We start from the raw sequence: 144,179 nt of genomic DNA, 5'->3' as shown, positions 1-144,179 counted from the left end.
GGTCCAGTATAACCCCTTGGCTCTTAACCAAGTGAGCAAGGGTCACCTGGACCCCCATCAAATATAGGAAACACAATGTCCATCTAGACCTCAGCCTTCCCAACCAGATTACCTCCATCTTGTCAGGATTCAGTTCCAACTTGTTGACTGTTCGCTATCTAATCACAGCAGGCAGTGACTCAAGAGCTCTACCACATCGCCATTACACAAGAAACCACTTAAACTAATCCAAAACACATCCCCTTATATCTATTTCTACCTCTAACTGTCTCAACGAGATGACATGATCCACCGTATCAAAGGCTGCTGATAAATCCAGTAGGAGGAGCAAAGAGACATGGCCTTTGTCTATGCTCAGGCTATATTAAAGCCACCAGTGCCATGCCATCTCCATCCCATATCCTGCCTTAAAACCAGATTGAACAGGGTCTAGAGCCAATGAGTAAACCTGGAAGACTCATCGGGGAAGGGCCATAGCTCAATGGTAGAGCATCTGCTTGGCATGTAGAAGGTCCCAGGTTCAATCACCAGCATCTCCAGTTAAAGGGACTAGGCAAGGAGGTGATGTGAAAGACCTCCACCTGAGACCCTTGCCTAGAGCTGCTGCCAGTCTGAGTAGCCAAGAAATAACAAATAACCAACAAATAATTGCTTGATTTCAGCTAATGGCAGCACAACAAAAGGTGTGTATGGGGGGGGGGGTTAGAGATAGAGTTGCCAGGTCCCTCTTTGCCACTGGTGGAAGATTTTTGGGGTGGAGCCTGAGGAGGGTGGGGTTTGGGGAGGGAAGGGACTTCAATGCCATAGAATCCAATTGCCAAAGCAACCATTTTCTCCAGGTGAACTGATCTCTATCCACTGGAGATCAGTTGTAACAGCAGGAGATCTCCAGCTAGTACCTGGAGGTTGGCAACCCTAGGTAGAGGCAAAGGTTTACCCCTGTGTGAAACCCACTGCTTGCCTGATGTCTCTGGGGAAAGAGTTAAAGGCTTTGCTTGTATTCACTGCAAGGCAGGAAAGACTGCTGTGCTGATTGGGGATGAACAGCCAAAGCAGAGATCAGCTCTGATCCTGTTTGCAAATATGGCATGAGTAGGAATGAATGCATTTCTTTTGCAAAATGTAACGTGTCAGGAAAGAGAGGTAAGCCCACGCCCTCCATACCTTGTCACATGAAAGAAGCATTCATATTTTTTTTCAAGCAGGGAAGTTCGATTAGACAAGAGGTGGGGCTTGTGTGAGTGCAAAGATTAGTATCCCTCACGAGTTGCTGCCTACCCTGCCATCAGGATCCTGGTAGCAGGAAAGGACAGAGCAAAAACCCTTCTCTCTACATCTCCATTTGGAAAGGGTGAAAAATTATCAGGTTATAAAATGAAGACATTTCTTCACTGAGTGCAGTTTTGCAGGATGTATCCTTTGGGCAAGGGTTACACTCCTAACTTGATGTAGTGGGAGAGAACCTTGCTGGAGCCAGAAATTCCTTGTGTCTTTCATTACTTTCCTATCTGGCTGGATTTGGGAGGGAACCTTCCACTGCAAAGGATTCCAGCCCTTGACAATTCCAACCCAATTTGGAGGATGCAGAGTCGGAGGTGGAAAAGAATTTCCTATTGAAATGAATGGAAATGACGGCTGAATGTATTAACAACCCAAAAGATGTGATATAGCTTTTTGAGATTTCAGGCTCCTTTGGAATTCTGGCACAAGGTATGGAGCACAACCAAAAATGGCTGCAGCGGTGGGAGTGGGGAGAGCCAGCCATAAAATGTCAGGGAGTGAGATTCTGCACAACTCTGATGGTCATCATATAGGGGACCCCTGAGCTACATAATCCAATAATAATAATAATAAGAGTTGGTTTTTATATGCCGACTTTCTCTACCACTTAAGGAAGAATCAAACCGGCTTACAATCCCTTCTCTTCCCCTCCCCACAACAGACACCTTGTGAGGTAGCGTATGCTGTGACTAGCCCAAGGACACCCAGCTGGCTTCATGTGGAAGAGTGGGGAAACAAATCCAGTTCACCAGATTAGCATCCGCCACTCATGTGGAGGAGTGGGGAATAAAACCCAGTTCTCCAGAGCAGAGTCCACTGCTCCAAACCACCGCTCTTAACCACTACACAACGCTGGTGTATCAAATAAAATAAGCAAAACCTGAACAAAATCTCTATACACACACCAAATCTAGGATGCTAAATCATTGTCTCAATGTTTTTGGGATGTCATTGGAATGTACCTAGTGATAAAGGTAATCTCCCTGCTGCCACATTTCAATGCTTCTATGTTCCCTGTTGCTGAAGCATTGCAAGATGACATTTGTAATGCAGGAGTATTTATTAACCTATTTCCAACAACATGCAAAAATGGTAGGTTTTTATTTCGATACATCAGATTAATGAAGCAGCACATTTGAATTTCTAACCCCAAATTAGCATAACCTATTGAGAAGGCAGGGAGCTGAACAGAAGAGAAAATATGCTTGAACATCATGCCAGGAATGGGAACCATGATGAATTCAGCACTGGATAGATTTCTGGTCTGCTAAATCTGAGGCGGTTTTTGAAGCAACACAATTAACTGCAGCCTGTTTCTGGACAGAAAAAAAACAAGATGGAGTGGAGCAGAAGGAACAGCGCAAGCATGTTCTCAACACACTAACATGCTGAGAATGCTCAGTGAGCTCAATCTACTTTTTGATTGAGCTCAGCAAAATACAAAGGATGGTGCTTGTACCTTCTCTAGCTCTTTTCTCAGCCGGTCCTGCCCTGTGGCCCTCAGTCCTGCTTGTGCAAGTTGGTTAGTATGTGATCTTTGATCAGCAGCAATTCACAAAACCCTTTGATCGTTTGCCCCTCCCCCAGAACTGAGACAAAAGCAACATCCGTGCATCCTGTGGCAACCACAGAGCTCCTCCAATCACACAACGGGTCTTTTATGCATGGCTGTTTCACTCGCCGTCACTCCTCTGATGACTTCGGGTCTTTGTGTTGATTATGCTATTTCTGACCATCAGAGGTTCCCTTACTCTCTCCCTGCCTTTCCCCGCATTTTGCCCCAGTTTCAAAGACCTGTTTTATCCCAAATTTGAAAATGTGGAAAAAACGCGGGAAAAGGCAGGGGGAGAGCGAGGCAACCTCTGAGGGTTGGAAACGGCATGCATAATCATCCCAAAGACTCAAAGTCATCGGAGGGGTGACGGCGAGTGAAACAGCCATGCATAAAAGACCTGCGTCTGGATGACTGTCCCACCAACTGCAGAAAAAGCACCAATGAAGTCACCACAATGTAAATCATAGGGCCCTGGCACCATTTAGTCTGTCTCCCCTGCCACTGTTACACCTGTTCCTGTTCAAGAGTATTCAAGAAGCATCAAAGTCTTCCTTTCCAATTTGAATCCAAAAGGTCAATTACCTGGGATGCAAGGCAGCTCCTCTATCAATCATGCATGAATCCACTCTAAAAGAGATTAAATCGAGGGCCATTTCTTCCAAGGATCTTGAGCCTCCTCCCAGATAATTTGACCTCAACTAACGATCCAGATTTCAAAAAAAAAAAATTAATGGGCCAATTCTAGCAATTTCCTTTCTACCTAAATGACTCAACAGGGAAAATCTAGCCCTTCTCTAATCATTTATTATTTATTAATTTTATTTAAAACATTTATTAGCCACCTTTCTCCCTTGTGGAACTCAAGGCGCCTTACAATATAAATAAAGTATTATAAAAACACAATAAAAACAGTTATCAAGCCCACAGAAGCCACAATTTACAAACTCCAATTAAGACTGCCAATAATAAAAGCTAAATCAATCTAAATGCAGCCCTAAATAAAACTGTCTCCTGAAGATCAACAATGAGGGGGGCAGGAGCATCTCCCTGGGGAGGTTGGTGGGGGCTGCCAACAAAAAGGCCCTATCACGGGTACCCACCAAATGTGCATCTTTAATTGCTGTTACAGTCAGGAGGGCATCTCCCCACAATCTTAATTCCAAGGAAGTAATGTATTGGAGAAGATATTCCTTCAGATACCATGGTCCCAAGCCATATAGGACTTTAAAGAACAAAACCAACACCTTGAATTGGTCTCTGGAATAGGTCCGTAGTCAGTGTAATTGTTGTAGTATCAGGGACATACAGTATAATTGCTCCAGTATCAGGGATAGTCGGCCCCAACCAGGAGTCTAGCCCCAGCAATCATGACAACTACCCAGCCATATCTAATGTCCACATCTCCCCAAAGGGAGTACTTTAGGCACTCTCCATGCCAAAGAAGAAAACTCCCCTCCACAATATAGACAAGAGATTTCTTTTCAGGCATGCATATCCTCAAAGGGTTTTTTAAATTATCCCCACATTCCGATGGCGACACCTGTTCCCCTCCTCATCCCAGGCAAAAAAGTATAAAAAGTTCCCCATTCAGCCCCAATCTTTGTAGCTGGTTTGGACTCATCCTGTTACCCCAGCCTCACAGTTGGCCCCTCATCTCCTCGATCTGAACCATCTACTCCACCGATCTGCCGCTGCGCTTCCCTCTCCTGTCTGGTCAGTTTGTGCTCCTGACGCTGCTTCTTCACCACCTTTCCGTTCTAAAATTTTCATTGCTGCTTTTTCTATATTGCATATATTAATTTGGTCTCACTTTCTGTTTGTAAAACTTTTAAAAACCATTTGTTTAACAGTCTTTTCCACCTTGTTATTCTGACTGTTCTGATTCTGGCCTTGGTATACATAGGCTATTGATTCCAAGCATACAGCTACCCAACATACATGCATTGTTCTGTGAAACTAGGAGGAGACCTTGCATGTCATGACCCTGATTCATGTATACTGATTTGGGTAACAAAGATATAAAAATAAAATACTGATTTGGGTAACAAAATATATTAAAAATATAAAATTCATTGCAATAGCCAAGAGTTTCAGATTTTGTGACTGTGATTTTTCCAGTGTGTGGATGGGGAAAATGGCAGTCAAGAGGTGCCATAGTCTCAAATTGGAAAGGCAGTAAAATGAGATGGCAGGTTGAATGGTATATTCAGTTTCTCAATCAAATGGATTTAAGAAGGCCAATTTTCCCCTTAATTAACAGAAGCTTTAAAATAAGCAAATCGGGATGAGATAATCCTTAAAATGTATGTGAAACTAGATATACCTGATAATGTAAATGTTTGGCATTATCCTTTTCTTTCTTGTTTGATCAGCCTCATGCTGATCACTTGCTGGAAATTTCCTTTTTACTGCTAGTCTCTTGCCTATCGATTGGGCTAATGAAACACTGACATGTTTTCCTCTGAGATGTATTTCCTCTAAGATGGCTTCTCTCTTGACACCATCCTACACTCATTGATGTCATTGAAAGCCAGTGTGTACAGTGGTTAGAGTGTCAATTAGGATCTGTGAGACCCAGGTACAAGTGGAAGTTTGCTAGGTGAACTTGGGTAAGTCACACACACTCAGCCTAAACCACTTCACAGGATTATGGCGAGGATAAAATGGAGCATGATGTAAGCTACTTTGGGTCTTCATTCAGGAGAAAGGTGATATAAATGATGTAAATAAATTAACTGGGATCATGGTGAGTCTCGGAAGTCAATAGGATTGCTGGGCTCTCTCCCACAACTTCCATGGATGGGTAAGCCAGAAAGGCATGATCCAGGAGATGTATGGTAAACTCAGTGGACTCCAGTTCCCACATTACTCCTGACATCATTACTGGGTGCCTGAATGTCTCCACATCTGGTTGCAGGGTTAGGCCCATCAATAACTTTAGACCTTGGAGTGCTGCTACTAGTCAAAGAATACATTACCAAGCTAGATGGCCCAATGATATAACTCAGTATATAAGGCACTTTCTTCTTTAGGCGTGTAAAGTGCATCAAGTTGCTGCTGACTTAGGATAACCCCATAGAGTTTTCAAGGCAAGAGACTACCAGACGTGGTTTGCCATTGCCTGCCTCTGTATAGTGAACCTGGAATTTCTTGGTGGTCTTCCATCCAAATACTAACCAGGGCCGACCTAGCTTAGCTTCTCAGATCTGATGAGACTGGGCTAGCCTGGACCATCCAGGTCAGTTTCTTCTACCTACAGGAAAATGCAGAGGGAAGATCACCTTTTTGTCTTTGCATAAGAAAAAACATGACGGTCAGAACCTACAAGATCTACAACTTCAGGGAACAAGCTAACATGTCTCAGCTTCATCATTTTGCTTCAAAAACTCACTTTGATTCCATTTATATTTTAAATGCTGTGCATTTGACACATATCAGCCACTAAGCTGGTCTGAATGGATAGCATGCACTTCAAAGAAAAACATGAAAATGACTTTTCTAAAGGAATGATATCAAAGCCTGCACTGGAGATACAAAGATTTCACTTTGTCTGATGCACAGGGTGAAAACCTCTACTCTGTTTTTGAGAAAAAGTCTCTTCTATTGAAATCTTTTCCAGATTAGGAATATATTTGCAAGGATGGTTTTATTTAAATACTAAAGAGTTGGGTCCCATAACTGGATCCAAATCCAAAGAATCCTTTCTCTATGTGAAAGAAAGAATCCAGCACATAAGCCATGGGAACAGAGCTAGTGAACTTGGGGGAAAAGATATCTAATGCTGTAGCTTTAGTATACTGTTTACTCCTTGGACAATAGTGAACAGCAGTGCAGTAGCCTAGTCTGCATTGTGATCTACTTGACAATGGATCCAGTCAACACAACAATCTATATAATTAGGAATCTTCTCCTTCTGTCCGTGGTTTAGCACTTCAGGGAGATGAGGCTTGCTCTATTCCAGATTGTTGCCTCTGCTTTTCTCTGCTTGATGAAATGAGTTACAAATGGATACAGGGATCCTGGAGTATTTAGGATTCTGCACCCTCCTACGGGAGCTATATCAACAGGGAGAGTGTGGCCTTGCATGTGTACATTTCTCCGACTACAAAGAAGCCAGACACAGTTTGAACTTTTGTTAGACACACACCATGCCTTGCATGGTTATCTCTAAACAAAGGAAGAGAGACACATTTAACATGTTAACAACTCAGTAGCAAAAGGAGGTAATTACTGGACATTAAAGAGCCACAACATCTTTTCAGAACAAGTCGAGTAGCTCCCATCTGGGCAAATTTAGCATTCCACTAGCTCCTTGCTGTTGCTTTTAAGCTACAATGACTTTTGTTTAGATCTTGAAGGTCACAGCTTCAAAGCAGTGAGCTACAATCACAGTAAGACACGGGCTTAAGCAGCACAAATATTGAAAGGGCAAATATAAGGGGGGTAAGTTTGTGCTCTCCTGTGTCTTATTTTATCCTTTGTAGCACTGCATTCAAACTCTTTGAACAAAAGGCACTAGAGAGATGCAGTGTGCTTCTATAAGACTTAATGAGCCATGACACACTTGAGGTATTGATGCTTATCATCTACATGCAACACTTTGGCTGGACTCCGAAGGGCTTCTTGCACGACCGAAGGAAAACCTCCTCCATCTGCATCCCTATGCCACTATATACATCATTCCAGAGGGTTCCTTACTCCTCAGGAGCCACAGGGGAGGGGAGGGTGGTTGTGGGAAGGAAGCAACAGAAGAAACCCATTCTGTGAGCATAACTTTGTTCATGTTGGTCTGGATTCCAACTTTTGTGGTTAACATAAGAACACAAGAAGAGCCCTGCTGGATCAGACCAGTGGTCCATCTAGTCCAGCATCCTGCCTCATACAGTGGCTAACTAGTTCCTCTGGAGGGCCAGCAACAGGACGTAGAGGCCGAAGCCTTCCCCTGATGTTGTCTCCTGGCACTGGGATTGACTGCCTAGGTCTAGAACTTCATCTCTCATCACTTCAATTTGACTCGGTTCTTCAGACTCCCTTCCTGAAAATAGTGGCTGTGGCATACCCCACACTTTCCACAGTGAACATTGAAACAAAAAAATTCATTGAGTTTCTCTGCCATCTCCTCATCTTCCTTCTTCAGTTGCTTTATTGCTTGGTTATCCAAAAGCCCAAGCTGCAAGTGTGGGTTTCCTGCTCTGGATATATTTAAAGGAATATTGTTTGTCTTGATGCTTTCAGCAACCTGCTTTTCAAATTCTTTTTGCATGCCTAACTAATGACTTACATTTCTTTTGCCAGAGCTTGTGGTCTCTTCTGTTCAGTTCATTGGAGCAAACCTTCCTCTTTTTAAAAGAAGCCCATCTACTTTTTATAGCTTCGTTGATTTGCATTGTTAACCATGCAGGCATTCTTTTAGACTTGGCAGTGCCTTTCCTAAGCTGTGGGATGCATTCTATCTGAGCTTCAACTAGTGTGGTTTTACATAGCTTCCAAGCATCCTCTAGGGATTGGACTTTCTTGTGTTTCCCTTTCGACTTCCTTTTAACTATTTCCCTCAATTTTGTAAAGTTCCCTCTTTTCAAATCAAATGTTACAGTTTTGGATTTTTGGGATAACTTTCCATTGACATGAATGCTGAACTTAATAGCATTGTGGTCACTGTTCCCAGTTGGGGCAAAAACCTTTTCATCTCTCACCAGGTCTTGAACCCTTTTCAGTACCAAGTGCAAGATTGCTACCCCTCTTATTGGCTCTGTGACTAACTGTTCTAGTGCAATCATTTATGATATCTAGGAATTTCATTTCTACTGCCTGATTTGAGAACATGTTTGCCCAGTCAATGGGAGGATAGCTGAAGTCTCCCAGTATCATAACATTATCTGTTTTAGTCACCTCCCTTATTTCCTTCTCCATCTCAAGAGTAGCCTCAAGGGTTTGATCAGGTGGCCAATAGTACACCCTTACTTTTAAGTAACACTTAGAGCCCAGTATTTCCACCCACACTGCTTCTATTGGGGAGTTTATTCCCCCAATGTTTTCTAACTTATTTGATTCTATGCCCACTTTGATGTACAATGCAATACCTCTCCCAAACTGTCTCTCCTTGTCTTGCCTTTCAAGTTTATACCCAGGGATGACTGCATCCCACAGATTTCCCCCATTCTACCACATTTCATAGATCCCCACCATATCTAAATTGTCATTGAGCACCGAGCACTTCAGCTCTCCCATCTTGGCTCAGAGACTTCTAGAATCAGCATATAGACACCTATAATGTGTTCCCCTTGATTTATTCTAGAACCCTCATTCTATCACTGCCACCTTTTTGCTATTAATCCCCAGGATTCTGGTTCCCTTTTGGTTCAGGTAAAGCCTGTCTCTTTTGCACAGGTGATGTCATGAGTCAGTCTGCAGAGACCTCCTCTGATGAAGGGGAATTAGAAGCCAGAACAGAGGGACATCCTCAGGCAGAAGTCTCACAGGAACAACCACAGGGACTACAGCCTGCCAGAATAGAGGATCAGCCAAAGTCAGGAGATAACTCACCATGCCTGCAGCCTGCCAGCTCAAGGACTCCAGTTGGACCTGACACCTTGCAACATGCAGTGTCTCCAGAGGCCTCGCCAAGGCCACTGGAGCAGAGAAGAAAACAGGTCCATCTGGCAATGCAGCAGAGACGGCAAAGTGCTAGACTGAAGGCTTTACAGAGGAACCTCCTCAGTAGCAGTGATGAGGAAGAGCAGGGCTGAAGCACCACCTGTGAACTCAGCCTCATCAGCAGGCTCTGCTACAGCAGCAGGGGAAGGGATTTAAGCCCTCAGTTAGGCTTGGCTGTTGTGCAAGCAACTTGTTACCAACCTCCTTGTGTATCGGCCTTGTTTCCCTGCTAGCCTTTGGATTCCTGGTATCCTGACTTCTTGGACTGGCTTTGACTAATGCTTTGGACTTCCCTTGCTGGTATTGAGATCTTGGACTTTGCCTAAACTGTGAATGACCTTGGACTGTTCCCCAGACTACGCTTCCAGCCCTCGCTCCTTGCCTGCACCACAACTGGTTTGGCTTGTCCCAGAAAGTTCCCCAGAGACTAATGAATCTAAACACTTTCTCATTCGCTAGTTGAGACTCCTGATCTGTGGCTATCTAGCTGGCCTGGGGCATGAAACCAGTAGCAATACAGAGAATGCTACATTTTGAGAAATACAGAGAATGCTACAAGTTGTCCTGAGTACATTTGAGGTATTGGCCTTTAACTTTCTGCCTCGTAAATGAAAGTTTTCCTCCAGGACCACACAATTAGATTCCCCAATATCATTGGTGCAGACGTGCACCATGACTGCTGACTCCTCCCCAGCACTATCAACCTATCTAGTTACTGGTTACTATCTTGCTCACAGAAATAGACATGTGTAATGCTTTATTAAGTAATCCCAACAATAAGGTTAGCCAGAGATCAAGCTGCAGGTGCTAGAAAGTGTTGTCAGAAATTGATAGATGGCAGTTCTCTGTTGTCATTAAGTCATCTTATGTGATTATGGGAATGATCTCTCCTCCTCATAAGAAATATTTGGTTAAGACATGACATGACTAGTGGAAGCCCAAGTATAGATGGTAATTTGACTTTGTGGGATGATACTAGCTCTTGACTTTATTCCACCTTCACATAATCCCCCTCTCATAGATGTACACTTACACAAAATTCACACATGCCATGTACATACCCACATTCTTCAAAGTCATATCTATAGCTTAACAGTCTGCTAACACTTCCCATGCTAAACCCACCAACAACACATTAACCATTCTTTATCTAACAATTGCACTGTAACATTTTAAAACATTTTGAACAAATAGAACATTCATAATTGGCACGATTATGCAAATGTAAGGAGTGTCCTTATATCAAGCCTGTCTATAATTGTGTTCAGTCAATAGTCGTCTCAGCCACAATAAGTAACTCCATAGCAAAGCTTCAGATTTACTGATGTTCCTTGAAGATTCATCGAAAAGATATAAGAAATAAATCACCCTGTACTTTGCAAAGGTGCATGAACACCTTCAGTTACCTTGCAGGTCTTTTCATCTCCTGCCAGAATCTCATAGATACACTGCTGAAGGTTGTTCTCTCACTTCAGTGAATTCAATTGATACAGCTTGATCTCTGAAGACCACACCAGGTATGGGCTTTCTGATCTTTAAGTACTCTTCAATATGCAATATTTCTATGGCAACTGACAGGATTTGGCACAGAGGCTTACATGGGTTGAAATAAATCCTCTCACATTCTGCAGCTAGTATTCCATATTCTATGAGCATATAGAGCTCTCCAGACTCTGCAACATATTTACCTCCCAGCTTTAAAGAAGGTCATTTGGAGGGTGCAAAATCCATCAATGGGATAGTGTTTATGAAGTTACATATTCAAGGTCCACTTTGCAGTTATAATGTTGTGTGTGACCATTATGTGCATCTGAGCACACTTGGGTGTGATGTGCTATTCCATTTTAATTGTTTCTGCAACTACAGCCAATGATGTTGATCTGAGGCAGGTACCAAATGATGTGCTGGGACTGATTGCCAGTGAGTGGTTTTGATTCCATTCCATCCATATCAGAGATTCTTTAATCTGAAATGCCAGTGGTAACATCCAAAGCATACCAACTGGGATGTGTTTGATTATTTTTCTTATGTCATCGAGGGGAATTAGATTTATGAAAAGGGTGCTTGGAAGGATCCCATAAAATACTAAGGTTTTTTTACATTCCCGTAAAATTTCATATAAATTAGTATTGTCTGCCATAAACCTGGTGACATATGCAACAGGATGGGAACATATTGAAGGAGTTTGATTTGCATACCCCACTAAAATTGTGTCAGGTTTTCTATCTCAAGAAATGTTTCTACATGAAATAGCACTGGTTTTAATCATGTAGGAGCCCCGTGGCGCAGAGTGGTAAGCTGCAGTCCAAAGTAATGCAGTCCAAAGCTCTGCTCACGACCTGAGTTCGATCCTGACGGGAGTCAGTTTCAGGTAGCTGGCTCAAGGTTGACTCATCCTTCCATCCTTCCGAGGTCGGTCAAATGAGTACCCAGCTTGCTGGGGGTAAAGGGAAGATGACTGGGGAAGGCACTGGCAAACCACCCCGTAAACAAAGTCTGCCTAGAAAATGTCGGGATGTGACATCACCCCATGGGTCAAGAATGACCCGGTGCTTGCACAGGGGACCTTTACCTTTACCTTTTAATCATGTACCACATGATGTAAATCAGAGGTGCCTTTGCTAGTTGCTTGAAATGGCTCAAGTTTCTTGAATACATGCAAAAATGGTTTATCTGTTGCAATTACTGGACATTGTCACTTATAAAAAGGACATGCCTGTCACAGACGCATGGTTTAAAATGATCAGAAGTCAATATAAAAAACAAACAAAAATACAATTGTCCTATGCCAAATCACCAATAAGTCAAACAAACAGGCATTCAGCACTGTGTATGTTAAGTGCCTTCAAGTCGCTTCCAACTTGTGGCAATCCTATGAATCAGTGTCCTCCAAAAGTTCTATTATTAACAGCCTTGCTCAGGTCATGCAAACTGAGGGCTGTGGCTCCCTTTATAGTCAATCCATCTCATGTTGGGTCTTCCTCTTTTCCTGCTGCCTTCAACTTTTGCGAGCATGATTGTCTTTTCCAGTGACTCTTGTCTTCTCATAATGTGACCAAAGTACGATAACCTCAGTTCAGCACTGCATACATAAAAATATTTCTCTGTGTGTGTTTTTATAAATGAAAGTTCAATAATTGTTGCAATCATCTTGCTTGGGCATCAAAATAATTTAGTGCCAAATGCTTTTTATCTCTGTTTCCATTATCTCCTTCAAGGTTGTACTGAGATCACAACCTTGGATTTTGTGTCCTTATTTCTGGGCAACAAAATATTTTTTGCTTTACTCAGTATTAAAAACGTCTAGACTCTGAAAATGATTTTATGATACACTCTTTTCTAACCCAGATGGTGAGCAGAGGCACTAATAAGGTGATGTTCTAATCTACTATCAATTTCATTCTGATTGAAGAAATAAAGCCCCTTGATTATTACTGGCAAGTCATTTTGATTTCAGCCATCAGTATTAAAAGGCATTTTCTCCCTCTGTTTAATAATGAGGCTTTAAAGTACTTTGGAAAGACACACAAGCTGAAACTCAGTGCGTTCAAATTCACAAGTTACTTCATGGATATAGATATTACGTTAATTGCCTGACATCAGGATGTCAGAGCTGTAGAGACTGAAATAAAAACAATGTTTGGTGCGTGGGCTCAAAAAAGGCTTTTAAAAAGTGGCACTATCCAAGGTGCTGACAGATACTCTGCAGAAAATAATCTGCAAGAAAATCAATCAATACTAACATTTCTCTATAGGGTAGCAACTGTCAGATCCTGAATCAAACATAGCTCCCTGAAAGCATCACCTGTCAATCCTTGCTGCCAACCCAAGAGGGTGGTTCAAAGAAAAGGGGCAACTGTGACCATGAGATTTACCTGCAGTCTAATGTCAGAGGGGTTAGTCCTAGTAGATCCTTTCCCCTCCATTTCAAATTGTCCTGAGTAAAACAATAGCTGATTGTGGAATCAGAAGGTGACACAGGTTCAGCCTACAGACTGAGACCTCTAAGTTCCTCCTTGCTCAGTGACTATATGCACAACAGTTGAATTATAGCAATGCAATTCAATTAGCTTAAAACTAGAAAGATTTCTTCAGTAGCAACCAGTTCAACATGGCCTGCGTTCTCTGCTACCCCTGGTTCCCGGAAATAACCACACTAATAAACAAATGCTACTGATTACCCTCTAATTGGGTTTGATTACAAGATGAGGAAGTTCGTTGTATGGCAGAAGAATTTAGTCCTTTTGTAACACATTAAATTAATGCTCAATTAGCAGATACCTTATTTGCTATATATTTAGATTTTCACAATTTTTGGGTAAAATATGTTCTCCTGCACTCACACATAAATTCTGTAGTCATAAAGTGAGACCAGCAAATACCTCCTCCAGCCAGTGTGGTGTAGTGGTTAGGAGAGGTGGACTCTAATCTAGAGAACCGGGTTTGATTCCCCACTCCTCCATATGAGCAGTGTACTCTAATCTGGTGAACTGGGTTGGTTTCCCCATTCATACACAAGAAGCTTGCTGGGTGACCTTGGGCTAGTCACTGTTCTCTCGGAACTCTCCCAGCCCCACCTACCTCATAAGGTGTCTGTTGTGGGGAGAAGAAGGGAAGGTGATTGTAAGCCGGTTTGAGACTCCTTAAGGTAGAGAAAATTAGGGTATAAAAAACAACTCTTCTTCCTCCTCCTCCTCCCCCTAATGTGCACCTAGTCAGTCTCAGTCTGGCTTCTTCTTCCTCCTCCTCCCATTAATGTGCACCTAGTCAGTCTCAGTCTGGCTTCTCCATCAATACTTTAAATATAAATACCCCACCAATGCAACTAAAAACATGGCCATGTAGTATAAGAAAAAGTTTATAACATGAGTAAAATTTGAAAAGTCACATTTTAAAGAGACAAAATTCCAGGAGTAAAATCTGAATTCTCAGGTTCTGCTGGCACCTGTATTGATCAGGCCAGCTCCAGTCGAATACCTCTTGGTTTAATTTGAAATTACCTGCGCCTACAGTATACATGCTTAGTCATCTCCCTGTTGCAAATATACCCATCCTTCCAGTGGCCTTATCCTCACCCTCTTCTCTCCTTTCATAGCCAGCTTCACTCAGTCCTTCTTAGAAAGATATGATGACTGCTGACAGATGACCACTTTTGTATCACTTTTACAGGACTGTTGTCCTATTGGATTGTCCTCCCCCCCCCCCCAGCAGATCATCACCTAGGATTTCAAACCTGGCTGACATGAAATTACACTAGCATTTGCCTATTGGGCACACCAGGAAATCATGCCCAGCGTGGTGTGGTAGTTAAGAGTGGTGGACTCTAATTTGGAGAACCAGGTTGGTTTCCCCACTCATACACATGAAACCAGCTGGGTGACCTTGGGCTAGTCACAGTTCTCTTTGGCTAGTCTCACACTCTCAGCCCCACCTACCTCACAAGGTGTCTGTTGTGGGGAGAGGAAGGGAAGGTGGTTGTAAGTGGTTTGATTCTCCTTTAAAAAGGTAGAGAAAGTCGGCATATAAAAACCAACTCCAACTCCTCATCCCCTTCTTCTTCACACAGTCATCTCCATATGCACCATCACCATTTTGTCCAAAAAAAGGCAGCATAAGTATTTTGTAGAGGGACGTATTCATGTGTATTGAAGCTGCAGAGTATGTGCATTGCCCTCTTCAGACAAAATGGGGATCATGTGTACTGAGATGATCACATGTAGAATGCTCTCTTTCTTTGTGCCATAGGAGTGTCTGAAAGGTAACAGAAAGCAAGTCACTAATATATTAACGCCAGTGAACTGAAAAGAGTTGGCAACAAATCTCTCAGATCCATCATAATCCACTAATTAATATCGTTCTGAGATCTGAAGAAGAGGCCTTCGAGGCAATCATGCCTTTGTGAAATACCTCCAGACACACTGGGGGAGATCATTTGCCATTGTTTGCCTCTGTGTCATTACCCTGGTATTCCTTGGAGGTCTCCCATCAAAATACTAGCCAGGGTCAGGTCTGTGAGTGTGTGACTGGCCCAAGGTCACCCAGCAAGCTTCCATGGCATGAGTGGGGATTTGAACCTGGGTTTCCCAGGTCCTAGTCCGACATCTTAACCACTATACCATACTGGCTGTATGAGCAGCACTAGACAGACAGACACATTGTGGGTTCTATTTTGTCAGTGTGGCAACTGTAGAAGATCTTACAAAGAAAAATGTGTAAACATTAAAATTACTCAAATGTCAGCTATAACAACATATGTACAGCTCACCAAAGCTTGGCAAACTTGCCACACTGACAATTGGTACTATCAGACCTAGGAAGTAGTAGGAATCAACATGTGGTCACAGTGAAGAAGTCTATTCAGAATGTTTAAGAAGGCATGCATTTGGTCTTTGAGGTCTCCCAAAAAATACTATATATGATACTTTTATCTGAATTAAACAGAGAAGCTGTGCTGAAGGAAAAGGGGGAAGGAGACACAGCAGCTGACAGGTAATAACTACGCCATGGTGATAATACACAGAAAAGATGGTTGTACAATGTAATACTGAGACAATCTACAACACAAGCAGTTAATTGCTTGACACTTTATGCCCTGCAAAACAATTGCTAAATCAAGGCAGTTGGCAAAATGTAGTTTTAAAAAAGAAAAGAAGAAAAAGCTGTTGAGATCCAGCCCAATCACTTACTTGGCATGTCTTTTCTCCTCACAAAAGCAAAGGTGACAAGTCAAATCCAGGGCACCAAGTTAAGTGGATTCTATTGTAATCGTCTAAAATTAATTGCAAACAGAGCAGCAGATTTCAAGTGTCAGTTTATAAAACTACACATGAAAATGAATTCCACAAATTGGTTGACCACAGAAGAAAAAAGAGAGCAGATAACTTATTCAGCCTAATCCTGAGGCTAGATAATGGAGCAAGCATTTTGGTGAGAAGCGTTTCAGTTGACTCATCCCTGCCTCTTTGAAAGACTCATCCTGCTTCTTCTGAGAGGGATGGGATGAAAGCCAAGAGCAAACAGCAGAGGGTTATAGCTGAGCTGACATTTGAACCCAGAACTTTCTTGTGCAAAGCTGCAAACACAATTCTTGTTTTCAAAAAACCATATCTCACAGCTCTCAGACCACCCCCCTGCTCAGGGCCACTAGTAGGGTTGCCAGGTCCCTCTTCACCACCAGCGGGAGGTTTTTGGGGCGGAGCCTGAGGAGGGTGGGGTTTGGGGAGGGGAGGGACTTCAAGGCCATAGACTCCAATTGCCAAAGCAGCCATTTTCTCCAGGTGAAGTGATCTCTATTGACTGGAGATCAGTTGTAATAGCAGGAGATCTCCAGCTAGCACCTGGAGGTTGGCAACCCTAGCCACTAGAGATGCATGGAGGGCTACAAAGGCACTTCTTCATGCTGCCTTGGACCCTTTTCAGATCAGAAGAGGCACATCTTTTCTCATGTGCTGCTGCTGTCCACTCATAATCCATCCAAGTGTGCCCCTTCTCTTTTGCACTCTCCCCGGAATCCTCCATCCAAGTTGATCTGCAGAAGTATTTCCTCTGCATCTAGGGTTGCCAGGTCCCTCTTTGCCACCACCAGGAGGTTTTTGGGGTGGAGCCTGAGGAGGGAGAGGATTGACTTCAATACCATAGAGTTTAATTGCCAAAGCAGCCATTTTCTCCAGGGGAACTGCTCTCTATCAGCTGGAGATCAGTTGTAATAGCAGGAGATCTCCAGCTAGTACCTGGAGGTTGGCAACCCTATGTGCATCCCATCTCTTGAGGCCTGCCAGGGCAGCTTGGAGGAGGCGCTTGGGGTGACCCATTATCTTGAGCCAGCCCAGATTCCCCCAGATCTGGTGGGAATTTCAAACAATGGAAATGGGACTCTGGTCCAAGGTACTTCGTTTAGCCCCTACACCCACAAGGGTATTTACCAGTTTGGAAGAACCCTGATGCCTAGCTGTGATGCTGTTTCATGACAACTTCCTGGGGTATTCCAGGAGAGGTTTTTTGTTAGCTAAAACACAACACCTGAAAGCACATTACCTGTAACGCATTAATATGGCTAGAAGATCAGCAAACGAGGCTCAAGTCTTCCTATTGTCAGGGCTGCAATAGCAGCCTCCTACACACAGCCTACGCACTGTGTAATCTTTCACAATGTGTCATAAAATTATCTTTTATGTTAGACATTTCAGGCAGTCATAAAGGATGGTTTCAAGTAATTATGATGACATTCTCCTTCAACATCCGCCACCAATACTAAATTGTAGAAAATATTAAAAGGGTGAGGCACCCCAATCGATGGGTTTTGATTTTGTAAAGCAAGGTGACCCTGAACTAGATACCAACATGGCTAGATAATGGAAAAAAATTATGTCCTACTCAGGACTTTTAGAAGACTATACACTCACACCTGTGGGATAAGAGTAGGGAAGGTAGGGCAAATAGCTATAGACTGTACCTACCCTGTGGCTTTCTACCATGTCCCTGCTAAACATTTCCCAGAGACTTAGGACAAAATAGGAGCCCCATGGTGCAGAGTGTTAAGCTGCAGTACTGCAGTCAAAAGCTCTGCTCACGATCTGAGTTCGATCCTGACGGAAATCGGTTTCAGGTAGCTGGCTCAAGGTTGACTCAGCCTTCCATCCTTCTGACGTTGGTAAAATGAGTACCCAGCTTGCTGGGGGTAAAGGGGAGATGACTGGGGAAGGCACTGGCAAACCACCCCGTAAACAAAGTCTGCCTAGGAAACGTCACCCCATGGGTCAGGATTGGAATGACCCGGTGCTTGCACAGGGGACCTTTACCTTTACCTAGGGCTGTTGAAAAAAAAAATTCGGTATAGTTCGGCTTCGGCAAAATTTGGCCCGTTTTTATTCGGGCCGTGCCGAAGTCCGAACTCCCCTGCTTCGGATCCCCAAAATTCGGGGGGATCTGGAGTGCAGGGGAAAATTCGGCCCCCCACGTGCCTTCAGGGGGATTCCCTGAAGGCGTGCAGGGGGCCCTTTAAACAGATCTGCGCCTCCCAGCTGGGAGGCGCAGATCTGTTTAAAGTGCCCCCCACGTGCCTTCAGGGAAGCCCCCTGAAGGCGCGCGAGGGGCCCTTTAAACAAGCCCCTCTGCGCTGTCTGCGCAGAGGGGTTTAAAGACCCCCTCCCCCCCTCCCGGGAAGGCAGGCGGGGGCTGTCAAGTGCCTCTGCACTCTCTGCGCAGTGATCGCAGAGGGGTTTGAAGACCCCCCGCGCGCCTTCAGGGAGCTTCCCTGGAGGCGTGCAGGGGCCCCTTTAAATAGATCTGTGCCTCCCGGCCGGGAGTTGTCAAGCCCCTCTGCGCTCTCTGCGCGAGGGGCCCTTTAAACAGATCTGCGCCTCCCATCTGGGAGACCTGTTTAAAGGGCCCCCTCCCCACGCCTTCATGGAAGCCCCGTGAAGGCGCGGGGGCCCCCGAATCTGCCAAATTTATTTGACGAACTCAGCAAATTCGGCTCGCCCATTTCCCGCCTTTTTTGAGTTTGGTTCGTCCGAACCGAAAAACAGCCGAATCGGGGGAAATTCGGCTGTTTTTGGGTTCGGCCCGAACCGAATCAACAGCCCTACCTTTACCTTACTTTTTTAGGACAAAATATATTCCCTCCCCTCTCACCAGTTTAAAGCTCTATTCCATGTTGCGGCAAAACGGGGGTTCGTGGAGGAGAGACCCGAGACCGTTAGTTGAGAAAACAGTTTTATTGCAGCCGCCTTAACAAGCGTAAAGACTGAGCCCCGATTGTACTGGGGAATGAACTTTTATCCTAGTTCGATGCTAAGACATGACACATCAACATTTAGTGCTTATCTGGTAGTTTTACATAGTCAGGAGCACAGGAGTACCACGGTTCCATCCAGTCCCCTTTATCATTCACCATGACTTTTCCCCCAGTCTTGTACTGCAGCAGACTTTCCCTGCTGTCTCATCCAGAAGGCTAGGGCCATTTATTCATGGAAGGTTTTGCCTTGGATTTGCTACTCTATAGATGCACATTTTCCCCATCTGAATTCTCAAAACTCTGCATGGGGGCTTATTGTTGAGTTTTAAGAATATGGATGGGGGGAAAGTGCATCAAAAGAACAGCAAATCCAAGGCAAAAGCTCCCATGCATAAATGGCATAGAAGTTTTAATACTGGCTGCACAAATGATTGGGCTCTGAAGCAGTACCAGGAACCGAAGGGGGATATTAAGCAGAAGAACCGGAAAGTCACCCCTTCCTCCTCACACATACAGAGTGATGGATGCGGGTGATGATTCCTAATGTCCCAGAGAGATCAGCTTCTGGATCTGCCATAGGTGATAACTTAAAGAACGGTCTCCCAGCGGAGAGGAAAGGGAAGGGCTGTGAGGGCAGGTGAAAAGAAGTGTGAGCTTGCTCCCAAACTCGAGGCATTTCAACCAGCTCCCAACAGTCTGTCTGCTAGGCAACTGTGAGGAGGCTGAAGCTCCTAGGTAGTGCAAGATTTCTCTTTCCCTCTCTGTGGGGATATGTTGTAGGGTAGCAAAGCTGGACCACCGGTGCCCAATGTGGCTATTTTTCTTGGCATTGCCGCCACATCCACTGTTGTGCTGTGCTGTCACTTTTCATTTCCATAGAGCAATGAAGGGAAAGGGAGGGGAGGAGCAGGTCAGCAAGAGGAGAGCACCACTCAGCATATATGTGCCTAGCAGGCACGTCATTCAACCAGAACACTTCACCTATTTTCACACTCCACAGGGTCGTCTTCAGCTGGTTCTGTGCGGAGCATTTCCTTCTTTCACGAGGCTGGCTCACCGACTTGGGCAAGGTTCTCATTCTATACCAAATGGGGATACTCTTGGCCAGACCTAGCCTAGCTGTTGGGAGTTAGCCTGATTGCAGGAGAGTGCAAAATGCAGTCCTTACCCACTCTGGGAGAAGGCAGGAGAAGCATAGAGGTGTCCTCAAACTTGCCTGAGCCTGGCACCGTTGGACAGTGATAAATTTTGGAGAGATTCCTGTGTACTTGCACCTATTTTACTACATCCCTTGTGCATTTGCAATTTGTTTTACATCTTCTGAGTCTCCCACCCCCCACAATAATCTTATGAGGTATGTGACTTAGTCCACTTTTGCAAACAGTAATCTAAGGCTCCAAATCCAACTCTCAAATCCATTGAACCAGAGACGCTTTCCTCCACACACTGTATCTTCAATTTCCCAAGCAAGAGAGGTGCATCTCTAAAATGGAGTGGAGCAGATGGGACTGGCAAGACTCATAATCCTTCTTGGTGGAAATTAAACAACAGAGGCCAACAGCTGTCTAATAAGGATGCAAGGCAATAAGCAGGATTAACTTGTGTCTTTTATTGCCTTAACATCTTTCTTTACTTCCCAGAAGAGTAGCATACATTTAAATTAAACTTTGTGGGAAATAGTTATTAACTTCTCTGGCTATATGTACAGAATCAGTCTTCTGTGAGGTACACCAATAAAATGAATTTGCATGACATTTGGTAACAAACTCCTACTTGTTAATTCAGTCTGACCTCTTGTAAGCTCTTTGACAAACTTCAGTTCTTCTAGAGCTTTCTACCCCCGCTTCTGTCTTCTGAGGACATTACTCCTGGGAAGCAGGAACCTTTTAATCCTAACTCTTCAAAACAAATGCTAAGAGAGGTGTTTCCTTGGGGCTGCGATCTTTTGACTTTGCTTCCAGCCAGTAACATCCACAAAAGAATTAAGACCATCTCATGGTATTTAATGGATTCATTGTAGGATTGTACTCTTGGCCCCATAACAGTCACTTCATGGATTATATTTTCCCCCATAACAGTGAAACATATACACATGAGGGGCAGATTGGGTGATTATGTCATCAGCAGACAAAGATGCCCCCAGCAACTGCCATGTCGTTATGGCAAAAATAAAATTTATTATATTTTTGATAGAATTTTATCCTGCCTTTCCTCAAAATAAAGACTTGGGACATCTCACAAATAGATATGCCTACAAGCTAAGAATCAGAGAAGTACCATAATAAAACACATTGCAAACCCAGATGCAAAATATACATGGGGGTTTCTGCTAGCTACTACTTTGGGAAAACTTCCACAGTAGTCGGACAAGACCATGTCAAGACAAGACCGTGAGGGCTACCCTAGTAATGTCACATTTCTTCACCTCAATTCTCAAGTCCCTGAAACTGTGTGAGGAACTGTGCAATCCTGAAGGGGGGGCGGAGCCACATAAGAGCCGGCGTGACTCCACGCCGGCATCCATGCCACTTTGTGCTGCGATGAGTGATAATGTAAGCTCTAGCCCTGCGGCAAACCCATAAACAGATTTCAGCAGACGGCAAATCCACGAAAGCAGTTTTATTGGTTAAAATCAACAGGTTTCAGAAGCCATATTAAAAAGGACACTAGTAAGGGGCAAAGGAAAGGTGCATAGCATATATGGAAAAGCAAAAGGAGATAACTGGTAACCTAGGCAACCCCCCTCCCACAGGAAGGAGCACTTGGCGATTCCTACAGTATGGGAATCTAAGAAAGCTAAACACGGGGCACAGACTGGCCTTGGACAGAACAGCACAGCAGCACCTGGGAGCAGCACAATCGCACTACCGCATACCATCCTCATGGCTTGCTCCTGACAGATACCCACGTCAGCACAGGGGCACTTACACTGGCCCTGGGAAGCAACCCAGCAGCATGGGCCTCAGTTGCAGCTGCCTCCCTGCTGGCGCTATCCCAGTGAAACTCCCCGCAAAAGTGTCCAGGGGGCTTTCCTGGGGACGGAGCTGCTTTTTGGCAGCTTTCAAGCCCCTTTTGGCCAGGGAATGCCCCTCTATGCTGCAGCGTTGCTACGCCAGCAAAAGAGCTGGCATGGCCCCGTGAAACTCAGTGGGCGAGTTTCACAAGTTTTTATTTTAAATGCTTTTTAATTTTAAATTTTCCAGCCGGGAAGCCTCTCAGGAGGCGGTGTGGCCGTGCTGCCCACGGCTGTCGACTAACTACCCCCCCTTCAGGAACAAGCTGCCCGATTTCCATATCTTCATAAACATTTGAAAAAAATGTTGGTGGTTATCTCCGTAAGGGCAAAATAAAGTCTATAGCAGCCCTAGGTGGGGAAGGGGGACAGATTGAGCCCATTGCCTGCAAGTTGAGAAGTATCAACAGCTCCATCAGACACTGGTGAACCTTTGAGTTGGACTGTCGATGCTTATCATTAATTTGTACTGTGGATTATGAACTTACAGTCTGAGGGAGAGAAAAACTGATCTCTTCAAGGTAGCTAAATTGTCTTTATGGAACTGCAGTGTACTTGAAGCCTAAGAAAAATACATAGGCATTCTCCAAGGACTGAGATTCCCTTAAGCTTCCACAACCTGACATCAGAATCCATGGGAACACCTCTATCTTCTTCAGCTCTGTACCCCTGTTATATTTATGGATACAACAAAATCTCACTAGAGGAAGAAGATTCATGGCCCCTTTCACCTTGCTGAGTGTCACTTGGTTCTCCCATAAACCTCCTTGAACTTCCATGAGCAATGCAAAGATGGAGAACAACCATATAACTTCTGAACTGAGTAGGTGGCATGCAGCCACCTATGTAGTAAACTATGCACCCGTGTAATCTCTGGCAAACGTTGCTGACATGGTTACTCTTTGCACTGAGCTTTTTTACCAATCATTGACATGCATCATGTAGGACTACCATAACTCAGCTGTTTTCTGTCCATTTCCTGATTACATAATGTCCACTCCCATGCTGCTTTTTCTGCCACCTAATCAGCTTGTGTTTAACTCATCCCATGAATCATCAACATGCTTGTGCCAAAATCAGATTAGAGTGACTAATCAGCACCTATTATTTTAGGGGTGCATAGCCCCTAAAATGGACAAATTCTAGGCCAGGCTGCTGTCTCCTCCTCCCCACTTTGAGTTTGAATTTCTTTGATTTTATGGAGCCCTAGACAAATTTCGAACATCCTCGATCAGCTTGCAAACGGTCTCAAACCGCAACTTGTGCCTTGGCATGCATATTGGACTTTTATTGACGGGGAGCTGTTGAAAATGAGTCACTCCTTTTTAATGTGTGCCTGGAGTTTGAAAGCATTTGTCAGAGTGTCCATAAAATGATTTACACAAAGTCTACTCCTCCCTCCCCCCAGTTTTAAAGACAACCCTCTTTCCTGTGTAGCTTTCCAGAAGGTGATCTGGATGTGCAATTCATATATGAGTAACTACTCTGCACAGCTTTGCACAGAGTTGCTGACAAACGTAAAAGCCAGGTTCTGCTTCCGTTCTACCGTTCTGGCTCTGCTTGAAGCCCATACAATAAAGGTGTGATCAGCAGTTCCCAAACTTTGTATTCAAGCACACTATGAGAAGACAGTTAGAAATCCACACCAGACAAACACACATACAAATAAAAGCTCTTATTAGCCCCAAGGACTCACTCCCAGATACAGCTGCCTGTTACATGTCAGCATGAGTCACTTGGTCAGGCCTTGATGCACAGGAATCAGCCAAAGGGTGCTAATTTGACTGTATCTATACATCAGTAAAGCTGAATGATCCAATCATTTCCAGTCAAGAGAGATGGCAAAATTACTTGCTTTCAGGAGGAAGCTACCCATTGCATCTCCACATGAACCACTGCTCTAAAAGTGGCTCTTTGTAATTAGGAGACACATTTTCGTTCTTCTGAGATAATTTCATTGTATAGCCCTTGTGTCTCAGCTGAGTCTAAGGCGTTACATCTCGCCAATAAGAAAGCTCATCTAAACTTATGGATTTCTAACCAGAGGAAACAGTCTGGCATGGAGAAAGTTTTGTTGAAGGGTATCTGGAAGAAGACAGGTGAACATTTGCGGTTTGCATCCTTAAACACTAAGGACCAATCCTCAGTTAAGATCCGTAATGGTTTACAGCTTGCTTTCTGGGTGCTATTCCTTGCAGCTTTCAGTCGCTCTATTGGAAGAGAAAATCTTTTGTCTAACCTATTAGTCCAGATGGACAAAAAGATATCTGAGATTAACAAATGAAACATGTCAGGAGCTGTTGATGGCTTGAAGAGGGAGTACCAAAATTTAATGATAGATTGATTTATAAAAGATGATAAGTTTGGGAGCCCCAGTTCTAACCATTTAGTGGAGGAGGAGATACATTATGGAATACCCAGCAAGTTCTAAAAATTTTAACTTGAAGACTATCAAGATTTTCTATATGGCCAGCGTACCAAACTGGAGCAGCATTTCTAACAATTGAATGTATGATTGCTCTATATAGGATTATAAGGGCCAGTACCAATTGCCCTCCTTTGCAAAAGTGGTATTTTTTAATGCCCATTTTGTCCAGAGCAAGTAGACTCCCTAGCATGCCCACAAAATAATACTGCACAAAATAAATATATCACTCCCTGAATAAAACAGCTCAAGACACTTTCTGAGAAACAGATACAGCATTATCAGCTGTAAAGTATATGGATCAATTTCATGAGAGATGTGGCAACTTTCTCTTTATAATACCAAGGAAAAAATAAATTTCATTTTCCCTTTTTTAAAGTGTGAAATGTTAGATGAATAGCCAATGGCTGTTAAATCTAGGGAAAGGAAAGGAATTCGGAGACACGACCAGCTTAGTGAGTAGAAACATAGACCTCCTCTTGTGGCAGGTTATTTCTTCTCCTATGCACACCAAAGCAACCCTCTTTGACTTTCCATTGTTTTCTGAAGGCAAACAGCTTGCCACAAGTTTGGGGGACACAGTGCCACAGCTGACTCTTCAGATTCTGTTTATACCATGTTTCCAGAATTGGCACTAAGTGAGCAGGAGGTGGGAAGGCCTATACCTTTCCTTCATTAGGAGCAGAAAGGATGGAAGGAAAGCCAGGAGGCTTGAGATCATAAGGGGGAACTATATAGGATTACAGAGCAGGCAGCACATGGTGTTAATAGACATGTGCAACAGCTGGATGGGCAGGTAAGCAGCAGGTTTAGATGAGAAGCGGCAACAAGCACTAGAAAAGCATGCACAGAAAAAGGGGGCAGGAGGCTTCAACAAATGGCAGCTGGGAAGTGGCAGTAACATTTCCAGCGGCAGACCTACATTTTTGGGACCCTGAAGCTTGAACTGTTAGGGGAGCTCCTTCCCAACCAACAACAACAGGGCAACATCCAACAAGGTCCAAAGGGCCTTGTTGCCCTTGCAAGTACCTCGAGGCCCAAATGGAGGAGAACAGGGTGGTGGGGTGGAGCCCTTAAAAATACACCATACAGTGGGCCCCTTACCACCAGCAACAAGGGTAACAGCTATTATCTTCTTCAGTGGGGTTGTTCTGTGGCAGATGGATTGGTTCATTCTCTAATAGAGAGGTAGAAGGTCATCAGAGGAAGCTCGTTAGGATAAAGAGGTGAAAATCTGTTTTTTGGTGTTAAAATGCACAAGCGAGACGAGCACAGCCTGAATTGAGAATTCAGGTGTCTTTTTATGTTTCCGATTGGCTCTAGCCTAAGGGCTGAGCTATATAACTATTAAGCCATGCACCAACGAAGGATTTGAGGGTCCACCCGCCAAAATGTAGGCTTAGAATAGATTCTTGCGAGCTCAGTGAGCCCATACAGCTGAAGGTTTGGGCACTGCAAGCCCCTGAGAAAATTTTGAAATTTGACCAATTACAGGAACATTTTGATGCCATAAAATGGGTATTAGAGCAAATTCTAAGGTTAGTATTAAGTGCTTCAACCCATTGGCTTATGATTCGATCACTAAAATAGCCTTATTTTAATAACACTTAAAAAAACCTCCATCGATTTTGTTGAAAAATTCACTCATTAAAAAAAAAACGTTGCTTCAGGGCCCCTCCTCAGGGTCTGCCCCAAAAACCTTCCACCAATGGCAAAGAGGGACCTGGCAACTTTAAACATCACTCTTGGCTGTGGGCCTCTGGTGTTAGCATTGCACATGTAATAACTGAGGATCTAGTTTAAATGAGACACTGAGCACAAGCAACATTGCACAGGTATTCTGCTGAACTGCCAGTAGGCTTGTCCACTCTGGCTTGGGAAATTCTTAAACATTTGGAGAAGTGCTTCCATGGAATCCACCTTCCAAAGCTCCCATTTTCTTCAGGGGAACTGATCTATAAAGTCTGGAGATCAACTGTAACTCTCAGAGAACTCCAGGTCATACCTGGAGGCTGGTAACCCTACGTTTAAACCAGAGTAGCGACAAGGCTAAAGAGGTGTCTGCATGTATGAGGATGAATCAGAGACCTCAGAAGAAAAACTTTGTTAATAGAATCCTCATAGTAGTTCTGTACATAGGATATCACAGACAACCCAAAACTAAGTAAGAAGATAATGGCAAAGAGAAATGTATTTCTCAACTTCTGTAACATAACATTCCACAACAAGATAGCTAGAAATTTAAATTACTTCATACCAGAAAAATCTACAATAAACTAATGGGCTTCTACCCAACTAAAGCCTCAATTTGAGGGATGAGATTTAAGTGGAAATTTAGTTTCCATCGGTAAAGAAACATGTGGAATCTCTGGCAACCCTTGTTAAAAGAAGACATAGTAGCACACCACTTGAGATCTTGCAGAAGTACTGCAAGAGTAGACCAGCAGGGGCCAAACATCTGAAGGAGAGAAAGAGATTTGTGTCTCTCCTGATCCAAGAATTCGGTCAAATAATGAAAACTGGTTGGCAATAGGTTCAGAACTACAAATGAAATATCTATTTGGACCAACTGAGGCAACATAGTTCTGAATGCTGGGCCCAAACAAGTGGAAAGCCTTCACCCTGAACCTGTTTCTGTGAGTTCCTTGGGATATCTGGCAGGTTCGAGTGATCACTGGATTAGACAGACCTTGGTCTGTTCAAGCAAGGCAATTATTTGTGACACGACAGGCAGAAATTCACCAGTGTATACAGGGAACACAGGAGTCCTGACAGGAAAAAGGGTAGCCGCTGTTTCCGATTTGCCTCTTGCCTGGCTGATCATTGACAATGAATTTGGTCTGGATGCAGGAATAAGAAATATACTCGCCAAGCCATTTCCAGGGTCTTTTCCTTGCAATAAGACAGAGAAATTACACACACATCAGCTCCAAAGTCAGAGGTTTTATAAACTAAACAATAAAGACTGTTTCCTTGATGAATAGGGGATAACATGGCATTTCAAATGAGGAAATAAAGATGGAGGTAAATAAATAATTCAGCAGTGAAGACTGAAAAGAAGTGCAGGCTGGTCAAGATTTATATCACTATGAATAAGCAGCAAAGAAGCCATAGAAGACCCAAGCAAAACTGTGAGAATAGTTCTCCCACCCTGGGATGCACTGTAAAGCAAGGGCAGTTAGTATTTAACAGACGCTGCGTTCAACAGTGTTAATGGACACCAAAAGAACATGCCAGCAATTTAACATGCTGAGCAGCTTGTTAGCATTTACAAGGAATTATACAATCATTATGAACAAGACCCACAGGGTTCCTTGCCATGACAGTAAGTACATACCAAGTTATCAAGAATTCTTGAGAAAAGAAAATTATTTGTTTTGGGTAGAGATTATGTCAGTGGCAAGCTCCAGACTTTGGAAAACAGTTTCATCCATCACCTAGTGGTGGCAGGGAGGAAACTAAGTGAGGTGCCTTTTCTGTTTTCACACAGTGAGTGTAATATCTGAAAAAGCCCAAGTGAGATATATGTACAAGTAAATCCTGCATTTGGAGTATATGCATCTGCACTAGAAATCACAGGCTTCTAGAAACATGCATAATGCTTTTCACCCCAAATTCCTCCACTTCCAGCCTAGTTCTCCTTAACCCAACCAAGACCATAAACTGAACCCCCTTCAGCTTTTCAACGTGGATGTTGAATACATTTAACTTTATCACTTTGGATGTTAAAAAATGCCTGCTCGATCTTTTATGAAGAGGGAATATTAACATGGAACAAATATTTATAGCATGACCAGAGCAGTCGGCAAACAGACAGGCAGAGGATTATCATTTTAAAAAATCCAGGCGCACATTTAATTGTTTTATTTTAAATTATTATACAAGGAAGTAGGAATGTACATGATATTTACAGGTATAACTGCTTCTAAAAATTGAGAAAGTATACAAACATTCCTTTTATTGTCTTAAGACCTAGCAGTGTGCTAAAACTTCTCTATCTCTTTCTTTGTTCTGAACAGAGAGGCAGCAGGAGGTTCAGCCATATTAGCTGAACATGGCCAAAATCTCCAGAGGATTTGATGACTACCACTGTCTATGGATGACAGAGAACAATAAACTTTGATATGTAAAGTATCTTTCAGGAACAATTGCAGTAAATAATCTGGTTGGAATTTGACCCTCAACACGCTGAGTCACAATCAGTGTTACCACAAAATTTCACTGACACCAAAATGTGCAGCAAGGAGAATCTGAGGATTCAGCAAGGAGTTTCAAGGGACTTAAGGAGAGGTTGATAAGCAGGATTTCTCAGCAGCATTATAGGTAGGTAGCAGCTAGATTTTGCCTAGAAGTAAAGTTGAAGCCAATCTGGGGATTCATCCCCATGTGAGACATCTGAAGAATTTCAGGGGGAGCAGAAGAGTTTGAGACAGCCAGCAACAATTTCCCTGGTGCAACTTTTTCAAGCAGGAAAGATGGAGGAGGATGTGAGCACACAGATAGTGCATAATATGGTAAAAGAGATTTAGTGTGTGTGTACTGTTACGCACATTGGGGCAACACAAAATCCTTATTTTAAATGTACTGAGGTAGTGTCTGAACCAGTGGCAAGTGACCAAGAAAGAAATCTTGGTGTTATAGTGGATAGCTCAGTGAAAGTTTTGACACTACATGCAGAGGGGAAGAAAATAGCAAATTCTATGCTAGAGACTGAACATACAACAGCCAGTGTCATAATGTGCTTGTATAGATGGTGCATGGTTAGGGTTGTGGCAATCATCTCCCAAAGCCCCGTCTCTCCTCCATGGTTCTGAACCAACCCTTGTAATTTTGGTCTCACCCAAGTGACGGTTGGCCACTGTGTGAACAGACTGCTGGATTTAATGGGCCTTGGTCTGATCCAGCATGGCGTTTTATTATGTTCAGGCAGACAGAGCCCATGGAATGCCATTGGATGGGAGAGGGTGAACCAGCTTCTCTTTAAGGAGGAGGAGAAAAGTTTTTCCTCAGACAGGACATTTTGGTTGCTTTGGATAAGATCGCCAGTTTAGCCGGGTTTTTATTGGGCTTTTAGTTAGGGTTTGGGGTTGGCTTAGGGAAGCTTGCTTTAGTGAGACAGATAAGCATCCTGTTAAGGGCCCGACATTCCTAGCTTACACGTGTACAGGTCCCATGGACAGAGCCTCTCTGTGTTGAAAGAGCAGCCTTGAACCTGGAGAAAGATCCTGTCTGTTATGGGAATAGGTTCTGGTGAAAGGGGGTACCCTGGGGTAACCTGGCTGAAGAAAGAGGATCAAATCTTCCTTCAGGGTTTATTTACATTAACTAAGGCTCAGCTACAAAGTGGTTACTCTCATTGGGAAAGCTTGCAACCTACGAGGTGAAGTTGAGAAGCAGTTCACTTTATATACGGAAGCATTTCCACACAAGATCCTTACCCTGTTAAATACTTTATGTTAAATAAACATTTGTTGCTCATCTCCATCTGTGTCTTGTCTAACTAGTCAAAAAAGCTATGAACAAGCAATTTTTTACATACCTCATAAATAATGACAGCTTTGGTCTAGCAGGTTCCTAAATAAGATACCTTTAGAGAGCACATACCTTACACACTACCAGCCCTTTAATCGAAGCTTGTGACACCCCCTTTTACTTGATTGTAGGTGGTTGGAATTTAAAGAATCCATAGGAGAGGCCATAATGAAGGACTGGACATTCTTCAGTCCACAGTGTAGTTGCCCCACAATCCCCCTTCTCTCTTCCATAGCCGCCACAATTGCTAACCTCCATGTGAGGCCTGGAGATCTTCTGAAATTACAGCTAATTTCCAGTATTAAGCATGCAGTTTCAGAGAGTTTGTGTTGTCCTGCCTATATGAGACAATATTAATGGGTATGGGGGAGCATGGGGAAGGACCCTATAGTTATACAGAATTCAAAACAGCCTCTCGGATACCTGGTCTACACATGCTGCAGAATGAAGTGGTAGGATTGGGAGGCAGAATAGATCGTACTACTTCATACTGCAAGTGGGAGAGTAGGGTTACCAACCTCCAGGTACTAGCTGGAGATCCGCTGCTATTACAACTGATCTCCAGCCAATAGAGATCAGTTCCCCTGGAGAAAATGGCTGCTTTGGCAATTGGACTCCATGGAATTAACTCTACGTTAAATGTTTTTAACTATTATTGTAAGTTGCTTTGAAATACAAGGAAAGGTAGGCTATAAATGAATGTATGAATGAATAAATGAATAAACAAACTGTGGGTACACCAGCATGTGTATTTTGCTAGCATTTGGTCAGCATCAAATAAAAGTCAGAACAGTTGTAGGTTCCTTTCTCCCTGTATGGATTACACTGTTCCAGTAATATTAAATCCAATGTAATTACTGCCAAGAAGCCTCCAAGATCTCATGGATATAACAGAAAAGGCTGTGAAAAAAGTCACAGGATTTGAAATAATTTGCATGCTTTCCCCGGATGTTGGCCAGCATGAATGGGATAACGAGGTGAGAAAGTGACTTGCCTAAAGCCATCCAACCTAGGGTTGCCAGGTCCCTCTTTGCCACCAGCAGGAGGCTTTTGGGGCAGACCCTGAGGAAGGTGGGGTTTGGGGAGGGGAGGGACTTCAGTGCCATAGAGTCCAATTGCCAAAGCGGCCATTTTCTCCAGGTGAACTGATCTCTATTGGCTGGACATCAGCTGTAATAGCAGGAGATCTCCAGCCACCAGCTGGAGGTTGGCAACCCTAATCCAACCCCATATCTGTGCAACCCCAACAGTATGTACCCATATTTATAGCCTATGTACAAGAGTGCAGCATGCACATTGGGGAACACAGTTAATGTTTGGGACAGTCACTCCCCAGTACGAGGGACAGTGCAGAAGCAATCAATGCAACTGGCAAGTATTTAATTACAAAAGGATTAATTACAGCCCATGAATAAGACAGAAGCAAAGTAATTAAAGTTACCACGAAACTAAAATCAGATGCAGTTACTCCAGGGGGTAAAACAGTAAGTATGAAAAGGCCCTGTATTTATGTTTACAAGACAATCGGCTCAGTTACTGACTACCAAGCAAGCAAGGTCTGAAAGACACACGCAGTGCGAGTCATCAAGGCAGCAAGAAAAACAGAGTTCTTCCCGGCAGGGTACCTCTGGCCATTCGGGTGGAATTAATTTAATCTTAATGCCTGAGTGTTTTAATTACATAATCTCCTTGTGCAAACAGCTATTGCATGTAATTAGAGCCAGGTTAATTATAGTACCAGTCAGTGGGAAGACATACAGAATCACCACATGTTGTGAAGGGAACATTTCACTCGTGCATCGAATGGAGGGGACACACACACATGAATACTCAGCTAAAAACTGATTGCGTGTTAAACATTTTAGATACTTAAACCCCATGCTATCCACTCAATTGGCTTTCAAGGTACCTTACAAAGAATTCAACAGAGAATAACAGTATCAAAGAAACAATCGTGGAATCTGAAGACAGCAATTGAGCAATAACTCAGAACAAGAGCATAAAATTGCTGGGTTTTTTAACCCTGTGATTGTTGCTGTTTTTATATCATTTATTGTGATTTGCCACCTTGCAGATATGTACGTGGTACAAATATTTTAAATAAATAAAGATCAAAACTAAAATTAAAATAAACTAAAAATCGGCATCAGGCTGAATGTGTCTAGTGGCATCAGGGAGAGAACACAGCAGGGAGATATGCATCATATCAAACTACCCATGGCAGAACATTAGTAAATAGAACACAGCAAAATAGGAACACACACACCACACACATGCCAAATGCCTGGATGAAAAGTGTTAAAACTTGGTACCAAACAGATAAATATGGGGAGGGTATTCTAAAACCAAGCTGTCCCAAAGGAGGGCCCTGATTCTTGTTGCCACCCATCTACTCATACTGCTTGAAGACAGACAGAACGAGGCCTCCAAAGATATCCTTAGCTGAGAGGCAGTTCACCTAAAAAGAGACTGTCCTTTAGGCACCTTGGTCCCAGGCCATTGCAAGTGTTGATGTCAATGGATTTTGTGAGAAGCATCTCTTCCTCTTCATACAGTAAACATGGCTATTTGCTATGTACTGAAATTAACATCAAGAAATACAGTTTCAGAAAAGCCAGCCAGATATAGTCTGGACTAATGCTGGGGGCGATCAAGCAGCCATTCCTTCAAATGACTTTGAGTTTTCACTTGTTTTTGTTATAAAAATTCAGTACCAATATTAACAATGTCTTCAAATTTGGTACTTTAAAAAAAGCATACAATATATCTCCCAAAGACTTCCAACAAAAGTTTCATGGGAAAGACGTTGGGCTGAATGGAAGGCCATGCAACCAGATCCAGATTTTGCGTACCTTCAAAAGATGATTAGCAATAGTATTATGCATCTGTGAAGTAAACCTATCCAACTTTAGCACCAGTCCCAAATCAATCTAGATCCACCCAGTTTAGCCAGGATGGTTTGTAGTATGGTTAGAGCCAAACTGAGCATTTTTCACAAAAATTTCTCCCCTTGCATGAATGCTTGCATGCATTAAAAAAAAAAAAAAACTTTCAGCAATTTTTCAGGGGAAATGGTGTGAACAAAGTTAAGTGTTCACCTGTCCAAAAAGTGACAGCATTCCTGTTATTCTGAATTTGCTGTGTGATGTAATATCACACACACAAGTTTGATAGTTTATGTGGGATAGGGATCAGATGTGTTATATGACCCTTGATTCACTGGGATCCAGTAGTAACCAATAAGTAATAGAAGTTTTTTTTTTGTTTTAAAGAATGACATTCAAGCTGCTACACAGGGAGATAGTAACACGGGATTTTTTTTTTAAAAAATGCTTGTTTTGGGGAGAGAGTAGTTGGGAACACAGAAAGCCCCATTTTTGAGATGAAAGATGCAGTGAAGCTCTAAGTACAATCCAGTCCATATCATAGTTATTGTATGAACTCACCTCTCAATGTAGAGAAAGAGGTTGGGAGTGGGGTAAAGGGATTGATCATGGGGAACTAGATGTTCCCTTTGGTTATGAGAATTGCCTGGATCTGACAAAATCTCAGTGTCCTGCCTTCAACAGTAGCCATCCAAACCCCCAGAAGCTGTGACAGGGAGGCCCTAATGTCAGAAATTGCACATCAAGTCCCTGTTATCTATCCCATTTCACTCTAGGAACCCCCAGTGAAGTGAAACTTTTAAATATCTAGTGGTGCAAATTCTAGCATGCATACATTCAGTACCTATTTGGATAGCTACCAGTACATTTAGAATTAAATTAAGGTGAAAAATCATAACAGGATTTCATATACATCATAAAATTGGGTCTTCAGGGAACTGAAAATGAAAGCATTCCTAACAAATGACTGTCCAGCTTGAAAACCTCTGAAGAAGATAGTACCCATTTGTTTCCACTGTCAAATTTCCCTTACTATTAGGAAGTTTCTCCTGGTTTTCTGGAGAAACTTCTTCTTCACAAAAGCCCCTCATGTATTTGAAGAGTGCCTCAGACTAAACACACAATTCCTTTAACCTTTCCTCATAGAACTTGTCATCCATTCCAGACCCCTGATCGTCATTCTTCCTGTCCTCTGAACTGATCTGTTTGTTTACATAGAGGTCCATTTGACAAAAATATCTAAAGAAACAATTCCAGAGATCTGACCCATTTTTGACCATTTCAATATTTATGACTACACCAGAGTGGTGTTGTGGTTAAGAGTGGTGGTTTGGAGCTGTGCACTCTAATCTGAAGAACCGGGTTTGATTCCCCACTCCTCCATATGAGCGACAGACGCTAATGTGGTGAACCATGTTGGTTTTCCCACTCCTACACATGAAGCAAAGCCATCTGGGTGACCTTGGGCTAGTCACAGCTCTCTTAGAGCTCTCTCCGCCCCACCTACCTCACAAGGTGTCTTGTGGGGAGGGGAAGGGAAGGTGATTGCAAGCCGGGTTGATTCTTTCTTAAGTGGTAGAAAAAGTCGGCATCTTCTTCCTCTTCTTCCACAATACGGGTGTATCCTTGGCGCATAAAATGTTTATACAATAAGGTGATACTAAACCATGATCCAATATTCAGTCTGAACATGGAAACACCAGAGAAGATGCAGAAAGGAGGTCCTTATCTAATAATTCAAAATATAATATGATTGGTAAATGCTGCACAGGACTTCAGTGGCATTAACAACTGCTGAATGCTTCTTTCAGATTCTACATCTGTCATAAGATTGGCTGTTAAATATCAAGGTGAATATAAGCAGAAAAATAAAGTGTAAAAAGATACATAAAAATGAAAAATACCAGGTTAGTGTTGCTATAATGGCAATTGAAGTCTTGGCTGAAGTAACTCCAGGACATGAAAAAGACATCTGTTTACAAGCTAACTGGGAATGAGATCATTCTCTCCCTAAGAGGTGTTTTGCTTCAGTGAAGGTGCTTCTGCCACCACTTATTTAAAACACACACACACACACAACAGCAATTGTGTGCAACTTATGTTTTTGATTTACTGAAAATAAAAGCCCTGATCACCCTATTGAAAGGGTAGAAGCTATACAATAATGTTGCTCTTCCACAGCTAAAATGCAAGGTAAGGGGATACTTCATCTGTAGGACACTAGAAAGAGAGCAGATATTGATTCTGAGTGAGAACTTCAAAACAACAAGACACACCAAATTCACTATGATTACAAATAGTCCCATTTTGTGGTGGATTATCAAAATGAGATATAAGGATGTAGACCAAGAGTTTTGTCCGGATGCTGCTGCAGAGTTTGCTCCAGAAGCAAAAGACTCTACAAAACAAGTCAATGTTGAAAGAGGACACTACCTGTTAGTTTAATAGAGTTGGAAGGGGCCACACAGGGCCATCTAGTTCAACCCCCTGTGTAATGCAGGATCAGCCTAGAGTGTCCCTGACAAGTGCTTGTCCTCTGCTTAAAAACCGCCAGAGAGGGGAAGCTCACCACCTCCTTAGATAGCTGATTCCACTGTCGAACAACTCTTACTGTAAAAAGCTTTTTCCTAATATCCAGCAGAATTATCAGAGTATTATCCTGTCGTATTTTGGTCACGTCATGAGACAACAAGAGTCACTGGAAAAGACAGTCATGGTAGGAAAAGCTGAGGGAGCAGGAAAAGAGGAAGACCCAACAAGAGATGAATTGACTCAATAAAGGAAGCCACAGCCTTCAATTTGCAAGATCTGAGCAAGGCTGTCAAAGACAGGACATTTTGGAGGGCTTTCATTCATAGGGTCGCCATGAGTCGGAAGCGACTTGACGGCACTTAACACACACACACATTATCCTGTAATCCTGATAAATGTAACTGACACCCACTCCTTTAGCCTTCTTCATTGTAAACATGCTTCAACGCTTTAATCATTTAGGTTGTCCGTTTAATTCACATATGGCCATCTTATAGTGGGCACCCATGAAGAACATCAGTAAATGAGGTATTGAATGCAAACAGGTTAGAAACTAAGTCAAGCATATGTATATGTCTGCCTGACTTGCTCTTCATTGCTGCGTACTCCAGTTCAAATTAGAGAGAACCATGTACATAAGTATATTGGCATAGTTGCATGCTTTAGGATTTATTTATGGCACACTTGCCAGAAAGGTTGAATTTATCCAATTTCAAATGGGCCAGGGGTAGCTGTGGTCATTCAGCGATGAAGAGAGATGCAGAGGCACATACTCACATGCACCAACTTTAACAAGTAGACCTTAAATACAGAAGTTTTGTAGCAACCCAACTGTTTACCTGCTTGTATTAGGCTTTTTTGTCATGGGTGTTCATTAAATTTATTGGCAGAAATAAATGTTAAAAACTGAGGAACTATATTCTCTATAGTGTGTTTTGTAGTCACATAAACAAGAAGAGATATCCCAACAGGAACTTGTGTCTCTATTTCAGCATCAACAAAATATTGGGAGCATCAGTAGTTTTACCTGGTTGTAACTGTAATTTCTGTTGCGATTGCCTGTTTCATAAGCCTGCCTTTGAAACAGACACCTCTCTTCTTAACACAGAATTTCAGAATATGGCTGAATATAGAAGGGGGTGGGGCGGGGTAAACATTTATGCTTTCTTGACTCTTATGTTATCAATTTTACTCTGGATCAGCTTCATAATCACCCCATGTGAGCCACATGCTTCTGCAGTTTGGAGCCAGTGCCGCAGCAGGGAAGCCAGATGGTCACCCAACGTGATCCCTGATTGGATTTGCTGCTGCTGTCTGTTCAGGAAGCAGAAGTGGGCCAACATCGGGTAGTCACATGGCATTAAAGCTTTTCTTTGGTGAGTAGAATTTTGTTTATTCTTAGTATAGGCTTCTACAAGGAAAACCGACTACAAACTTTCTAAAAAGGAAGGCAAGGTTCTCTTATTTCTACAGTTGTTCTTCATACTCAACTTCTCCATAGGAGTCAAAATATTCTTAGTATTTCTCTAACCCAAACAGCCAGAAGCCAAGAAGCAAGCTTCCAGCCTTCCTGGGATTAAAGTCAGAAAGTCAGCTCTGCAACTTGCAACATGAGTTTCACAAATAGTTAACCTGGTAGGTATGGCACTTTGGTCAAGGTACTGGAATTAGATTGAAGCCAACCTGAAGTCAAAAACCACACAAAGTATAGTTAAAGTGATTTATTAAAATTGTGCAAGAATATCTTCAAAAAGGCATAAGCAAGTGAGGAATTTAAAATAACAAAGCAAAGAAGCTAGCTATACAGTGAAACAGTAGTTCAGGAAAACAAAGCATTAGTTCAAAGCAGCAAGATGTTACCCATCCAGAAATCCACTCTGTCCAGAGTCAGGGGCCGACAGCATGTCCTGTCCCCATAGCAGGCAAGAATCACAAGGCCCAAAGTTGGATCATGGAACCATGGGAAAGGATCCAGTAACAAAGCTAAGTTGGAAATGTTAAACTTTTATGCGAAAAAGATGCTGTGTTGGCCTGAGCTCTTGACCAATCAGATCCGTGGCCGATGATCTCAATTAATTGCATCAGCTTGTTGCTGACCAGGTGACTGAAAGGGTCAATGTGAGATAGAAGTGGGACGTCTTATCTGCAGTTTAAACCTCCCATCTCTCTCATTTGACAGACCATAATTTCTCTACTAATTAAATTAAATGTGCCGCCTTGGTTCTGCGACCTTGATGACCTAAGAGGGAGTTAACATAGAAACAACTAGCCTCCCAGTACCTGGAATTCCTGTCTGTTGCTAAAGGTTATAGCTTGCTAAATTCCAAGCAAGGACAATACAGTTATTTTCCCTTCATGAACCTTTTACCTTGTAGGCCCAAAAAGAAGCACAAACCAGAGAACCAATGTCTGAAAGAACAGGAAACTTAAGGGATTCAGTTTCTTGACAATCACTTTTGTAGTCCAAAGAATCTGTTCAGGGGTCCATACAATCGATGAGATGATCAACTTGTTGGCCTGCATGGTTCAACATTTGTCAGGTATTATTTCCTAATTATGGCTAAATTAGCAGCACAAATATTCCAGTTTGGCCCTCACTCATCAGGGCTTGGGAGCTAAGCAGGGTCAGCCATGATGGATGGAAGAAACCCAAGGAAGACTAAGAGGAAGACAATGGCAAGCAACCTCTGCTCCTCTCTTGCCTTGAACACTCCATGGTTGGGTCATCATAAGTCAGTTGTGACTTGACTGCACATTCTTCATCTTTTATGAATTAACAGAACTCTAATTGGAAAAACTGTTTCCATCATAAATAAGATGAAGCAATAGAAGAAGAGGGGCATTTTACTTCTCTCTCTGCCTCCCCGCAGGTGGGATAAATAGCAGTTAGGGGCAATTTAGACTGAGAGAATGACCTGGGAAAAAACACATTCCCCTGACTTCCCAGTGCTACTGAATGACGCACACACACAAACTGATAACAGATCTATTATCTTGTTTTCTAGCTTGCCTTATAATTAGGGGTTCTAAAGGTGCTCTGGCATTTTGAGAAGGCACATTTGGATAGTACAAGAATTGCAAATGTGTTCACTCATAAGCTAAATAAAGAGGTGGGGGAGTAAATGTAGAATTTTATCACACACAATCTGGAAACATTTCCTGCCATAGAAAAGTAAAAAAAGAAGAAGACATCTGACATTTCAGATGTAGGTTAGTTGCCAGAGTTTTGCATTTTCCTGAAGCAATTTCATGTAGCCCAAACATAAACCAGGAAGATAGAACCTCTCTAAAACTAAGGACACCTCAAACATCAGAAACATTAATGATGTGTCTGTCCTAAACCTAGAAATGATCAATTATCAAAAACATTGTTTACATCTGACACAAATACACGGGACTTAGCTTGAGAACCTGTCTACCAGTTTGTACTAAGGATTCTGCATTTAATATGTTGCAGCTAGATTGATACCTCATTTAGCCAATGGAAACCTAATACTTCGACAGTATTTTAATCAGAATGTTGTTCAAACATTTTAAACGACATGACCAGGCAGAATCTCTTTCAATTTTCCAGTTAATACTTAACAGTAGTACTATGTCAATATTTTAAATAGTGAGGCTCATAAACGAAATTGAATTGTTGTTTTGAGATAGGCTGATTAGGAATGGAAAAATATGGTTGAAACCTGCGGGCTACCCTGTCCATTTATTTGTGACATTTATATCTCACCTTGGAATTCAGAACAGCATACCCTAAAGGTTCACAAGAGGTCTCACAGTCAGGCACTGACAAAGCACAAGCCTGCTTGGTTTCTGCAAGGCTGGTGAATCATGCACTTTCCACCCACAACCTGGAACCAATCTGGACCGGAACCTGGAGTTTGCTTTATACTTCTAAATCTGTCATGTCCTTTGTGTAATTCCATTTCTTCTGTGCTGCACACCTAGAATTCTGCTCACTAGGAAATAGAAAAGAAGGCGGGCAGACAAAAGTATGTGTAAGGTACTAGAGAAATAGGCAAGAAAAACCACTGCAGCTTAGTTTCTGGAGACAACTTAGTTTCTGGAGACAACTTGGTCTGATCCAAGATGGGAAGAGGTGCCTTTCCTTCCCGTTTGTGGGGACCCCCATAAGGGGTCTTGGGATGGAGTACAACACCGTTGCCCAGTGGTGGGGCTTGTGTTTGGTGCTCCAATCCCAGGTGGTGCTGGCCCCACACAGAGATTCCCTTCCTGGTGGGGTCATCTAAGCGCTACTCTGGTTGCCGGTTAACGATGCTTTCGATAAATCGGATGACAGGGTGGTGATCCGATACTTGGATCAGCCCCCATGGTATTCCGCCAATGCTCCATTCTGTTGTGATCAATAAAAGCTGTGGCCATTTTATTACCCAAAAAGTACTGTGTGTGTGCGTATTTTGCTGTTTTATGTAACTCTGGGTGTTGTGGGCTATTTTGCTGTTCCCCCCTTTCTCTGGGGAGCAGTTCGTCCATGGGGCCACAAGTCTACCCCCATCCACTCCAGGCTCCACTGTCCCTTGAATCTACTGTGATACAGAATATTCTTGCCCTCATTCAGAATTTATACAAATGGATTCACAATTACTATTCCATTTTAACGCTGGAAGACAATAGTAACATGCCGCAAGATTTAAGCAAGCGAGAGTGGGAGAACCATTCATAGCATTCAATGCATGTGGCGTAATGATTAGAGTATATGCAGAGAATCCGAGAGACTGGGGTTAGAATCCCCGCTCTGCTATGGATCAGTCACACACTCTCAGTCTAATTTATCTCACAGGGTTGTTGTGAGGATAAAATGGAGAAAAGGAAAATAATGTAAGGAACTGTGGGTCGCCTTGGGGAGAAAGGCAAGTATAAATGAAGTAAATAAATAAATATTGGAATTTGAGTATTGCATCCCCCCATATCCAATATATTAAAAAAACCAAAAACAAAATTCATATTATGCTTTTATGGACTATCACTTGTTGCTGGTTTTATACATTTCTCTCTTTGTAGCTCATTTCCCCCCTGTACCACTTAGTGAATTTTACTTGGAATTATACTAAAACTTTTAGCATTCATTTTCCATGGGAAGCATCACAATCTATTTTGAAGCTCCTGGACCAGAATACTGTAATAAAGAATTGCCATAAATGGAATTGCAGGAAGAAGAGGTGCCACTGGCAGAAATTGGGAACGTTATTTCTGGTTGAATCACCCCAAGATTGTGTTGAAGTTTTACTTTATAGGATTCTTGGCTACTGATCTTAGAAAGTGAATTACTGCTTGTAGCCTCTTAAATCCTTTCTGTGCAACAGACTGCAGCTGATTTACCCGTTGGACTCATGCATTGCATGAATCTCAGTAAACAGATGGTGAGAGTTGGGTGCTATTTCATAGCAACATGTGGTTGAATTGAATGACTATAAACCTTTCATGTTCCCTTTAAAAATGTGGCTTCTAGATGCTACCCTCTGCATGGCTGAATTTCACAGGCTAACATTTATATGACTATTTTTGGGATTTATTTCATTGTTAACCCAGGAACTGCTTCAGCCTCTATGTGTACAAGGAACATGGATAGCTAGAAATTTTAATGTGCTGGCATCCTAACCCAGAGGGGGTGGGGGAGACCAAAGTGACTTCAATTCCATATATTTTTTCATTTAGAATGTGAAATGTCAAGTTATCGGTAACATTAAAACTGCAAAGAACTCATTTTGGCGCCTGCCTCTGCTCAGATTTTGCCATGTTGTATTAAATATAGCTATATATGTGGAAGTGTTGCTATAACTGAATAGTATATCATCCATTGCACCCCAATCAGAACATTAAATCTTGTAGGAGGCTCAGGGTTTTGAAGCATTGTTTAAACCAGGCATTGATTCAGGTATCTGAGACGGAAACTGCAGTGGCTGATGTTAGGGCCCATTCCTAGCACAGAAAGGAAGAAAGGGGTGCAACATCAACCACTGTGAGTGGGTGGCTGCTCAAAGAATCAAAATTAATTAGTCTTAGTATAAGTATTAGGAGTCTGACCTTCCTCTATCTTTACCTGGTCAGCAGAACTCTACTATCTGTTTGATGTCTTCCAGGTAAGTTTCTCCAGGTGAAACTACTGAATTTAGTAACCTTGTGCTGGAAACCACCCCTGCTCTACACAGCCACCCCCACTTGGTAAGGCCTTGACTGCTAGTAAAATACACATTTGACTTCTTTTATGAAGGTGATATAAAAGCAAGAAATCCAAGGCTGAGAACATTTGTGATGAAACAAGTTCAAAAGCAAGTGGGTGGCACACACTTAAACTATTGTTTCAAAATGCAGGGTTTTAAATGTGACATCTAGATTCTTTTCACATAATGAGAAACCAGATAAACAGCACTAGTATTGGACATATAAGTCATACAAAGACTACTTTCTCATGGACATAGCACAGTCACATGCTTTGTACAGGTGTGTGTGTGTTAAGTGCCATCAAGTTGCTTCCAACTTATGGCGAGCCTATGAATTAATGACATCCTATTGTTAACAGCCTTGCTCAGTTCTTGCAAATGAAGGGTTGTGGCTTTCTTTATAGAGTCAATCCATCTCATGTTGGGTCTTCCTATTTTCCTGCTGCCTTCAACTTTTCCTAACATGATTGTCTTTTAGGGCGGTGCCAAAAAAAAAAAAAAAAAAAAAACCCCGTAAATTTTAGGCTAGGGTTTATTGGGGCTAATTTTTTTTTGTAAACCCGGAATAAGCTGAATACCCATACCGGTAAATTTCAGTATTCGGCTTATTTCTGGGTTTACTAAAAAAATCCGGGCCCATTATAGTCTATGGGGATATTTTCGAAGCTCCTGCAGGGGCATTTTTGGAGGTAGAGTCCCCAAATTTGCAGCGTGGATGGTCACTGAAGTTTGGTAAACTTTGGGAGAGGGGGTCCAATTTTATGGGCCCACAAAGGGGTCGCCCCCATCCTCCAGGCATTTGTGAGCTGAGCTGTCCATCGGTTGTTAGGTTCAGAAGTTCAGCATTGCTGAGGACTGAAGGAAAAAGCCGATTGACAGGCTGGTGCCTCAAAGTCTGTGGGCTCCATTCGTATCTGGGGCACACAGCATGATGTCCATACAAATTAGCTTCCAAACAGAGGAAAAAGGCTTAAATGCAAAAAAATAAGGCACGGAAAACATTTCTTTTGTTTGCAAATGACATCCTGTGAACAGTCCTTTATTATGGTCATCAAAATCTGATTTCAAAAGATGGTCATGGTGCGGGGAAATGAAGCCTCTACTCAGGGTGACCTTCAGTTTCAGAGCAGGTTTTTTGGGGGGTGATATCGGAGCCAGCTGAAGTCTTGACCATGGGGGCTGTCTGAAGGAAGATCATCCACACGGGTGAGGGAGTCTTCTTTGGAAGCCTGGTGGTCAGCTGCTGTTGAAGCCGGTTCTTTTTAGTTGGAGGTTATATCCCTCCGGACAGGTTTTGGTGAGCCCTGTCTTTTAAAAAACCATTATGCTTGATCCAGATTAACCCACTGAAAGGTTGGTCAGACCAAGTTGACTCTGATTACACGATCCCTAACAAAACCAGTCAAAAAAAGAAAAAGGGGAGAAACCACAGAGCCGTACCTTTGAGCAATGACTAATAGCTGAACCTGAAAAGGCTGAATATTTATTTGGCTTTTTTGGTTATTGCCTAGTTGGCCTCGGGCAGACCCCCAGGTTTTGGTGTTCAGTAAACCTGATGCACAAAAATCACTGAAATGGCTAATTTTGGGTTTATTTACACCAGTGGGTGTCGTGGTTAAGAGCGGTGGTTTGGAGCGGTGGACTCTAATCTGGAGAACTGGGTTTGATTCCCCACTTTTCCACATGAGCGGCAGATGCTATTCTGGTGAACTGGGTTGGTTTCCCCACACCTCCACCTGAAGCCTGCTGGGTGACAGAGTTCTCTTAGAGCTCTCACATCCTCACCTATCTCACACTGTTGTGGGAGGGGAAGGTGTCTGTAAGCCGGTTTGAGTCTCCCTTAAGTGGTAGAGAATGTCAGCATATAAAAACCAACTCTTCTTCTATTTCTGGTTTGGGTTTATCGATATGCACAACTCTTATCGTCTTTTCCAGTGAGTCTTGGCTTCTTATAATGTGACGTTTGATAGCCTCAGTTTGTTCAGGACAGTACTGAGTCCAACATTCTACACTGTGTGTTACTTTTTGAGTATGAGGGAAGATGCAAAGTTTGAAAACAATAGGCTGATAGGTGAAGATGTGTTCATAATTCCTGTTTTCATTATATGTTGATCCCCCTTGCCTATATGTGCAGTATGACGTAAGATGCATTCCTAATTCGTGTGCTGTTGTATGGTCAGCATTCAGGAAGGTTAATACAGCCCAGAAAAGAACAAGTAGAATGCATTCCAGGGCAGTGGGCTCTGTAATTTTATAGAGTATATTGGGCACAGAGTTAAATTGGAATACATACCTATACATATACCTGGGTTGTTATAATACTCTTTTAATATTGTTATACCTGTTGCATTATGTGTGTGCATAAGTGATTGTATTAGACCACTTGATGAAGGCCAGGGGGCTGAAACACGTTTGGATTGTGGTTTCAGTCTATTAACCTGTATTAGTTGCCATTGTGCTTTCCTTTAATGTATTTTTAAATGTTTTTAATAGTGACATTAGCGCCTTAAAATAAATACACTTTATTTATTTAAATAAATAAATATTTGACCCACAAAGAACAGGGCTGTGGCTCAGTGGCAGAGTATCTGCTTTGTATACAGAAGGTCCCAGGTTCCATCCCTGGTATCTCCAGTTAAAAGGGTCAGGTAGTAACTGATGTGAGAGCACCCACAAAATACGAATCTAGTATATCTTTGTCAGCTACTTGCTGATGTCCCTCCACTTGTAAAGGATGGGCTGAAATATTTTGTCCAGTCTCAGTGAGACTGGACAAAAAGCCTCAACACCTATTTCACTTTTTCCTAAGTGTATCATCATCATTTGAAATAAACTTACCTTTGGACCACCTTAAGCGTTAAGCTTAGCTGTGTACTTGACGGGGGGTGGGGAATGAAAAAGGACGCTAGGTACAACTCTATCTTCTGGAAAGCCCTAGGAGTAGAAGGTTCTATAATGAAAATACTTTAGCATACCAATAGATGTTTGTCACGGCATTAAGAGCTGCATGTGTGGTCCTTTAGTTCTTTCTAAGGTATGGTTGAAAGTAAGACATGAGGAATCACTATCTGGTCTTTGTCAGAATCTTATATTTCCTTTTATCATGTAATACTAAGCAGGCTCTGACATTTCCCCAGACAGGTTGCTGTGCACCCTATGGTCAAAAAGCAGACTATTCCCCACTTGACTGCAAATATTTCATGAAGCCAAGCCACGGAATCCCACAGATGGACTATACAATCAATACATTATAAAACAACAACATAAAGCTAGTTCTGTGAAACAGTTTGATCAAAAACCTGCAAATGAGAGGATAAATGTTCATCAACACCCATTGTCCATTATTTATAGGAGGTTAAGGTCATTTTTTCTGTTTGTCTTCTTTTGATGCAGTTTATATTTCTAATATTTAGATCAAAGGATATTCTGTTAAATAGAGCTTAAGTTTACCCAGTTTTTCAAAAATTCACAATCACACAAGTGTTGAAGAAAAACTGTTAAAGGAAGAAAACTATACACATTTCCCCCCAAAGTTAGGTGATCATTTTTATTTATATTATCTTCACAACATGATTACAAAATGATGGGACAGGACAACCAATGCCCTACCTCAAGTATTAACTAATATTTACCTCAGGAGAGAACAATTTCCAAAGGAGGTAAATTTCACTCTACACATTAAACCAGGCTACACAACCTTTTCATTTTGAATACCTAACACTTTAAAGCCAGAGTTAAGCATTCCAGCTGTAACCATAGGTTGATGTTCTCAATATTACACTTCTTACTCTTCAAATAGCTTTTTCTACCTATGCTCCATTTTGCATTTGACTTCATAACTGGAACATCACAACCTGTTTTGTACTCACATTTCTGAAGGAAGTTCCTTCTGGGATTTACATCTGTGCATTCATGAAATAAGGATTGTTTGCATCTTGCCAAGAGGAACAGGGTAATACATGGAGAATAACTGAAGCAGAATCTTAGGACTAGATCTGGCATCTAGTCAAATTAAAAGTGAATAATGTAAAGCGACAATAATCTAAGATTCATTTATAAATTAGGATATGGTGAAAAATTATTTCCCAATGATAATGTAGGCTTATTTACAGACTTTAAATGTGATTCACGTTGATTATCACAAGGTGAAACAGAGTTTCTGAATACAAGTCTGTCACAATAACTAGTAAGAATCTGGATCTGAACCAAGAAGCATCAGTTAAAGACTCACCTTGGGCCATGTTTGAAGTACCAGGGCAGGGAGTGGGCAGAGGGAGATCCTTTTACTGGCTGGCGTGCATCCAGTGGGGGGGTAGGAGGGAGGGCCAGGCTGGGTACAGGCTCTTCTGGGGGGTAGGCTGGGGCCGACTCAAAAGGCCTGGTGACCTGCATGCGAGGGCAATGGAGATCCGCACCTCCCCTATTTCTGTGGGCCACAGGTGTCTCTGCCCTACTGAGCTGCCTGCTCTGAACAATGCCCACAAGTTTTGTTTAGTGATGGGTGCAGCCTATCAGCCTCCATTTCCTTTTCCTAAACCTACCTGGAAGACAGAACAGAAAGCTTACTAAGGCCTCTGTTGTAATTCCTATGTCAGGCCTTCGATGCCGCTGAAAGCATACTTGTCAATATCCAGGACACAAACTATGGGGACAACACTTCCCATTGTTCCTGTCCTGAATACTGTTATATATACTCAAAACAGTTACCTAAGGTTTAATGGTCCTACCATGGTAATCGCTACATTTGCTCCTTGTTGCTTTCCATCATGGGCAGTGATTTTTGGGAAATGAAGGCATGATTGAAGATAATTCACTTTGGGACATCTGGTATCCAATTTACAGGATTATGAACTATCATTAGTTTTGTTTACAGCACAATAATGCAAAATTAATCCTTCTATAAACACAGAATAATTGAAGGAAAATTATAATCTTCTATACACAATTTCTTTGAACAGTTTTGAACTTGACAAAATTAAAATATAAAAAGTTATTCTTAATTTTTGTTTTTAGAACTGATATTACACACCCAAGCTACAAAAATATGAATATTTATCATTCCATCATAATACTAAACATCTAACTACTGCATTTTAAAACTTAAATATCAAATTATTTTTGATACTTCATATTCTGCTATGAAGTCTCTTCCTTACCCCAAACCCACCTATTTTTCAAGCTGTGCACTCATACGACAAACAAATCGTGTAGGCAAATTTAAAAGTAAGGCAAACTACACCTCTCTACATGAATCACCAAAATCCCATTCTATTTTTACAGGTGGAGTTATTAATGCATCTACCCACTCTGTATAAAAGCTACATATTAGTACACAATTTGCATTTCAATGTTACTTGCAATTTATTCTTTTACTTACCTTGAGCAATATACTTGATACTCTTTCCAAAGACCTATTTATGTTTCCATAACCCCCACGAAACACTTTAACACAATGTCACTTCAGTAAGCAGAAAATCAAAAGGAATGTAGGCTTGTGGAACAATCCACATTTCTCCCACCAGCACCCTTCCCCTGTTATTGGCAGCGTGACAGAACTCCCCATTTACATTTGCCGGTCTAAAAATTAAAAGGCACAATAAGTAAAGGTAAGCTGCACTCCAGAAGGAAAAAAAACACAAATAATTGTTTGATGCATCTTGCAAGGCATATGAAAAGGTTGAATGTGGGCGATCTTTATGACTAGAGAATTACACATAATTGGGCCAAAGGGATTAATGAAAAATATGGCAAATACTGAAGCCGCTCTCAATCCCACTGGGGCTGCATGCTGAATTGTTTCTCACCCTCATCTACGGAACAGAGTAAAAACAAACACATGTATTATTGTTGTCCATTGTTTTTGGTACTGTATGCTGATTTTATTCTTCTTGTTGTAGCATAAGGCCATACTCGCTTTTCAGTAGTTCAGCTGGTATTTCTGGCATGGTTAAGCAAGTGACTAAAAAAACTAGGTTTAAGTGAAAGAGCATCTATGTAAAAGAAAAATCCTGTTAAGTTAAGCTGCTGCACTTGCACACAAATGGTTATTCTACCCATTATCTTGAGCAAATGGTAATCAATGAGAGGACACATATTGCCAATTTATTAAATAGGAAGTATGTCTGCATTTGTAAAAGGAAAACAAAACGGTTACTGAAAACGAGTAGCTAAGGCTGCTGGTAAAATCATATATTTTGCTTCGCTCTTTCTGTCAGCAATACCAATTGCTACAAAATGCGTGATGCAATGTATATGGCACATATTGTTATCAAGGTATGGGGACAGAGAACACAAACACAATGGCTTAGAACTGATGGGATCTGTGACAGACTAGCCCACTTCTACCTCACACCACAACGAAAATTTGTTCCTGAGGGACAGGAGACCCCATGAATAGCACAGTGAAGATCTGCAATGGAGGGGGAATTAGCAGAAATTGCCTTCTTTTCTCTGTAGTATGCAAACTAATGATATTTTGTAGTAGCAGACATTAAGGCAGATTTAAAAATGCTCAACTATGAGCAGCATGACAAAGAACCTCAATTTTCAGAAGCAGTCACATGTGTTCATTAAGCCCAGATGTTTAAGGAAGAGAGAATTCAGAAGAAGGGCTATGGGAAGGGATTCTAAACTCAAATGCATACTTAAAGCACAAATGAATTAACTAGCATGTATTAGGAAACTTGTGGGTTTAGAAGAGATGGTTGTGGCCAACATACTTACAGTTGTAAAGTATCAGCCCCCTCCCCACAGCTAAGCATTCCTGATTTTTGCCCCTACTCCTATCTTCTTCAAATTTTTCAAAAAGAAAAATAGCAAAGTAAAAAAAAATTACTGAACCTAAAACAAATGGAAATCAACAAGGTATTCAACAGTGATTAAACTGTAAGTTGTTACAACTCAGTCACACATAATGTTCCCGAGGATTGATGTATACTCTTCCGTTGTCCGGATTTTGATGCTTCTTACTGCTCCAGTCTTTGCAATTCGTTTGCTTGTAAGTTGGGTACATTTGTTGATGGCTGTCTTGAGCCAAGAGATTTTCATCATCATAAGTAAATTGCCTGCAGTTTACTATCTTCTAAAGAGAAAAAAATGTTTATTACACTTAAATAATCTTTTGTCATAATACCCAAATATCAAAATACTCTTAACTATATCCTGAATCATTGTAATTGCTATTTCAGACATTTGATCTTTATTAATTAAAATATTTATACGCAGTCTTTCACTTGTGGCTCATGGTAGCTTATAATTCTAAATTAAAACTATCTACAATACAGTAGAAGTAATTACCCTTCTGGACACACAAGTGCCCAGAGTTCAGACCATATTAAAAGCCCCACCAAATAAAATCAGTCTTACAGTGCCACCAATGCTCTACCACCTTCTCCCAGAAATTATAACTTCAAGTTACTTCAGAGGTCTGGGTAAAAACCCCTCACTCAATGAGGCAATAACTATTTTAACCAAAGGTTCCATTACCTTTTCCCAGAATGGTTTCAGGACAATGGATCGATAGCGCAAGTGGTTGCTCTCACAACACCAAAAGGCTATCAGCATCCACTGGCAAGATCAATCTATCTCTAAGTACCACGTTTCCTCTCAATTTGGCTTCCAGGTCAGAACAGATAAGAAAGACACTATCAGCAAAGAACTTGGTGAACATCATAGCTTGGGGCTAACTCAACAGTTCTCAAGTCAGACTTGGGTGTTACCAAGTCACAGCTGAATAGTGGTGGGGAGAAATTGCTTCTTTACCACCATCGCCACCACTTTAAACATCTGCAAATGGGTTCTATGGTGTGCGCTGATTATGGCAAGGCTGTATGTGACATAATATAAATTCAACCCTATGGACATTTCGGTTAACAGAACCAAAGATGGAGTGAAAGCATATCATTTAAAAAAGGATGAAGAAGCTATAATTATGTGCTGGACTACTAGCTTGTACATTGGAGTACTTTTTTTCAAAATAGAATAATACTTAAGAGCTGGATCACTCCAAGATATGCATTTATTGGATTACACAAATAGTACGTTTCTGAATTAAGTTAAATTGTACAGACAAGCAACTTTTAAGCAGTGGAAAATTTGGCACAGTGAAGCTATTGGCAGGGAAGTACTAAAAACCATCAAATCCATTTTCTACTTCATGTGGCTTCTCCATTCCTATAATACTGCTCTCACATGGAAGGGTCATCAGGGTTAAACTGCATGTAAGACCATACTGCTTTTCCTGTAACTGATATTCAGCTGCAGTCACACTATGTGTTCTAGCCTGTGCAAAACATGGAACCTTCTACAGCTATGCCCAACCATTTTCTGTTCATCTCAAAGAATTGAGTGTTATAGTGAATGCCTGGATGTTCCCTCCTGCTTAGCTGCTCTCTAGTTCTGACCACCTGTTGTGGGAAATGAGTGGTTGCATGAAAACACAGATGACCACCTAAAAAAAACACATTAGTTACAGGTGAGAAATCTGTTTCTTCTTCTTTGTGCAGGCACATCATTGGAAAAGATTAGCAAGCTGCTCTACCTAGACGTGAGAGAAGTCATGAGAAGACGGCATTGACCGCTGCAATGCCAAAAGTTGTGTCTATACTGGCACTCACAGGAGGCACAGTGCATCACAAAACTGGAATGTTGCAAGTAGACTGCCAATCTACAGAGTGCCAGAAGAGGTAGAAATCTGTGAGGCTGTCATGGTAGCCATGGCCTGAGTGGTACGTGTTGTAATTGTCATTGGCAATGGCTGATAGGGCAGTTTTAACACAGTTTAATGACAGCTGTGATTCAGTAGCAGTAGCACACTGACCTTGACATGTGCCCATATGGCACAGAAATAGACTAGGGTCCATCCTAAACAGGGATATTGTGTTGATAAAAAAGCCAGGGTCCTGCAGACATATAATGAGTGTTAATTTCTTTTCCTGACAGGAAGAAAGAGTAGAGGCAGAACCAGATCCTGTTTGAGGTGAAATCTGGACTTTGCCTTAGGCAAGAAAATGACATCCAGCCAAATAATTTCTACAGGAAAGGTGATGAGGCAGGACCAAACAATTTCCTGGCTCATCTTGCCACAGTTATGGCTTCCAAGAATAAGGAGAAAACATGAAGCCAAAAATCTGAAGAGATCTTTCATTAGTTGCAAAATGAGTTATAAAGTTCCACATGGCCATGGATGGGGAAACTGGGGGTTTGGGTGGGCAGATGAGGCCTTTTAAGCACTGTTTTACCACCGGTTGTATAAATTAAGAGGGACTTTCATCGGAATAGAGAATGCACCCCATACTTTGACTTCAAGGGGTTCGCTTCTCAGGTAAGTTGGTTTGGGAGCAGAGGTTCCAGAGCAGGAAGGATTAGGTTATTAATAATATTGGAGGAGGCAAAAGTTAAGATTAATAATGTGGTCTGATATGATACTATCAAGAGGTGGGATTGAGCTGGAACGTTGTGTCTGACTGATTTATGTCTCTTCCCTTGAAAGAAAAAAAAGATAATGCCATCTGTAGGAGGTAGCTTGCCTCCATTCTGCAAGCACTTTTAAAAAGGTGTTCCAATGGACCAGCAGTATGTGGAACAGCAGGGAAGCAAAAATACATATGCTGAAAAAGGGAGGGAGGGACAGGAGAAAACAGAAAATGACAGAAAATAGTAGAAATTGAGCTAGACATTCTTCAACACTGCTGCCTGAAGTTCTTAAATGCTGCCAAGACAGACCTAAATAGGAAGGCTTAGCGCCACTCTTTTAGGCATGTATTGTACCATCATTCTTCTAGGTCTGCAGAGAAGCAGTGCAATAAACTGTAGAGCTTAGCTCTAGAACAGAGGTGGGCAGAAGGTCACTTGAGACGAGTGACCAGTCACTGCCCAAGTAAACAAAAGTAACTCTCTACCTAATGCTGCTGAAAACTCTTATCGCTCCCTGTAAAGCTGCAGCAGCAGCACCATCCTCTTTCTTTCATGCAAGGAGGAAGTGCAAATATGCACCCATGCTCTGGATGGGGACACAGCACCAGCACTACTTCCTGTCTGTCCTCCCTCCTCCTCTTCCATACTCATGCATACTCACTCTTGCTCTGGACAGAATGCTATCAACTCTTTACCCTTCAAATGAGAATGCTATCAACTCTTTACCCTTCAAAGTTGCTATTTGCCTCTTCCTGGAAAAACAGAGGTAACTGTATTTTCCCGTTGCAGGGCACATTACAGTTTGGGTGAGGTGGTGGCTTGATTTAGGAAAGCAGCAGATGAAAATGGTTCCCCACCCAAGCAATGCAGAGCTGCTCTAAAACACTATTATCTTTTGTATAACTTGCCACTTTGGCTCCACCCACTGAGCCACCACTTTGTGATTGGTAGCTCCTAAAGTTCGGGGGGGGGGGAAGCTTTCAGAAGCCTAACATTTGCCATTCCCAGCACTAGAAGATTCTGAAAGATGCTCTGCAATATGCACAGTAAAGTGCATTACTTACTTTATGCTGCATATTTCCAACATCCATGTCTCTATGTTGATTCTGCACTGAGAAGTGCTCTTTCTGGAGAGGAAGAAGAAAATTATTTTGGACTATTTTATGAACTACTGCAGAAAAGTGATATATTTTTGTCAGAGTGGCTCTTAGATTATGCAACGGTCAGATTCACCTGGTATTTCCTGCAATAAATAGCAAAATGTGCTGATATCTACTTTTAAGGATGTGTATACTGCTTATCGGTTGTCCCCCCACCCATTTAACATTCCCTTCACACTTTTCATGTTTACTTGGAAAATACTTTTGGAAACCTGCTACAATGAAGTTTGAGCCAGTCCTCAAAGTTAAAATTCATTTTTAATGCTAACAATATAGTTAACGTTCAAAATCCATACTTATATTCTGACTTTAATATCTGATGATAGCTTCTAACAGAGCTCTCTTACACTGAACATTGCCTATAAAAATATACATTTTTTCACTAATGTGACTATGTTATACAGGATTCAAAGGCAGCATGATCTAAAAATCACTGGATATCCAAATAGTTCCACTGATACAAGTTGACTGTGTTCATGTTCCAGTTTCAGCAACTAACATAGGATGTTCTTTGAAAAGCTAGATTATAATTATGAACTATGAACTATGGAAAATTTTGATTTTTTACAAGAATATACTATGCAAAATTTTGATTTTTTACAAGAATATACAGAAAAGATACCTCAGTTAAATACTCTTTAAAAATGTTCCCATATAAACTAATGGATAATATGACACCTTCCTTCTTTTTTGAACAAGGGTACGAGAAGTTCACCACTTAGGCTCTTGGTCTAAGCCCTACATTTCTATTTAACACACACTGATTGAATCCTTCTGGGGATAGTTTATTTTTAATAATTAACTTGAACAAAGTTGTATGCATGTGCTTTATGCCACAATTTCCTAAAGCACTGCAGAGAGCTCCAAGTGTACAATTTGTGTTTGTTTGTTTTTGGCATTTTCCTTTGTTGTTTTATAAGCTGTTTTTGAAAGCTGGGGGAGTTGCATAAGCAATGTGGTGAACTGATATTAGAACAAGAGAGGAACCAGTGCCAAGGACAAACCCCCCCAAAGCCCTTGCCAAGGATTCTTGGCATCACAGCCTATGACAAATGAAAAATGCTACTTTTTCTCTAGTTAAGCATCAACTAAGGGTAGTTAAAGGTTATGTTCCCTGATTGCAGAGGAACAAAACGGCATTTAGCACATGGCAGGATGAACATAAACTCAAGCTGACAGAGGGTGGCAGATAGGAGAGACCAATGCTATCAAAGTTTCAGGAAGATTTCTTGCTGTTTAAAAGGATGATTACTTGTAACAAGTAATCGGCTATATTGGAATGGGCCCTCCAAGATGTAGGATTTGTGGTCATGGAGAAGGGGAGAAGAAAAGAAGGACAGGTATAGCAGTGGTCTTCTATTGTTCTAATTGCAGCAGCATATTAATGGAGTGAATGTATGGATGGAAACTACTCCATCCCAGTGAGTTTCAGTTTGTGCCGATTTTCGATTTCCTGATATTATGTAATATTTATTTTTAATTTGAACTACTATCCCTAAAGACTAAACATGTTATCAACAACAAAAAATATGAATACACAATAAAATTCTACAAATCAGACCAACTATTAACCGACATTAAATCCCAAATATCTTGCAGCGCTTCCAAAAGATGCAGAAAGTCAGCTCTAGCAGAACTTTTGACTATATGACAACTCTAGGACTTTGGGTTATCAGCTGAGGATATCCATTTCTGCAACACTGCACTCTGCAGAAGAATACCCTGAACTTTGTTACAGATGACATTGAAGGGTGCTAGAGGTTGAGCAAAGTCACGTGGAACATGAAGACTGAAGAACATACCCGAGTTATTCAGGAATGTGAAGATCAAAACAAACACCATAAATTTTTCCAAGGATATGGACAAATACGTTCATGTACGGATTTAATATTATGGAACTGCAATAATATTGCTAATTGTAATTTGGAATGCAGTGGATCTGCAATGGTTAATGCAGTTGGTTCATAAAATTGTTCAAAATGATTGCTCATTATATGCTACTAACCAGACACCGCTGAATCATTGTCATGTCTCTATCTTCCAACTGTTAAGCATATTTTGTCTGAGTCTGTTCTGCTTCCTTTGGTATTTTACAACAATGTAAACAAAAGTAATTTATTTCATAATCACTAAATAAATACTATCACTTCTGTGATTCTGAATGATTACTTCTGAATGGCGTATGTAGAACCTGCTTAGACTGCACATTTACTATCAGATCATGTCAAAAAAATTAACCAGGCATTACTACACAAACCAAACTATAATCAAGTTAAGCCTATTTTCCCCATTAACTTCAGTGAGACTTGAATGGTACTACTCTGTACCACTCTTATCAACTTGTTGGTCTGCCTTGTGTTTCTTTTAGATAGACATTTTTCTAGGCAGAGAAGCAGTAGAACTGAACAATCCTTTATTTTTTCATTCTATAGGCTAAAAAAAAAGTGGTGGTTTAGAACAAGTACAAAGATATCCATATTCTACTAGCTACACAACAACTTCTAAAAATAATTCACCAGAAAGTGTTTATAGGGATCTTTTCCCTATGGAAACTATGGCCAAGGCCTTGTAGGCTTCTACATACATGCCACAAAAATCATGCAATCAGTTTTAGAACTCAGCTCAGAAGAGCTGCAGGCATCCCCTAATACATGGGTCCAACATATTGTAGAATGGGCTGGCTAGAAAGATAAGCTGCCTTAGGCTGCTGCAGTTAGCCCCAGTAGTGATATTTCCTTGAGTAACCATAGAAAATTGGCCAGTGGGATTCTGCAAGAGTTAATCTTATCCACTATGGTATTTAATATCTATATGAAGCCACTAGGAGAGAACGTCAGGAGGTTTGGGTTGTGGTGTCGCCAGTAAGAGATTGATTCCCACCTCTACCTTACTTTTCCACCTAAATCTGGGGAAGCTGTTGAGGTTCTAGACTGGTGCTTGGAGTCAATAATAGGCTGGATGAAGGTGAACAAGCTGAAACTTAATCCTGACAAGACAGTTGTGCTCTGGGTTAGTAAAAAGGCAGACAGGAAATCTCCTGTTTTGGACAGGGTTACACTCCTCTTGAAACAATAGGCTCACAGCTTGGGAAAATCAGGTGACTGCTGTGGTTTTGACTGCTTTCTCAATATTTGAAGATGCTTTTAGAACTCAATGGAGTAATTCATATTACACCTACCATGGGTCTTTTGCTAACACGGAGGAAGGGGAGCTGTACTACCTAACAAGAGCCTACTGTACAGTCATTTCAGGGGCAACTCCTATTCTTTGTGAACTGTTCTGCTCTTGAGATTCACATTAGATTGAGCCTGCCAGTATTCTGGAAACTGTATAAGGGAATTCAATCCAATACAGGTTGAGTATCCTTTATCTGGACTGCTTGGGACCAGAAATGGTCCGTTATTTTGGATCATTCTGTATACTGGACTATTTTGGAATTTTTGCATATACATAGTACCTTGGGGATGGGACCCAAATTCATTTATGTTTTACATACACTTTATAAGCATAGCCTGAATGTAATTTTAAACAATATTTTAAATATTTTTGTGTACATTGAACAATCAGAAAGCAAAGGTAACTATATCACCAGAATACCTGTATCAGCTGTTAAACAAAAGCAACAACAAACAACAAACCAACCATCAATGGCAGGCTTTCAGTCTCTACCTAAGGTGCAGTATACACTGTATAATTTCTTTTTTATGTGAGAGGGAACACTGAAAACAGGCAGCACACATCTGCCTGCATGCTGGATCGAAGGGTCCGATTTTTCGATCAGTTTGGATATGGGTTGTCTGGATAAGGGATACTCTACCGGTACTTCAATAATATTTGATATATCATTTTTATTTTTTATTATCCACTCAAAATTCTTGGCAAGAGAGAGAAAAAAGAATTATATAAAGAAAGAAATGTTTTGTGACCACCAGGTACCTGCATATAATGTTCTGTGAACAAATTCTGTGGTATTTTGTAGGTATGTGTCTTTTTGAAGCACAAACTTTGGTAAATAACTTACTGGAAGAAATATTTCTTTCTGAGGCAAAGAGTGAGCTCTTTCTTCATACAAAGATGAAGGCTTGTGTGTTGGAGGAAGATCAATCCTGCATCAAAAAAGTTAAAACTTTACTAATTGCCACTGGTAAGATGAAATAAAGTTCACGTTATTTAAACTGCAAACTAATTATATGATGCTTCATACAAAAGTCAGTGCCATTTCACACTGATGGATTTACATAAATATTTATTGTAAGTTGCCTTGGTTGCTTTGGCTAAAAGCAGACATACACACCTTAATAACTAAATAATAAATATACCACATAAATTAGTTTCAAGTTTTAAAATAAATATCAAGCCAAGTAATCTAACAGCTTTAAGTGCTATCTATAACCCAGAGAAAGGAGAACAAAGCGTATTATATGGAAAAACTGTCAACATAATTTTGACAAGTGCCATTTTTATTTAATTTATTCATATCAGGGAGGAATACCAACAAGATTTTCTAGATCGCATTTGTTGAATTACTCTCTGTCTTCATTCACACAAGAGTCCATGAACTGAAATTCGCACGGCAAAAAGCCTCCAGGTGATTGTAGCAGCTAGCTGTTTCAACAGAAGTCAGCTCCTTTTGAACCCTACTTGCTTATCCACTCTGTTTCAGAGGCTAGGTACTGTTAAAATATAAGTGAATGGAAATGAAAGGGCATTTAAAAGAGGGCTCACTATACATGGCTGCATTAACTGTCAGGCTTGCTTGAATATTTGATATCTTCTCACAAGGCTAAGCCTCTTTCACTAACTCTAGTGTGAACTGGAGATATGGTAATGGTCATTGGACTGTATTCACACACAAATTTGTATACATGACATTTTTAATTCTTGTGCTGATCACATCTTTATTTTTCTTACATCTGAAGTGCAAGATGCATTAAAGAGACAAACTACTGTTTGCCCTCAATCTAACAAGGACCTATCAGAGGACTGGAAAGAAGCATTCTGAAAGTTTAAGTCTAACTGCACTTACTACACCTATACATGTGTGGTGAACAGAAAGATATGCACACAATTTACCTGCTGTCAACATTTTTAAATGGAAGTATGAAAACTGAACAGTTCCTAGAAGCAGGAAGCTATTTTTACTTCTAGAATTGTAAATAAGGCACTGCTTAAGGAGAAAGGGAAAACTTAACTTGTACAAAGGCAAGATCTTTCAAGTGGTATATATTTTGATCATATGGGTGTATCCTATGAAGGATGACACATTGCATGAATGCAAGAGGGTCTTGTATTGGCAGAATACACCTTGCACTCACTAAATGTGCAGTGGCAAGATATAACCCAGTGCATCTTGGTTTTTCATATTACTAATTCAGGGATTGTGTGAGCACATATTGGTACAATGTAAACTCAAGAGAGACTATATATGACTTACCGTAATCTGGTTTAAAGAAATGAAACTTACACTTTGTCCAGGTAAGAGGGCCTTTTCTTCCTGGGAGTCAGCAGTACCGTCACAAAAATTGTAATTATAAAGAGAGCAAGTACAGCTCCTATAACAGCCCCAGCTACAGCTACAGATGACGACTGCTTAAATGGAACATCTGAAATGTAATTGAGCATGCATTATGCTTTTCAAGCAGTATGTCACACTAATCAAAACTCTTCTCAAAATCTGGAAACAGAAATATGGCTGACTGCCTCTGAAAAGACAGTTAAACATTTTGTACAGATTCTACAAATTGCTATTTTCAGTGCACGTGAGTCATCAACAGCTCCACAAAATACTGAAAAATGATTGCAAGGAATACATTTTGAATGTACAGATTTAAGAGTTTAGAACATGAATAAATAGGGAAGGCAAAACATGGTGACAAGAAAAATGCTTTCATTTCCTAAGACATCAAACAGTTGAAGAAACTGCCATGGACAATTTTTGGTAATTTTAGAACATAACTTTTATGCTTCTTACAAAAGAGACCTGTTATTTCATTAGGTGGGCATAGGCAGGACATAAAAAATTAAGACGTTACACTGCAAGTCAGTCTTGCTTTGGAAACCTAAAGCCATACAAATGCAAAAAGTATGATATGCTGTACTTACCAAAGCAACTGTATATAATGCTACGTCCCTGAGATAGCACACTCTACTTTCAGTGCATTGATCTAATTTTACTATCCAATTTCTGTACAAACTGTGTAAGACATATCATGCTTTTCTGTAAATATATAAAGAGATGCAACTGGGAACTATACAAAGTATAAACAACTGAACCTTCTTTTAATACTAATTTTGTTTTTGTTTTGTTTGCCATCAAGTCACAGTCGACTTATGGCGACCCTGTAGGTTTTCAAAGCAAGAGACATTCAGAAGTGGTTTGCTGTTGCCTACCTCTGCATAGCAACCCTAGTATTCCTTGGCGGTCTCCCATCTAAATACTGACCAGGACTGCCCCTGTATCAGAAATGCCTGAACATGCTTTTACTACTCATTAGTTTTTCCTCTATGTTACACCTATGAATATTACAAGGGCACTTATTTTGCTTCAATAAAATTGTCCAAAAAATGCAAGATTTTCTGCTTTAAGAATGGAAGTCGAATATTCTGATAATATTATACTTTGATACAAACTTAAGATGAGTTTTACAATGCAAGTGTCTTTCAAGGACTATAGAGCAAGGTTCAAGTCAAAGGTTCAATTAAATGCAGTTAATTGTTTTTAAAAGCCAATCTACATACAGTGTCTACTTTATGAAGTTTGTCTTCGAATATAAACACAAAATGCAGCTATGAAGACTGTAATGTGAAGACTGCTATTTGGAATTCAGGAACAGACATGGAGAACTTTATTTTGTTTTTACCCTCTTCATCCTCCTTTCCATTTACAATTAAATGGGGCAATTTTAACAAAAATAACACTATAGGGGTAAGATCCCTCCCTTTTCAGCATGAGATGAGCCTTGGCAGCTATGGGAAAATAATTGGGGACAAAATAAATATAATTTGGTATCACTTGCACTTTTACCTTAAGCACCATTGGCATTAACAGGAAAAAAAAAGATAAGCTTAACCCAAGCCTCTATTACTTTCTATGGAAGCTACTCACAACTTAAATTCATTTGTGTTGGGGCTTGCATATTATTTCATTTTTTGCCACAAAAATCTATCAGTTTTCATATTTGTAATGAACTACAGCCTATGCATTATCTGGTCCAAACTGATTTATGGCTGCCATTTCTAACATGCTTTTCCATTGATGGTCAAACACTTCTTATCCAAATAAACGCTTAAATGTTACTACACACAGAATATAACTTTGCAACCTGCAGAATTCCAAACAGCAACACTGTGCAGCCCAGAGAAGGATCAGCGGAAATATTTTATTTGTTTAAATACTACTAATTCACTTCCCCCTACCCCACAAAAAGGAGCCCAACTGCATCCCATGATGCAGTTTAACTAGTGGAACTCAGCAGATCTGACTTGAAGTTGCCTGCATAGGGCACCACATGGAAACCATATATAAGTGGCTCTGAGCTCCATGGAAGAAGAATGGGTTAGAAATACAGCAAATAACTAGTAAAGATGATTGTCAGGAAGTTTATGACAGCATTACATTAGTCTCAAATCATTAATTCTAATATAGCAGGAGGTGAAAAGTGCTCTGTAAGTAACGATTTCCTGCAAGAAGCCTCACTTCTGTGTAGGAACACCAGGACATACCATTAGATGCAAGAATGCATTTTGTCTACCTGATTTGATACATGTACATTTAACAAAACAGACAAGATTATACTCAATACATGACTGCACATGCAAACTCCTTCAGCAAACAACTACCTACTATCAATCCAAACTGAAACAACTTCTATAGTTTCTGAAAAATCTTCAAACACTATAGTTTTGAACAGGTGTTTTTATCCTTATGTTTTATTTGTTTTGTCACTTAGCTTTTCGACTACCAGTGATGACAGACTGATCCTTCCAAACTACACATCTGACAAGGTTTGATTTTGAAAAGTGTTGTCCCAGCGATTTAACAGCCAATGTTATTTAAATGTTTATTTTGCTGCATTCCAAAGGGAAGGTACTCAATAGTGCAACTGCAGAGTCCAGATGTACCCATAGACTATCTAGTGCAATGCAGATCTCACAAGTAGCCTATTCTGTGTGTCTTCTAAAAGGCAAAGTAAGCAAAAGTTTTGACAGGTAAAAATCAGTAGTTTGATCCCAGGCTTCCTGCACCATTTTGAAACTACTTTAGTAGTTTTTAAACTAGAATGTGTTTGTTGCTCTACAAAATACTTTGGTAAGCATGGATCAGGACGTTTCCCTGTTCTGTGCATTCACCTTCCCTTGGACATCATTTGGAGCATGTCTAAAATAAACTAATGAAACTGCATGTTTGCTCAGTTCACATTTTTGTTGTTTTCTTACTGGGTACTGATGAGCTGAAGCTGAGATTTGCACCGATTAAATCACAGAACAAAAGAGGAATCTAGATGTAATTGTGCAATCACATCCATACTTCTTTTTACTCTGATTTAATCAATGTGATTCTGGGATGGAACAATCCGTAACCTGTAAAGGGGGGGGGGGAACGTGCAAACATGAAACTGCATACGTTCAGCAGTCTGAACTAACTGTGACAAAGCAAAAACAGAAAAGTGGCAGATCTATAATGCACTGGAGCTACCATGGAAAACCAGTGAATTTGTAACCCCATCCTTAGTGATAAAACCTACTGTTGTTTAAGTATTCCTACATTAATATGGAAACGGTACCGTTAGCTACAGCAGCTTAAAATGTTCTAGAGAGGTTTATAAGTATTAAGTACTATAAAACCTTGAGTTCGATCCTGTGAATCTGTTCCACCAATGATGGCACTTTCCTTCAGTGTAAGCAGCCTTTCTCTGATGCTGGCAGAAAAACCGAGCCTCTTCCATCAGAAGAAGGCGTCTTATACTGGTGGAAAGTGCCATTGTTAATAGAATGAATCTGTGGGATCCAACTCCCTTAGATTTTATCCATTTTTCACATACGGCTGGATTCTATTCTTTGGGGAATTTGAAATATTATTCATGGAAACAATTATTGGACAGCAACATTAGGTTAAGTCCTGGTGACTTTCTTTATAGACTTTTTTCTGTGGTTGAGAGACTAAATCTTTTGGCCACTTCAACAAGCAAAATAGTTTGAACTTTGTATAACTAAAAAACAAAGCAACCTTACGACTTTTTCTGCCTTTCGGGTATGGATTATATACGCAGATAGAGCATAAGTGGCTGCTAGAATGGTTTAAGTTTAATATACAATCTTTCCTAATGGCAGTCCGCCAGGCTGACCAGCAGTCCATTTGTGAAATTATTTTCCAGTGCAATTCAAATACGTTGCACAGAAATACCAATTTGATGTTTTCCAGCTATGCTTTGCTCTCTAGTTTGCTAGCCTACTTTAGCACATCACTTAATGTGTTTTTCAATCATTTGTTCATATGACCTGCATTCAAGAAATTAATTTAACAAAAAATTTATTTCACACAACAGCTAGTTCATACTTACAATCAGTTCTCTATTTACACCAAACATACATTAGGAAAGAAACACTGCAACACTTAACATCTTAACCCTAATATGAACCTCTTCATATTTAACTGTGAAACTCTTGATAGATTTCAACAAAATTAAGATAAAGAACACAGAGCATTGGTACTCGCTTCTAGATTTGAGTGTTACAAGAAAGTGTTTGGGGAGGCTTACACGAAGTATGCCACTATTGTTAACAATGGAGATGTTCCTAAGACCACAAGCTATCTTTAAAAAAAGGTAATAAACAAACACACACGCACACATAAGAGTTAGGACCTGCTGTTAGCTTAGGGCCTGGCCATAAGTTGACTGAAGTAAGTTTACATCAGCTAGTAATGGGCCAGATCCATAAAGTAATTACAGTAACTCATTTTGAGTTCACAGGCAAGCATGGTTTGATAATTTCACTTCCTAATGTATTGAAGAGAGACTTTGGTCAAGTAAAGTAATGTTACCACTTGAATTATCAATGTGATAGAGATGTGTAGAAAACCAGTTTCATATGTTTATAAATACTAAACTGCAGTCACATGTTTGAAGACATAGCAACCAAGTCACAGTGTACTGTCAAACTGCACCTTAATACAGATACTGTACTCACTGAAAAGCTCAAAAATACTGTAGATCATGTTGTAATGATTTCATATTACTCACAGATATATACTTGGAAATAGTTTCTACACAGCATTACCCTAGAGTGTACATCACCAATTAGGCTGCCAAAATAATTTAATACTTCATTTGCAAAGATTCTGAATTTAGATAATTTACTGAAAATGAACTACATTCCATTTTGTGCACATTTGACAAGTCCTACTCAAGTGAGTGAGACTTATTTCTAAGCCTGAAACTAATGTCCACTGAGCTCCTCTAATGATGCTGAAGTCTCAGCAAGAAACTGCATTCTTTTTTTAAAAAAACCTTGATAACCTTGATGTATTGTTCAACAGCAGAATCTCCTAAGCCAGATTTCAGAGAAAGCAACTCCCTTTCTTATAAAATTGTTGCTTCTGTCTTCCAACTCAACTCCTTGCATCTGCAGTAAGTTGTTCTCTGTACACTATTACATTTCTTTTCAAGCAGCATTAATTTTTCAAAAAGCCTCTCTATACATTCAATAGATGATTTCGCTAACATTGCTTCACTTTAAGCTGACACCTTTGTGTCTTGTCACACCTTTTCATGCTTTCACCACAAAATAGGCAATTTTTTCAGAATTACATATACTTAAAAAAAATGAATTCAGCAAATGTAAGGTTGCCTTTGCATTTAAAAAAAAATTATGCTCCTTGGTCAATGTTTTTATACAGCCCACACACTCCTTGTAACTCCACAAAGTTCTGTGAAAAGCTGATTTTTTCTCTCTTAAAATGCATCTTCACTCAAATATAGAAGTTGCATCTGTGTTTTAACTGAATGTATTTATAGCTTTGTGCTTAATTAACATTCTGAAGAGTTCTTAGGGAAACCTAACATCTTCCGAACATTACTTTTTATTTTAGTTAAGGTGAGCATTTCTATTGAAGCAACATTTAATCAACCTTTTGGAAAAGATTCTTCTGAAATGCAGCTAAAGTGTTTGGAATCTAATATTCCAGTGTTTGGAATTAAAATGCAGTGTAAAAATATAGTGATACGTTGCAAGACTGTTCATTGAAAAGTCTATTTGCAACAGGTTCAGTGCAACAAGTAATCTGTAAGAGGTACCACCCACTACAGTGTCTAATTATGGCAAGTCTCAAAAATGTAGAGGTATTCAATTCTGTGCAGAAAGCCTAAAAATAAAGCTTTGAAAAAACTGTGCCATCAGAATATTTCATATTGTAAAAATTACCTTATGTAAACAAAATGTGCCTTAGATCAGCTCTATATATGAATCAGTTTCATGTTGCTTTTTACTCAAATTTATAGCTCAAAAATATGCACCAAGATAATTCTTGATTACAAGTTTGTAGTCACAAGGAAAGACAGTTGCTTCATTTCAAACTCTTTATAATAATTTCATGGTTTTTTTTCCATTTAGCACTTCGATCTTTAACTTGTGCTATAGGCCAAATAAAGCACTATGTTAAAATTCAGATCTTGTGAAAGACAGTAGTACAGCATTGAAAAAAAATCATAAAGCAGCTTCAATACATTTAAACGAGGTTTTACATTTCATTTGTCAAGTTAGAATATAAAAAGCTTGAAAATCAACTTCAAAAAGCTTATTCCTCAAGAAAAAGTATAAACAATCTGAAAGTGATCAGCTAATGAAGGGGCTTTATGTACTGTCAAGATTTGAAAGTGGTCATTACACATACCACTCCTTTCGAGATATTACAGAACCATCTACATGTGAAACTAAGTCATCTTCATTTTCATCGTAACATTCGTCACCCAAGTATTTCATTCCTAGTGTTCCACCTTCATAGTAATCCATTGGTCTTTCATACCTGTCCTGGTACCTGTTAATAGTGTCTACATTGTTCCAGTCTTTTTTTTCAGGTTCTCCCAAGTAGTCTTTAGTTATGAGACTGTTCACTGGATGTTTTGTTTCCTTTTTCACACTGTCAGGGTAAGAATCCACATCATCTACCTGGAGAGTATCTATTTGAGATTCCTTTTGCATATCGGATGGTGGAATGTAGTTCTTTGCAAAGTAGTCGCCACGGAACGTCCTCCTTCTCCTATACCAGACAGCGCCAACCAAGACACTTACAAGTATCAGGAAAAGAGCCCCGCCCACTGCACTACCGATGATGACGCCCCAATTGTCTTCCTGCATTTCTGGCCATGATGATGTTGGAAAAAACATTAGTTTTGGTTGTGTTGTTAAACCTGTGATGCCATCAGTTGAAGAAAGCCATGGAATCGTGGGTGGTGATGTGGTAGTAGTAGGAGGATCTAATGGAAGACCAAAGAGATACACAAGACACAGAAAAGGCAAAGAATGTCAATGCAAACTAAACCAGTTAAGAGCTGATAAGAAAGCACAGTTGATGGGAAGGTAAGTGTACTCAACATAGTTTTTCATTCTTCATATATTTCCATGATTATTCATTAATTTTGGCAGAAGTACAAACTTAAAATAACAGTCATACAGCTTCTGGACAGCTCACTTAAGTATAAAAATTGATTATTTCCTGCAATTGTTTCCATGCTGTTTTAGAACAAGCACATGGGATTAATTCCAACAGCTAAACAGTGAAAATTTGCCCTATTCGCTGAAGTCAGAATTAAAAACTGAGTGAACAAAATGAACACAGAATTTATTTTGGGGTGAACTAGACTTTATTCTAATACTGATACCATTGTTAAAGAATGAAAAACTATAGACTGCATGCCAAAGTTAGCTAGATACGACTTTAACTCTTGCCCCAAATATGTGGCATTATTCAATTACATAGCTATGAAAATTGTAATCAAATACTTAGTTTGTTATGTATTTCAGTGCTTCTGAAATTCTTACTAGTATGGAAGGTACCCAGAAATAATTAACCCAAATAAGGATTTTAAAAAGAGAAAAACTTGTAGCGCAAATAAAAACAAAGTAGTTTGCAATTCAAAACCACCTGATTTCTGGAGATAGGTGCATTGCATACAATGCTTCCAATATTTGACACTGTAATGTTATACTTTACTTCTATTATGGACATTATATACACTTACAGATTGTATAGTACACACAGTCTTTATTATGCTGACTTTGCAAGTAAAGATAAATTTACATTTGGGCATTGCAAAGCTCCAGTGTTTTTACAATATGCCAATGGCATGGGTCCAGAGAACTGTGCGATTCGATTAATGTGCCCAAGAAAAGATCTGGACTAGTTTCTCAACAGCAGTTCTCCACTAGGACAGTTTCACAAACAATATGTAATACAGGATAGGAATCTGCTAGTCAAAAGAAAAAAATGTCAAAAAGGTTCACTGAGCATACCGAAGGCACTCCTGGGTCCCAACCATTACATTTAACATTCAAAGATTTTTGATTAGCTTATTTATAACACTCAGGCTGGGCTTACTCAAAAGGATTTGAGCAATCAATAAAGTTATAAAGTTTTTCCTCCCAAGGCACTACAAAAAGTTAGCAATGGGAGAAACTCAACAGTTTAGAATTTAAAATCAAAAGGTATGTAATTCTAAGCAGCTAGATATAATCACGTGGTCCCTCTGAAATATAATTAACTGGAGGAAACTGTTAATGAAATATTAGTCTGACTACTTCTTCCAAGATAGCATTAACTGAGTAGGCAGGACAACAATCTAGAAAGGTTCATTAGCCCAGGTTTTTTTTCCAGATGAATAACTTAAGCAATTTCAGCCATTAATATGATTATATTTGAACTGTATAGTTTTAAACTAACCCAAATTATAATTTAGTCTTGTTTTATGATCTTTGTAGTGTTTTCATTGTGTCTTGCTTACAGAGTTAAAAGGTAGTTTATTGAACATTATTACTGTTAGAGCTATGTACTATCTATCACTACAGGAATTGTTTATTTACATATATTAGGTGATTTGTTATCATATGTTCTTTGTGAACATATTAAAGCACATTAGCTGAATAAAGAGGAAACAGAGAAAGTAAATAGAGATACTGCATAGAAGAGATAATGGATCTTAGGCAATGATAGCTTAAAAGAAGTTAATAAAGGCCACTGATCCCTCCAACATCTTGTAATCGAACACTTATTATTTAGTAGCTATATTTTTGCAAAGAAAGCATTGCTATGGTACAGACATCTGGGGAACATCTTGAAAATTATGCTTCACAACCAGATTACAGTTCACGTCCAGGCATGAAATCAGGTAATGGGATTCTCCACCTCTTCCCAACCAAGTAACACAAACTTAGCAAACAATATCTCCTGGGCCCAACTTAGAAGCTGGAGGATATATATTTTCCTCACAAATCTCAGAAACAGGCAGAATTGCTTGGGAGCAGGTGCTGAACGTTTTCAGGCTCTCAGGCTGAGGTAGACAGAACTCAATTGACCATTAGGCTAGGTGGCTTCATTTAATCCCACCTTCCTGCTGCATCACATCAGAATCATATGGTAGACAGAGAACAGTGCACCTGGTGGTTTGGATTGCTCAAAAGGCAGGCAACTTGAGAGTGGAAGAAAAAGGGGGTGTGAATCATTTTAGACTTTTCTTCTCTCTACCTTCTGTCATGGCCCACAAAGTTTACAAGTGGCAGGCACCCAACCTGTATGCCATTTTAAGACTGTGCTTAAGCCTTTGGAAGAAACAATATTGGGGGGGGGTTAGAACATAGATTTGTACAAGGGCAGTATGATACCAGCAGTTTTATTCTCTATTCCTTGTCTGATTATGGCCAGCATGGAATTTGCCTTTTTAACACTGGGTTGATATCTTCATCGAGCAATCCACTACCACCCCCAAGATCCCTTTCTTGGTCTGTCGCTGCCAGCACAGATCCCATCAGTGTATTCGTCAAGCTGGGATTTTTTGCCCCAATATGCATCGCTTTACACTTGCTCACACTGAATCTCATTTGCCATTTTAATGCCCATTCTTCCAGTTTGTAGAGATCCTTTTGGAGCTCTTCACAGTCTGATTTTGTTTTAACCACCCTAAATAATTTGGTGTCATCTGCAAACTTGGCCACCTGACTGTTCACCCCCAACTCCAGGTCATTGATGAACAGGTTGAAAAGAACTGGTCCCAACACAGATCCCTGAGGAAGACCCCACTGCTCACATCCCTCCATTGGGAGAAATGACCATTGATTCCTACTCTCTGCTTCCTATTTTTCAGCCAGCTCTCAATCCATAAGAGGAAGAAAAAATATGGAGGGGTCAAGTTGACTACAGCAGAAGGAGGGCTTGGAAAGTACCACTTCACGAAGTTCATAGATGGAGGGATAAAACCTACTAAATGCAGAACCAACTGTTGATAACAATAGCTGGATCTCATTCACAAACCCCTGTCTTTATAGGTGCCACAAGATACCCGACCCAGTAACCTACTGCTTCCATCTTTCCTTTGAAACTTTAATCCTGAACTTTCTTCTGGTTTTCTACTAGGTCACTTATTCCCTCAATTTTTTTCTTTCAACAGTCTTTGCCATCCAAACCCTTCTTTCTCAATGTGTACTTCTTAAAACATCATCCAGGGTGTTTTCTACATACTATTATTGTACTGATTTCTGCTTGAACATTAAAGCTTATACCATTGCTACTTCCTAAATTAACCAAGCAGCAAATTAATCTGATATTTAATGTACCAATTTTATATGTAAGCAGAATTCCAGACAATAGAGTGCTCAAATATATAGTGTCATACAAACTTGAATATGTAGATAAAGAGAAAGGAAATAATGTTAAGGTATCAGCAAGATGCAAATATATGAACCATGTCTTCTCTTCACAGCACAATATCCATTTTATGCCACTTCTCAAACCAGAATTTAATCTTGATAGCCAACTGAAGTGACACCTTATTATATAAACAACTTTACAGCTTATTATATAAACAACTAAACTAGAGAAAATGTCCAGTAAGACATTTACTTACAAGGGAAGTTACTGAACAATAAAGTGATTGCAGACAGTTTAAACTGAGCTGCTTCTCACAGCTCATTACAAAAAAAATTATTTTATTGTAAGTAAAAGGGTGACCTAAAAACATTAATGAAGCAAGACTCGACAAATCCCAGGTGCTAGGGTGCCATGGCACCTAGACATTTCATTATGGCAATGATTTCAGCAATGTTTTTATTTGTAGTGCCTCTTGGCAATCCTCAGACCTACAATGCTTATTTATTATTTCACATCAGAATATGTTCTGTTGTATGGCATAAAAATGTATATGCTTCAAGTCCTTGCCATTGTTTGTTTGTATGCTAACTATACACCATTCAGCAGAGGTAGACAATCTCTTTTTTTAGCTAGTTGCTTTCTGTATTTGCTCCAATATTCAATTAGATGGAGCTTTTTAAAGCAATGATGAAATATGAGAGATTGAGGAGAAGATAGGTTAGGGTTAGAGGTTAGATTTTTGCTGTGGACATTTAACGGCCCGAACCGCGACAGTGGTGACAACTAGGGCTACCCTGTATTACAGCTTTCTAAAAATGTGAGAAACTGAAGAGTTTAGGATTAGGTTTCGAGGCAGCAATATTAAGAAAAAAATGTGGTCATTCAAGTAGCAAACCCTGAAGGCTGAAAAATGAGTCCAGCTCCAAAAAGTTTGGGCTGGCTCCTAAAGCCAAAGAAATTTTGTCAAGACATGTAAGGAAGTCCTTCAACCTAGACAGTGAGTAAGCAAAACACTTGACATTTTTAATCTCAATATCAGTCTTCACATCCAAATTACATTTAGATGAAATCACCAATAATGAATTTAAAAAAAACCTGTCCTGAACCACCAGGGGAAAAGCCTTAAACGAAAATTGTTATTCCCATGTGCATTTGAAAGAATGTTTGCTGAACCTACTGACCCATACCTCAGTCTCAACAACCACTTACAGAACTTGAGATCATGACTGACACCTTCTTTGGTTCTCCTTCCTATACTATTTTTGTGTGTAAATGAAATATGGAAACATGATCAAATGATGCAAAGAGGAATAGTGCTCACACTGTGCATTGACTCAGGTACTAATTCCTAGAAGCAGGCTTCTCTCCTTCATCTTTAGTTCAACAAAGCCTGAGGGGAACATTCAGGAAGATAAAGAAGGGAAGGAAGAGAAACAGTTGCCAAAGTTTGAAAAGATCTCTTAGACAATGAACTGCCATTCACTTGCTCTCCATATCATTTTTTCAACTATATTTTATTAGGGAGGCTACACTTGATGAGGGTATTATCTGGCAGGCTGCAAAATGACAGAGGTGGCTACATGACAATAAAGGGATGTACGTTGGAATGTAATTACTGTAGTTATTACCAGTAGCATCCACATAACGTTGAACTTCACATACATTATCCTACTGCAATCCTGTTATATAGCTCGGTATTAGCTACCATGTTATATCAGCTTCCCTACTACAATATGAAAAAAATAATGCTAATACTTATCAAGACATGAAACTCTCCTACCCAGCCAATGCTGAAGTTCATGTTCCTACTTTTGCTTTTAGCTACAGTTCTAAAGAAAATACTCAGTAGTCTTAAAAGAGGCAGAAATTGTTCCTACTTAATATATATATACATATACATATAGTACATGCATGGCCGTGTTCTTAAGGCTGGTCTTAAGTTATGGTACACCATCTTCTACAATCACAAACAATGACAGCCACTTGTATTGGGGACAGATACATCAGCAAAAATATATAGGGATGCAACACAGATATCATGCAACAAGAACCAAGTTAACTCACTGAGTGTAAGCAACCTTGAAGTTCTCTCAAGCTACTACAATTAAGAGGAAACACAACTAATCCTCAATTTTGACAATTATCTTTTTGATAGAATATCTCTAGAAATCTATGATTTAATACTAAAGAAAAAATAACTCACCTAGTATGTAGATGGTCTTTTGATCACTTCTTTGGCCAAGAGAATTGGCCACTTTACAAACATAAGTTCCAGTATAATTGTAAGTCAATGGGCTGAGAAAATGCAGAGTATTATTTAAAGGCTGTAAACCTGCAGGCCATTGTCCATCCAACCTGAATTACAAAAAAGTTTAGAGGCAGTTTGAATATTCTGTGCATTAAGCTAATACAAAGTATTTCACATTTGAATCAGAAAAACTGTGATCCTGTTTGCTACATCTGCTCAAGAAAACTGAGAGGTGTAATTCTTACCAATACTGCATTTTTTCACTTACTACTTTTCACCAATACTGCCAGAAACACACAATATAAACTTACTAAATATGATTTTAAATTTCGGGCAGACAACTTGTTACGATTGTTTACCTAAGCTGCTTTGTCTCAGGAAGGAATCTAATAAGCATCTAAGCCATTTTTGACCACTGTTTTGGTGATTACCAAAAGCTTTTCCTTTAAGATTTAGCCACAAATAGTGGATGATGTAACAAAAAAATTCCTGGACTGTACCACTTTTTTGGGGGGAGGGGGAGAACACAAGCTTCCTGTTAAAAAAACGACAACCCTCTTATAAAAAACTAGTATTCTTCTCCACTATCAAATGAAGTGGCAATGGACAGTGTTCAGAGTTTCCCATGTTCTTCTTTGCACTTGCACTTCCTTTTGACTCCTAAAAGATTAATCCTGGGATGCAGAACCCATATGAATGAATAGCTACATGGTCAGGGATAGAGATGCCGCAAATTTCTCAGCAAGCCTGTGCAGCAGACAAAGTTACTCTTGTTTGACACTCACAATCAGACTGTAAACCTATTAAGGATATGTGTTCAGATTGCATCAAGCAAACTGAACAACTTCCTGTTGGTCAGAAGCCAACTCACAGCTCGTTAGTCCTTCAGCAAAATAGCTACACAATGGAGTTGCAAAAGGGAGCTCTTCTCTCTTGTCCAAACTAGATAGGGGCAGCAGCAATGCAGTTACCTCTGCACCAAAAGGGAAAGAGCTGATTTTTCTCCTCTCCCTTCCAAGTTGAGCGTGAAAAGATGCAATGCTTTTAAACTCTGCATTGGAAAAAATAGCACAGAGAACTTCTCTGTCTCCTTTTCTTTGCAGACTAAGCTGACAGCTTGGCATAGGGAGAAGAGAAGAGTGATCAGTATCATCACCACTACCTCTAATTCTTGCATTTCAGTAAACCTGGAACAGAGCAGTTTCCAAGATGGGAGATCAACAAGCCAACTCTCAGCTGATCCCTCATCAGCCGGGAGTCAGCTTCTGATAGATGCAAGTAGCCTGTTCCTGCACACACATGAACAGGCTACGAAAAGCCTGCAAATGAATTGGTTGCCTGATCACCACTGGACAACAGAAAGTGAACTGAACTGGCAGATATTCTAGCACCCCCCTAGTTAAGGAGCTGCAATAGGGAGGAGGGGCTGATACTGCCCTCCTTCCCACACAGATCAGCATACCTCCACTGAAGAGAGAGCAAGAGGAGGGGGACATTTTACCCTCGCCCACTGCAGCTGTTAATTCCCTTGGGTCCTGAAACTCCCAAGAGTAATATTTTATGGTAGTGAAAGGGCTTACAGGAGAAGAGACGAACGCAGTGTCAGTTTCCCCAAAATTAGGGGGCAGGAACATTTTAAAGACTTTTCCCCCAAATTTTTCCAACAGAAAAATTGGAAATTTTGGTGAGTACTGGAAGAAAAAAAAAACCTCTTATGGAATATTTTCTCTTCTAGAATGAGTGAAATGCTTTTACCTCTGCTGGGCGTGCTGTAGATATATACAGCTTGTCCAAGATGCGTTTCTACACCTAGAAGGATACCGAATCTACATGAGGGGAGCATGCAGGCCTTTCACTGCTTCTCAACAGTTGCATGCCTTCTTCTGACATGACATAGTTCTTGTCACCTCTCCCTCAAACTACCATGACACATATACCTAGAGATTGGCTAAAAAGTAGCTTATTGCCCTGACTGGAGGGGGGGGGGAGATCAGAAGGAGGTGGGGCAGAAACTTCACCAATGCCTCAGAGGAAAACAGTTTTGCACTTACCTGTAACAGCTGTTCATTGAGTGGTCTTCTGTGAAGGCACACATGGGACTGTGCATGTGCAGGCCAGCCACAGAGACAAGAGTTGAAAGCTTCTGGAAGGATCAGCTCTGACAGAGCTCTCCCTCTCCCTTTCAAAAGCATCCAAGCCCTAATGGCCAAAGAACACGTGGCAAGTGGGCGGGGAAGCACTCTTCCCTCAGTTCTCCATTCGCTGCCACAGAGAGATCACATTAAGTGAGTGAGAGCCCATAGCGGACAAGGATGGAGGGATGTGTGCCTGCACAGAAGACCACTCGATGAACAACAGTTACAGGTAAGAACTGTTTTCATATTCATGGCTTCTGTGCAGTCCCACATGGGAGAATAGCAAGCTCACTTACAGTGGAGGAGGCTGTGCGCTGTCTTAACAAAACTGTGAATTCAGGACCGCTCTCCCCACAAAGGCTTCAGCTCTGGCGTCCACATCCATCGCAAAGTGATGGAGAAAGGTCAAAGGAGCAGAACACATAGCCACCTTGCAGATCTCCTGGATGTCGAGATGAGAAGAGAAGGCAGCCAAAGATGCTCAAGCCCTGGTAGAATGTGCATGCACTGACAGTGGACAGTTAACCCCCACAGTGGTGTACAGAAGTCTGATTGCGGATGATACCGATTGGGATAAAGTCTGGGTAGAGACAGTTTTTCCCTTCTTAGGACCTCAGAAACAGACAAAAGATTGTCATCTAATCTGAACTCTTTCATACAGTCCAAATAAAAAAGTAAGGCCCTGCATACATCTAGTGTGTGTTGTTTCCTTTCCGAAGAAGATTGAAGGTCTAGAAAAAAATGTGGATCGGAGAATATTTTGTGAAAGGTCAAAGTCAAAGTAGGAAGGTCGGTGGATCTCTTCATCGCTAGAGCAGACCTGATGGAATGGCCAGTATGGCAATGGTCGAAAAACCCGCATGACAGATGGAATGGTGGTGGACAACAATGATATGGAGCCCAGTGCAGATGGCACAAGTGGGCAGCAGAATAATGCGACTCCTGAGAGGAGTGGTGCTCACAGTCCGACGGTATAACTGGCATCTCAACAACCTCATCTTCAGAAGAAGAAAAACACGTCTGCCCCCACAGGGAAGTGTGTGACTTCTCCTGTGAGGAGACAAGTCAGCACCATCACTACAGGGGGTAGGACTATGACCCTGATGGCACGGAGAAGGAAAGTTGTTCTTGCAGCCTAACACCTCCTGGCATCAACCAGGTGAAGTGTGGCACCAAGGCAAGGGTAAGCATCATTGAGGTGAATCCAAATGGCACCAAGATGGGCACCAATGCTGAGGTGACGGTGCCTTGGACAGAAAAGTTTGAGACCAGCGTTGAGGTGACAGGGAAGGACATCGGGGCGGATAATAGTGGTCACAGTCAGACAGCGTTGGTAAGCTAAGTATGGTGGATGGTGACCGTTGGCACCGAGGGGACTTTGAAGTCGAACGGCCCCGACACTTTCCAGACATCGAAGTCTCGGAACCAACATGAAGAGGCACAGACAACTTGGAAGTTGCTGTCTTGTCCTTAGAAGAGGACTTGGCTGCAGTGCGCTTAGACTTCTTAGCCTTCTTCATGGGTGGCTCCAAAGTGGCCCATTGATCAACCAAAGACTGCTCCTGAGGCTGTTTAGTCAGAGGAAGGGGCGCAGAGGAAACCAAGGGGAAACGGGACCTCTTGGGCTGATCCTCAAGCTGGTCTGGCCAAAGAGATTTTTCTTAAAGGGATGCTTTTAACCTCACAGCCATCTCCTGCCTGACCTTGAGGGTAAACAGACTGCAAGCCTGACATGAAGCCATGACATGTGCCTCACCAAGGCAGAAGAGGCAATCAGGATATTCATCACTGGAAGCCATCTTCGTGTCACAACTCTGGCATTTCTTGAACAACACCATCCTTATGAAACTCGAAGCAAGATCCAGAATCAAAGAAGAACTTGCAGAAAAATCATCTCAGAAGGTGACCAAAGAACAGCACGACGCTCTCAACAAGTCCTCTCTCAGCAACAGCAGAAAGAGATCTGAGGGAAGAGTGCTCCCCTGCCTCTCCATGACGTGTCCTTTGGGCGGGAAAAGCCATTGGGACTTAGACGCATTCAGAGGGGAGGGCCAACACTGCATTGGAGCTGATCCTTCCAGAAGCTGTCTACTCTGTCTCTGCGGCTGGCCTGAGCATGTGCAATCCCATGTGGGACTGCACAGAAGCCACGAAGATTAAGCATTGTTCTCTTCATATAAAGTTGCAGACAAATCCATTTACAAAACCAACCAATTACTTTGAAACTGCATTTTAAGACTGTTTTAAACAAAATGTCATTACAATACTCCCAGTATACCTGGTAAACCACTGGTTCCCAACCTTTTTTTGACCAGGGACCACAAGGACTTTTTTGTTCAGTGCAAGGACCCCAAGGTTCAAAATAAAAATTCAGAGAATTTGAAAATAAACTTTAATCATAACTGTTAGTTAAACATTAAGCTTAGAATAATATTTGAATATATATTTTTATAAATATTTTTATTTTTTTAATTGAAAATATTAATTTATTATGGGTTTATAACTTTGTTTTGCGGACCTTAATTTAGTTCTCGCAGACCCCTGGGGGTCCATGGACCCCTGGTTGGGAACCAGTGGGGTAAACAGAGGTACATGGGCTTGTATTTTACCACTTCTTTCTAATGATAAGAGGTGTGTCAGCTGCTGAATGGGGAAGTATTTCAATCCCCCCCAACCACCATTCTGAGCTCCGCAAGCAAATTTTGGATATAAGCTACTGCTTCCAGTCACTGGGGTTCCATCAAGGTATTATGGCTAATCACTTAACTTTCAAGAACCATTCTCATTCTCATTCTCATTCTCATTCTCTCTCTCTCTCTCTCTCTCTCTCTCTCTCTCTCTCTCTCTCACACACACACACACACACACACACACACACTTTTTAAAAGAGCATTATAAATATCATTATACCCTGAAGTAATGAATTACTAACTCAGGGCTAAATTAACTTACAACACAGTGTGCAAAGACTATTCACTAGCACTGCATAAAGAATTTAGATTGAAATTGAAGATAGTTTAAAACATCTTTATGAACATTAATAGCGAAAGAAAATACTTAAAGTATCAGATATATTTGGACTAGAACTTACCGACTCCACGTAAACTCCATTGGTAGTGGATTTGCATCAGCATTACATCTAAGTAAAACATTCTCTCGGCCAATATACCAGTTGCCATCATACCCAGTTACTGTAACTTCAGGGGAATCTACAAATATAATTGTAATCAGGGATTACGAAACATGTCAGATCTTCAACCAAGAAGACAACACTGGACTTTGACAGTTAAAAACAGGCTCCCTTTTAAATATGTTCATATCTTCAAGTTAGGATTACTTTATATTCCTGTATTTCAGTCTTCTTCTTGTCAATCTATGTACAAGCTCATACAGAATTTATAGTCCTAATCACAGCATTCTTATTACTACCACTACTACAAAGCAGAACAAGTTATATGGTTCAAGGCAGAACAGAGATAAGCTATTTTAAGACAGCAACCAAAAGACTCATTTGAGAAAGTTGCTACTACAAAAAAGGTGGGGGGCATTAACTCATTTTTTTGTATTTTACGTTGTTCCCACAAGCATCCTTTTTTTTTTAATGTAGCTTAAATATTCATGTTATCCTTGGGATAGCAAAAACCATACTCAGACATCAGCTACAAGTCTGAATCAAGAATAGGAGCCATACGAATGCTACTTGCAGTAACCCTGAGAAGGGCTGAGGGGGAACCAAAATGCAGATTCAGCCCCTACTTGTGCCCCCCTCCCATTAATCAACCAACCAATCATACTGACACAGAGAATGACTGAAACTGTACACAAGCAGTCTGCACGCAGTCACCAATGACATATGAACATAGCTTTTCAGCATGGTAAAGATGTGTCTGCTTTGGAGAGTGTTTCCACCTAAAACTAGAGACACTGGTACAGGACCCTGCTTCCACAGATGCTTAGCTCCTCAGGCCATGGTGTAAGAGCCATATCAGAAGGTGTGCATGGGGGTTTAAAGACACCCCATTGTCATAGACAAGTCACTACTTGCTGGGGTTTAAACTTGCAGAGATATCAAAACTCTGCAGGGGTCTTAACATTATCCACCCCATAGCCTGATGGATCAGACTGGTTTTCAGAAGTCATTAAGGGATTTTTCTCCAGGTATGCTCTGTGCTCCTGTTAATGACCTGGTTAACCTTTGGCATGAGGAAATGACCCAGGCAATTGACACAATCACTTGTAGGTGCCCTTTCTCTGGTGTAACAGCCCAGACAACTCCTTGGTTTACTGAGGGGCTGGGTGCAATGAAAAGACAACTAGAGGAACACTAGAGAAAGGCTCAGGAAGAATCAGACAAGGCACAGGCCACAGATCATTTTGAAGCCTACTCCATAGTGTTGATGGCAGTGAAGAAACAATATTTCTCAATCATTATTGCATCCACACAGTGCAGACCTACAGAACTCGCCCGGGTGCTAAAACGTCTACTGGGTTCTGGAGTTTTGGAGGTGGACTGCTCTACAGCTCACTGCGGTAATTTTGCTAAGCATTTAGCGGATAAAATCTTGCACATCTATTTTGACTTGGACTCTACATTAGCAGCTAAAGGATCACAGTCCCAGGGCGCCATTATATCTAACTTGTTCATTCTGAGGATGTGGACAGGATTCTTGGAAGTCTGAGACCTATCACCTGCTTGTACAACCCTTGTCCTTTCTGGCTGTTTGAATCTGCATGGAGGGAAGGGGCTAGAGGACTGGGAATGGGAGACAGTAAATGTCTTCCTGAGAGAGGGAGTGGTCACCCCTCCTTGAAGCCAGTAGTGATGCATCCACTCCTAAAGAAACCTACTCTGGACCCAGGAGAATTGAATAATTATCAACCAGTCTCAAGTGTACCATTCTTGACCAAGGTGATTGAACAAGTGGTGACTGGGCAACTTCAGGAATTCCCAAATGAAGCAGATTGTCCAGATCTGTTCTAATCTGGTTTCCAGTCTGGTTATGGGATTCAGAACGCATTCCTGTGTCCTGCAGTGGCCGGGGACAGCGTGGCTGTGGCACCTCAAAGGAGGTTTTGCGGCCGCTGCAGAATAAAAAAGGGGTATTTTTAAAATAAACTTAAAAGGGGGGGAAGCCCCATAGAGAAAAGTGATGCTGTGCCAGCAAAAACCTGGCACAGCACCGCTGAGATGTAAGGGGGCGTTCCCAGCCTGAAAGGGGTCAGGAGGCTGCCTACTGGCAGCCCCACCCCCCTGGAACGCCCCAAGAATGCCTCTCAGGACACCGGTGTGAGCAGTTGCACCAGCAGGACACCAGTGGGAGGCCCAGCCAGAGTCCAAGGGCCGCACTGCTACAGCAGTTCTGGGGGACCAGCGCAAGTGCCATTACGTCGTTGTCCATGCCAGTTTGCACGATGCAAGTGGCACGGACAACGACGTAGGGTGGTCCCCTCCTAAGCCCATTTGGCCTTCTGGCTCAGGAATGGGCTGTAAAACAGCCTTTGTCACCCTGGTAGATGACCTATGCCTGGAGATGGATGAGGGAGTGCAACCCTGTTAATGCACCTAGTGGTGAATTAAACCAGCTGGGAAAGGTCATCTGGAGATTTGGGCTGAGCTACCTCCAAATGTGGATGACACTTATCTCTAACTTGCACTTCTAGCAGATCCCAGGAAGGCTGTGCAAACCATGAACAGGTTCCTGGAGGCAGTTTTGGGATAGATGAGGGCTAACAAACTGAAACTTAAAACTTGACAAAACAGTAGTGTAACTGGTAGGAAAAAGGTTTAACCCAGGAATTGGGATATCTCCTGTTATGGTTGGGGCTGCACGTAAAGCCATTGGAAGAGGCCATCTGGAGATTTGGGCTGAGTTGCAGATTTGTAGTTTGTGGGTGCAGCTGGACCCAGGCCTCCTGTTGGATAAACAGGTGGCAGCTGTGGCCAGAGATGTTTTTTACCAGCTTTGGCTGGTAAGCCGGCTACAGCCCTTTCGGAGTGGAAAAGATTTGGCCACTATAGTGCATGCACTGGTAACATCTAATTATATTAGTGAAATGTGCTCTTTGTGGGGTTGATCCTGAAGACGGTCTGGAAGCCATTATTGGTACAGAATGCAGTGGCCAGAGCACTGACTGGAGTGGGTTGTAGGGACTACAACTAGGTTTGCCAACCTCCAGGAGATAGCTGGAGATCTCCTGGGATTACAACTGATCTCCAGGCAACTGAGATCAGTTCACATGGAGAAAATGGCTGTTTTGGAAGATGGACACTATGGTATTATACCTCATTGAAGTCCCTCCCTTCCCCAAACCCCACCCTCCTCAGGCTCCACCCCCAAAATCTCCAGGTGGCAACCTGGGGCTGGCAACCCTGACCGTATCACTCCAGTTTTGTTCCACCTACACTGGCTCCCAATTTGCATCTGGGCCCAATTCAAAGTGCTGATGTTGACCTTTAAAGTCCTATATACTGCTTGGGGCCATCATACCTTACAAACTGGCTTCTGCCATTTGAGCCTACCTATCCACTCCCGTCAACTTCAGAGGCTCTGCTTCGGGTGCCCCCACCACCTGAGGTTAGATGGGCAGCAATGAAAGAAAGGACCTTCCCTGTCATGGCACCAAAACTTTGGAACCTCCCTAGGAAGTTTCCTCTGTCTCCCTCTGCCATTGTCTTCTGCCAGTGGGAGAAGTCCTTCTTGTTTTGTTAGTAGTACCCCCAATAACTGTTATTGGTCCTCCTCCCTGGTTGTGTTGTTATGTGCATTTGTGTGTTTTTACAGAATTATTATATATTTTATATATTTTAAATGCTATTTTAATTTACCACACTAACTATGGTGCGTTTGGCCATCTCAAACCAGGACCTGAAGTCAGGCTATGAAGTTGGTTTATTAGCCACATTAGCCTTACCTCTGGTTTAATCCTGGCTTTCCCATTCTCTTCAACCCTGAAGGCTGTACCTCAGTTCAGACATGATGCAAAACCACAGTTTAATTAACCTAAGCATAATTAGTTCATCATCCAAAACCTTGCTACCACACTATGATGAGTTTGGCCATCTCAAACCAGGACTGAAGTCAGGCTATGAAGTTGGTTTATTAGCCACATTAGCCTGAACTCTGGTTTAAATCTGGTTTGTTTTCCCACCAACATCCCACCTACAAAGTTGCCTGGCAAGGGCAGCCCAAGAACAGAACTGGTCTTGCCTTCAAGACGAGCAAGCGGGCCGGTTCTCGCTTGCACCAGACCTCACCCTGCCCTCAATCTCCAAGTCCTCTATCAACCCCTACCTTTGCTCTCTTAAAAACACAGCAGTGCAGCAAGCTTCTTCCCTGCATAGCTAAGGGGGAAAAAACATGCAAGTGAAGCCCAGCGTAACTTGCTTATGATCCATCCACGAAATAGTTTATACAAGTACCCTACTCATATTTATTACACTGAGATACTGTGGGGTGAGGTGGGATGGAAAGATGGTAAATAAATGTCCTACCTCAGTGTTACCTGCAGCAAGCTCCACCCCCCAATACCAAACTTGAATTAGCATTTACAACAGGTACTGCATGGTATTTGCTTTCTCTGTTCATGTAACACAATTTACTTGTATGTTTGTTCTGCAAGTGTAAACAGTGAGAGCACATTCCTTTCAAGGGCTTTTGTAGGGTTGGGGACTCCAGTACTAAATACTATTTATACATTTTAACCAAGCATAAGAGTAATTTCAGTTCAAATAGCTCCTACAAGTTATCAAGAGCAAGTTACCATTAATACTGACATTAAAATTATACAAGATAAAATTACAGTATAAATTACACAATACCCTCACAGAATATGAAAATTTGGTTTGTTCGTATTTAAAAGGCTGGGCATGCTTTTCCAGTCAAGACCCTCAGATTGGTAAAAATTGATTATGTGCAATCCTTTATTCTGGAACTAATGCATTATGCTTCCAAGCAGTAAACTGTTTTGCATACAAAAGCAGCCTTATAAAGAGCTATACCAAATTAATTGTGTGTTGTTATATCTAGTTGGGATGAGGAAGAATTCTGCCCCATCAGAATCCAGTGGGGTGAAAGCATTTCTAGAACAGATCCAGAGACTACTGTTTTCCAGCAAGTTTCAGGCCAATCCAGAAAAGAAGAAAGCAGTTTCCTAACCTTTCCAACATTGGAACATAAGGGTATTTTAATAATTATTTTTCAGTGTCGCCTCATGAGATTGGTTCTTCTGAAAAGAGAAGCAACAATCATACAAGGATAAAATGACACGAGTGAGATAACACCATGACCACTTCTGGGATCATCATATTTAAGATGCCATTAGATCTTCTTCCACGTAAGTCTGAGAAGCCGACAGGATTTTTTCCCTTAAGATTCCCTCACTTAAGTATATCTTCAACATTTTTATCCCAGCCATCCCCAAGGAACTCAAGACAACATACATGGCTCAGCTTTGTTTTATTTTCGTAACAAGCCAGCATGGCATTCTGAGAGTGTGTCACTGGCCAAGATAAACCTCACCAGGTTAATGCCGAAATGGGTCTCAGGACATACACAAGAGATACACAAGATTTGGCTGGGTGTTCTATTCACAGGTTTGTTTTTTGCCCATCTAAAAAGCAGATACCGATACAGATACCTGTGTTTTTTCTCCAATAGGGCAAATAGCAGTTTCTATGGCCACTTCAGGTTGGAAAAATGACAAGGGGAAAGGGTTACACCTCCCAGTTCACTCCAATTTGGGTCCCTAAGTGCCAGATTTTTAAAGAAAAATACTGGGAGCTATGTTCACAGTGGCCAATGACTTATCTGTGGGAGCCCTCAGTACAACATTCTAATCTCTACAATAGACAGGCCCTCTGCTATCTCTCCAATGAGAAGAACAGATTTTTGCATACATCAGACTGTTAGACACAGTATGCATGTATGTAGCATGGCCTGTAACTGTTCTAGAAACTATCCTCCCACACCCAGCAGTCTAAGACGTTGGCAACAGGATGGTTGTGGAACAAACTTTGGAAACTATTCCAGATTCCATAATTCACTATGGAGTTTTAGATGAACAGAACAAATTCTTTCTTCACTCTACCAAAACTCAGTAAAGCTATACAGGATGCTTCTACCCATTCCTAGCAATTAGAACTACAAGGATGAACTGGTAGATATAGTTAATTAATAGTTAATTAAATGATGCAAATCAATATTAAATATCAGCAAAGCTGAAGTTTGTTTATCTTTCACACTATTTGGGTTTGGCAAGTTGCTGTAATAAGGCAGGTGTCATGTTCTTCCAGTAGTGAGTCCACAGACATAACCGTGGTATGTGGCGGGACAAGGCAAGGGAGACAGAAAGGGAGACTAAAGCTAGCTCTAGACTGGAAAACCTGTGTATGATTTTTTTAAAATAACAAAGAAAATGAAGTGCCTCAGTCATTCAATTAGAAAGTCAGTTACAGTGATGCAGCTCATAAGGTTTCTTCTGAGACCCCTTTATCTGTAACCTCTGTAGTGTTCTTGGGTGTCATGTGTTATGCTGTCTCCTTGCCTTCTTTATTTTCACTGCCACCAAAGGCTCTCGCCTTAGAACTCTTAGTTGGACCTAAAGAACAGGATGGCTTAGTTGTATATGGTATAATGACAGGACGGTCAGTGCATGCGGGTGCTCTGAGATAAAGGGGGACAAAATTACTCTAAAGAAAGCAGTTATTTCTCTTAAATACAGAATTTATTTATAGGTATAATAGCATAATGATTCCTGTATGGTTAATAAGCTTAATGGTTTCAGACAGGTACACAAGTGTAATGGTTCCAGATAGGTTCTCTAAAGTTCCTTAAATTAATCTAGTCTCAAAGGCTTATTTTCTCACTTGCCGCTTAGGCTCATAATTTGCACATTGCTTAATTTTCCTATTAATTTTCACAGAATTTAGGCAAATAACTTCCGTACAGAACAGATTTATCCCACAGAACTATACAGCACCTCACCCAGTTCTTTCACACACTTCACTAACTGGTTCCCCCCCCCTCCACACACACACACACAATCCAGTCAACTCCACCCCCTAGGGTACAGCTACCATCCAATCATAACACACTTCAATCACCCATCCAGCCCTCTCTTTATTACTCACAGGTCTGCATTTTAAATCATAGCAACATACATTAAAAAAACTCCACATTAAAACTTAGAAATAAAACACATACAAAATATTTACATAGTGAAAACATCAAAGAGCTGCTGCTCACAGTTCGTATCTGATAGAAGTAACCAGGCTAATGGCAATCTGCATGTCAGGCTTAAAGCCACTTAAATTTGTTTCAAAAGTGTCTGATGGTAATTTATTTATTAAGTTTGTACCCCGCCCTCCCCGGCACTGCTGGGCTCAGGGTGGCTTCCAAAAAAACAAATACAATAAACCATGTAAATATATCAGCATTAAAACATACAACTAAGATATTTAAAACTAAACCCAATTTAAACAAAGATGGTGACCGTCCTAAAAAATATGCTCACCAAGGAGGTTGGCCAGAGATGGAAATCAGAAAGGCCAATAACTTTCAGGCAGTCCACCGGACCAAGGACATGAAAAAGGCAACAGCAACGGGAATGGAAAAGGAACAACAAAGGGAAAGAAAGACAGAAAGGATAGGATAAGGGAAGGAGAGGAATGAGCCTTGGTTACTCACCGTGAAGGCTTCTTCTGCTCAGAGGGACAAAGGGCATCTTCAAAGTGGGTGTTTCCGTTTCCTCTTAACTCGGGAGGCAGGAACCAATTATTTAAATTTTTCCAGCCTACTGGGGTAAACGCCCCCTATAGCCATTTCAAACTTTCCAAGCCTTATATCGTTAACAAGAACATTGAAAGAATTCAGTCATGTGTAATTGCAGTATACCTAACCTGAAAAAACTACTTAAGTTTTGATTAACAGAATATATAATAGACGTCAGGGAGGGCAAGATGCCCTTCGTCCCCCTGAGCAGAAGAAGCCTTCATGGTGAGTAACCAAGGCTCATTCTCTCTCAGAGGGACTAGAAGGGCATTTTCAAAGCAGGATATACAAGAGCATTCCCTTATCTGGGAGGGTTAGACGTCTTGAACTACACTCTGCATGACCCTTCTGCCGAAGGCAGCCTCTGCTGAGGAATAAAGATCTAACTTGTAATGTCGTACAAAAGTAGACACTGAGGACCAGGTGGCCGCCCAGCAAATCTCCTCGATGGGAGCCTGCCTGTCAAAAGCAGTGGAGGTGGCTGTACTTCGGACAGAATGTGCGGTGATGCCCCCTGGAATGGGTAGCTTGCTCTCCTGATAAGCTGACTTAATGCAGGAGGCAATGTTGCGGCTGATAGAAGCCCCAGACATGGGTTTACCCTTGTTAGGAGGTGAAATGTTAATAAACAGGGAGTCAGATCTTCTGATAGATTGAGCGCGAGAAATGTAAATGTGTAGGGCTCTTCGTAAATCAAGAGTGTGCCATGACTTTTCTTTGGGAGTTTTAACATTGGCACAGAAGGAGGGCAAGACTACGTCCTGCTCTTTGTGGAACCTAGTGTTGTATGTTGGTGTAAAGGAATGGTCGTGTCTGAGAATGACCTTATCCTTGTGAAAGGTAAGGAGCCCTGGCCTAATTGAAAGAGCACCTAACTCAGAAACTCTGCGAGCAGACGTGACTGCTGTCATAAACAGAGCCTTCATTCTGAGCCACTTGAGGCTTATCTGTGAAACAGGCTCGAAGGGAGGCCTAGTGAGGGCTGTAAGTATGGTGTGAAGACTCCACGTGGGAAACCGGTGTCTGACAGGAGGTGAGATAAGGCTCAAGCCTCTGAGGAATGCCTTAATATGAGGATGTTTGGTTAGTCGATATCCCGATGCACTAGGTACTATGGTGGCTATTGCAGCCAGTTGCCTACGAAGTGTGGAGGGAGATAAACCTAGCTTTTGGCCTTCGTGAAGAAAGGATAAGACTCCTGCGGTTCTAGGCTTAAGTGGATCAATAGATTTACGTCTGCACCATCTGGCAAGCGCTTTCCAGGATGGATTATATATTATCTGAGTAGATGGTCTACGTGCTGCCTGAATGGTGTTAATGATGTCAGTACTGTAACCTAAGGCTGAGAGTCTTTTCCGTTCAATTCCCAGACGGTCATTTTGAACCATCCTGGATTGGGATGACAGATTGGCCCCTGTACCAGGAGCAGGAGAGATTAGAATGTATAGATATGCTTCGGTGAGGTCTATGGATGTGAGAAAGTCCATAGGCCTTAGAGCCTCTGAGACTGACCTCAGTTTCCATACAGGAACGTTTTAAAGGTATAAATTTGTTGAGAAGGTTGAGGTCTAGGATCGGTCTGCAACCTCCGTCCCTTTTGGGCACTGTGAAGAAAAATGAATAAATTCCTGATGAGCGCTCCAATGGAGGTACCGGCTCTATGGCCTCGATGTCTAGTAAGTGTGGAATGGCCTCTAAGGATCTTTGAACCTTGGTTTTGTCTTTTGAACCTGGGGAGACCACTAGTCTGTCGGGCGGAATGTGCGAAAATTCTAGACTGTAACCGTGTGCGATGATGTTTTCTACCCACTGGTCTGGATGGGAGGATAACCACTGAGGTAGGAAAAGACTGAGCCTTCCTCCCACGGGCTGTGACCTGGCGTCATTGTTTGGATTGGCGACCGGGTTTATCCCCTTTGTTGCCTTGAAAGGGGGTAAACTTAGAAGTCTTGTTGAATCTGCCCCCCCCCCTTCAAAAGGAGCTACGGTTTTGTCCCCATTGAAATCTGCGCTGCTCAGGTCTGAATTTTTGGAGAGTGTGGTAAGATCTAAAGGTTGTGGGTTGAGAAAAACCCCTGGATTCCTTTGGGAGACTCTTAGGTAAGGCTTTTTTCTTACCTTTGGTCTCAATGAGTATTGGGTCCAATTTATCTACAAATAATCTCTTCCCTTGGTATGGGAAACCCATGAGCACAGGCTTTGAACGGTTTTCAATCTGCCAGGGGCGAAGCCAGAGGGCCCTTCTAGCGGCAGATGCTGTGGCCAGGGCTCTGGCCGCAAAGGGCATAGTATCTAACGTAGAGTCAGCTAGGAAGGATACTGCTCTGAGTATCCTTGATACTCCTTCACAAGCCTGTTTTTCTTCCTGAGGAATGATCTGAGCAAGTTTCCTGGCCAAATAATAGCTGCTCTGGAAACTAAGGCAGAGGTAAATGATGCACTGATGGCTAAGGCAGAGGCCTCGTGCACCTTCTTACATGCTAGTTCTGCCTTTCTATCAGCTGATCATGGCCTGACCCTCTTCCGTGACAATATCAGAGGTGTGTAGTGCAGTAACCAGGGCCTCCACTGGGGGAACCTTAAGGAGTTCTGAGGTGTTTTGATCTAAATTACAAAACCTTTTTGCTGCAATAGGAAATAGTTTGGATGCCATGGGTTTTTCCCATTCCAATCTCATGAGTGTTAAGAAGTAGTCAGGTACTGGTATAACCCTTTCAGGGGTGTCATGCATATGGAAAAACTCCTTGGTGCCCTTTATTCTTTGGGAGTGAGAAGGTTCAGAGTCTCTGCTAGATCAAGGGCTGCTAAGGTTTTAGTCAATAAAAGAGGGAATTCCTCTGCATTGAAAACCCTAGATTGTTTAGGCTGTTCAATCAGATCCTCTCCGTCTGAACTGAACTCCCCCTCCTCTTTTTCACTGGCCTCATCCCCGGATGAGGTAGGGGTGGTACCTCCCTGAACCTGGAAGGATTGTGCTCCAGAAGTGTCTTTCAAGGCAGCCTTTGTGGGCCATCTGCCCTCTGAAAAGGAATCTGCCCCCCCATTTGGTCAGCCCTGGGGCCCTTGTCCTGTGCCGCATTGGAAGAGCTTGCCTGGGAAGAGGGGGAAGGAGGAGGGGGTTGAGCCGCCCTTAGACCTTCAGTGACGGCGTCTCTAATTAGATTCGAAAGCTCTGCCTTTAAAAAGGCAAACCCAGCATCCTGAATCGGGGGGAGAATAATCCTACCGGCAGAAGAAATCTCCGATGCCTCGTTCCGTCCCTGATGTGGAGGCGAGCTGCCTGTGGACGGACGTTTGGGAGGCAAGGGCGAGCTGCCAGCCTCAACGTCTTCCCCCCTTACAGACTGCGTGGGAGAAGTGGTGGCCGCTGCTGTGAAGTCCCCACCGCAAACCGCCACGGAGCTAACTCCGCTTTTGAACGACACGGCTGCAGAGCGGGCAGCGGCAAGAATGTGTTTGGCGTACTTGTTGTTGGCCGAGCCAGCTCTTTTGTGCTTGCCGGCGCCGCTCGCACCGCTCTTGCCCTTTGCTTTAGGCTTTAAGTCCCCTGCATAGCTGCATGAGGGTAGGCTAGGCTCCTGAGGCGAGCTTCGAGTAACAGCTGTTAGGAGGCTGGGATCCAAATCCGACTGCGCAATAAATGCATCGTCATGCCTGGCCGCCATTTTGTTGGGCGGCAAGAAAATCTAACTTTTATACTTCCTCCTCCCTTGAAACCCTGAACGAAAGGACAGAAGGGAAGGAAGATATAGAATAGTAGAATTAGGTTTAGATAAGGCAGAACAAAGGAAGAATAAGGCTGGCTATCTATTCCTTTAAAGCTAAGAGCTGCGAAAAAGGCTGCTCTCCCGATAAAGGCAGGAAATAGAATGGCTATAGGGGGCATTTACCCCAGTAGCCTGGAAAAATTTAAATAATTGGTTCCTGCCTCCCAAGTTAAGAGGAAACAGAAACACCCACTTTGAAGATGCCCTTCTAGTCCCTCTGAGAGAGAAATGAAGAAAAGGAAGGGGTGGGGGGCAGGGAGGCCAGTGAATCTACGTAGCCGACACTGTCCCCAATCATATGCCCGGCAGAACATCTCCGTCTTACATGCCCTATAGAACTGAGCTAGGTCCCACAGGGCACGACTCTCATTCGACAGAGTTCCACTAGGCTGGGGCCAGAGCCAAAAATCCCTGGCCCTGGTCGAGGACAGCCAGATAGTTCTGGGGCCAGGGACTACCAGCAAGTTATTTTCAGCTGAGTGCAATGCTGTCTTGGGGTGTGTGTGTGTAATAACCTGGTAGTTTAAAACTAAAACTAAAAATGAAAGAAAAACTTTTCAGGGGCAAATGGTTACCACCAACTAATGATTATGTATGATCTAGTTAAATGTTAAGTTCTCTCTTGTGTGCTATTTTGTTTTCTACCTATTCTATAATGTACAGCATATATGATAATAGTTTAATCTTGGTTCTAAACAGGACTGGCCTTGTCAGTTGGTTATTTAGAACAATTAGGGAAGAATTTAAATGAGATATAGATATAATGCTTTTGTATATCAGTATCATCTTTGTTTATGAAGAGCCTGATTACACCATGTGGCAGATACTGTTTTGCAATGGTTGCCATTTAATTTATGTTCTATATATATATTTGCAAAAAACCTGACAAGCACAGTTGAGGATGCGGAAGATACAGAAGACCACATAGATGACATTTTAATTTGGGCAACACTTCAGACAAGCATAACCAGAGAATGAAGAAAGCTTTCTGCCTAAACATGAAATTACTAGGTAGATTGACTAGAAAGGAATCAACAGACTTAAGGCAATCATGAGCATGACTACACTGAAAAAGTATTTTGAATGTTTATTTTGAGGGAGAACATATTCCTAATTTGTTACTGAAAACAAGACATTTGAATCTGGGGCTTTTATTTTAAAACATCATGTTGGGAGGGAGTAAAAAAACTAAGAGTTCACTAGCATTAAAATAGGTGGATAGAGAAAAGAAAGTACCAGCAGATTCATCAAAGCATAGATTAGGAGTTGTTTTGCAAACATGCCATACTAATTGGATATTGGTGGCATAAATATCAAGGTCATTGACAAAGGCATTAGCACTTATTTCTGCTTGTAAAAATGCATTTTTGCATGAAAGGACATTCATTGCAAAGAAAGCCACTACTATTTTAAAATAAAAACGGTCAACCACATTTACAATGATTACAATTTTTTTTCTACAGCTGTTATTATTTTATATTACTCCAGCGAGGTCACTGGTTGTTATGGATACATTATCTAGGTCTTATGTTGAAGTAAACTAAAAATTAAGGCTGAACTGGATACAGTACTACAAAACAAAGAGGTTGACTAGTATCCTCACATCTATGTTCCAGATTAGAGATAGCAGGTAACAACATATGAACTGTTCTTTCAGACAGCTGAGCTCACATTTATGCTTCCAAAGAACTTTCACAGCCATCTGAAAGTACCTAAAAGCTAAGATTATAATAGATTTGTACTAGAAAGACAGCATTTATTTTTGTGGAGATTAATAAGCGATGAAGATATAACATGCATCAGCTACTTACATTGAATGTCTAGTACATAAGAATGTCTTATCTCCTTTTCCAAAGCTGGATGTCGCACAACACAAGTTATACGTCTTCCTCTAGCAAACCTGGTGGGGACAAGCTTGTACTGACTCTCCACTGTCACTGTTTCATTTGGATATGAAGTTGAAGTGGATTCCATTTCACCAAGACCTCCCTCCCAGGTAACATTGGCAGCTGGTTTTCCAGTGGCTGCTGTGCAAATGGCTGCAACTGTTTGATTGGCGCCATCTATTAAAGTGTTTGGTCCCTTCGTTAGGCTCACAATTGGTTCAACTACAGAAAAAAATACAGATAAATATTGAAACTCACATTAATCAATTTGCTAAGTTTCAAAAAGACTCCCAGCACCAGTGACTACAGAAATACCACGCTTACCATAAAATACCTAGAATATGGCCTTTTATTTCTAATAAATTTTCATATTTTTTTTTCAAATCACCCACCTGACTAGAGACACATATTTATGAGTATATGAGTTAACCAGATAGTTAACATAAAAGTTAAAGGTAACAAAAAACTTAATCATAACAGATCAAACAGCAACTTTGACTTGTATAAATACAGTTTTATAAATATTTTAAATAAACCAAATTTATATTAAGCTCCCTGTGGACAGAAGTCTAATTAAAGTTGTTGCCAGAGCAAAGATTTTCAATAAGTTTGTTACCAAAGATGTAACATTTCTGGTACTTTTGTGGCCATGGTGGGGAAAAAGTTACCTGGGCTTTTGGAAAACCCTTTGATTTTCCTGATGATGGTGGAAGCATACATTGATCAAAGGTAATCATGGCAAAAAATGCACATAATTTATAAATGAAGAAAATCTACAAATGAATAAGGTTTAGAACTTTAAAAATCCCTTCTGCCTGACAGCAAAAAGCATAAAAATAAGTCTGACATGCTATTGTTTACAAATCCATTGCACATACTAGAACGGTCTTGTAGGACCAATATGTCCAGTTACCTTAGTATTCCTTTAACCTTTGCACCTGTCTAACTGATATGGAATTAAGCCAGAATAACTGTGAAGCATGCTACCTCTGAGTGTTCAATTTTTAGTGTACTCACCCGAGCTATGAATTTGTCTAACCCTCCCACCAAGAGCAATAGCTGTAATTAACGCCATGCATTGTCTGCCTACAATTTTTAAGTTTTAAATTTCAAAAATGAGAGATGACTAGCAAAATAGTTATGGGTTACCTTAATCATCTCTCAATGGAAGAAGTTTAAGACTTCTGTGATCTTGCTTAACAAAGAAATATTCATTTGAGCTAAACCAAGTAACAAGGCTTTATTGTTACTCAACTGCAAACCTGGAAACACCTTAACTTTAAATTCATTCAAATATAACATAATTAATAGGGTTTGCTTAAACTGTAACAAGTTCAATTGGTTCAGAAGTAACCAAACTAAATTTATATACACACCCATCCCTGTATGATACTACTGTCGAGGATTCTATGTTTCCAAATAAAAATATTTGAGTGTTTATATTTCACATACATGAAAAATTAATGCAAGGTTTGACTTCCTGTAAACCAAAAGTGTCATGATTAAATTAGTGCTTCTAGCTGACAAATGCTAAAAGAATGTATAGGTAGTTTTCTTCCGAAGAATCAGAAACTCATTAAGACCTCATCCCGTTTCATACACACAAACTACAAAACATATATTAAGCTATTACATTCCAAGCCTCAAATATACTAGTCAACTACCACAGACTTGCCGCCTGGACTGAACAATTTCCTGGGTGATCCGTCAGTCATGCTAATACCAAGTATTTCCTCGATTCCAATTCTAACCACACATTTTAAGACAAACGATGATCACAAAGTCAGATAACTGCATCTGGCATACACCAAGTAAGTATACTCTGGCATACAACCAGTAAGTATACTCTATGTTCTTCTAAGAATAACATTCAACATGGAATGATGCTCTCGGAAGTAAACCAATTTAAAAACGTTTGTATAACATTTTTCTTTGGTTAATACCAAGCTTTTATGTAACCCAAACAGTTCAAATAATCTGTGCATGGCTTATGCTTAGACTATTGGCAAGTGTTCACTTCTATCACTTGTCACCAAAAATTCTTTTCCTCCTATTCCCTTTATATACTGGTTATTATCACATCCTACTATCCCTGTCATATACCTTAACTTAAAGATTTCATTATCTTTTCAGAAGTCTTAAGAGTGAAATCATCATCAGCGACAAGATCACTGTAAGTGAAAAGAAGATGGAGGATTCTCAGCATTATACCAAACAAATGGGGGGCTGTGAAACTCACAGGGGAGAATCCCATCTCCCCCCATCATGGTTCCAGGCCTCCTCCCCCCAGCCGTGCTCTCTCACCAGCTCACCTGGAGCCACTCGGTGTGGGTGCAGCAAGGCCTCCCTGCCAGCTCTGCTCTCTTGCCAGCTTGGGTCTGGAGTGGCTCCTGGTGTCCACCACTGCCACCATGGGAGAGGGGGAAATTCCATCTCCCCTCCCTGTCCCATCGCTTACCTTAAAGCAATGGGCAGGCCCACTGGCAGTTCCCAGGATCTCCTGCCACCACTGCACTCCTGGGCTCCGCTGCTGGTTCCCAGGGTACACAGTGGATCTGTCTGGTACTCGGCTGTGGCAGCTGAGCCCAGGCTCCTCCACCACAACTGCAACTGGGCTCTAAGGGAGTAAGTGTGTTGTCTGTGCAAGCACAGAAAATGCTTTATTTAGTTCTGGGGGATTAAAAAAGCCCCATTTATTTATTTATAAACTTTTTGTATTTTTTTTGCAGACTCAGGGGGTACCCTGATCCTGCAGAAAAACATAAAGGAGAAAGTGGGTCCCCTATCTTTAGATTTAAGTATCCACAGGCAGAGGGCAGAGCTGGGAATTGTCCACCACTCTCTTCTGAGAAATGGCCTTCAGCTTCAGAAGGCTTTTACAGCTCTGCTAAAGGGCACCTTTTTAGGTCTGAAAAAAGCCAAAAGGGCATTTTTTTTGGTTCAGCAAAAGCTGAATGCACACATTTATTGTTGACTGCAATCCCTTATTTAACTTTTTTTAAAGCAAATACCCCTGACAGCAGCTTTGGATTACCAAATCAGTCAATATCATAAATCAACTTGGTCTCAGAGTGTGGACCAAAAAAATCCACACAACGGGGCTAAGTACAGAATGGACAGGTGCACAAAAATCACAAACATAAAGAGGAGGGCTTAAGTTGCCTCCAAAACCTATCACTACACATCCTGCATAATAAAAAAATGCTGAATGAAATCTCACAGCACCACTTTAAGATCTCAGCAGCAACTTAGCCTAAACTCTCAATCTGCTGGCTAGCAGTAGCACTGCTGGCCAGATAACCGGGAGGAGGGGAGGACTTGGAAGGGAAAGCAGTTTTTAAATGCTTTCTACTCCAAGTCCAGATCCTCCTCATCACCTGACTGGTAGGGGGAGAGAAGGCTTAGAGTTAAAAATGCATCAGGCACATTTTTAGCCCCAAGCTCAGCCATCGCCCCGAGCATCAAAGAAGGGGATAATGGGATCTCCTCTGTCCTGTAAGTACTCATAGATTCATTGGTGTAGCTATAGCATTTGAAACAAATGCTTAAATACAGTTAACTGTTCCTTCTATATTCATTAAATATTGTAAGTTCACCAATAACTCTTATACACTTGAAAACACTAATGACACCAACCTTATACAACCACATCACATTATTAATGGTTTCCAAAGCCAACTACAATTGCTAAAAAGTATCACCAGAGGGAGCTCCTCGGGCAGAAGCAGTTTACTCAGCATAAGACATTACACACATTCTCATGGACTTATTGCAAGAGGTGCTCCCTTTGGTGCACCTGCAGAACTGTAATAATGGCCATGAAGCACATGGGCATACCCCAGGACGGCATGCCCCCCACCACATTAGCATGGCAAAATAGGAAGACTGTACATCACCACTCAGTATGTTTGGGGCATTGTCTTGAAGAACAATAACAGTAAAATTGAAGTCTTTGGAGAACGTCCAGAATATTGCACATGCCAAGTTCAAAGCAACACAGGAATATTCTTAGGAGGGAAAGTGGACATTTCAACAAGATACCTGCTAATAGGGGTTTCTGAAGTTTTTAGGAGCCAATTGAGGCTTGAATTTTAAGGCTGTTATTCAGGACTTCACAGAAAGTATAGAGTAAGACTTTCTCCAGTCAAGCATTTGAAAGCAACTAGTGGTAATGGGACAGCCCTACAACAACTCAGCAGTTCACCGTATGTCTATTTTGAATATTCCATATTTACACAAAAGCATCCAAACCTGATTCAGGAACATACACAGCTAATATTGTTTTGAAGTAGTATTGTCTCCATTCACTAGGCCAGTGATGGCGAACCTTTTAGAGACCGAGTGCCCAAATTGCAACCCAAAACCCACTTATTTATCGCCGAGTGCCAATGCGGCAATTTAACCTGAATACTGAGGTTTTAGTTTAGAACAGGGGTGGGGAACCTTTTTTCTGCCAAGGGCTATTTGCATATTTATAACATCGTTCGGGGGCCATACCGGGCGTAGATCTCCTGGTGTGTGTGTGGGGGGGAAGCTAGGGTTGTCAGGGCCTCTTCACCACTGGCGGGAGGTTTTGGGGGTGAAGCCTGAGGAGGGCGGGGTTTGGGGAGGAAGACTGCACAGCCATAGAGCCCAATGGCCAAAGTGGCCATTTTCTCCAGGGGAACTGATCTCTATTGGCTGGAGATCAGTTGTAATAGCAGGAGATCTCCAGCCACCACCTGGAGGTTGGCAACCTTAGGGGAGGCTATGCAGAGAAGGCTTGGAGGGTGCCTCAACTCCCCCAGGTCTTCCCCCTCCTCCCAGGTGGGAGGGCAGCCAGCGGTGGGCTCAGGCAATCAAGGTGCCAGGGGGGCGCAGCTTGCAGCCTGCGGTCGATCTGCAGGGAAGGAAAGAAGGAAGGAAGGAAAGAAGGAAGGACAGAAAGAAGGAAGGAAAGAAGGAAAGGAAGGAAGGAAAGAAAGTAGCAAGGAAGGAAGGAAGGACAGAAAGAAGGAAAGAAAGGGAAGAAGGAAGGAAGGAAAGAAGCAAGGAAAGAAGGAAGGAAGGAAAGAATGAAGGACAGAAAGAAGGAAAGAAGGAAGGAAGGACAGAAAGAAGGAAGGAAGGAAGGAATGAAGGACAGAAAGAAGGAAGGAAAGAAGGACAGAAAGAAGGAAAGAAGGGAAGAAAGAAGGACAGAAAGAAGGAAGGAAGGAATGAAGGAAGGAAAGAATGAAGGACAGAAAGAAGGAAGTAAGGAAGCATGGGAAAGGAGAAAAAAAGAGGGGGGAGAAGAGACAGAAAAAGAGGAGAGAAAGAATAGGAGAGTGACAGAAAAAGGAAAGAGAGAAAAGCCTTCACATACACACACAGCCGGCTCCTGCGACCGGGCTTCAGCCTTCCCACCTCTCCCCCCCCCCAAGTCCACAAAAGTCCTCCACCTGATCGGCTCCCACGCGCATGCTCCGCCCCCGGGAGGGAGAGCGACTGGCTTTTTCCTCTTCTTCCCCCCTCCCTCTTTCCCTCCCTCCCTCCGCGGCGTGCGAAAGAGGTTTCAACCGCTGTGCTGCGCGGCGTGTAGGGACGCTTCGCCTTCCCGGCTTGGGGGAAGCGTCTTCCTCCCTCCCGCCTCCTCTTGCCGATGGCGAGAAGGGGTTTAAAGGGCCGCAGCGTTCCTGCACGCTGCGGCTTCAGAGAGGGCCGTGCAGCGCTGCGTTTCTCTGGCAGCTTAAGCAGAGCCCAGGCTGGGCCAGGAGTCTTCTTACTCCTCCTCCCAGAGGCTCCGGGGGCTGCTTGGGCGCAAGTCCCGTCGGCCCCCATCGCAGCACACACACCCCACAGCACGGGCCGCTCCCGCTCCCCGGCGCCGCTTCGCAGGCCGCTTGGCTGGGCTGCGAGCTGGGCAGAACCGGGGCAGCGGCGGCGGCTCCTCTTGGTCGAGCGGGGGAGGCGCCGCAGGTGGCGGCCCAGCCTTCGGGGGCCTTTTGCAGCGGGCGAGCGGACAGGCGGGCCCTGAGGGCGACCGCTCCCGGCTCGCCCGCTGTCCCCGCCCCCGTTCTGAAGCGCCTCCCAGTCCGACCTCGGGCGTGAGGAGCCAATCCGGAGTCGCTGCGGACCGCCCGTGGTGCGGGGCCAGGCAAAGCCGCACCTCGACCCCTCGCCTCCAGCCCGGGAAGGAAAGGGGAAGGAAGGCTGCTTCCCCGGGGGCTGATTGGAGGCGGCCGGGCGCGTGCCGGCAGAGAGGGCTACGCGTGCCAGAGTCGGCACGCGTGCCATAGGTTCGCCAACACGGCACTAGGCAAACCATTAGCTTCTGCTGCCTTGGTGACCAAATGAACTCTATGTGATGTTGTCAATTAGCAGCAAATGTCAAGACAACATACTATTTTTACCAAGGGATTATGTAAAATATCAGTAGGTATTGCCAATATAGCAGGTAGATCTTAAAGAAGAAACCTTGTGCCCAAAACACAATAATTACAAATTAGATGGAGCAAGCTTTCAGGGCCTCCAATTTAGTGATCCTCCAAGGGGGCAATCAACAAACCTTGGGGAAGGGGAGAGTCAGAGCTTTTATGGGCAAATGTATATATCTTATGCATAAAGATCCTTGTCTGGAGTTCTGTTTTTGTATCCTGTTTACTTGCGGTTTGGGAAGGATGCTAATGTTATATAATGGGGGGCACTTGAGGATTAACGGTTAATAATCACTGAAAAGAAAATTATGTCACCTCAACCTACTGTGGCAATGCTTTGGATATCTGGCTTTTAGATATTTGACCTGTTCCTATAGGAAGATCTAATGAGTATTCAAGATCCAAGTCCAGCTCAGAACACTGACCAAAAGGAAGACAAATTAACACCACCAACTTAATATCATGACTTATTCAATCCTCAAGAAATAAAGAGTTGATAAAATTTAATGTTGAAACAATTCTGAGAACTGAGGCAGTTTCAGATTCTCTATTCTTAATCACCATCTTGTGGTTTTAGCCTACAAAGATCAGCAAAAGTATCTAAAGAGTTGCTCTTGAAGCAGGACAGTGGAGACAGTCTTGACTAAGACCAATCAACCTGATTAACTACAAATAACTTTGGTTAATTTAAGAAACTTATTTCAACTAGAAACCTCCTGTAATGTAATCTCTATTTAAATTGCTATTTTCTAACTGCTATTATAAATCAATAGGAATGCTTCCAATGAAACCAATAGCGTTACAAGGTTTATGTTTATGTTTTAATTTAATCCCACTATAAGTTTTTGTGATTTCAGGTTAAATAGTTAAGTTTTATTATAGCAATCAGTTTCGTAGCACTTGAATAATTGCTTCTGTATCCAATCTCACCTAATGTGTGAAAAAAAAACCTTCTTTCCTACAAAACATTTCAGGTTTTTTGAGGCTTCCTGTTAAGTGGTCAATACGAAAGAAACCACTTAGTGGGATTTTCCCAAGCATTTCAGAAGGCAGCTTGGAAAAACCGAAATGGATAAAACATAGGTCCCGACCAATCAGTTCCCATTTTCTTCTGAACAAAACCAAACGAACATTTACCCTACATAAGGTGAAAAGGTGGACAGGAAGCAAGGAGGCTTACCACACACAAACCCAATGGGACTGTTGACCTCTTCAATTCAAGAAGTTGAATCCCATGAGCTCAGAAGGAAATGCTGTTAAACATGCTCAGAGTTTTCCAAAACTCAGGTTGCATTGGATTTGTATGTAGCAATCGCCTTCCCTTTTTCAAATTAAGTTCTCTGTGTGTATTGGCAAATAAGAGGGGGATAATTATAAGCAGGGCTAGATAGCAAATCCTGTTTCAATAGAGAACCAAGAGTCTCAGTCTCATTCAAAATAAAATGTACCATTTGACTTGGGGGAGAAGTTCATATTACAAGGTCCCCAACTCAAGACCAGCTGGCATCATTACTTTTCATTTTAATGTGAGTTGTATGCTTGGAAATGTCAGCTAAATATTATAAGCTAAAATTGGTCAGATTTGTTACTCAAAGCATGTCACAACAATAAAACTGGGAAATGATCACATACATTGAACCTAGGGAAGGAAAGTATTGGTGGCATACAGCACATGTTCAGTAAAGTGAACCATGCAGTCTAGGGTCTTTCATGCATGGGCTGGATCTCCCTGCTTGGACCTGGGTTCATCGCACATTAAAGTAACCCGGGTTGGGGGAAACGGTATGCATTGGCTTGAATGATCATGGATGAAACTGTGTGCTAACTGAACTATGAATACAGAAAAACAGTCTCCCAAGCTCAAATCAAGTCCCACCCCTTTAAATGCTGCTCTGTAATTGGCTGACTTTGCAGCACTCCCTGTGAGAGAAGATTTCCTTCCCCCCAAACCCAACTGCAGCATAAAAAGCATTTTAAGAACAAAAAAACAGAACTAACTGAAAGAAGGGGGGGGGAGAAATCCAAGCCTCGTTTTAAAAAAGCCTTTCTTTTTCTCAGAAAGAGCTCCAAGGAAGCAGGAAGCACTTGAATCCCTGCCTCTTTACACACTGCTTTGTGATTGGCTGTGAGAGAAGCCAATCTTATGTTTTCCCCTTGTTTAACCATCGGCATGCTGCTTTGAGGAGGGGGTTGGAAAAGGGTGGGGTGTGATGGCGTGGGGAAGCGCAACCCGAGAACGGAGTATGCACACTCTGTGACTCCGGAATGAGCCAGGATGAAAGGTTTAATTTGGGCCAGAAGAGGAATGGGAATAGCCGGGTTAGTTTTCATCGAAACAGCATTGAGCTTCCAAGGAATGAGATATCATGCATACTGAAAAATATGATCCTGGCTGAAACGGGGAATAAATGAGGTTAAAGCGACCATGCATAAAACACCTAGAACACACCTAACATTTTCTTGCAGCTATAGATTAGTATTAGTGGACTTTTAGGGGAGCTTGGTGGCCATTACTGATTTTCATAGTGAGAAACGCCAGATTTCCCAGTATACAGAGCTGGAAACCTATTTTGTAATTAATAACATAAGTGAAGCAAACAGAATTTTCAACCAGATTGAAACATGAAATAGCGTTTGTAATTGAAAACTCACTGTAAGTTACCATACTTAGTTTGATCTACAGACATTTCACATGAAAAGATGTGCAAAACAGACATTGAAACAAGCATACCCAATACAGCTACAGTTGTTGATGACTGGGAGTTTCCAAGAGGGAATGTGGCTGCTTTGCATACATATTCTCCAGAATCAGAGAAAGTAACATTTGTTAAGATGATTGATGCATCCGTAAGCGAATTATTTTTAAGTGATACTCTTTCTTGATATTCTTTTTGAACGGAAAATCCATATTCAGGATGATGAACAGCAATAGTCTGTGCACTCTTTCCATGTATCTTCTCCCATGTAATTTGCGTTAATGTTTCATTTATATCAATTATGCATTTCAGTGTAACATCCTTCCCCCACACTGCTTTCACATGTGGATCAACTACTGGTCCAGCTAAGGCACCTTGAAGACAGAAAAAGAGAGGGGGGAAATATTAGTCGAATATGCCACACAGCTATTACTGCTACATTGTTTTGCCATCTTATCCTTCATTCCACAGTTTGCTTTACTACTGTATACAGTTACTTATTAATGACCAGCTCACTTAAAAGAATGGGCTTCTCAGATCTACTCATAGCTTTGCTAACGATTTACTAGGAACAAAAGACATTCATAGACATTGCCAGCAAATAAGCCATAAATAGCAGCACCCTAGAAATTCAGGACTTTTTGGTACCATGTGTGTAAACTTGTTTCCTCTGATCCTATCAACGAAAGAACAGGCAAGTTTACACTGCTACGACATTGTGAGTGTTACAGTACTAACAATCAGTAGTGAAAATGCTGTATGCTACAATGCATTCCAGACAAATTTAGCAATCAGGAATTCTACAGATATATTGTTAAACAACACACCAAGAATCTGCACAAAATGAAATTGGACGGTATGTTCAAAGTGTAAGGTTTGAAAGTAGTTTAACTATGGGGGTTACCGCACTTTGTATTCCTAGTGATGTATTAAGAGTTTGAAAATGTTGTAAAAAACATCGCTTTAAAAGGGTTTTTGGATACCACGGCTTATAAATGGTTGGAAGACGTCTTCACAGCTAAAGGGGCCAAAGTGTGAACAGTATTTTTTATAACGTTTTCAAACTCTTAATACATCAGTGGGAATACATAGAAAGTGCGAACAGTATTTTTTATTACATTTTCAAACTCTTAATACATCGCTGCAAATACAAGTGAGGTAACCCCTATGTATTGCGTTGACTATTCAGTGGACTATTCAGTTCTCAAAAGTAATGTAGAAAAATAACAGAAGTCTAAACATAAAGTCAACTTACACTGCTAATAAAGCCTCCAGCAACCCAGTCTTCCCAGTAAAGTTTTTCTACCTTGATTTTTAAAAAGGTATATTTTGGGCTTACAAGTGGTTTACCACTGCAAACAAAATAGCTGAGGAGATCAAAACATGTTAGACAGCTCTAAAGATGTGAAGGCATGGCTAAAAAAATCAATATATTTCTTCCCTCCATTCCCCTCCTGAAGGCCTCCCCCCCCCCATTTTTTCCAATGAAAAAAATGGGAAATTTGGGAGACCACGGGGGGGGGACTTCCTATAAAATACTTTTTCTTCTGGAATAAGTGAAATGTTTTCAAGAGAAGGTTTTACTCAGTGAAAAATATGGCACTGATTTTTTTTTTAATGCAAGACAATCTACAGCAATAGATAATGATCATTCCTACATATTCTGTAGCCACATACAACATACTTTCAAGAATAATGTGAATAATTCTGGTGACAATTAATACTCAATAATACATTTGATGATACCATTGAAGAGTTTGAAGGTTTCAATAACAAAGTTTAACATAACATACAAGTATTGTGGCTGTATGAGACAGTTTCTACCCCAAAAATAAAGGTGCTAAGGTAGAACAGGGTGCACTACTTCAGAGTTCTCTCTCTAGTACTAGCTAATTTTGCTTTTAGAAAACTAAGGTCAGTATTAGAAATGTGAAGGCCTGGAAGAAACAAATGGGAAAATGGGAAGGGGGTTCCATTTTTTTTCCTGAGGCTTTTCCCCATTTTTTCCAGCAGAAAAATTGAAAATTAGGGAATCCTGAAAAAAACCCTCATATGAAATATTTTCTCTTTTAGAATGAGTGAAATGCTTTTAAAGATAAGGTGGGCACGCTGTAGAGATATACAGCTCATCCAAGATGCAATTATCACCCTGGCTCATGTTCACTTGGATCACTGCACTCCCATGTTGCTGATCTATTTTCCCACTCTCTTAAGATAAACAGAGATGCAAAAGGTATCTTCTGGGCATGGAGTAGGGGTCATTGGCCGCCTTTAAACTACACCTTAAACTGTGCTTTAGCACTGAGGGGTTCCTAGCTTCTCTGACGCATGACCCTTTTAAATCCTCATGGCAAAAAATCTTAGATGAGAAACTGGCGTTGTTGGGCTTCTCGCAGGATATGTTATTAGATATTGGGAAAACTGAAGCTTTTACCAAAATTAAAAAGCACATTAAAGAGCTCGATTATAACAGCACTACTTTTCGTGCTCGTCGCGTCTGTTCATCCCAGTTCTTCGGAATACCCCCTCCACGTGGTCTGCCTGCCTATACATATTATCTGACAACTCCTCGTCTCTGTAGAGCTTTTTGCTTGGCTAGATTGAATGCTAACCCTTCTATGGTAATGCAGGGCAGAATTCTGAATATACCATACTCAGACAGGATCTGCCCTTGCTCTTCTGGCTCTATTGACTCATTAGCCCATGCCCTTTTGGAATGCCGCTTTTACGAGGAACTTCGATCGCGCTATATTTCCCCCCTTTTAATATACAAATCCAATGCTTCTGTGACTGACATAATGCCTTTTTTACTAAGTGATAGGGACCCCAAGGCTACATTGTCAGTGGCAAGATCTATTTCAGTCCTTATATCCCTCCAACACTAGATATATGCTGCTCAAGATCAATTGATCAAGGAGCTTCTAAGGGATAAAAAGGAGTAGGGGTCACTCGGGGTGTGGGGAGGGGAAGATAGTTGTAAATTTCCTGCATTGTGCATGGGGTTGGATTAGATGACCCTGGAGGTACCTTCCAACTCTATGATTTCTATGAGGTAATTCAAAGCAGTATTCAGATGCCCCAATCACAGTAAAAATGTGCAGAAACCCAGCTACTTGGTGCATGTACAGGTGCTTGTCCAAGTCAATACAAGTTAGCTCTGTTGCAAAGGACACACTAAATGCATTTAGGTTGGGTGCTTAGTTAAGAGGTTACACACACACACCATGAACATTTTTTTTTTGCTGTCAAGTCACAGATGACTTATGGTGACCCCATAGGATTTTCAAGACAAGAAAAGTATGGAGGTGGTTTGCCATTGCCTGCCTCCATGTCATGACCCTGGCATTTCTTGAAGGTCTCCCATCCAAATACTAGCCAGGGCCAACCCTGCTTAGCTTCTGAGCTCTGATGAGATAAGGCTAGATAAGGGCTGTCTCTCCTTCTGTCCCCCATACTGTTTAATAGCTGTAAGAAACCAGTGGGAGAGATGTCACCACCAGTAAGTTAAAAGGTTAAAAGAAACTCCCTTGGTAGGTAGAAACTTTCCAAGCAGATAGTATGTTTTATGTGGTAAAGGTAGACTCTGCTCTCTCCCAGACATCAAGTGATGCAATGAAGGGAGATAAAAGAAAATAAACAGGCTGGACCCAAACTGGACTGATATGCAAAAGCCAGCAACTGTCCTGGAGATGGAAACAGAGGCCTATAGAGAATAACAAGGTAGCTTGCTAGAGAGTGGTGTTTTTGTTTGTTTGTTTGTTTGGGGTCACAACATTATCAGGCCACATTGGGGAGAAAAGCCGGGTACAAATGAAATAAATAAATATGGCAGCACACTCCCAACGTATCACTATTCTTCCACTTTGATGTACAAGAAACATGTCGTCTCTGAACTTTCAAGTATTTTAACAAAAAGAATTCAGACAACCGATAGTTTTTTTTTTTTAAAAAAAATGAATGGGAATACTCAGATGAATATTTTTCCGCAAGAAAGAAGATCCACAAGCTGTAAATCAGATAGCAACTATGCAAAAACGTTTGGTGAGCAGGCAAGGTGGAAGTTCAAACAGTACATTTAACAGTTAAAAGGAACAGCAAAGCATACCAACTTCCCCCTTCAGCAATACTGAGGAGTATAGACCCCTCCCCATGTCTAAACACTGGGGTATTCTTCACGATGGATTTTGCTTCGGTTTCGAATCGGAGCAAACAATAAACCGATTTAAATAGCTTTTTCATGGCCGCGCAGATTCTCCCCCCCATCCCGAGGCATTTTCAATTTTTCACGGGAGAAACAGCGCACTTCTCTGCGCTGCTTACGTCTGCTGCCGCTCATGACTCACCGCTCCAAATCCGCCTAATCCCGCCCACTCTTCCCATGATCCTGTGTGTGTTTGGGGGGGGCATCCTGAGAGCAGCACATCCAAGCCAAAACTCCCGTCACCCTTCTGAAGAGAGGCTTCCAGTCTGCTCTGGGTCTCCAGCTGGTGCGATCCTGTGTGTGTGTGTGTTGGGGGGGGGGTGTCCTGAGAGCGGCAAATCCAAGCCAAAACTCCCAACACCCTTCTGAAGATAGGCAGCCAGTCTGCTCTGGGTCTCCCTCCAGCTGGTGCGATCCTATGTGTGTGTGTGTTGGGGGGGGGGGTGTCCTGAGAGCGGCAAATCCAAGCCAAAACCCCCATCACCCTTTTGAAGAGGGGCAGCCAGTCTGCTCTGGGTCTCCCTCCAGCCAGTGCGATCCTGTGTGTGTGTGTTGGGGGGGGGGCATCCTGAGAGCAGCAAATCCAAGCCAAAACTCCCATCACCCTTCTGAAGAGGGGCAGCCAGTCTGCTCTGGGTCTCCCTCCAGCCGGTGCGATCCTTTGTATGTGTGTGTGTGTTGGGGGGGCATCCTGAAAGCGGCAAATCCAAGCCAAAACCCCCATCACCCTTCTGAAGAGGGGCAGCCAGTCTGCTTTGGGTCTCCCTCCTGCCGGTGCGATGTTGTTAGAGTGGCAACTCCCCCAGCCAATCACCGTTCTTGGGGGAGGAGAAAGGAGACGTCCCGGGGAGCGAAGCAAACATTTTTTCATGGGCATCCGAGCAACAAAACGCTCTTCTACTGGAAAGTACGGCTCAGAAGTGGTTTGGATTGCCTCTTTTAACCCGGCTTATTTTGCTCAGTGGGGGAAAACACGGATCTGGAGTAAATAACCAAAATTTCCCTCCGACGCAAATCAGCATCGAAACAGCAGCAAATCTCCGTGAAGAATACCCCACTGGCATAATTTCCTGGCTGTGATCAGCTAAGAGAAGAAGTCCAGAATCTACCTGAATGAAAGTGGAAGGCTAAATCATCCAGTTGCCTGCTGTTGCTGCCTAGAACCTCATCAGTGGGACTCCTGCCTGATATCTACATCTCTTTGCTGGAGCAGGCCCCTGAGTCAGCAGTTTGAGGGATAGAAGACAGGCTTGCATCACCTTTCCCTGGCCTTCTGGGATAAAGCCAGGACTTTTGCAGGGGCAGGACCACCATCAGTGGGATTCTGCTGAAGGAGGTAGCACCTAGTACAGAATTCTGAGGCTAGACTGCCAGTCAGGGCCATCTGTCAGGAGCATATGATCCCAATACTATAGCAATTATTCTGCTACCAATCCGTTCCTGAGCCCAATTCAAGGTGTTGGTTTTGTTTATTAAAACCCTGCATGGCTTGGACTGGGAAATCTGAAGGATTGTCTTCTACCGTATATTCCTGCTCGGTAACGAAGATCATAGAGGCCCTCCTGACTGTCCCACCAGTCAAAGAAGCTCATCTGGTAGGCGCACTAGAAAGGGCCTTTTCAGTCTCACAATTATGGAACAACTTCCCAAAAAGGTGAGCCCGAGCCCCTCACTTTCAATCTTCAGAAGGCAATCGAAGACAGTTTATTTAGGACTGTATTTGATTAACCCCCTCAATGTATTTTTTTCTTTAGATTTCACATTTTTCTGCAAACCTGGGGCCCTTTTCAGGTTTGTAGAAAGATCTGTCTTGCCCATTCACAGCTCCAGTCACTGGATTTAAGTATCTAAAGATTTGGCCGACTTCACTATTAGAGTATAAGATTTCCCACATCATCTCAGTGCCCCCTTCTTTGTTAGTCAGGACTCAACTCACCATGCAAGACTATTGCTTCAGATTTTCTGAAGGGGAAATTCCAAAAGTAAAGGAACAAGAGGGATTACTTAATTACATGATTTTATTCAATTTGCCAACACATATAGTGGAAATTCCTCCACACAAAACCACTCTTATACTTTACATGCCACCTACTGCCAGTTTCTTCCTCCTGAAGACAGCTCCTTCTTCAGACAACACACTCCCTCTCTAGTATATCAGAAGAGAGAGACAGAGTGTGTGTATGACCTGGACATGGTTATGTGTTGCTTCTCAAGGTTAGTTAATGTGGTGAAACAAAAAGACATGGAAGAGAACAGCTGTCAAATCTATTTCAAGTAAAGATAAGTGTAGGGAATTCCAAGTGATGTGGCTATAAATGGGGAACTAAGGAACTGTTATAACTATTTCGAGTAAAAGAAAGTTTAGCCAATTCAGTGAAGTGGCTAAAACAAAACAAAAAATGAGAGTGACTGACCATTATTAGCAGAAAGGAGGAGAAGGCTTGGTTTGTCGTAGTCCCCTCCCTTGCCTTGTCTATTTATTTCAGCTGATCAATAGCAAGCAAGTTGCATATGTAGTGACATTTTGCCAGCAGCTGGGCAACACAATGGAGTTAAGCATGGGATTTGAGGATTCTTCTTAGAGGCGTGGAAAAAAATAAGCAGCAGACTAGCTGCTGTGGAATTCTTACCATGGTTTATTCGTCTATGGCTTAAACAGAGTGGTTCATTGTGATTCTGAGTACTAACAAAATAGTTTAAAAGAATGAAATTTTAAAAAGAGAACAGAATAAAAACTATTAACGAAGTATACCATGATTACATGCTTGTTTTGTTCGGTATTACCTTACTAACTTTTTATGTGTGTTTATGTGTTTACATTTTTATATTTTATTTGTTTTAGAAATGTTGTATGTATTTGTATTTTAAATGCTTTTTAATGTCTGAAATGTTTTAATGTTTGATTTAATGCTCGCCACCTCGGGGACTCTGAATTGGGTGGAAATGCAGCATAAAAATAGATAAAACAAAAAGTTAAGCTGCCATTTATTTATCTTGCCGTCAAGTCACAGCTGACTTATGGTGACTTTGTACAGTTTTTAAGACAAGAGATGCTCGGAAGTCGTTTGCCTTTGCCTGAATCCCCCTGGTGTTTCTTGGAGGTCTTCCATCCAAATACTAGCCAGGGTTGACCTCACATAGCTTCTGACAAGATCGGGCTAGCCTGGGGTAACCAGGTCAGGGCAAGCTGCCAATTACACACCAGCATATGTAGCTTCATGGAATATTTGGCTGTCAGCCGGCCAATGTTCAAACTCATAAATGAACAGAAAGTGTGAACAATCCTGTTAGTCCTAAATCAGGGGTGTCTAACTCAATCGTTACGAGGGCCAGATATGACATAAATGTCACTTGGTCGGGCCGGGCCTTACCTTGCTGGCCCAGATTGAGATGGGGGGGGCTGCCTCGGCTAGCTCATGAGCCAGGTAAGAGCTCTCAAGGGGCCAGATCCAGCCCTCGGGACTTATGTTTGACATACCTGTCCTAAATGGTGAAATATTCTGTTACAATAGCAATATTATTCAGTAACAACTGCCAATGGTGAGATTTAAATTTAAGAACAGAAGACAGAATCAAAATCTTCAAGCAGCAAACAAGTTTCCCCATCACAGCTTGAACACAGTGGGTTGGATCCAAAATCCCCCTTCCATTAATAGAAGCAACTTCTATCAACAGCAACTTAATGGAAGTGCTTTCTGCACCTTTCTCCCCCTCCCCCTGCAGCCAACCAAGCTTCCCAAAATGTTCCCGTCCCCCAGGGGAAGCATTTCAAGGAGCTTAGTGGGCTGTAGCAAGACAAGGAAGGCAGAAGAAATACCTTCCATTAACAGATAATTTAGTCTGTATACAACCCGTTATTCCTAGAGAGTGTCAGGTGTGTATGTGTAAAGTGCCAACAAGTTGCAACCAACTTAGTGACCCCATAGGGGATCAAGGCAAGACACGAAGAGAGAAGGTTTGCCACTGTGTGCCCCTGTATAGCAACCTGAATTTTCTTGGTGGTCTCCCATTCAAATTCTAACCAGGGCTGACCTTGCTTAGCTTCTGAGATCTGACGAGATCAGGCTAGCCTGGGTCATCCAGGTCAGGGCAGAGTGTCAGGGACAATCTGCAGATACCACAGATAAAATGGTGCAATACATGGATTTAGTTGTTTGGACATAGACGCTTTACACACACACACAAAATATATGCTCCTTTGCATATTACAAGTCCTTAGCGCCAAAAAACTGGGGCTAGCTTTTTCAAAGCTATGCACAATTATATAAGATAGTGCCATAATCCAGTCTGGACCAGAGTAAAGTCCTATACATATTCAGCAGAGATGTTTGGTCTACTCTCCATCAAGAAGAGCTCTCAGAATAGTGCCTTTGCATATTTAATCTTCAGCAGTTTTCTGTGCAGCAGGAAATGTAAGCTTCTTGTTCAGCACCAATCCTAAGAATTTAATTTCCACAGGTATAGCCACGTTAGTCTGCTGTAATCAAAACAGAAGAGTTTTGTTGCACTTTTAAGACAAACACATTGATCAAATTTTAACATGCTTCAAGATTTATTTTGGCCCAAGAATGTAGATTCCGCAACCACTGAGATGACCACTGGCCCATTCATGGTTCCATACCAGAAGGCAAGCAACTCCACTAAAAGAATACACAATTAGAGAAAGTTTATAATCAATTAGTACAGCTCCCCCAAATAAGTGACAAAATTTTTGCTGAATTTCTAGTACACCATACTATTTCTAGTATATAATAGAGAATTTGCTATATATCAGAAAGTCTTTCAGATACATATTGGATATTGTCGTATATGCTATTTTTATGCCCCTGGCTTGTTTTGTTTTTATGCTGAACTTATGATAACGTTATAATATTATTTTTATTTATAAACCAGCTTGAGCTGGATTCTAGAAACACAGCACAAAAATGTAAATAAATAATAAAATGTAGCAATGCCATAAATCTTGTTAGAGAAGAACCACTCCAACACTACCACCTTGAGAGAACGTCCCCCCATACAGACACACACTCAAGCTAATGGCAAACACAGGTCCTTCAGAACAAATGTTTGTGAAGACAGATTGCCTCTTCATCAAAAATCACAAAGGTATATGATGATTTCATTGTTCCAAGAGGTATCATAAGTTTTTACCAGGTCAAAAGACGCCAGCTCCTGTAACAACAGTTTTTTTCTGGACAAGTTTCCAACTGAAGAAGTGATCAGCTGTAGTATCTGCAGAAGCCACACAGCGTATATGCCTGTAGTTCAAGCTCAGGAACCAAACCAGCCGAGCATTAACCATGCATTCCAGAAGCCTGAAAGCAGCACCACAAAGCAACAAGCCACTGTAACCAGCTTCTTGAGGTCTGATATAGGTCTCAAAATAAGATTAACAATGGCAGTACATCATAGATCTTAAAAAAGAAAAGAACAAGCATCCCCTACTAGACCCAATTACAGAAGGTTAGCAGCAGTTCAAGAATACAGTCTGATAGTAGTCAACATTTAATAACACATATCAGATCATACTGTCTTGTAGCCAGATGAGCATAGCACCATCGATAACTAACAGTGGAAAAGGCTGGTTGACTATGGTCAACAGGGCAGCTACAAAACAAATTGTGGTGATAGGAATTTGGTCAGGTACGAAAGCTGGTGATATGCAAGGAAGTCTCCTAAATAACATCTGATTGGTGAAACCATAGCTTTCTGTCCCTGGTGAAACCAAATGCTCCCTGAAATTTTTCAAGTTTCATTTCAAACCTTTCAGTAATAATTCTAGAAACATAATGGATCTTCTCTGGATCTGGGGACATGCCCAATGGGCCTGTTGCTTAAAAAGGGGAGCACTCTTAGACACCAACTTTTAAAAGGGAAATGATAATACCAAAAACCATAATGATGTACCAGAATTGTCTAAAGCCACAGCAGTTAGGTGTGAAGGTAAATTTTCTTTGCTATGATGCTATGCTGACTCAGAAGCATTATGCACCACTATGCAAACACCTCCCCCTCAGCCAAAGTCACTGGGAAGGTTCAGATAGGTTCAGTCAGAAGGGACTGCAGCAGTCTAGTCAGCAGTGCATTTTTCCAACTCCATGTAAAAATATATTCCATGTAGAGATGTAAAAATTCTGGAAATTTTGAAACTCGGGGGGGGGGGGGGACCTGTACTATTTTTTCTGGAAAAAATGAAATTGAACACTTGCTTTCTTCCCATAGTTAAACTTATTTTATTGCTGTAACAACATTAAATGCATGATTTATATCTTAATTATCATATAGCATGGTACTATTAAGCATATTTGCGAAATTTAAAAGTATAAATGCTTAGCTTTCTACTAGCAAAATTGCAAAATATACTCAACAATACAGAGCTACAAGTGCAGCATTTTATAGTACTTTAGGACTTGCAACTTAATTTTTGTCATCTGAGAGCTAGGGAAAAGGTTTAATTAAAAATACAAATGTGATCCTCAATATAATGTACATGGCCACCATGGTGGCATCACCAATGTGTTTCCTGATGCCAACTTCATAAGAAAACATAAGAAAAGCTATGCTGGATAAGACCAAGGCCCATCAAGTCCAGCAGTCTGTTCACAGTGGCCAACCAGGTGCTTCTAGGAAGCCTACAAACAAGACGACTGCAGCAGCATTATCCTGCCTGTGTTCCACATCACCCAATATATTAAGCATGCTCCTCTGATCCTGGAGAGAATAGGTATGCAACATGACTAGTAGCCATTTTTACTAGTAGCCATGAATACCCCTTTCCTCCATAAACATGTCCACTCCACTCTTAAAGCCCTCCAAGTTGGCAGCCATCACCACATCCTGGGGCAGGGAGTTCCACAATTTAACTATGCATTGTGTGAATACTTCCTTTTATCAGTTCTGAATCTCACACCCTCCAGCTTCAGCAGATGACCCCGTATTCTAGTATTATGAGAGAAAAGCTTCTCTCTGTCCACTCTCTCCATACCATGCATAAATTTAGACCTCCATCATGTCTCCCCTTAACCACATTCTTTCCAAATACATTAGTAGTCTGTAAATGGCCCCAAGCCCCCATGGCAGCTATTTTATGGATAGTTGTGTTCCCAGTGGAAGCCACTTAGTGGTGGAAACCACTCAATGTTTGCATAAGTGCTACAGCACCCACAGGTTCAAAGTTGTAGACCCCTGTTCTAAGCTATTTATTTTTAAATTAAGCCTACAACACACCAAATGCATGTCACCAGGTTCAATAAATCTCCTATTTCCTTCCTCCCTGTTTCTACAATGCCAGGAAGGTTTGTTATGCTCATGGCAGGTTGGTGAGTTGCGCAGGTTTGCTGCACAACTATTACTGTAAGAACACAGACATCAGAAAAAAAATACTGAACACTGACACAGTTTAAATAAATGAGATGAAACACTAGAATTCTCCTCCAAACCAAAGGCAACAAGTCAAAGCTATCCCTGAAATAGGGGACAAAGACAGCCAGCAGTTGTGGTCCCAGGTAGAGTGATACTAGAAAGGTTAGGGAATAACCGCCTTTGATGGTTGCAAAATGAGGCTGCTTAGTTTTTTTCAGCCTTAAGAGTTTTGTATTTTAATAACAATATTTTCTAATTGATGGTTATTTACTCCTGCTATTATGATAAAGTTGATTAACAGTTCGGTTCTCTGTGTTCTTCTCATAAAACTGTCTTTCAGAGCTGGAGCATAGTAACATTTGCTGCATTAAGAATTAGCCAGGATTAGATTATCCCAGGTGGGAGTCTCAGACCGCTAGCAAATAACTTCTGAATCTGTGCAGATCTAAAAACAAGGAAGAGTTGTGCAGCAAGTGCTGTTTCATGCTAGCAAAAATACAGACCTTGGCAAATTTTCTTTCATTCTAGGAGCCAGCTGCAAAATGAGGCTGCTTAGTTTATTTCAGCCTTAAGAGTTTTGTATTTTAATAACAATATTTTCTAATAACTGCACCACAAAACCTATGACTAAGCACTTCAGTTTCTTGTAATTTTATTCAAGCTACAATATGAAAAAATACTGTGATATATATATACAAATAAACAGGGACCCGAAAGAACTTGCTGGGGTAATCCCATTTTCCCCTCCCCCGCTATTTCCTCTTGCTCTTCCCTAAAAGCCTCCATGGCATCTCCCCTTTTCCACCTTCCTTCTCTCTTTTCCCCTCAGCAAGCTGTCCCCACACCCAACCTTCAGCTTTCCCTCCTTCCCTACCCGTGGCAGCCTCTACCTAGGAAAGCTACAGCCTAGTTGTGAGTTGTGCAGCGCCAGCCACTAGGCTGGGCCCAGTTGCATGGGGGGCTATCCACAAGGAGTTGCAGGGGGGCACCTCCCTTTCCCTGTATCCCCCCACATTATGTCTTCTTTTCCTACTCCTAGGTACTCCCTCACCTTCCTTCCCTGCTTCTGTCTCTTCTTCACACTCACCAACCAACCTACCATTTGTCTGCCCATCTTCAGCTATTATATTATTTACTTCCTAGCCTGCCTTAGAGAGCCAGCATAGTGTAGTAGTTAAGGTGTCTCACTAGGCCCTGGGAAAAAGGTAAAGATAGTCCCCTGTGCAAGCACTGGGTCATTCCTGACCCATGGGGTGACGTCACATCCTGACATTTACTAGGCAAACTTTGTTTTATGGGGTGGCTTGCCAGTGCCTTCCCCAGTCATCTTCCCTTTACCCCCAGCAAGCTGGGTCCTCATTTTACCGACCTCGGAAGGATGGAAGGCTGAGTCAACTTTGAGCAGGCTACCTGAAACCCAAGTTCAAATCCCCATTCACGCCATGGAAGCTTGCTGGGTGACCTTGGGCCAGTCACACACTCTCAGCCCTGACCAGTATTTGGATGGGAGACCTCCAAGGAATACCAGGGTCAAGACAGGATCGTAGGCAGGCAAATCACCACCAAACAGCTGTTGTCTTGGGGTTGCCATAAATCAGCTGTGACCTGACAGCAGAAAAAGCCTTCCTTCATAACAAGAATCCAAAACAGCTCACATAACTGTCCTGTCCTCCATTTTATCCTCATAACACCAACGCGGCAAGGTAGGTTAGGCTGATTGGGGGGGAGGGGACTGGCCCAAGGTCACCTACTGAGCTTCCACAGCAGAGGGGAAATCTGAACTGGGTACCCAAATCGTAGTCTGAAACTCTAACCACTATACCACACTGACTTGGGTGGGGTGGCTTCTGTTGCACAGTAGCAAGTAGCCAGCCCTGTGTGTGTCATGCAAGTAACGTGGTATCTAGTTGTCTGGTGGCTGCTGACAGGCCTGGCTCCAATGATTGCCCCGTCAAAGATCAAAACAGCCCTTGAAACCCCCTGCCCCTGCTTTTTACTAACAGAAATCAAGGACTGAAGTCTGGCAATACTGTTGTGGTTGTCTAGCAATGGCCACTGCAAGAGGCATTCATTTGTTAAAGCTACAGGTGCCGCTTCTATTATTTGGGGGCTTAACCCCAAATGTGTGCATGTTTTAAGATAGATTTTTCGATAAACCTAGGGCTTTTCTCAGGTTTGTAGAAAGATCTGTCTTGTCTGTTCGTGGCTCCAGGCCCTGGATTTAAAAATACACAGAACTGGCCACACTGAGAAGTAGAGAAATTAACAAGTGGGGACCCTCAAGGACCTTGTGGGAAGGGGGCATCCCATTTATCCTGCCTTTGCTTCCTCTATTCCCTACCCCTTTTTTTGAAACTCTTTTTCCCTTCCATTCCTTCTGTCACTCAACCCCTATCCCTTCTCCCCCCCTTCTTTCACTTTCCCCTATTTCTTCCCCCACCCCTTTTGCCACTCTTCCCCCCACACTCACCAGGCTACTTCCACAGCAGCTCGGGTTTCTGCTCCTCCCACCCCCCCATCAAGTACTGCCACCTTAACCCCCAGGGGCAGCAACAACTCAAACGTCCCCCGCCCACCTACTGTATCACTACTTCAGTGGGACCCGAAAGAAAAGATTGGGGAGCAGGGATGGTTGGGGGGTCCCACACATCTCCCTGTCTACACTACACTGTCTACAGTGTGGAGTAGTTATTAAGAACAGCAGACTCTAAACTGGAGAACCAGGTTTGATTCCCCACTCCTCCACGTGAAGCCTCCTGGGTGACCTTGAGCCAGTCACAGTTCTCTCAGAACTCTCTCAGCCTCACCTACCTCACAAGGTGCCTGTTTATGGGGAGAGAAAGGGATTGTGATTGTAAATTGCTTTGAGACTCCTTAAGGTAGAGAAAAGTGGGGTATAAAAACCAACTCTTCTTCTTCCTCCTCCTCAAGAATTGCTGCCTCAGATGGGGGAAGTATTGACACCTCAGCAGCAGTGAGGGCTTCAGTTCCTGCATCTCCTCCTCCACCCCTCTTCACTTTTGCCACTTCAGAGGCTGGGGGGGGGGCAGAGGGTAGTGGCTTCTGCTCATTCTCCCATACCCTCCTCCTCCGGCACAACCTGCCTCTGAAGAACAGTTGTGTGTGCTTGCACAGACAAGTGTTCCCTCTTTGGATCTTTTGTAAAAAACAAACTTTTTTTTAACTTTTAGGATTTTTGTGCCAACCTGGCATGTAGAAATATCTTTTTGTGTCTATTTGATACCAAACTGTGGATTTATGTATCTGCAGATGGAGCCATGTTGAATATTACATACCCTGTTATAATATGGGGTGCCCTTGGATGTTGTCCTAATAAAAACTTTTCAAAAGGTTATTCCTAAAAATACTAAAAGCCACAATTAAATTTCTAGTTGCCATGGTGACCTGGGGTTTGTTGAGTGCTTGTAGAATATGTCCTGCTTGGCCATTGTGCAAGTTGGTGTTGAAGGCATTTTCCTAGTTTGTTTCCAAAGAAGGATAGCGTGCATTATGCACTACCAGTTTGGGCAGTCGTTCTATCGCCCTCATCTGCCATTTCATTGCTTAGTCATGGGAATCAAATATCAGTGGTGTAGTTACTTCATTGCTGCCCTAGCAGGGTCTTCTGACAAGTTACTCAAGTGATCCTGAGGCATTCGGCAACTACAAAGGATACACTAGATGAACAAATGATAATACATTATTCTTCATTTATTTATTCAATATCTGTGCTGCTGCGCCAGAGAGGCTGCTCAAGGCATCTTACAAATTAAACTATAATAAAAACATAACATACCATAAAAGCCATTAACAATTAATAAGCTATTAAAACCCCATCAGAGCATAAAAACATCATAAAACATTTAGCAGTTAAAAAAAACCTCATGAATTATTTTCAGACTAGAAGCAGACCAACACAATTAAAAAAAGAAAAGAAAAGAACCACCCCTTAAGTAAAAGCATGAGTAAAAACTATGTTTTAGTCTGGCGCCAGAAGAACATAGGCTAAGCCCCCGTGAGCCTCTAAGCAAGGTCCATTCCACAGGCAAGGTGCCATCACTGAAAAAGCCCCATCTCTGGTTGCCACCCACCTCACCTCTGAAGGTAGAGGACACAGTGCAGGGCTTTGGAAGCAGATCTTAACTGGCAGGCTAGACAGTAAAGAAGGAGATGGACCTTCAAGAACCCTAGCCCCAAGCCATTTAGAGCCCAAAATGTTAGAATTAGAGCCCAGCCAGTGCAGATCTTTCAGGACAAAGACAATACGATTCCTGCATTCCACCCCAGACAGTGGCTTCCACATTCTGAATCAGCTAAATTTTCCAGACAGTTTCCAAAGCCAGAATCATATAGAAAGCATTACAGTTATTAAACACAGATGACAGAGCATGGATCATCATGGCCAGATCACACTTTTCAAGGCTGACAAAGCTGGCGTATCAGCTGATGCTGATAAAGTGTGCCACAGAAGAAACATAGGCCTTTAACCTTAAGACAGCAACCAGCAGCACCCCCAAACTATGGACCTGCTCTTTCAGAGGAAGGGCAAGCTCTTCCAAGACACACTAACTCATCAGTCTTCAAGTAGTTTTGTCATTGACCAACAGCAATTCAGTTCTGTTGGAATTCAGCTTTGGTTTATTGGGTTTCACCTACCCCATTACCTTTTCCAAGCACCTGTTCAGGACTTCTAAGCACCCACCCAATTCAGCTGTTAAGGAAAAACAAAGCTGGGTGTCAACCACTTACTGGTGGTATCTTACTCCAAATCTCCTGATCATCTCTCCCACTGGTTTCTTACAGATATTAAATGGTATGGGGGATAGATAAGGAGATCCCTGTGTGATCCAATAGTGTAACTGCTATGGGGCCTCCCATCATCATCTTGGGAATCAGCCAGTCAAGTTCAGTGGAACCAAAGAAGTATGGTGACCCCTACTCTCAACCCAACCAACCTCTCCAGAAGGATACCATAGCTGATTGTATTGAAAGCTGCCAAGAGATCCAGGACACATTCACACCGTCACTCTCAGAGATCATTAGTCAGTGCAACCAAGGCAGTTTCCTTCCTTAATACAGACCTGAATCCTAATGGAAATTGGTCTAGATAATCAAAGTCCTCCAAGCTGCAAAACCACCATCCACATTAGTACCTTGTCCAAAAAAGGAATAGTGGCCATCATGGAGCAGTTAGTTAGGTCACCAAGTCCAGGGATGGCCTCTTCAGAAGTCACATGACTGCCTAAGTGGCCAGAACTACATCCTCCACAGAGAAGTGCTTATTACTTCCTAGATCCACGACCAACCCAACAGTACTTGCTACCAACAACCATAAAGGGTAAGGGTCTAGGCTTAGGTGTGGTGGGCCACACACTTCTAAGCAACTTATCTCCTTCATTAGGCCTCACCACATGAAAGCCATTCATACAGTTAGGACCAGGCTGTGATCCAGTGCCATTCTGATTTCTAACTGACCCAACCATAGCATTTCAGTCACAGCAAATATGAGCAATTTTATCTTTAAAACAACTGCACAAGAGTCAACAGGCCTGGGATAAGAGCCCCCTCACAACTCAGAAAAGTTCTGCATTATGCTGATTCAATGGTGAGTGAAAAGTGAGCTTGCTGTGTCACCACTAAGTAGGTATGATAATGCATGCTCATGTGTTCAGTCCCATTTGCTTTGAGTTTCCATTTACTTGTGTTCCACTCATTTATCCAACTGCATCACTGCCCCAGTTTATTCATGCAACCTTTAAAGACAAGTTTTATAAATTCATAACACACCATGGATTATATTAGGCTATGACAAACTGGAAGTTGCTCATAAACTGTAATAATGCAAAAGATGGAAGAAGTGCCTGAGAACAAAGCATTCCTACACCATTAAATAATTGTTTTGTATTTTATGTGAAATATCCCACTATCTTCTAAGTCACTCAAAAGCACCTAAAAACTTTATAAAGCACAGTAAGAACAAGTTGTCATTTATAAGACAATTTAGTAAGTTCAAACTACTTCACATATAATATGCCAGCAATTCATTGAACAACCTTAAGTTGTCAGTATTACCCACATATTTTAGATGAGACAACTGAAAACTATGTGTAACTGTGCCCCTTTAGCTCGTCTTAAAATATAATCTTTGCTACCAGATGGCACAATTTAAAAGGTGGAGAACTACCTAAACATGTGCACACTTGGGTTTATAAATGTTTGACAATATCTAAGCCTGCAGTGACTATTCCCCCATGGTCATCTACTCAAAATTAGCCAAACAAGGGACCCATAAGAAGAAGCTACCTCCCCACCCTATCTCCACTTTCCTTCCTTTCCTCCCCCTTGCAACCCCTGCAGCTTCTTCCGTTTCCCTGCTTCCTTCACTCCCACCTACCTTTCTTAATTCCATCTGTGGCTTTCTCTTCCATCCATCCTTCCTTCCCTCACTCCCCTAGAAGCCCCCACAACTTCCCTTTTCCCTGCTTCTTTTAGTGATTTCTAAAAACATTAAGACAAATAATTTCTTCAACTATGTTAGGAGTAGGAAGCCAGCAAGGATGGCAGTTGGACCATTAGATAACAAAGTAACAAGAGGACTGCTTAAGGATAATGTGGAAATGACAAAGAAACAATGAATTCTTTGTGCCTGTTTTTACTGTGGAAAATATGGTTAAAAACTACAATATAAAACAAGCCATTTCTATGCAGCCTCTTCAGAGTTCTGCTCGAGGCAGCCAGTTAAAAACCACAATATAAAACAAGCCATTTAAAAACAAGCCATGCAACATAAACAGCATAAAAACTATGCATGAAACAAAAGCGGACCATTAAAAGCTGATAAGAATAAAACCCTTTAAAAAAAAGTAGATACCAGGCGTGTCTCACAGGGGTTGGCATTCCAGTGGTTAATTGTCACCACCACAGAAAATGTCATCTCTACTTGCCACTCACCTCACCTCTGAATGTGGGGGCACAGAGAACAGGGCTTCAGAGGCAGATCTTAATTCATGGGCTGGATAGTATGGGAGGACAGAGTCCTTCAGGCACCACGTCTGCAAGCTGTTTAGAGTCTTGGATTGTGGGCATGATAATGTGATTTCACCTTATACTCAAACCATCCGTCCATCCAAAGCTCCTCTTTACACCAAAGGATATTCTGACTGAGGCATTCCAGACCCACGGAAGGAGAGACAATACACAAGGACAATTATGCCCACAGTCTGGGTCATCTCCATATTCCACAGGTCACCCAGGGCTCCAACAGGTGAACCAACCTTGTCAACCAGAAAATCCTCAAAAATCAAGTGAAACTCCTATCTCATATGAAATCAAAGTGGAGGTAGAAGTGATGAAGGATACGAAATTCTTAATTGTTCAGGTTGGTACAGAAGAGTCTACCAGCCATGCTAACTCTACCACTAGTTTTTCATGAGTATGAAGTCATCATTGCACATAAGGCTGGGCCTGCATGCATGAACTACAAAATTTATTATCTCAACCAGGAGATGTGGCAAGCAGGCAGGACCATGTACGCTGTGTGCCTTGCTTGGAAACCAAGAATTCAACAAACTATATGCATATAGAAGTATCCAGGACACATATGTAAAAACACTTTCCATCAGCATGACCCTGGAATCTCCTACGCATACATGGAAGAATCCAGGCAGGCCACACAACAATACAATAATGCCTCCCTTCACTCCTTCAGATGATTCCATGAGGACAGCAGAAATGGTCCAGTCCTCATGATGAAAGCTGAATTCTGCCTGCTTCCAAATGTTGCTGCAGGACGAAGTAGTCAGGCTTGAAAGTCCTAATATGACCTATGGACAATAAGGAGATCTGCCAGAACTCTCAAGAAAGCCCAGCAAGTCTCTCCTAGCTTCCAAAGAAGAATCTGTTCCAACCCAAAATTTCCCTCCAATTTCATTGTGCATGGAATTTTGCAGCATGGAATTTTGCAGTAATTAACAGTTAAAAACTTCAGTCTCCCTTTCTGACAGGATAACCGTTACAAAAAATGAAAAGACACAATTAATACAGCATTACTTGAACTTCAGCAAAGTTTATTTGATGTGGTTGTATGCAATATTCTTCTAAAAAAAACTGGAATAGATGTAGATAGTGTTACTCTCAGCTTTATGTTTTTTCAAGTCTGGCACAAGGAACAATAGGTTCATCATCTTATGCTTATCCAGTGGCACAGGACTAGTGTGTGTTATGCGTAGTCCAGTTATCAATAAAGCAACTAGGTGCCAAGTATTCAGAGGTGAAAATAAAATCTTCAAACATCTTTCTAAAGAAAGAGGGAAGAAGATTAGTAAAGTTTAATTCTAACGTCATCATTCAGTGGCAAATTTGTAGAATGCTCAGAGCATTTTAGGTCTGTGCTGCAAAGAATGTGGTGCACCTCTACAGGCCACATTCAGATGTCAGGTGTCTGTGACAGCATGAAAAAAGTCTTTACCATGCTTATGTACCACACTCCCTCCTCACTTCTGCAACACAGATCACACTGAAATATAAACCATAGTTTAACCCCATCTTAGAATCCCTGTTTGTGGAGAGGCAGAAGCCTCCAATTTGTCAAGTCACCTGGATTAGGGCACTGACATAGGCAACTAGATTTCTGCTTGCAGCTTCTCAAACAAGGAAGCCTCTGACTGTACACGAACACAGCAATCAAACCAAGTTAGTGTCTGCCAGACACTATCTGAATGTGAATTATCTGAATGAGACACACTGTTATCAGAAATAAGAAGTATTTGAGTCTACTTAAATGAGAGTCTACCTAAGTATTTGAAAGTCTACCTAAATGGGAAAACTATGGCTGAATCTTCTCAACATCTTTTAAAGGCAAATAGCAGCTGCACAAGCTTTACACTCAGATCAGGGCCATGGAGCAGAATGGGTATAACTCTTTCTCCTCGGTGCAGTTTTGACAACAGAAACTATGCTGAGAACTTAGCAAAAATTACAATTGACATTTGAATGTACCTTGTACAGGCTACCTACTTTTTGTCAAGTCAAGCTTCTTGTTTGATCACTTGAATACTTGCTTGCACACAGCATTGTATCTGTGTAGTGGCAACATTTGGCATGGCAGCCGGGTAATTGATTGTAAATGCTTGATTACTATGCCATGGGTTGCCATGGAATGCCTTTTTAAAAAACAGCAAAGTTAGCCACCCTCTCAGCCAGAACCCACCAACCACTTTTGGTTCTTATCCCAAGGGTTCATACCCACATGGCTAAGAAAAACCTGGGTCAACAAACCTTTGAGGATGCTAAGTTCTGAGCCGAGTTCCTCAAAAGTAAGAAAGGACAAAATGTTCACCCAATGTGTAGAAAATAAAAAAATTCAGTTACCAAGAAAGCCATGTCAATTTCAATCAACTATATAGTCTATAAACTTGGATAAACTCAGCTATCAGATTAAGAACTCGAAATGAAATTGTCTAAACCAGGGAGGTGTGCAGAGAAATGTAAGAGACAAAACCCACTGCCAAAATAAAAAGTTCCTGGCTGTGAAGAAATCATCCCCAAGGGTGAACAGAAATTGTTTTGGGGGAGACAACAGCCAAGCAAAGCATTGTGCAAATAAGCATGAACAAATTATTCCTAACTGCAATAGTTTGCCCGCAAACAATAGGTCAGGTAACTGTAAGGGACAGACCTCACATCTGTAAATTGCTCACCACGAAATGTAAGTTTTTTAGGTACCTCAAGAACGTAGCAACCAGTAGACAGAGATGGGAGAAAGTGGCGAAGAAACAATGCAAGAGTGTACACGAGTCCTCAGTGGGGTTTGTTTGTTTGTTTTTTGAGCTATCAAGAACACCAGCGCACTGTTTAAGCAAGGGTTTTTTTTGTTTGTTTGTTTGTTTTAATTTGACCACACTGGTCACAATTTGTAGAGAGCTTACAACCTTAACTGTCAGGAGATGGAGTACCTCTGACAGAAACCTATATACCACTATACTTAGCTCTGAAAGGGAAAAAGGCAGACAGCCTCTCTTTGCATGTCATTTTTTGTTTCCAGGGTTAGCAACGGACTGGAACAAGAGTTTTGATTGGTGAAATCATGCAAAGGTGGTTAAACCCCTTATTTCCCAATGCACAGTGCACACTACCCAGCTGCTACTTACATTTTAGAAGCACTAGGAAGAATCATCACATACCTTTTAGCATCTCATTAGATACACCCTAAGAAGAAGACACTAACAGTGAAGTTCAATAACATGAAATAAAAGTTACAAAGCATTTCATATCTTGTCAAGTACTACAAAGATATACCGGTATGTATTTTCTAATTATGTATGAAACCTGGGGGATGTATGATTCATTGAAAGAATCTCTGTTCAATGGCTGCAATGGCAAAATACTCGCTCCCCCATGACTTAATTTTATTTCCTGCATGGAACTTCAAATACATAAGAGAAATTTTTATATCACTTGAAGAGGTATGAAAAAATGGCTTTGCATTAGCACTTGTGTGTTACCTTAAATGGCTATCAACTACAGCCAATGCTTTGACAAAGAAATCACGTCAATATATTATATATTTAGCAGCAGCCTTATCTATGCATGCTTACTTGGGGACGTTTACTTGTGAATGACTCTGCACAGAATCCAGCTGTACAAGACTGAAGCAGCAATAATACTGAGCTGACATGCAAACACTGATGATCCCAAGTGTGAGATTTCCAATGACCAGTCCATACCAAGCCACTTCCTCAGCCTTCCCATAAAGAGAACCACAGCATTTCTATTTATTCTTCAGGCTTCCAACAGCTCTCCTTGCCACCTGCCAACATGGTAATGACTTCCTTTCTACCCAATACCACACAAGTGACTAAAGGAGCAAGCCTAAACAGGTCTGTTCAGAAGTAAGTCCCACTGTATTCAATGGATCTTAAAGGTAAAGGTCCCCTGTGCAAGCACGGGGTCATTCCTGACCCATGGGGGGACGTCACATCCCGTTTACGAGGCAGACTTTTGTTTTACAGGGTGGTTTGCCATGCCTTCCCCGGTCGTCTTCCCTTTACCCCCAGCAAGCTGGGTCCTCATTTTACCAACCTCAGAAGGATGGAAGGCTGAGTCAACCTTGAGGCAGCTACCTGAAACCAACTTCCGTTGGGATCGAACTCAATGGATCTTACTCCCAGGAAAATATGGTCAGGGACTACAAAATTAACTGAGCAGATTCCCGAGGGCAGGCAGAGAATTAAAGATACACAACTAATCAATTCTGAAGAAGTGAGCTGTGGCTCACGAAAGCTCATACCCTGCCAGAAAATATTTTTGTTAGTCTTTAAGGTGCTACTGGATTCTTGCTCTTTTCTACTACAACTAATCAAGACCCAAAGAACAGCTGTAAGATTGCCACGCACACATCAGATTGGCTATCAACCAGTTCTAGCAAGATAACACAAGTTGTTTTTGGAGTCAGGGGTCCCCACCACCAGCGGGAAAGGCGCTTGAGACAGGGAGGGCGTATGTTGAAAAGGGCGGCGGCCGGCTGCATAATGACATCCGCCTGTCCACCCCACAAATCACCGCTGCCCCGTCATCAGCCGAGACAGCGAGGCAGCCTCCAGCCCGCCCTGCCCATCACCGCTCGCGGAATGCTGGACGTAACGGTCTCCGGCAGCGGCTCCGGTGACAAGTGGAATCCCAACAGCTTCCCAACTCCCAGCAACAGCGCCCACAACAAAACACAACAAGGCGGGGGGGGGGGAGAGAGACGCGCTTCGCCTCCGCCCGCACGCCGGGAGGGGGGGGGAGCGCTTCCTTCGTACACGCGAGAGACCACACAGGCCCACAAGACAGAAACAGAGAGAGAGAGAGACGGAGATCATTCATGCCTGGGAGGTTTTGCCTTGGATTTGCTACTCTCGACATGCACATTTTCCCCCCATCCGAATTCTCAAAACTCTGCACGGGGGCTTATTTTCGGGGCCATTTATTCATGGGCGGTTTTGCCACTCTCTAGATGCACTTTGCCCTGACCTGGATGGCCCAGGCTAGCCTGATCTCATCAGATCTCAGAAGCTAAGCAGGGTCAGCCCTGATTAGTATTTGGATGGGAGACCACCAAGGAATACCAGGGCTGCTGTGCAAAGGAAGGCACTGGCAAACCACCTCTGTTAGTCTCTTGCCATGAAAACCCCAAAAAGGGGTCGCCATAAGTCGGAACTTTACACACACAGAGATGCACTTCCCCCCCCATCTCAAAACTCTGCATGGGGGCTTGTTATTGAGTTTTGAGAATACGGACCGAGGTGGGGGGGGGGAGAGAATAGCAACTCCCAGGCAAAACCTCCCGTGCATAAATGGCCCGAGTTTTGAGAATCGGGGGGGGGGGGGGATGCCCATCCACAGAGTGGCCAACCCAAGGCAAAACCCTCCCGTGCACAAACGGCCTCGGAGAGAACACGAACTGTGTGCCCGGGAACCCGCGCGCGCCTCAGCCGAGTCGCCCAGATCACAATAACAGCCGCAATAATCAAGAACAGCCGCCGCAATAATCACGGAAGCAGCTTCTCCGAGGCCATTTCTGCACGGGAGGTTTCGCCTTGGGCCATTTATCCATGGGAGGTTTGCCTTGGATTTGCTGCACATTTTCCCCATCCAAATTCTCAAAACTCTGCATGGGGGGGGGCTTATTTTGGAGTTTTGAGAACTCAGATGGGGAAAACGTGCACCGAGAGAGAGAGGCAAATCCAAGGCAAAACCTCCCATGCATAAATGGCCCTTGGAGTCGCTGCTCTACAGATGCGCATTTCCTCCCCCCCCCCCGCCGTCTAAATTCTCAAAACTCTGCACGGGGGTGGGACGGGGGGCTTATTTTTGAATTTTGAGAATTCAGACGCGCCTCTAGAAAGGGGGCATAGCCTGCCGCGCACAAGTGGCCGAAGACTCTCAGCGCGCGAGGGAACTTCTCCTCTCCCCCCCCCCCCGAATTCGGGGTTAGTTTAAGACTCCGGCAAGGGAGCCCTGCAGGAGAGGCAGGCGGGCAGGTGCGCGCGCACCCTCTCCGGCACCTCAGAGCCCCGCCACGCGCCTCTCTCCCCCCTCCCCCACCCCCGGCGTCCCTCCTTCCCTCAAGCCCTTCCACCCGTCACCGGCCGCCCCCCTCCCCCCTCGCCTCAAAAACAGGGCCGCAGGCGCGCCCAGGAGTAGCCACCAACGGCCGCCCCACCCGCTCTTGCCCCGGAGTCAAGCCGCTCCTGAGGGACCGGGCTCGGGGCCGCGCTCCACCTCCTCTCCCCCGCCCCATGAGTGGGCAATAACGAAGCCGCCGTCGTGGGGGTGGTGAGAATAAAAGGTGGGCCTCGCTTCCCCCCCCCTCAAAAAAAACCCCGTCTCTTTCGGCCCTCCGTGGCGGGAGGCGCTCCCCCTCCTCCGGCGGGCCCACCCCGCCCCCTTTCGAAAACGCGAACTTCCCTCACGGAGCCGCGGCGAAAACTTTTCCCCCGAAGTCCCGCCCGCCTCCCTCACTCCCACCCGCCTCCCTCACTCCCACCCACCGCCGCCGCGGCCCCTCCGACAGGCTCCGGGGACTGGTTCGCTCCGGAGAGCCGCCGCCGCCTTTCTCCCCTTCCCCCCCCCCGCCCCGCCAGCCCCGAAAGTTTCCCGGCGACTCACCGCAGCAGACGCGGGAGAGGAGCAAGCCCAGCGACAGCAGCCCGGGCAAGGCGGGCAGAGCCGGGCGGCGGCGGCAGCAGCGGCGCCGGCGCCCGGCGAAAGAGGAGGGGAAGAGGCGGCCGGGGGGAGCAGCGGCCGCCTCGACGGGCCCGGCCATGCTGGAGGCTCCGCTCCCGGCCAGCAGCAGCAGCCGCCGCCGCGACTCCCGAGAGCTCCCTCCGCAACCCGCCGCCGCCGCCTTCCCTTCCCAGCGCCGGGTCCGTGTGTCACTGTGCGGGGAGGCGCCGCGCCCGCCGCCCCTCCCTCCCTCCCTCCTTGCAAAGGAACGGGGCGCACCATCCCGCCCTGGAGAGGAGGGGGGGACAGGGACGGACACGCCCCCTCCCCTCTCGCCGACACGCCGTTCGGGCTTCCTCGCAGCCTTCCCCGAGGGGCTGGCTGGACCCGCCGGGGGCGACGGGACCCCTCGTGGGAAGCGGGGACGCCTCGGGGAGGGGGGGGGTCGCCGTCCCTTTCCCTTCTTTCCCCCCCTCCCGAGAGTTCTTGGTACGTCCCGCTCCTCCCCCTCCCCTTCCCCACTTGCAGTAGCCCAACGAGGGGGAGGAGGGAAATCAATGCTTCTTACTCTCTGCTTTTTACACTTTAAATCTCTCTCCTTTTCTTTCTCTTTTGTTTCTAGCCGTGATCGATTTGCCTTTCCTCTGCCATCGTTTCCCTTCTCCGCCTTCCCTTCCCATCGCCTTGACTTCTTGGCTCTTACCGCCTTTCTGATCGACTCTGGATATTATTAACCTCCCCCGACTTGCCCTTAGTAAAAAGTGAGACTTCGCTTGACGCGCCGCACGTGTATTTTTTTTAAAAGCCCCTTGTTTCTCTTGCCACACTAGGACCTTCAAGAACCCGTGTCGTCTCCTCGGACGAGCTGGAAGAGGCACGTACAGGACTCTACGAGCACAGCAAGCGAGCAAGAAAGAAGCGAGGACCGCCGAGAGGGGCGTTCCTCTTGCAGCCATGGGCAAGAACCTTCCTCCTCATCTAGTCGTGACATTGGCTTCAAAGAGTCGCCCAAGAGCTGGAAGAGGCTTAAGAATGCAGCAGGTGACGGTTAAACACCACCAGGGATTTCTCTCTTTCTTTCTTTCTCTCTCTCTGTAGAAACTGGTGCTAGAAGTTGGCAAGGGGAAACAAACTGAAATAACTAGAAAGGAATTCTAGTGTTTTCGGTCCTGGCCGAAAAGAAGCAATGCTTTGGAAGGAAGAGGAAAGGATGCGGTCAACCTGATGAAGTTAGATGAGGCGACCAAGTACTGGACCATTCAGTCACTGTTGCTTTGCCAGCCTAATCCCTGGGGGGGAATCCTGGCTTGTCTACTGCACATTGTCTATCCGCTGGACAGAGAAATTTGGAGAGAGGGGGGATAGCAGAGGTAGTGAGGGTGCAATCCTCCTTGCGTACACATTGCAACCTCAGGGGGGGGGGAAACGTAACTTGTGAGCCAAGGTTGCACCCCTTGCTGTGATTGTTTTGTGAGGTGGACGTTTTGTTCTCTGCCAGTAAGACCGCAACAAAATTCATTCCCCGCAATCCATTAAAGATGTGGGATGGCATCAAGGCTCAATTGCTACCGCACTGTGGAAGCATCTCTGGCATCGGTGAAAAGCTGTTATCTCATGTTTCTAATCCTCTTAGCCAATCAGATCTCTTTAACAAAGAATGGGCTTGGAGATGAAGGAAGGATGTTTATGAACGAGCCCTGCCTGCTTGGTACAAAGGAGCCAGCACATATTAATCGCCTGCTCCTGACTCTATTCCCTGAGGTCCTTTTGACGCCGATGGCAAGCAGTATTGAAGGGTTCAGCGCCTTCTTGAGAACACTTCGAAGTGTCAGTGTAAAACAATTGTAGGAGCTCTGACTTTAGATAAAGATTCAAAGGCTTTTGAGGATGTTTCACAAAAAGAATATATAAACATCAAGGAATATCATAGTGGCACTTTTGACCACATAGTCTTATCAAGTAAGGAGTAAGTTTCCAATTATGTGAAAAGGCATAGCTTAATTATCATGAATTAACTTTATGTTAAGTTTTGAGTTGCATTTTAAGTGTCATCGTAGTTTTAGATAATTTTAATTGCTTCAGCACGGTGCATACCTGTTTCACTGGATCTGCAGAGACTTGAACATGTTGGCATACATTAGAAACACTTGCCTCGTAGATTTGCAGAGAGAGTCAGAAACATTCAAAATAAGTGTGTTTTGCAAAACGTGTCTCCAGGACTGGGCCATTTGTCTATACAACATTATGTCACTTTCATACTTCAGTGATCCTATTATCAGGTGTCTGTACAGCTTGGCAAGCTCATTTTTCAAAGGTGCAAACAGAAGACAAAAGATATTACTGCTACCTCATTTACTACCTAACTCTCAACATGTGTACTTAGAACTAGGGTCCTGCTGATTTCAGTTGTACTTCTTAATTAGTGTGCTTGGGTTGGCAGCCTTGAAGGCTGCTGTTAGACAAATTCATGGATGATGTGGGTCTGTCAAAGCCGGTTAGGCATGGTAGTTAGAGGAAACCTATGAGCATCAGCAGAGGTTTCTTCCCCTGCTACCACTCTCCATAAATTGCTGCTCCTGTGGGACAGAGGACCCTCATGAGGGATGTCTTCAGTGGTAGTGGGAACAAGTGGAAACAGCCAATTTAGTCTGGACCCAACCCATAGGCTTTATATCCCTAAATTATAGTTGCAGGAGGACTGTGGCTTTCACACTCAGCATGTACACTACCCAGAGGCATTTCAGAGCAGGTTTCATAGCAGAGCCCATGTGCTTTGTCTACAGAAGCTTCTAGGTTCAAGCCTTAACTTGGAGCCAGTGTGATGTAGTGGTTAGAGCGTCAGTCTAGGATCTGGGAGACCCATATTCAACTCTCCACTCTGCCATGAAAGCATGCTGGATGATCGTTGGCCAAACACACAAGCTTGGTCTAACTTACCTCACAGGATTGTTGTGAGGATAAAATGGAGCAGAATGATGTAAGCCTCTCTGAGTTCCCATTAGGGAGAGAGGTGGAGTATATAAATAAATTGATTTATTTAGTAGACAGATTTCAAGTAGCAGGGAAAGATTCAAGTGTCTCTTCCTGAGATTTTGAAAAGCTGCTGCCAGTCAGAGTAGACAATACTGAGCAAGAGAGACCAGTCATCTGACTTAGGATAAGGCTATTTCACATATACATTCCTCATGCTGAACACTGTTGGAAACTGAATGCTAGATCAGGCACTTGGTCTGTTACAGCAGGTTGCCTCTTAAATTCTTAAAAGTATGGTATTATGAAACTAAACAATTCTGTCAAAATTATGACTCAAGATTGAGCAAAAAGGGCCATAGCTAGACAAGAAGAAAATGCCTTTTAACAGAAGCAGCTTGACGTCAAGCTGCATCCGTCTATCCTGCCTGTTTGGAACATGCTGTGCTTGAAAGACAAAAGGTGGAATTTGAAGCTCCTGAAGAGTAATCTCTGGTGTGAAGAGCTAGGGAGAGTCCCCATAATTTCAATCTGTAGCAAAAGCTACAGCTCAAATCATGAGATGGCTGCAAATTGAGTTACTATTAACTTCCTTGTCTTACCTGCATCCTATTTTGATCCAAATCTTATTGACAGGCAAGTATGGATTCTCAATCAGGTTTTTAAAAAAATCTGTTTCAGAACTATGAGCTAAAGCTACTTAACTGCCATAGGTTCCTGGGAGCAGTGTTGGTCAAAAGATTTTTTTTTAAAAGCCACATAATCATTTTTAAGGACAACTAAAATGATATAAAACAGTGTGAACTTGAAAACTTGTGCCATTTTGATTGCCCTTAATAAAAGCTTTTTATTTCCCCTTACACGGCTTTTCATTTTCTTTTATTTAATTGGATTTATTCTGTTTGATAAACTGATCCATACAATCATGATAATTACAAAGCATGCAAAGTATTTTATGCTTCCAGAGAAAATCAAAAGTCATTGATAAGACCATCAGGAGAATCCCATCCTTACAGACTGACCTCATGCATATTTACTCGTAAGAAAGTTCCATTATGATCACTGGACTGTACAAGTAAGTGTGCAGCTTAGAGTCAGACCCCTTTGCACACTTGGGAATAAGCAGTTTTGACCTCAGAAGATCTGAGTAAAACATTTGTTTTTATTTAAAATATTGCTGTACCGCTTTTTCTAGCACTCTCAACAACTTACAATGCATATTTTAAAATTACACCATACATTCAAATAATTAATGATTTAAATTAGCAAAAACAGTGGAAGTTGTAAAACCTCAAATCTACCGCGGCAGTTTAAATCTTTAAAACCAGCATGATAAGACCCAACATGATTGGGATCCTGCTGTTTGTGTAACTACTGATTAATATCTAATACCAGGTTGGCCTCCTTTTATGTTACTAATCCATAAGATAGCAAAAACTGTGTGTTTTTCCCCCTCAAAAGTCTTTACAAAAACATATAAGTTATTAGTGCTGCCTAAAAATAATGTGAAGAGAGTAATCCATAAACTGTTTGAGCTGCTTCATTTGCCATGTCAGCAGCATGTCACTGCAGTCTTCCAATGCAGAAACCAGTTAAACTGGAAAAGCTGAGATCCAGCTAATGGACTGCATGATCCCGTGATCCTGCTAAGGCAAACTGCAATCCTAAACACACCTGCTATGGACTGAGTCTCAATGAAGTCAATGGGATTTTCTTCTGGGAGAACACACTTATGATTGCCCTGGTAGTTACTGCAATGTCCTGTGTGTGCCAATGTTCAGCTAAAGCAGACCAGTGTGGTGTGTAGCGATTAGAATGCTCAACTGGGGCTGGGTAGAGTAAGGCTCAACTACTCCTCATCCTATCCTGAAGTTCATTAGGTGGTCTTGAGCTAGTCACAACCTCTCAGTATAGCCAATCTAATTGGGTTGTTATGAGGATTTAATGGGAAGAGGAGGACCACTTTGATAAACTGTGATCTATGTGATCATAATAATTACAAAGCATGCAAACTATGCTTCCAGAGAAAAGCAATGGTCAAAGAGGAATCAGCCACCCTGAGCTCCTTAATTTTTATTTTATTTACTTCATTTACACCCCACCTTTCCTCCCAATGGCATTTACATCATTCTTATCTGCTTTGTTTTATCCTCACAACAGCCCTGTGAGGTAGATTAAGCTGAGAATGTGTGACTGGCTCAAGGTCACCCAGCGTGCTTCTATGGCAGAATGAAGATTCAAACTGGGATCTCCCATTTTAACCACTATACCTGACTAGCTAATGAACTCCTTTGTAGCTAGGGTGCAATTTAAAAATATATAATCAATAGATCAATATGAAACTGTAACTGAGTTTCTATCAACGGGGGTTGTGTGGAGCCTGTGGAATTGTTGAACCACAACTAAATTTTCAGATATAACATTGAGAGGTCCTCTGCACAAGAAATTCATTCTAAGAATGTACTTGATACTGGCTCAGGTCTTATGCATCTGGTGTTTTTGGCATCTTTCTGTGTAGAAGACATCTCTCAAAAAGCTGGTGTCAACTTTGTAGCTTCACCAGAGCCCCTATGCGAAGGGCATTCAATTCATCATTTCATATCTTTGATGGTTATCTTTTTTGCAATTTCTAGATCTGCAGCATGTTTTGTTGTAACCAGACATTGCATACTTTGTTACTTAAATTTCTTGTTGAATTCAGCTATTGAAGGAAGTCTCTGACCATGCTGGGTAGCAGGGACTAATATTGCTTGTCTCCCATGTTATTGAATATATAACAGAAATCCTGGAAGAAAGGACACTTCAGTCTCTCGTTTCACAGCAGGCTTCTGAAGCACTCAGAAGGAAGAAGTTAGATCTCTTTCTCACTCCCAGAATATTTGAACCTTGTTATGAAGTGAGAGACTGAGCCCCCCCCCCCCAAAGTGTCTTGTTCTCCGGAGAACTTGGGAGAGATGTTCAGCACAACATGAGAGGTCTCTACACCTCTGAGGAGCGTGGAGATCAGTGGCAACCCACATAATGACTGGGAAGTTAAAAATGCAGGCCTCTCATTGAGGAACCAGAGCATCTGGATAGTGCTGTCCCTTGCCTTTAGGATTAGGTTACGTATATTGTAGTGGAGAGCCATTACAGCCATCCATTCTACAGCTACTATTGAGCTGTCCACAATTGGCTATCATCTGGCATTGAGTAACCTCCTCCTGAGATGTCATTGGACATCTTTCTACCTTGCCAGCTCTGGAAAGATCTTGGGGTTTCCTCGGACAACAGCTGTCACCTGTTGCTTTGGTATGCGACAGTACAATTGTAATAGTTCCTTGCCAGTGATACAAGCAGAGAAAGTTGCCCTTATTGTCAGCTCCGTCTGATTATTTCAATAACCCCCAGTTACAAGAGTTGTGTTCAGATGGGGCTTTGCATTTGTCAATGCTTTGGGGATCGCAGCCATAATTATGTATTTCATTAAAACATTTTCTGTTTGTTCATTTCCGTTTAAGCAAGTCAATATCACATCTTCTGGGATCAACACAGCAGTAGTTGTTGTGTAATAGTGTGTATAATTTTAATTCCTTATATCCACGTCCACCCCCCAAGCATCTGTTGTTTATTTTCTTTCCCTGTGAATTCAAGCTAAAGCATCAGCCTTAACTGATTTTCTCACTTTGATGGCTTTAGAGTGATGGTTAGATATTGCTTCAAAATGACTTTGGTACTCACTTCAGTTTTGTAATATAAGTGACTTATTAAAAAGAAAAAGGAAGAACTTATAACTTCCTTTTGCCTCTGGCAGGCTCTGTATCTATATAGAATTAAGACTGTGAAAGAAGTATAACAGACTGTAACACAATAATTCATACTTCGTATGTGAAAGGTCATATCTAGTTGGAGAAGGAAAAACAATAAGAATGAAGGAAAATGCTGTGTACTGAGAAAGCAAAAATATATGGTTTTATTTTGCTTGTTTATATGGATAATACAATGCTAGATGATATGGACTTATCTTTGTCACCATTTGTCATAATTAAAAAGGTCACAGACACAAGTGTCTAGTGTTTAGTTAATAGGCAACATTTTTTTTAAAAAAATGGCCTTTAATGTGGTGTTTCAAATCTCTTCCCAGATGACTTGTTTGTTTATGTAAAGATCAGAACAAAAATAACAAGGAGAAAGATAGGAGAGATTAATTGCTTAAAGTGGTGGCCTATGAACAAACAGACCTACTTGCTCCAGTTTGACAGTTAAACAGAGCATGTCCAACGGTGGTGGTAAAGAGACACTGTCCTCCAGTGTTATTCCTCTGAAGATGGCTGCCACAGCTGCTGGCGAAACGTGAGGAAAGAAAATACCAAGACCACGGTTACACAGCCCGGATAACCTACAAGAACCAAGTGGTGGTAAAGATTGACTTGAGTACTTGTCAGTTAGGTAGGTGGGATATGCCTTGTCTAAATAAAATTGGCCCCCAAACAAGAAATCTGCCCTGTCAAGTTTGGAGTTGATTATCCTTCTTTATAACCCGAAAAGGACTGTTCGGGTGCAGCTCCTGTTCCTTGTTAGCTCACCAACTGTTGTCCAGTCACAAAGTTCTGGAACAAGGCCTACATCTCTTGGTAGTAGGTTCTAGCTTCTCTTCTCTTTTATACAAATTAAAGTGAGATGGGCTGTTATACCTGCCAATCAGTTAGTTTGGGGTCCCACTATGGTTGCCAACCTCCAAGTGGCACCTGGAGATCTCCTGCTGTTACAGATTATATCCAGATGACCAAGATCAGTTTACCTGGAGAAAGTGGCTGCTTTGGAGGGAGGATTCTGTTTCATTGTACCCTGTTGAGGTCCCTCTCCTTCCCAAACCTTACCCTGCCCAGGCTTCACCCCCCAAATCTCCAGGTATTACCCAATCCAGAGCTGGCAACCCTACGTTCCACTCATTTACTGTGTGATTGGGCTTGAATGTCCCCATACTTCTGTAATTCTAAATGAACTGCAGCTACTTCAATGATAGTTTTCTTTCAACTGAATTTACAGGAATTGCTGCAATCCCATGTAAACAGGTTTGGCTTTTTATTTTTTAGTTAAGACCATGTCCACAGGGATACTAAAAGTCAAAGAATAATAACAGAGTTATGGGTTTACTTTTAATCTCTCTGTTTAGTTTTATATGTTGAGGTTTTTATAAAAGTTCTTTTCATGTATCTCATTTTGAGAATTTTACTGAAAAATTAGTCAGAAAGTTTCTACATTAAACAGATCTAGCATTTCCGCTGTAACTGTAGTTGGGCTAGTCACAGCTCTCTTAGAGCTCTCTCAGTACCACCTACCTCACAGGGTTATCTGTTGTGGTGAGGAGAAGGGAAGGTGATTGTAAGCCAGCTTGATTCTCCCTTTAAGTGGTAGAGAAAGTCGGCGTATAAAAACCTACTCCTACTCCTCCGTTTAATAATGAGCCAGGACAAAAGATTTTGCTGGCTACAAAATATTTTGTTGGTAAATGCAGTAAACCCAACCCTTTGGGGTTCAATATTCAGTTACAGGGTTGTCTTTTACATAGGTTGATAACAGAAATGGGTGGTTGGGGTTTTTTTTCTTGAATTCTGCCTTATGTCAGAGCCTTGGAAAATGACATGTCTTGTAGTTGTAAAAGCTAAAGTAGCCAAACAATTTTTTAAAAATGCCCAGGAAAAATGTGAGCAAGTACACACCGCCATTGTCTGTAGCCAATTGGTCTCCCGGGATGAACAGAAGATGTGAAGTAGGTAGAAAGCTTTATATGGATACACTTTATGACTGGTTTATGTCTCAAAAGGCCACAGGCATTAATGTCAGTTAATGATATGCAGCTATTTATACAAAAGTACTGAATATGCAGATGCCTTTTTCTGTTCATGTCTATGCATATCTATTAAGAGTTAAGAGTAAGGATATAAAGATGGTAAGTTTCGGAAGGAAATTTTATTAGCTGATTACTCTTATTTGGAGTTCGAAAAATGTTATAACTATAACCTGGGAGCAGTTATTAAAGCAAGTGTAACCTAGCTGAGGTTATTATATTCCTCAGCAAGTTCTTACAGATCTACAATATTGTGGCGACATACACAGATGAACGATTTGCAGAGTATGCTTTATTCACTAACTATGAAGTGGACTGTGCTGTGATTAGCACACCATGGGATGGTTCATTTCCTCTGTTCTGGAATAAAAGGCTTAAGGTTTTCAACCATGTCGATTAAACGTGCTACTATTTTGGCCAGGTCTCATGTTGTTTGGTCACCGAATTCTGGGTTGGTGACCAAGAGTGCCCATGAATTTGCATGCCATCTCTCCCATTTCTTTGTATAGGCTTCCTTTTCTATTCCTGAGTTGCTCAAAATTATACTTTGTTCTCATATTAACCAGGATTGCCACCAAATTATGGTTGGCAAACTATGGATTTAAATCGTAGTTCAGAGGTTATTCCTGGTTTGTGCTATCCATAGTGTGCCCAGTTTGCATATCATAGCTAAGTATGGTTCAAGCAAACCAGGTATGTGCATGTGGGGGAAGAATCAGTGTACAAGAGGAAGAAATTGAGTGGAAGAAGGGAGTATAAGAATGTGTGTAAGAGTCCTGATCATTATGTGACAGTCCACCAGCCGCACAACACCTGAAACAGGCCTTTGCGAGTGTGAAGAGCAAATGCCAGGAATTACTCATAATATCACAAACCTAAAGACATATACATTAAACTTGATTTTAGCCATGTTCCTACAGCTAGACTTTGTGAAGAGATCAGTTCATTCTCTTTACTTCTCATATTCCCTTTATGCACCTGGTTGGCCACTGTGTGAACAGACTGCTGGACTTGATGGGCCTTGGTCTGATCCAGCAGGGCTTTTCTTATGTTCTTATATCAGTGGTTCCCAACCTTTTTTTGACCAGGGACCACTAGGACTTTTTTGTTCGGTGCAGGGACCCCAAGGTTCAAAATAAAAATTCCGAGAATTTGAAAATAAACTTTAATCATAACTGTTAGTTAAACATTAAACTTAGAATAATATTTGAATATATTTTTTTATAATAGAGAACTTTTAATTGAAAATCAATGTGATTTTTGAGCTTGCATCCTTTTTACAAGCTGGGCAATTCTGGGGCTAATACTATTGCTCAGAGCTACACGAATATCATCACTTGCTTCCAATCGATTTCTGGTCTTGTTCTTAATTATAAGCAAAGCAGAAAACCTTGTTCGCATAAATAAGTTGTGGAGAAGAGCATAAGATATCGCAAGGCGAATCCCCGAACTATAGGATATGAAATTGCTTTTTTACACCAGAACTCTTCAAAAGAAACTGATTCAAACGCATCCTTACAGTGCCCATCATTTTGGAATTCAATGAGCTCTTCCTGGATTTCTTCTGCAACCTCTTCAACAGCAATACCAAAAGGATTGCGAATCAGCTTTTGGGTATCTTTTGATTCAGTCTGGTTATATTCCGGGAACTTTATAACTTTGTTTCGCGGACCTTAATTTAATTCTCGCGGACCCCTGGGGGTCCAGTGTCTTATATGATGAATATGCCTATTTTTAAATGTTTCTTATTTAATATATATTTAGTACTAGGTAGAGCAGGCTGGCATAATTTCCCAAATGCATGTTGTTTGCAGCTCCTTCTCACTCTGGGAACATGTCCAGCCCACCCAAGCTCATGAAAAGTAGGTCTGGGAGAATACCTGCTTCACTCCTCCTGCATTGCCTCTCTTCTTCCTGGATGCAAAAGTGGATCATGGACTGGGCACCATTTTTTTAAAAGCCTGTTACAGCTTCCTAGCCATACTGCATGACTTACTGGATGAGACACCCTGCTAATTCAGTTTGTGAAATCCCTGTGTGACGTTGTCACTAAACTCAGTGAAGAGAAGGAGAGATTACGGAAGAAAGAAACAAAGTGGGTGGGGGGAGAAGAAGGCAATTAGAGGACAGGAGATGTAGAGGAAACCATGTGGGGTGAGGCTACAGTACAGAGTTCCCAACAACTGGGGGGGGGGATGTCCTGCCCCCTTAATGGGATGTTATTTACCAGGTGATGTTATTTACCTCCATGATATGAAAAGCTTCAACTTCTTATTTCCGCACATTAAGGCTCTATTAAAGGGGCAGGACATTTCCCTGCCCCCTCCAGATTGTAAGCAACCCTAATTGGGAGGGGGGGAGAAGTTGTAATGGAGACATTGAGAGCAGAGACAAAAGAAAGCTTTGTGGAGGAACAGAGAGGGAAAAAGGAGGCTAACTGAAAGACTGGGCTACAGAGCCACCTATGAGTGATGAAACCTGCAACAGCAGAAGTAATCTCCATGATAGATTCTACTATGCAGATGCACATTGGTATGTATCCAACCACACAGTTCTGAAAATGGCACTCTTCAGAAGTGATTTTTCCTGACTCTTGGCTCCTACTGCAAACCCTTCCTTTGTCCTTTACACTGTTCCTTTATATATAAATTTTATTGGGTTTTATGATAGAAATTTTCCATTGCATTAAACAACATCTATAACAATATCGAATTTCAATTCTAACCTAAAGTTGTTATAATTCCATATCATATAATAAAAAAGAGAAAAGAAAAAAGAAAAAAAGAAATGGAAAATTTTTTGACTTCCCCATCACCTCTATCTGCCTCTTAATAAAAAGTTCCTCCCGTCATAGGTAATCTAATCTTGATAAAATATCAATACCATATATAAAAAACCATAATCTGTTAGTAAATATAATTATGCTTATTCAATATAAAAAAAAATCAAAAATAATCCTCTGGATCAGATTAGAAAATATTCTTCCATTCTTCCCAATTTTAACTCATATTCACAATAATGCATCCACGCCCCCCATTCCCCCAAAAACCGAACGTCATTTTCTTCATTTAGAATAGCTGTGAGTTTTGCCATTTCTGCCACTTCAAACATTTTAACAATCCAGTCTTTTTTCTCTGGAGTTTCTAGCCCTTTCCATTTCGCTGCATAAAGCAGTCTCGCAGCTGTTGTGGCATATATCAAAAAGGTCCTTTGTGTTGCTAAGTCGTCTGGAATCATACAATAACATCATTTCTGGTGTTTTGGATATATTCTTTTGTAGTATTAATCTCAGTTCGTTATAAATCATGTCCCAGAAGTCTTTGGCTTTGTCACAGGTCCACCACATGTGATAAAAGGAACCAATTTCTTTGTTACATTTCCAACAAGTAGGGGACATCGTTTTATAAATCTTTGCAATTTTCTTGGGTGTTAGATACCATCTATACATCATTTTATAGATGTTTTCTCGCACTGACTGTGCTTTTATTCCTTTTAAATCTTTAGACCATAATCTTTCCCATTTATTTAAAACAATATCATGTCCCACATTTTGAGCCCAATCGATCATAGTTGGTTTAATCGTGTCCTGCTCACAGTATATTGTTAAAAGGAGATTATACATTTTAGAAATCAGCTTTGTATTATTGTCTAGTAGAATCCTTTGAAAAGGAGATTTTTCTTTAGAGAAACCTTTTTTTGCATCTTGTACAAAAACTGATTTGATTTGGTAATATTGAAGCCATTGTAAATCATCCTTAAGCAGTTGAAAGTCTTTTAGTGAGCATTTCTTTCCTTCCCAATTAGTTAGATCTTGATAAGTAATAAATTTGTCTGGTCTAAGTGGGCGCAAAGTTAGCATTTCTTGGGGCGATATCCACATCGGTGTTTCTGGTTCCAAAATGTGTTTATATCTCATCCAAATACGAAGTAGAGAGGACCTGATTATATGATTACGGAATGTTGCTTGTAGTTTAATTTTATCATACCACAAATAACCATGCCATCCACTTAAGTTATTATAACCTTCCAAGTCTAGCAAACGTACATTTGACAAATTCATCCAGTCTTTTAGCCATACTAAAGCTACCGCTTCAGCATAGAGTTGAAAGTTAGGCAATGCTAAACCTCCTCTAGTTTTTAGATCCACCAAGTATTTATAAGCAGTCCTTGGTTTTTTTCCTTGCCAGATGAAGTTTGAAATGTCTTTCCTCCAAGTTTCAAAATATTTTGTTTGTGATATTATTGGTAAATTTTGGAATAAGAAGAGCATCCTCGGTAAGACATTCATTTGGATCGTTGAAATACGTCCCATTAATGACAATTTTTTGTTTGACCATATAATCATATCAGTTTTAATCTTACCCCATAACTTGAGGTAATTGTTGGTTAACAGATCTTTATTCTTTGCAGTGATCCAAATTCCCAGGTATTTAACTTTGTTAGCTTTCTCCCAGCCAGTATATGATATAAATTCCTGTTGTTGTATTTCCGATAAATTTTTAAATATTATCTTTGTTTTTTCTTGATTCACTTTAAAGCCTGATACTTTTCCAAAATCATCCAAAGTCTCCTGAAGTATATTCATTGACTGTGTTGGGTTTTCCAAAATTAGCAGTAGGTCATCCGCGAATGCTCTCAACTTAAATTCATGTTTTTTAATTCTTAGCCCGCGGATGTCCTCCATACTTCTTAGTTTCACACATAGCGGTTCCAACACCAACAAAAATAAAAGTGGAGACAAGGGACATCCCTGTCTAGTCCCTTTCGTGATTTGGCAGTTATCTGACATTGATTCATTAACCAAAATTTTAGCTTGTTGGGAGGTATAAATAGCCGATATACCTTTCTGAAAACGATCTCCAAAATTCAATTTATCCAAAATCCGTTTCAAAAAGTTCCAAGAGACCATATCAAAGGCTTTTTCTGCATCCAAAAATACAAAAGCCGCAGTTTGTTGAATATTATGGTCATAATATTCCAGTGAATCTAGTAAAATTCTTACATTGTCTTTTATTTGCCTTCCTGGTATAAAACCTGCTTGGTCCTCATGTATAAGATCCTTAATAAATTGCTTTATCCTACATGCCAAAACCGAAGCAAAAATTTTGTAATCCACATTTAAGAGCGATATAGGTCTGTAATTAGATGTTTTTTCTGGATCTCTTCCTTCTTTGGGTATCAGTGATATAAATGCGTGTGACCAAGTCTCCGGGGATGTTCCCTCGTCCAAAATTGCATTGTAAAGTGAACCAAAAAATCCAACTAAATTGTCACTAAAAGTTCTATAAAATAGTGCAGTAATTCCATCTGGTCCAGGTGTTTTATCCGTTTTTTGTCTCAGTATTGCTTCTTGTATTTCTTCCCTTGTTACTGGAGCTTCAATACATTCTCTCTGGGTCATTGACAAAGCTTTCATCTGTATTGAGTTTAGAAATTTGTCTATTTTCTGTTTTGGAGTATTTTCTTTCTGATATAACTTAGAGTAAAATGAAACAAATTCTTTCTGAATTTCTGAAGTTGAATAAACTGGTCCTTTAGCAGTTTGGATTTTTGTTATAATCTTCTTTTGAAATGAGTCCTTCAGTTGTGTTGCTAAAAATTTTCCTGGTTTATTTGCATATTCAAAATACTTTTGTTTAGCAAGTTTCAGATTTTTATTCATTTCCTCCATTATTACCAAATTTAATTGGTGTTTAGATGCAGAAATCTGTATTTGAATTTCTCTTCTCTCCTCTTCCTGTGTTACCATTACCAATTTCTGCTCCAAATTTTGTAAATTCCAAAGTATGTTGTTTGTAAATTGCAATTGAGTCTTCTTCCAGGCCGAGTGTTTCTGTATCATAAAACCTCTCAGAACAGCTTTGAATGCGTCCCAAACTGTATTTAAAGAAGTTTCCCCATTAAGGTTAATTTCAAAAAAGTCTTTCATTAAAACCTGTAATTCCTTTTGTATCTTGTTGTCTTTTAAAAGTTTATCGTTCATTCGCCATCTAAATGCTTGTTTATTGTTCCAATCAAAGGTAACAGGATTGTGATCAGAAAAAGTTCTAGGTAAAATATGAATTTTACGTAGTTGCGTGAAAATTGATTTACTGGCCCATATCATATCGATTCTGGAGTGTGAATCGTGTCTTGCTGAATAAAAGGTGTATTCTTTAGCTGTTGTATTCATCGTTCTCCAAATGTCTTGTAATTCTAATTCTGAAGCCATGGCAAAGAAAGTTTTAGGCAAGCATCCATCATTGATATCTTTTGCTTTTGATTTTTTGTCCAGAGATGGGAGAATAATTCCATTGAAGTCGCCCATCAATAAAATTTGGTCTTGTGCGTACTGGGTTATCAGGTCATGTAATTTTTCATAGAAGGATTTTTTCCCTTCATTGGGTGCATAGATTCCAACCACTATTGTCCTTTGTCCCAATATTTTAGTTCTGATAATTACAATTCTTCCTTCATTGTCTTTATATACTAGTTCTGGACAGAGACTGGGGTGGGCATAGATTACCACTCCCTTTGTTTTAGTTTTAGCAGAAGCAATAAATGCTTGTCCAAGCATCTGTTTCTCCAAGTATTTTTTATGCTTTGAAGCTATATGGGTTTCTTGTAGGCAGATTAGGGAGTATTTATATTTCTGTAGATATTTGAAGATTCTGGCCCTTTTAGTTTTCTCATTCAGTCCATTTACATTCCAAGAAATTGCTTTTGCCATAGTGTAGTATTTTTAACAAAATAAAAAGTCTATAATTTAGTACCACCTTCTGCACCCTGTACCTCTTCTTCTTCCTCTTCTTCTTCCTCCTTCTCTCCAGGTAATTCTTTAAGGTCCATTTTATATTTTCTCAAAAATTTCCCCACATCTGCTTGGGATAGAATTGTCGTTTTCACTTCCTTATAGGTGAAAGCCAAACCTTGTGGCATAATCCAACGATATTTGATGCCATTAGCTTTCAGTATAGACACAAAGTCTTTGTAGTTATTCCTCTGTGAAAGTAGATGCCTTGGAATATCCTTCAGTAGTATAAGAGAGGAGTCTCCTGCTGACACTGGATTTTCATAATGAATCTTCATAATCTTGTCTTTAACTCTGGTGTCATAGAACACTATCATCAAATCTCTTGGCTTAGATCTTCTCATTCTAGCAGGTAGTGGTATCCTGTATATTCTATTAATGGCTTGTTTTAATTCTTGTTCATCTATCTGAAATAAGTAGGCCAAATTTGGTATTGCAGATTCTTTATTATCTCCCATCATATCTGGAAAATTGCGTATACGAAGGTTGGTCTCTTTCACTCTCATCTCCATCATTGCCATTTGATTTTTTGCCGCCATCTGATCCGCTTGTATTGTTTCAATCTGTTTTTCTTGGCTTGTTAATTTTTTCTTTGTGTCCTTGTGCTCATCCATCACTTTCTTAATTGATACATCCATCGCTTGCATATCTGTCTTCATAACAATCATTTGAGTTTTTACTTCTTTCAAGTCTCCAGTGACCACATCCAACTTCTGATTAATAGCTTGGGATGCTTGACCAAGATTTGTCATCATAGAAGTCAACTGTGCCATCTGTGCAGACATCTGTTCAAACTGTTTATTTGTTGCCTCAGTTTGTTTAGTTAGCATATCCTGTAACTTTTTTTCCATGGTCGAGGTTTGTAAAGAGTCCCTTAGTTTAGTATAGGCAGGGCTATGTAGTGAGCCAGAGCGGGGTCGAGACATTTACATTCAAAAAAAACTGGTAAAATACATGTCCATCGACAGGGCCTTTAAGGTGCTGGTTAAAAGATGATAGTTCAAAGATCAGCCTAGTAATTTTTTCGGGTTGAAAAGAGTCGAAATTGGCTTTAAAATTGCATTTTAAAGTTTTAAAATACCAGTGAGTTTTTTCGGTCGCTCTAGATCGGATTAATCAGGAAGTAAACAGGAAGTTACTAGTGCTGCAGACCTTCTATCGCCTCTTCTCGATGGTTATTCCTTCAGGAATGATTTGAAAGTAACTCGAGTGCGACGGATATTCAGTCCCGCGGCTACTTCCTGTTGTTTTAGTTCCAATGATAGAGAGGGTGTTATAGAGAGTCTTCCGTTCCAGGCACTCCCTTACTGCAAACGTGGCAGGAATTCACCGGAAAATCAGGAAGAGAAATCACCCTCCCCTTCCTTCGGACCTCTCATTGGTGATAATTCTTGTCAGTCTAAAAGGTATCCTTCCGACTCTTTGTTATGGTTTAGGCTGATCGATCCGATAAGGCTCCTGTCGCTAATCCCGATGACTAACTCAGATCAAACTTTTTCAGTTCGGATTATGGAGGGGTGGGGGTCCCAGAAATATCCTTATCAGCCTCCCGTCTGTTCAAATTTCTAGTAAGTAGACGAAGAGTTCTTTTGTACTCACTTGGGTGTCAAGAGGTGAGGTTCTTTTCTTTATGTAGTCCTTATGTTGGTATTAAGGCGGTGGAGGGTAGAGCTTGCTGCCAAAGTTGCGTTTTGGCGATGTCCTTCCCTAGTGCCCTCGCAGGACCGGCGTCTAGGACTCCGAGGGGCTTAAAAAAGCCCCCTCAGAGTACCTAGGAGGTCAAACCACGTTTGCGGGCTGCAGGGAGTTCCTGCTTTCCAACCCACTTGCAAGGGTCGGATTGGGGTATCTATGTACCCCAAAAATAACGCAAACTTGGATTTCTCCCAGGACAACCTGGGGAAATGGAGTGCTCTCTCCAACAGCACCACCGGAAGTCGTCCTTTACACTGTTCCTGAGTATCTGCTGATCCCCAGGAACAAAACACGGGGGCTGCAGTGAGAAGAGAAAGTAGGAAAGCCTTGCTCTATGAAATCCATGGATGGTTAGATACACATAATTGGATTTGCACTGATTTTCCATGAAGGGAAATTTATTTATTAATTGATTAAAATATTTATATTTCACCTTTCTTCTTGGCTTAGAGCAATTTGCCTTGTATCATCTCATACTATGGGTCCATCTGGCACGGTACTGCCTACCTCAACAGGCTGTGGCTCTCTAAGATCAGGCAGAGGTCTTGCACAATTTGCTACGTGAGATCACTTTTTGGAGAAAGATGGGTTAAAATATATATCTATGTAACTGGGGATGCTAATGCCGATGGGTTAATTTGAGATCAATCTTAAATTTCTAAATAAAGGGTTTGCACCATGGGTGATAAAGCAAGATTTGTGGCACAGCTTAACAAGAGCAGGAAGATGCATGGGATAGAGCCTGCTTTTGCCAGGCTGAGCTTCTGCCAAGACTGTGACTTGATCAATTACATGTACGCATGCATATACATATGCAGAAAACTCACTGAGCCAGCATGGTGTAGTGGTTAAGAGCAGTGGTTTGTATCGGTGGACTCTAATCTGTAAAACTGGGTTTGATTCCCCACTCCTCCACATGAGTGGCAGATGCTAATCTGGTGAACTGGATTTGTTTCCCCACTCCTACACATGAAGCCAGCTGAATAACCTTGGGCTAGTCACAGATCTGACAACCATTCAGTGCTCCGGGCTTAAAGCGGCTCGGGGGGGGGAATCTGCCCCCCTGACATTCCATCGCGGCTCCCCTTGGAGAAGAGGGGATGCTCTTCAGGACGTCGGTGCGCAGCCTGTCCTAGACGCGCTTGCTGCCTTGGAAGTGGCGGCGAGCGCCCAGACAGGCGAGCAGAGGAGCCGGCGCCATTTCAATTGCAGGAGCCCGGGAAGGCGGCGAAGAGGCACGGATCATAACAACAAGGTTTTTCTTTTTTCATATGCAACTAAATAATTAATTCACGGGGGTGTCTGACAGTACTTGTAAAAGTACTTGTAAAAGCGAGAAGCATTCTGGAATTTTTTTTTCTATACTCGCTAACGCTTTCAAATTGGAACTTGGCTTTTTGCCAAGCTGTTGTACACTTGGAATTCCAGCTGTGCCAGGCTAACTTAAAATCATCTGAGCAGGCTTTGGAAGGTGCATGAAATGCTGGCAATGGATAACTGAATGAATATAATTGTGCTAAAGTCTCTCCAGGTTTGACTTTTGCTAAGTTCCAGTGGAGAAGGATTCTCTGAACTGATGTTTTAAGTAATAAATTTTATCCCCCTCCTTTTTCTTGAACTATAAGGGCAGCCACTCCAAGCCTTTTGATGGGAGATAAAGAAGACAAAGCAAAGAAAGATACAGAGAAGCACCCTAAATTATTTATTAAGGAGACCAAACAGCTTCAGATTCAACAGCAGCCCCGAAGAAGAGCTTCTGTCGCCGGCCCAGCTATTTCACCAGCCACCTCACCAGCCACCTCACCAGTCACAGGATTAACTGTGGCTGCAAAGATGGCTAAAACACCAGATGCTACTTTGAACTCCTTACAAGAACTTTTGACTAAAACACTACAGGAGGTGACATCAGTCAAACAAGAAGTGGTATCAGTCAAGCAAAAGATGGAATCTGTCAAACAAGGCCTGAACCAAAATACATCTGCCATTTCTGTATTACAAGATTCTATTTCATCTCTGACAGTAAAACAAAATAAGCTTGAAGCAAAGGTCCAAAAACAATCAAAGGATAATAAAGAAACTAGAAAGAAGGTTGATGTTTTAGAATTGTCAATGGAAGCCAGCCAAGAGAGGGAGGAAAGATGTGATGACCATACAGAAATGTTGGAGTTAAAAATAAAAGAAAGTTGGATTCGTATACGCGGTCTCAGAGAGAAACTGGAGGGTACAGACCTAAAGGACTATCTGAAAAGGCTTTTGGCTGATTTTCTTCAGGAAGAGGAAACAATTGTGGAAGGAATGATTGTAACAGCTTATAGAGTTAAATCTGCCTATGCAACAAAAATGGTTTTAAAATAAATAAAAACAAAAATATTGGTTAAGAATATGACACTTTTGCAGCAGCAAGAACTATCAAAATATACTGGTTTTATTATTGAACATAAAATAAAATATTTGGGTATTTGGTTAACTTCAAATAATCATAATCTATTTAAAATAATTATATAAAAATTTGGCAACAAATTAGTACAGATTTGAAAAACTGGGAAAAACTACCTTTATCATTATGGGGTAGAATATTGGTAATTAAAATGATGGTCCTACCTAAGATGCTTTTTTTATTTCAAAATTTACCAATTATTAAAGGAACTAAAATATTTAAAACATAGAAAACAGATATTTTAAACTTTTTGTGGAGTAAAGAAAAACATAGAATAGCATACAATAATTTGGTTCAATTACGGGAAACAGGAGGCTTAGGGTTACCAGATTTAAAAATGTATTATGAGGCATCTTGTTTTGCTTGGCTAAAGACTTGGATTATGTTAGACGATATTAAAATATTAGAATTAGAGGGTTATAATTTACGTTTTGGATGGCACGCATATCTGTGGTATGAGAAGGAAAAGGTAAATAAAGAGTTTAATATTCATGTTATTAGAGCTGGATTATACCAAATTTGGAAAAAATATAGAAGGATTTTAGAAAATAAGACTCCGGGATGGGTTAACCCAGTAGAAGCTCACATGAGAAGTGGAATACATTTGAATTTACAATTAGATATGTATAGAAATATTATTGAATGGAAAGAGGGAAAATGGGTTTTAAAAAGTAGGGAAGAACTTAATATAAAGGACTGGTTTTTGTATTATAGGTTAAGGGATATATTTAATAAAGATAATCAGTTCGGATTTAATAAAAATAAATCCGAATTAGAGAAAATATTAATAAAAGGAAATAAAGGACTGATAGGCAAAATGTATAAATTATTAATTGTAACTAATTTAGAACAAGAAAGAATTAAACCAGTTATGATAAAATGGATGAAGGAATTAGGATTTAATATTGATTTGGAAATATGGGAAAATTTATGGAAAAGAGAATTTAAATTTACTATAACCAACGAAATTAGAGAAAATCTCTACAAAATGTTTTATAGATGGCATATAACCCCAGTGATGGTATCTAAAATGAATACTTGGGATTAAGTTGGAAATGTGGAA

At 41.8% G+C, this 144,179-nt stretch overlaps 1 protein-coding gene across 1 annotated transcript; it reads right to left on the bottom strand.

The window, feature by feature from the left end:
* Positions 1 to 48,670: 48,670 nt before the first annotated feature.
* NECTIN3 (nectin cell adhesion molecule 3) lies at positions 48,671 to 123,494 on the bottom strand. The gene is made up of 9 exons (XM_056858180.1): positions 123,338 to 123,494; positions 98,160 to 98,498; positions 88,956 to 89,252; positions 75,700 to 75,817; positions 70,429 to 70,580; positions 57,834 to 57,972; positions 56,391 to 56,475; positions 52,274 to 52,336; positions 48,671 to 48,876 (listed from the first exon to the last, which is right to left on the bottom strand). The coding sequence occupies exons 1-9, from the start codon at positions 123,492 to 123,494 to the stop codon at positions 48,700 to 48,702; spliced, it is 1,527 nt and encodes a 508-aa protein (XP_056714158.1). The 3' UTR covers positions 48,671 to 48,699.
* Between the last annotated feature and the right edge of the window lie 20,685 nt (positions 123,495 to 144,179).

Source organism: Euleptes europaea, chromosome 12 (assembly GCF_029931775.1).
Source record: "Euleptes europaea isolate rEulEur1 chromosome 12, rEulEur1.hap1, whole genome shotgun sequence".
Classification (NCBI taxonomy): domain Eukaryota; kingdom Metazoa; phylum Chordata; class Lepidosauria; order Squamata; family Sphaerodactylidae; genus Euleptes; species Euleptes europaea.
The sequence above is the reverse complement of the archived record's forward strand: the minus strand, read 5'-3'. Positions and strand labels throughout refer to the sequence as shown.

Excerpts from the sequence above, each read along its gene's own strand:
- NECTIN3 (XM_056858180.1), bottom strand. The coding sequence starts at position 123,494 with ATGGCCGGGCCCGTCGAGGCGGCCGCTGCTCCCCCCGGCCGCCTCTTC. Across the intron at positions 57,973-70,428 it reads AAAGACCATCTACATACTAG|ATGTTCCATTTAAGCAGTCG; the intron begins GTGAGTTATTTT and ends ATTACATTTCAG. Across the intron at positions 52,337-56,390 it reads AGAAAGAAATATTTCTTCCA|AAAGAGCACTTCTCAGTGCA; the intron begins GTAAGTTATTTA and ends CTTCCTCTCCAG.